We start from the raw sequence: 144,179 nt of genomic DNA, 5'->3' as shown, positions 1-144,179 counted from the left end.
TGCATTTAATTCCAATACATTACCTTTATGGTACTGAATTAGTTACTCAGGATCAGGGAAGAAATTTTGAAAAGCCATTTCTGTATAATAAATTCTTATATGTGGGATGACGGTCCTTCCCTCTTCTATCTGATATATGATAATTATGCCCTAACAGTCTTTGAACATATAACTCTTTGTGAGTCATTCATTATTATTTAAAGCTATTTATTTATTTATCTTTAAAGATAGATTCAGAGTTAGAGACTGAGAGAGGGCTTCCATTTGCTGGTTTACTCTTTTTATTTTTATTTTCGAAAGCTTTAAATAATTATATATTTCATAGGTACAGTTTGTGGATTATAGCTGTTCTTCCCCCCCCCACCTGCCCTACCACCTCCAAAGTGCACCACCTCCTACTCCCTCTCCCATCCCATTCTTCATAAAGATTCAGTTTGAATTATCTTTATATACAGAAGGTCAACTCTGTATTGAATAAAGTTTTCAACAGCTCATACCCTCATAGACATAAAATATAAAGTACTTTTTTACTTGGTTTTCTCTTCAAATGGCCACATCAACCAGGCCTGAGCCATGCCAAAGACAGGGACCAGGTGCCTCATCCAGGTCTCCCACAAGGGTACTGGGGCACAGCGACTTGGGCCTTCTTAAGTTTCTGTTCCAGGCATATTAGCAAGGAGCTGAATCAGAAGTGAGACAGCAGGGACTAGAACTGGCACCCATATGGAATATTTGCTTTTCAGGTAGTGAGTTAACTCGCTGTAACACAATGTTGATCCCTTCTAAAAGATATTTGCAATTCTTTTTTAAATAAGTTATTTATTTATATTTGAAAGACAGAGAGAGAGAGAGAGAGAGAGATGTTCCATCCATTGTTCCACTACCCAAATGGCAGCAAAGTCCTGAGCTGAGCGCTTGCAAAGCCAGGGCCAGGAGGTGGTTTTGGTTATGCCACGTGGATATAGGGCCCCAAACACTTGGGCCACCTTCCACTGTTTTCCCAGGTCATAGCAGAGAGGTGGATGCGAAGTGAAGCAGCCGGGGCTTGAACCTGCACCCATTTGGGATGTCGGCGTTGCAGACAGCGGCTTAACTCACTATGCCACAGCTCCTGTCCCAGTTTTCTGCAATTCTAAAGTTGTCCCACTTCCCCATAAATCCATTAGTGTTATTAGGAAATTAGAGGATAGTTGACTACTTAGAACTGCCAAAATAAAGATCGCAATTAACACAAGATTCTCTCAGAGCTGGCATTGTGGACCATTGGGTTAAACTGTCTCATTAGATGTCAACATGCAGTATACCCTGCCAGTTCAAGTCCCAGCTGCTTCAAGTCCTGTCCAGCCTCCCACTAATGAGCATCTTAAGGCAGCAGAAAATGCTACAAGTACGTGGAACAACTGCATGGAGTTATAGCTCCTGGCTTCGGCCTTGCCTTGTCCCATGAATGGCATCCATTTGAGGAGTGAACCACTAAATGGATGATTTTTCCCTCCCTCCTTCTCTCCCTCTTTCTCTACCTCCACTCCCTGCACTTTTGCCTTCAAATAAATTGACCTAAACAAAACAAAGGTATTTCTACTGTGAATTAAAATGAGCCGATTCCTTTATCTTCAAGAAATAAAGAAGAATGTGTTTTCAAACAGTCCTTTTTAAAAAATTTTGGACACTAAATTTGGACACTAATTAGGGCTAATGCAGACTACTTAACCATTAGAGCTATGATCAAAATATATATGTTCACTTAAGACAACGCATGGGTGCAGAGTTTGGATGGTTCCAGAGAGAAATTTCTGTCATGTTAAGAGAGGTTAAATAAACCTCACATTGTATCATTCCATCTTTTCTATGAATCTAGATTGCTTCCATCTGATTTGAGTTTGGTTGATTAAGAGGTGAGCTATTGTATCGAACCCTACCCCAACCACCAAGGACTACTATAAAACTTTCTCACCATCTCATCCTCATATTTCATGACTAAATTAGAGAGATCCTCCTCCACTCCTGAGGCAATTTTCCAGCCATTGGAAGGAGGATTGGGAAAATCAGGATAGGGTTTTGTTTGTTTGTTTGTTTGTTTTTTGTTTTTTTGTTTTTTGTTTTTTGTTTTTTTTTTTTTGACAGGCAGAGTGGACAGTGAGAGAGAGAGACAGAAAGGTCTTCCTTTTGCTGTTAGTTCACCCTCCAATGGCTGCAGCGCTGCGGCTGGCACACAGTGCTGATCCAAAGGCAGGAGCCAGGTGCTTCTCCTGGTCTCCCATGGGGTGCTGGGCCCAAGGACTTGGGCCATCCTCCACTGCACTCCCTGGCCACAGCAGAGAGCTGGCTTGCAAGAGGGGCAACCCGGACAGAATCTGGCGCCCCGACCGGGACTAGAACCCAGTGTGCCGGCGCCACAAGGTGGAGGATTAGCCTAGTGAGCTGCGGCGCCGGCCATGGATAGGTTTTTGATCACTCAGGACTAGCAATTTGGCCCCACATCCACATCCAGGAAATGGGATTGGAAGAAACTGGTATTCTGTTCAGGAGTGGGGTCTGAGTGTGGAAGGGGTCATGAGTCATCAAGCAGGCACACGGTCTCCTAAAGGCTGAGAATCTCCTGTGGAGTCCATTTTTCACTTGCGTTGAAAATGCTTAATATCTTCTGCTTTCATGAGACTATTTCAGAAAGAAATGTAGCTGTGTCTCCCCTCATATAACCCTTGAGAAATTCTCACCAACCCAGGCCTATGAATGACCCGCTATTTCTTCTTCAGAAACATGGATTCCAGAGTCTGGCGTGTCTTCCAGAAGGAGCTCACCTGTCCCATCTGCAAGAAGTACTTCATTGACCCAGTCACCATAGACTGTGGGCACAGCTTTTGCAGGCCTTGTCTGTACCTCTGCTGGCAAGAAACGTCAGATCTTAGTTTGTGCTTGAAATGCAAGAGAGTGACACGCAAGAGAGATTATAAAACAGACATTAGCATCAAGAACCTGGCAGTCCTCGCCAGAAAAGCCAGTCTCCTGCAGTTTCTCAGCTCAGAGGAGCACACGTGTGTGGTGCACAAGGAGACAAAGAAGATCTTCTGCCAAGAGAACAGGAACCTGCTGTGTGTGCTCTGCTCTGACTCTCAGGAGCATCAGGGTCACAGACACCTGTCAGTGGACCAGGCTGCCGAGGAGCACAGAGTAAGTGATGTCTCTGAAGATCCACTCCCCTAAAGGACAAGGGCCTTCTCATGGGTCTGTTTCCTGGGTCATTGCAGGAGTCCTCTCTATGTCCCATTCTGAAGCTCTGTTCTGAGTATTCTCAGGCTCACATGTGACAAATGTCTGACATGAACATGCAAGTACTATGATGTTTTCATTGTCAGTGAGGCAGACTTGCCTCTCCTTGGCAGCCCCAGTTCTTGTTGCAATGTGCATCTTACACTATCCTCTTCACTAGTGTTCAATGAATGATTGTGTCTGTGTCTGCAGGAGACCCTCCTGAAGACAATGGAGTGTTTATGGAAAAACCTCTGTGAAAATAGCAGAAACATGAATATGGAAATAATCAAAACCAGATCATGGGAGGTTAGTGTGCCGCCACCTTTACCTTTGCCAAAACTTGAGATGAACATAGGGACAATGTTTGAAATAGGAACTTGATCTGAAATGACAAAGTATCAGATTTCATTCTAAAGAGGGTGAGGTCATAGGAAATGATGTCCTCAGTTACTCCACAGGGAAGTGTGGCCCTTGCCTAGGAGTTCTGGTTGCACCACAGATGTGCTGACTTACCCCCATAATAGGACATTCAGTACCACATATCAACTACAAGAAACGGGGTTGTCTCACAGAGGGTCATGTGTGCTGAGGTGTTGCAAAACCCAGGTAAGTATGACATCTGGGAGGCATGGGACAGTCAAGTCAAGCTTCCTGGCATAGTCAGCTTGCATTTGAATGAAATAGTATTTGGAGGTGGCTAGAAACCTTTCAACAAACACAGCACTGACTCAAATCTGAGGAAACGCTAAAAGGAGTACCCTAAGCAATTAATGTGAATCTTTAACATTATAATGAAATGTGTGTAAATATGATAGGAGATGTAGTTTCAATCTCTTGAAGGATACATAGAAACCTACCAAAATATGGGACTGGTTTGCAACCTAAGTGTAGGACTCAGCCTTTAAGAGAGGAATATAAGTGTGTCTTGGCAGATGGTTTCCTTGGGCGTGTGCTAATTTGAAAGAAGACAAATTCCTTTAACCAAAATGTCATGAGCAGGTATTCTACGCCAAATTGTGACAAAAAATGTGACAGCATGCAAGACTGAAAAAAATCCTTTGCTGAATGAGGCTAAAATCTGAATCAGAGAGGCAAATGGTAAACATCGAAGTAAAATGCATTGTATGTTCGAATGTGGCAAGGTTTTAGGGAAACATTTGAGTAAGGAGTTTGTGAAGCAGTACAAGAGAATACAGACTGGAGATGAGAGTATGAGGTTAAATGTCTACATCAGAGAAAGGCTTACAAAAAGATGACACTGAAATAAAGAAGGCCACTGAATGATAAGGCCAGGAAGAGAATTCTTGGTGGAGAAAATTGTCCATGCAGAAGTGTGTCAGTAATGTATATTGGGTGGGGTTGAGGAGCTTGAGAGTCCACAACAAAATCTCTGGGCACAGTGAGTGATGTAGGAGGCTAGAAGTAAATGAGATGAAGTGGTAAAGAGGGTCAGATAGAGAGGAAAGCTTAGGAGGTCAGGTTTATGGGAGAAGTAATTGCATGAGAATGAGTATGCTAGTCTGATGTACTGCACACATAATGGTTTTCCATAACTGGAAGTAAACCTGAGAAACAGTGCTAAGGAATGGATTCCAATCCAGTCACTACTGCCATAAAGGGCATTTTCGACTCATGAGTTTTGTTGCCTTTCGACATATATATATGCATGTATATGTGTTGCATGTTAGAAAATATGAATCAAATGAATAGATTTATTGGTTTCTCATGAAAAGTTCATGATGAATCATCTGAATGTAATTAATGAGATAACATGATGTTGATCCTCAAACAGGAGAAAAAAACAAGAATGAAGTTTTGTAGATGTTGAGAAACGGAAGTGATGGGGGTTATAGGTAATTGATGTGTACGAGACAAAATCAAATTCACGAGATAAAGCAGAATAGAGATAAATGGGTTCTTGTTTTGAATAACTGATTGCAGGATTATGTCAATTCGAGGAGAGAAGCAATCAGAAATGTATTTCAGAAGATGCCTCTGTATCTCCAGGAGGAGGAGGAACACCATTGGGAGATCCTGTACAAAGAGGGCAGGGAAATTTTTGAGCAACTCAATGAAAGTCAAGCCAGAATGGCTCACACGAGGGAGACTTTAAGAGGAATGTATAAGGAACTGAAGGAAATGTGTCATAAACCAGATGTGGAGCTACTTCAGGTAACAACTGACAAGCCAGGCATCAGCATGTTAGACATTCATACGTAGCTCCTCATTCTCTCTGCTGACATCTGCCTCTCCCTTTCCTTCCAGTATTTGTTCCTGACTGCTATTTCCACACTGAAGCTACCTTTTGGAATTTTATGGACCAAAGGTCCCTCAGACGTTCTCCACGAGTGCCCAAACTTGTGTAATGGTTATGAAAATCGCTCCAAAGATAATCATCTTACAGACATCAATAAACTATTTTGGCTTTTTGAAAATTCACAACAAGTAAATAGTTTATTGACAGCTAGGCTAATTCATAACAAGGCTGAGATCTGAGGATCTGGGTGTATTGCTGTCATTCTCTGCTCCTGTCCCTTGGGAAGAGGGCCTGGGAAAGACAGCTGCCTCCTTTCTTTATGGCTACAGCAGAGCACACAGCTCTCCTGCCCGCTCTCCTCTTCATTCCCACAGAAAATGTCCTCCACTTTCTGAACTTAGAAGGACTACAATTAATGAAAATGTGATAGGCCAGGTTTTTAAGAAGAAAAAATAGGAACTGCACCCTGGAAGGAAGGCGGTGTGGAAATAATGACGAGAACCATCTCAAATTCCCACCCTGGACACAGGTTTAGAGCTGTCTTGGGAAATTCACTAAGCCTTTTTCTTTTTCTTCTCACAGGCTTTTGGAGACATCCTGCCCAGGTGAGTGTGTACCTGCATTCCCACAGGGGCTTTCCCAGGGTCTCCCCCAGTAAGCCCTTGGATCCTCTGGAGTGAGAACAGAGCTTCTTAGGAAACTGACTGAATAGTTTCCTGAATCCTCTTTGCTCCCCACCTGCACATACACATTTTTAGTGGTTGTACCCAAGTGACTTTATTAGGCAGTCTTCATTTCAGTTCTAAAAATCTCCACAGGTGGAAGAGAAGGGCTGGAAGTCCCTAGGAGTGAGATGTCAGATCCCTCCAGGGGCCATCAGTAGCAGCTGAGGCAAGAAAGGGATGGCATATTCCAGCAATGAGAAAATCCTGGTGTTGTGTTGATCCTGCATTTATGAGTTCACAGTTTTGGGAAGAACACAAAGGAAACCTCGAATGATTTAGAACACTGTGGGGCAGAGGGTAGCTGTGCTCTGGGACACAGATCTCCCTTATGGGACAAGGTTCACAGCCTTTAGCCACAGAAGGAAGCAGCACACATGCCAGGTTTCAGAGAACCACACATGGCCAGGTAGAGCGTTTTCAGGGAGGTCTGGCAGTTGGACACCAGACTCCCCCTCCTGATTACTCTTTGGAGCATCAGGGATGTAGCATCTACCCAGATTCTTGAGCAGTAAGAAGCACTGGACTCAATTCTGATTGACTTTTGTATTCTATTTGGAAATTCAGGAGTTAAAAATAGAATTAGTTAGACAATGTGATGATTTCTCAAATTCCAGATGGGTTTATTAAGAGTCTGGTTTCTTTTCAATGAAAATGATTTCTTTTGGCTCCACTCATGTGAACTTTATCTTGTTCTTGCAGGTGTGAATCCATGCTGCTGCACATGCCCCAGCCTGTGAATCCAGAGCTGAGTGCAGTGCCTATCACTGGACTGATAGAAACCCTCAGATACTTCCAAGGTGAATTTCAGCCCACTGACTGTATTCTTGATGCCCTTGGCTTGTTGTGCAGATCACACAGGTGACCTTTTCCAATTTATTAACTGTTCCACACATTTTGGCATGTGAGGGAACCATAGGCTTATGTACATACATCACAGGCTTTTTTATATAGTCAACTTTTATAATGTGAAGAGGGAAAAAGCTATTGAAAAATATAAATGTGATCCAAGATCATACTTAGTTATCATATAGAGAAAGGAATGAGGAAGTGTGGGCAGATTGAGCAAATGAAGGTTAGTTATTTAGTGTAAAACATACAAAAGGATACTTTTGTTCACGATATTTAAGCTGGCTTGGAAGAAGATGCTTCAAAGGTTTCAGAGTTTGTTGGATCTTATTTTTTATATATATAATGGGCATAAGAGAGTACATATAGAAGTTTGTGGAAAAAGAAGTTCATTTTGGAGCAAAGAGTTTTTAAACCCATCCCTAGATTTTCTACAATTAGCATTTCCCATGAACACTGTGAAAACTGTGAATCTTAAATTTGACATCTTTGAAGCTTAATCTTGTCTGTGTGTACATATATATATATATACACACATATATATATATACACACTAGTGTTTCAATGCTAGAATAAGAGAAAATTTGTATAAAATATATTAAAAGAAATTAATAATAATCTGTTTGTCCTCATCATAGATATGTGCCTGTCTACTTTCAAAGTGCAAGGTGTTCCAGAAGACTTACAAAACTCCAGTGCACATTTAACATTAAATGTTAAGTAACATCCGCAATGGATATAGAGAGATTTACATAAATATATATGTCTACAGTGGAAATATGTAATTTTTTTTTCTACAGAAGTGCTTTAACTAGGACAAAATCTTCAATCTTATCCCACATGACATTGTTATTAGAAACATGAAATACGTTTCTGACAGTGAAGTTGGACAATTGGAGACAGTTCCAGGCACATTGTCCATGGGTATGTTGCTTTAAAAATTGAGTTGTAAGGCATTGGATTTACATTTGATTCCAATATTTGAATTCTGAAAAACCATTTCAGTTTCTGTAGTCAGGTCTTTGTTCTGTAGTGCGTATTGGGCCCTCTCTTCTATTAGGTGTTACAACCCAAATTCTGCTCACTGTGGTAACCTCTGACTTCCCAGGAGATTAGCTTCTGGGAGATGTTTTCCCTCTGGAGGTTAAACTCTCATTGTTGACATGTGTGTCTACTTCTGTTCTTTTGTTTTACAGTGACTGTCACTCTGGATCCTGAAAGATTCAACCAGCACATGTTCCTACAGGGAGATCTCCGAAGCCTGCACATTGGTTGTTTCCCTCATGATGTGCCCTGTCTCCCGGAGAGGCCTGGATGTTTTCTGGCATGGGGTGTTCAGACTTTTACTTCTGGCAGATATTACTGGGAGGTAGAAGTGGGAAACTCTTGCAATTGGGCTGTAGGTGTTTGTAATGGCTTTTGGAAAGAGAAGTACAGGAATACCAAGACATTTGTTGATGAGGGACTCTTTCTTATTGCATGTGTTAAGGAAGATGCCCATTACAGTTTCTTCACCACCTCTCCACTTTTAGTGCAATATGTAGCAAGGCCAATTAACCGCATAGGACTATTCCTGGATTATGAAGCTAGAACTATGAGCTTTCTTGATGTTGATCACAGTTCCCTGATATATACCATCCCTTCTTGTTACTTTTCTATTCATCTCAAGCCTATCTTCTGCTGCTGTCATTTATGAACAGACACGGGGGAAATCCACTCTCTGAAATCCTCGTCCTTGAGCCTCACCAGATAGTAAAAATAGGTGGCATTTTATGAAATTTCAATTCCTCCTACTATCATGAAATCCCATTTACTGTGTTTTTATCAATTGTAGTAACAATAAAATTATGTATGCTGTACATGTTGTTGTTTATTCAATATTTTCTCATGATGCATTGAAAACAACACACTGTCTGATTCTCACTTTATTTATTAACTTTGAGAAAGTAAAAGAATAGATTATGGTGGTGTTCCAGTAATGTCCAAATCCAATTCAATAAAGGACGAATCAAACAAACATGGTTGTAAACATCCAATGGAGATATGGAAATAGTTTGTCCTTTCTCTTTATTTAACAGTAACTACTTGTCATTTTCCATTTTATAGTGTAATAGCAAATAAATGAAATGGCTTTAAGTCCTCAAAAGCACTGTTTTTAGCTCACAACTCTTGAGAGTGAGCCAAGGCATTTCACAATCATGGTGTCACCATCTACTGAGCTTCTGCTGAAACCTCTTGAAGCATCAACTCATGGCAGAAAAGCTGAAGGGAGAATTGTGTGCAGAAAGAACCATGTGGTTGGGTGGTCCCTAGTTGAAACAACCCAGTCTTGCAGCTGGCACTGTGGCGCAGTGGGTTAGAACCCTGGTCTGAAGCGCCGGCATCCCATATGAGTGGCATGTCTAGTCCCGGCTGCTCCTCTTCTGATGCAGCTCTGTGCTATGGCCTTGGAAAGCAGTGGAAGATGGCCCAAGTCCTTGGACCCCTGCGCCCACGTGGGAGACCCAGAAGAAGCTCCTGGCTCCTGGCTTCAGATCGGCACAGCTTCAGCCATTGCGGTCATCTGGAGAGTGAATCAGCAGATGGAAGACCTGTCTCTGTCGCTACCTCTCTCTGTAGCTCTCTCTTTCAAAGAAATAAATCTTAAAAAAATAACCCAGTCTTGCCAGAAACAATCCATTCCCCCAAGGACAATTCATTCACTGTCCCACCTTTGCTCAATAGATACGTAGGATCCCTCTTAAGGACTGAATTCCCACTTTTTAAAAGTGTTTTCATTCTGTGGAAATGGTAGAGAGACATTTGGAGAGAGAGCTTTCATCCACAGATTCACAACCTAAATACCCCAAAGAGCCATGGCTGGGGCAGGCCAACTGGAGGACCCAGGAGCTGTGTGCTGGTCTCATGTGGCTGACAGGGACCGAAGCACTTCAACCATCATTGGATGCCTGCCAGAGTGCTGCATTAGCAGGAAGCTGGATTGGAAGTGGAGAAGCTGGGTCTGAACCAGGAGGTTGTATGGTATGCAGGAGTCCCAGGTGACATTCCTACCTCTGCACCAAATGCCCTGTCCTTTATCACCTCTTCAAGGCTCCATTTTACAACAGTGCTGCTTGGTGGGATTAGGCCACAACATGAGTTTTGATGGGAACAACCCAGATTCAGAATACAGCACTACTTACCCATCTTGACTCAGTTTAATCATCTAAACTGGGACATATTCATGTTTAAAATCTGGTGCAGTGCTTTTCCTTGCAATCCTCATGACATATCTATCTATTCATTACCAGTGTTCTCTTTGTCTCTCTTGTTTGAAAGATTTATTTATATATATAGACGACAGGTCTCCCACATGAGCTTAGGAGCCTGACCACTTGGGCCATCCTTCACTGCTATCCCTGGCACCGTAACAGGGAGCTGGATTGGAAGTGAAGCAGCTGGAAATCAAGTCTGCCTTTATGGGATGCGGGTACTGCAGAGAGCCTCCCCACTTGTTCTCTCTTCTACTTTGAAAATCCCAAGCTCATCAGGCCAGTATGGGTATCAAGTTGATGTAAAAGTCAACAATTTTAGTACAGACCTACTGTATTGAATGTCTGACACCTGATGGACTTAAGCTCTAAAGGTGAACAGGAAAACAACGGGAGAATATTCTCATAGAGGAAGTTTGCCTGAACAGGACATAAAAACAGTAACCAAGAAGGTAAAAAAAATCATCGGCCTCTATTAAAACTAGTGACTTCCATATTTTGAAAGATACTCTCTCACAGGACAGAAATACAATTCAAGACATGAAGACCATACCAAATATATATGAAACATGATATCATATTTATATGCCTACTTAATGTTTGTCATTTAGTAACTACAGAATGTCAGCCTACTATAAAATTAGGTAAGATTTTAGAGCAGACGTTCATAAAGAGAGAATATACATATATAGAGAGAGATGTGTGTATATGCAATAAAATATAGAAATGTTCTCAACTAATCATTAAATTAATACAAATTAAACCTCAAATTGAATCAGTAAATCCCATCAAAAGAAACGAAACAAAGTGAGATACTACTGTGTGTTGTCAGCAAATTTTATCATGTTAAGCAAAATTTGAAGTGAGATAGTGCTGTGTGGTGCAGAATAAATGGATAGTATTCAAGTATGGGTGATTTTAGATTTAAAGAAATCTTTAGGGCAGCCTCTTTAAAGACATTCCTGGGGGTGGGGTGCATCGTGGCACAGTGGGTTAACCTGCAACTTGAAGCACTAGCATCCAACATGGGGATGCTTGGACTCCAGCTGCCCACCCCCAGCCAGAGACTGCATTTGAGCCCTGTAGTCTGTCCTGCTTTGCTGGACATAATCACTATTTCTGATTTAAACCCAGTGAATTTTGAATTGTTTTTCTTTAAGATTTATTTAGTTATTTAAAAGAGAGAGAATCCCAGTTGATCTCAGCAGAGTCCTTGGCTTCAGTGAGAGACAGAATTCAATCAAAAGGCAGGAAAGTAAAAGCCTGAGAGTTTGATGAAAGAAAGTGGCAAACAGCAGGCTACACCACAGTCAGAGCAGCCCTGGGTACTGTTGGGCTGTGACATTTATGGGGTCCTGGAAATAAAGGACAATACCTGGGCAGACTGTTCAACATATTTCTGGGAAAGAGGCTGTGACTTTCTGCAATTAGAGATCTACCTCTCATTTTCTCTATGATAGTAACTAAGATTCACACAGTGGCCTGTGAAATTTTTTGATAACTGCATTTATTACTGGACAGCTGAGTTTAGTTTTGATTTGGTGTTAATGATTAATGATGGGGATGTTGGATGTCAATCAGCCCACAGACCTCTAAGTGCCTTGGTGAATGACGCATGTGGAGGTCCGCTCCATCCTCAGATCCCTAAGCCTAGAAGGCCAGCTGCTGCAGGAGTCTTATCTTAGTTCGAAGCTGGAGCAGCCAAGGAGTCACATTTCCACAAGTTCCGATGCTAAGCTGGGATGTTGACCTGGAGGAGCACCTGGCTGCAGTCCTCACACCTGCGAGATCCCAGAGTACTGAGGCAGCTGTCACTCCTTGGCCTTGTACCAGGTGGCATGGACCTTGGGGTTTTAGATTTCTCCAGGACCTGAATCCTTTATTTCCTGACTTTATTTTTTGCCATAGCTAAGCTTTCTATCCTTCACTGCCTTTCAAATATTTGAAAAATAAACACTTTTTAATAACAAGGATAATCATCTCTCTTGCTGTTTTACAAGAAATATCAGTCATAGTATGCCATTTGCTTTTTCATGCTACTTAATGAAAATCAAAATTATCACATTGTACATTTATAATTTGTAAATGATATCATATAAGTGATATAGAGCAAAAAATATTTTTGCACAAAAGAAGTCCAGAAAAAATGGTCTAAAAATATAGAGGAAACAACAGATGGAGAAAATGGAAAGAAGAGATAGCAGCTATTAGCAGGATTTGCGGGCTTTTCCTGATTCTGGATTGTCTGCAGGGTCTGAATGGATTTACAAAGAGGTGTGGTGGTCCTTGGTGTTGAGGCAGAGTGGTAAAGCCACCATTTGGACAACTGTTCAAGTCCAGGCTGCAACACTTCTAATGCAGCCCCCTGTTAATGAACCTGGGAAAGCAGCCAAGGGTGACACAAGTCCTTGGGCCCCTGCACCCACATGGGAGATCCAGAAAAAGCTCCTGGCTCTTGGTTCTGGCTTCATCTTGGCTCAGTTATAGCCATGCAGCCATTAGGGGCGTGAACCGGCAAATGGCAGATCTCTCTCTGTCTCTGCTTCTCTCTCTCTCACTCTGCATCTCAAGGAAACAAATAAATCTTAAAATAGAGGTGGGTGGGGAGGTGTATGAGTGCATCTGGCCTGGCAGTGAAGACACCACAGAAGTTCAGATGGGGTGCTTCCCTCCTCTATCAGAGTTCTGGGTTCAGGTCTCAGCTTCACTCCCATTTCCAGCTTTCTGCTTATGGAGATCCTGAGATCCAGCATGTATCTCAGACAGGTGGCTGCCTGCCAGCCACCTGTGGGACCTGGATTGAGTCCTCAGCTTCCATCTTCCCTGCAGGCCTGCAGCCTCTCCCAGCATTTCGAGAGTGAACCAGCAAATGGGAACTATGTGTGTCTCACGTCCCTGCCCCCATCTTGCAAATCAATCAGTAAATAAATAATATCACACTTAATCCAAAGAGAATACCTCCTATAAGCATGTTCATGAACATGAAGAGCAATTTTGGAAGTTTTATTTCCTGCAGTCTAGGCAGTTTTGATAAAGAAACTGCAGATTATTTCCCTCCTGATGATTCACTGCTTCTCTCTCCTTGCTCTGAATTACCCTTAGTAACAGTGTCACCTTAGCTTTAAGAGAGGGAAATTCCCAGTGATAAAGCAGTGTTGCCAAATGCTAGTCACCAAAAAGCTAATCTCCATCCCAACATGACTGAAGGTTTGTTCTGAAATGTATATTTTTCCCAGAGTGCATTTTTCAAATGACACATTTATAACTAAGTGAATGGTATCAAAACTCAAAAGTAACAACAGGGATATGTTTGGGACCAACTGCATATATCTCTGTGACCACTGGTTGACATTGTCTACAGACTCAGCGTTCTCCTCCACAGAGCTTGTCCCAGGAGCTCTCACTCCATGGCCCTGCCCTTGGAGCAGCTGTTTCAGGGTGACCCTGTCCCCACCTGCTGAATGGATGACCATCCTAACTTCACCACACACGGCACCAGCCCCAGCCTGTGGCCACTGTAGTTTTGGGATTCATTCTTGTGGGAAGAATACAAGTCTGTTTTCTGGCAACCCACAATTCATTCTGCCTCTTTTAATGGCCCCTTCTTGTTCTCAACCTATGATGTACATAAGCAAGGTCCCACTATTTCTGGTTGTGTCTGTGAAGGTGGTACAATGTGACACCATTATTTGAATGACTGTATTCAGTTTAGATTCCCCTCCCTAAAACCTATGGATGTCATCCAATCCATTGACTTCCTGAAGAGAGCAAAAGGCAGGAGAAAGAGGAATGTCCGGCAACTGGGGACATTTAGGGTATGAACCAGCAGATGAAAATCTCCCTCTCTCTATTATTATGCCTGTCAAATAAATAAATCATAAAAAACTAACACATGTGGGCCAGCGCCACGGCTCACTAGGCTAATCCTTCGCCTTGCGGCGCCGGTACACCGGGTTCTAGTCCCGGTCGGGGCGCCGGGTTCTGTCACGGTTGCCCCTCTTCCAGGCCAGCTCTCTGCTGTGGCCAGGGAGTGCAGTGGAGGATGGCCCAAGTGCTTGGGTCATGCACCTCATGGGAGACCAGGATAAGTACCTGGCTCCTGCCATCGGATCAGTATGGTGCGCTGCAGTGCGCCAGCCGCAGCGGCCATTGGAGGGTGAACCAACAGCAAAGGAAGACCTTTCTCTCTGTTTCTATCTCTCACTGTCCACTCTGCCTGTCAAAAAAAAAAAAAAACTAACACATGTAAATAGGCATCTCCTTAGTATTTTATTATTTATTTCAAATAATTTTCATGGTGGAAAATACTATAGGCATTAGCTTCAAAGTTAGAAAACAAGAATAATTCATCATTAGTATTAGTACTATTTCCAATATTCCCAAAGAACATATTTAAACTTCAGCTATAAAAATTATAAATATTCCAACAGTCATCCTGAAACTGAATTTGACCTATAAAAACACAAATAAATCTTTACGAAGATTTTTAGGAATAAAATTAACTTTCAAAAATGGCTTTCATCTTTAAAATCTACACTTCTCATGTGATGCAATATTCCTTAAACAAAATGTAGAAATAGTCAAGAAAAGTAGAATGAGAAAGGAGGAGGCTTAAATAGGTTTTCAAAGACTCCATTAAGCTATAATGTTTGGAGGAGTCTCATCCAAGTAAGCTGGGAAGAGTAGAAGGTCATATCTTTCCAGGATATCCAAATGTGCATGAATCTCTCTATGCCAAATGCTCATAGTGAGACTCACTTGCACTGAGAGAAGGAAGGAGTAGGAGCTTCTGCTCAGTGTAAATGAGCACACCACACAGAACAGCAGAGTCCACAGTCATCAAGCACTGATTCTATGGAGGAGCTCATTTAAACAAAATGGGAATTTTTTATTTCTTCTTTTAAGTTTAACTCTTTGAAATTAGTAAGAAGAGAGTCATTGAGAGCTAAGAGGCAGAGACAACATGGAAACTTGCCATCTCCATGAAGATGCCCACTCCTGGCCTGGCAACATCAATCTTTACTTCTGCAAGAGGGAGCACTATCCAGAGTCTGACAACTTTCCTAAGTCACCTCTCCTGCTTTCCATCAGGCAGCAGGTGACGGCCCATGTGCTAGGATCCCTGCAACCTATGTGGGAGGCCCAGAATGAGCTCTGGGCTCCTGGCTTCAGCCTGGCCCAGACCAGGCTATTCCAGGTTCCTTGGAGTAAACCAGCAGATGGAAGAGCTCTCTCTCTCTTCCTCTTCTTCATTTTCTGCTATTCTAAATGATTTAATTTACAATTTAATGCACACGCTCCCACATTCATTTTACAGTCTATTGGGTTCTAATGATATCTCGGTTTGTGTTTTTGGCCAGACTCTTTCCTTCTCCACTACTCTGAAAACCTGAGCAAGTAGAGCCAGAGACTCTGTCCTAACAGATGCTGGTAGATGCTGTGAAGAAATGTTTCTTCATTGTATGATGGCACATCTGTAGAGGCAGCTGGTACCTTTGTAGAGGTAGCTGCTATGACAACCTGGTTCCTGGACACCAGGGTTCTCTCTCAGTGGTTGCCCTGTAGAGCACTGTGTCAGTCACCAGCAGGGTGGTAGCTCTTCTTCATGGCTCTGCTCTCTCCATCCTGGGACACCATCAGTATCATTACCAGTCGATTCTCAAGTTCTTCATTGGCAAATGACAATCTATATATACATACTGCCTACTAACTCCTTAATAAATTGGAGCTAGTACCATTCCTGAACCATTGGTAGATGCTGCTGTCTCCTATTCAGGCATTTTTTAAAATCTTGCCAGTCCACCAGTCCAAGTGATCAATTTCAGTTCACAATTGATCATAATGAAAGGACTAAGAGTCAAAGAAAGCACATAAACAACTCTAGTACCTGCCAATACTAACTGATAGAATAAATAAAGGGGAGAGTGATCCAACATGGGAAGCGAGATACTCAGCAGACTCATAGAATGGTGCATGTCCTAAACAGCACTCTGGCCTCAGAATCAGCCTTAAAGGCATTCCAATCTGGCTGAAAAGCCCATGAGAGTATGTCAGGCATGGAAAGCCAAGACACTCTGGAAAAAAAAAAAAACCCTAAATGAAAGATCTCTGTGAGTGAGATCTCAGTGGAAAGAACAGGTCTTCAAAGAAGGAGGTACCTTTCTCTGAAGGAAGGAGAGAACCTCCACTTTGAATATGACCTTGTCTAAACAAGATAAGAGTCGGAGAACTCAGAGGGCTTCCCTAGCCTTGGAAACTCATGACCGGAGCATAGGGAGATTACTGATGCCATAGACAGGAGTGTCAATTTGTAAAGTCAACAACAGGAGTCACTGTGCACTTACTCCTCATGTAGGATCTCTGTCCTTAATGTGTTGTACATTGAGACTTAATGCTATAATGAGTACTCAAACAGTATATTTCGCTTTGTGTTTCTATGGGGGTGCAAACTGTTGAAATCTTTACTTAATGTATACTAAACTGATCTGTAAAAAAGAAGAAGAAGAAATTATCAATTCCCAACTTGACTCTCACTGGGATTAAACGTGAAAATAGCGGGTAAAGTTGCTGCCTGCACTGCTGGCATCGCATATGAGTGCCGGTTCAAGTCCTGAGTGCTCCACTTCTGATCCAGCTCTCTACTGTGGCCTGGGAAAGCAGTACAAGATGGCCCAAGTCCTTAGGCCCCTGCACCCACATTGGAGACTGGGAGGAGGCTCCTGGCTCCTGGCTTCAGATCGGCTCAGCTCTGGCCATTGTGGCCATCTTGGGAGTGAAACAGCAGAGGGAAGACCTCTCTCTCTCTCTGCTAATGCCTCTGCCTGTCTGTAACTCTGACTTTCAAATAAATAAGTAAATATTTTAAAAAATATCGTGTCCTGTATTCTGCGAATTTGGAAAATTTGCAATTATGAAGATTTGAGTTCCAGAAAGAAAAAAAAAAAAACTTCGAAATTTTTTACTAGAGCTCCTTTGGCCCACTCTCTGCAAATCTTAAAGCTACTAGTTTAAGAACAGAAAATTAGTTTTTCTTAGGTTCATCAATATATAGATCCCAAGAGTTCATGTGGAAATGGAGACCATCTGTTACTGTGATAAATGTGCTTGAGCCAACAAATGCCAATATTTTCTTTTCAGTTCTCAAAGAGGGTAGATTCAGGCCTTACTCTTTCCTGCTACTCCTGTTGACAAAGTATTGTATGACTAAGGGAACCTGCCTCCACAGACCAAATGGTATCTAAGGAGTCGGCATCTTAGAAAGAAAAGCCACAACCTGGATCACAGATGCCACTAGATGCACCAGCTTTTGAACTTGAAGAGCCAAAATGTGATATGCATGGAATACACCAAGCAGACAGCATAGATGTTAAAAATATCATACAAAAAGCAAAAGCACACAAAAGAGCAGCTAGATCCTTAGATATGAATAATACCTAAAATAGGGCTAGGGTTTGGTGCAGCAGCTAAGTCACCAGGTGGAAAACCTGCATACTCTATTGGAATGTCTGGTCCACCTTCCTGTTATTTGGCATTCCAGGAGTTAACTGATGATGGCTCAGGTACATGGGTCCCTGCCTCCCACATAGGGGACCTTGAAGGAGTTTTAGGCCCTTGACTTTGGATGAGTTTTTTCAGGTATTTGAGAAGTGAGCCAGTGGATGCAAGATAACCACCCCCCTCAGATAGAATGCAAATAAATTTTCAAAATAATAGCTAAAATTAAGAAAAAATATATGCGATCATTTGTAGAGTAGAGACAGTCAAAAAAAACCGCCACACTGAAAACTCACAATGAGGAACTCTCTTAAAGGAAGTCAACAGTAAATATAGATGTTTTTCAAATTGCTTTAAAAATGAAAAATGCTGTGAAGGATAATAGTAAAGAACAATGTCCAGCTAAAAGATACCCTGGAGGCCAGAGCCATGGCTCTCTTGGCTAATCTGCCTGCAGCACCGGCACCCCGGGTTCTAGCCCCGGTTGGGGTGCCAGGTACTAGTCCTGGTTGCTCCTCTTCCAGTCCAGCTCTCTGCTGTGGCCCGGGAGGGCAGAGGAAGATGGCCCAAGTGCTTGGGTCCCTGCACCCACATGGGAGACCAGAAGGAAGTACCCGGCTCCTGGCTTCAGTTTGGTGCAGCGCCAGCCATGGTGGCCATTAGGGGAGTGAACCAACGGAGGGAAGACCTTTCTCTCTGTCTCTCTCTCCACGTGCAGAATCATGAAGCAAGACCCCTACCTTTCACCTTACACAAAAATTCACTCAACATGGATTAAAGACTTAAATCTACGACCTGACACCATCAAATTATTAGAGAGCATTGGAAATACCCTGCAAGATATAGGTACCGGCAATGACTTCTTGGTAAACACCCCAGAAGCACAGGCAGTCAAAGCCAAAATTAACATTTGGGATTGCATCAAATTGAGAAGTTTCTCTACTGCAAAAGAAACAGTCAGGAAAGTGAAGAGACAAACGACAGAATGGGAAAATATATTTGCAAACTATGCAACTGATAAAGTGTTGATAACCAGAATCTACAAAGAAATCAAGAAACTCCACAACATCAAAACAAGCAACCCACTTAAGAGATGGGCCAAGGACCTCAATAGACATTTTTCAAAAGAGGAAATCCAAATGGCCAACAGACACATGAAAAAAAGTTCAAGATCACTAGCAATCAGGGAAATGCAAATCAAAACCACAATGAGGTTTCACCTCACCACGGTTAGAATGGCTCACAATCAGAAATGTCCCAACAATAGATGCTGGAGAGGATGTGGAGAAAAAGGGACACTAACCCACTGTTGGTGGGAATGCAAATTGGTTAAGCCACTATGAAAGTCAGTCTGGAGATTCCTCAGAAACCTGAAGATAACCCTACCATTCAACCCAGCCATACCACTACTTTGAATTTACCCAAAGGAAATGAAATTGGCAAACAAACAAGCTGTCTGCACATTAATGTTTCTTGCAGCTCAATTCATGACAGCTAAGACCTGGAACCAACCCAAATGCCCATCAAAAGTAGACTGGATAAAGAAATTAAGGGACATGTACTCTATAGAATACTATACAGCAGTCAAAAACAACGAAACCCGGTCATTTGCACCAAGATGGAGGAATTTGGAAAACATCATGCTGAGTGAATTAAGCCAGTCCCAAAGCGACAAATATCATATGTTCTCCCTGATCGATGACAACTAACTGAGCACCAAAGGGGAAACTTGTTGAAATGAAATGGATACTATGAGAAACAGTGACTTGATCAGCTCTTGCCCTGACGGTTGATGTACAATGTAATACTTTATCCATTTTAGTATTTTTTTGTTCTAGTACCATTGGTTGAACTCTGTAATTAACACACAATTATTCTTAGGTGTTTAAATTTTAACTGAAAAGTGATCCCTGTTAGGAATTTGGAAAACATTATGCTGAGTGAAATAAGCCAATCCCAAAGAGACAAATACTACTTGTTCTCATTGATAGGTGACAACTAACTGAGCACCAAAAAGGAAACCTGTTAAAGTGAAATGAAACTATGAGAAATGGTGACATGATCAGCCCTCACCCTGACTGTTGATGAGCAACTTGATATGTTATCCCTCTAAGTATTTTTTTTGTTTGTTCTACTTAATACTTTTGGTTGAATACTGTAATCAATACACAATTATTCTGAAGTGCTGAAACTTAACTGAAAAGTCATTGCTATTAAAATAAGAGTGGGAATAAGAGAGGGAAGAGATGTGCAATTCGGGACATGCTCAAGCTTACTTACCTCAAACGATAGAGTTAGAAACATACCAGGGGATTCCAATTCAATCCCATCAAGGTGGCATATACCAATGTCATCTCACTAGTCCCAGTGATCAATTTCTGTTCACAATTGATCATAATGATAGGACTAAGAACCAAAGGGATCACATAAACAAGAATAGTGTCTGCAAATACTAGCTGATAGAATCAAAAAGGGAGAGAATGATCCAACATGGGAAGTGAGATACACAGCAGACCCATAGAATGGCAGATGTCCTAAACAGCACTCTGGCCTCAGAATCAGCACTTAAGGCATGTGGATCCGGCTGAAAAGCCCATGAGAGTATTTCAGGCATGGAAAGCCAAGACACTCTGGGAAAAAAAAAAAAAAAAAAAAAAAAAAAACAACAACAACAACTAAATGAAAGATCTCCGCGAGTGAGATCCCAGTGGAAAGAACGGGTCACCAAAGAAGGAGGTACCTTTCTCTGAAGAGAGGAAAGAAATTCCACTTTCACCATGGCCTTGTCTAAAAATTATCAAAGTCAGTGAACTCAGGGGGCTTCCATAGCCTTGGCAGCTCATGACAAGAGCCTAGGTTGATTACCGATGCCATAAACAAGAGTGTCAATTTGTTAAGTCAACAACAGGAGTCACTATGCACTTACTCATCATGTAGGATCTTGGTTCTTAGTGTGCTATACATTGAGATTTAATGCTATAACTAGTACTCAAACAGTATTTTTCACTTTGTGTTTCTATGTGGGTGCAAACTGTTGAAATCTTTACTTAATGTATGCTAAACTGATCTTCTGTATATAAAGAGAAACGAAAATGAATCTTGATGTGAATGGAAGGGGAGAGGGAGTGGGAAAGGGGATGATTGCGGGTGGGAGGGACGTTATGGGGGGGAAGCCATTGTAATCCATATTCTGTATTTGGAAATTTATATTAATTAAATAAAAGTTTAAAAAACAAGAGTCTTGCTAATGAGGATCCTTTGAAGCAGTAAAAAATAGCCCAAGTGCCTGGTTTTTGTCAGCCACATGGAGACCTGCACTGGGCTCTAGAGAGCTCTAGAGAAGAGAAAAGAATAGAGAAAGGCTGATTGACAGGTTATCACTTACAGTTAGATAGGAGTAAGTAATTCTGGGGTTCTGGTGCACATTAGACTGACCATAGCTATGATAATGTACCATACGTTATTTTATAAAGATAACTGAAACGATTTTATATGTTTTCACCAAAAAGAAATGCTAAGTGTTGAAAAGGTAAATATATTCACACTGACTTGAACATGACCCAATGCATGCATATATCGAGACAACACATAATTCCCCTGAAATATATAGCTTTTATATTGTCAGTTACAAATAATAAACATAGCACACAATCACCCTCCCAAATTAAGTTAATGATAGAGTTTATTTTAAATTAAAGTTTTCTATGGGCGAAGAACAAAAATTGAAAGCAATTCTGGGGGTATGAAAAGGACACTGGCAGGCAAAATGGTAAACTTGGCCTCCCTGCAGAAGGTACAGGCTGTGTAGTGCCCTCTTCCCTAATTGCTTGAACCTGGAGTTAAAAGATGTGGCCACTTGACTTCAAAGGATTCCAGGACACAGACTCTACTCTTTAGCAGGTTCTTGCCTCTGGCTTCTCCCTTTCCCTCCAACAGGAAGTGGTAGATGCTTGCCTGGTCCCAGGGAGAAAGTCAGGTCCAATGCTAACTTTCAAGGATCACTAGAAGTGCCTCTAAATTCCTGCCTAACTTTGTCCCCCATCCCTTCTGCATCATCCTAGGTCATATCCCTGAGCTCACACTGCACTTGCCTAAGGGAACGTCTTGGTACTCAGCCAGGCTCTGCAGACCTGGAGCCCCTCGTCTGATGATTTGGGATGGAAGTGGGGGAAATGTGAATGGCACTGTTGTAGGGGTCTCTGGAGACTCGAGGGCCTCTCTCATGTTTGCCTTTGTCAATCTGAAGAGAACTTAAAGCCATGGAGCCCCTGAGCATTTCTGTAGCCATCTAGGGCAGCTGCTGTTATCGAGACTTCCAATAACCTGGCTGTCAGGAAAGGATGTGGCAGTGGCAATTTGAGACTGATGTTTCCACACCACTCTTTCTACTTTGATGTAATTTTTAAAGTTATTATTTGTACATCTTAAAATCATCTTGGATACGTACTGCCGAATCAGCTTTTCCATCACTCAGGATGAAAAAAAGAAGTTTTACAAGACACCATCCAAACTAGAAGGAGCCCTAGAGGCTGAAGAGGGGCACCTTTTCCTCTGGACTGCTCTTAGTGGTTGGTGCTGAAGATGAGGTATTCCGTAAAGAGCAATCTCAAAGGAGGGCTATGGATATCTTGAGTGAAAGCATGAGCAAGAGCTGAGAAAAATGCAATTTCCATACCAGACACTTGGGGTCTTGTGCGTTGTTGACTTCTACCACCCACCCACCCACCCAGAATTCTTACCAAAATTTACTTTAAGGGTCTCAAAGTTACAGGTTTACTGGAAAAGATAATAGATCAAGGACTGTTGAGAACTTTGCTCTCAAACAGTCCTATCTTATTTTTTAGCTGGACAGTGGCAAGGATCACTTTAGCTGGACAGTGGCAAGGATCAGCACTGACTAGCCCAGAGGATGTTGAAACTTAACATCACGCCTTTCTGCTCACCTTAATCTCATCAATGAGAACTATCTCTATAGACTCCAATATTGCTTTTCCTCTGGGAAAGTGTTGATGGTTATTTCTCTAGACAGCACTAGAAGTTAGCGTAAAAGTCTTTGAAAACATTGACAGTAAACTATCCCTGTTTCTTATCAAAAAACTACATATTATTAATAAATATAGATTTGTATGCTTCCCTAAGGAAATACTGATGCCAGAAACATTGGTTGCAAATTGAAATACCGGTGGTGAGGTTGTGGCACAATGGGTTAAATCACTTCTTGCAACACCAGCATCCTATGTGGGAGTGCCAATTCGAATCTTGGCTGCTCCACTTTGAATCCAGCTCCCTACTAATGTGCCTGGGAAGGCAGCTCATGGTAACCCACATATTGATTCCCCTGTCACTCCTACATGGAAGAACCAGAGAAAAGTCTGGGCTCCTGGCTTCGGCCAGGTCTAACCCCAGCCATGACAGTCATTTGGAGAGTGAGCTAAAGGCAGAAGATTTCTTTCTCTCCCTATCTCTTCCTCTTTTCTGTTGCTCTCCCTTTCAAATAAACAAAAATAAAACTTTTTAAAAATAATTTGAATATAAAGCCCTCAAGTATACTTAGCAACTGAAGGCTCCCATTTTTTTTTTAAGATTTATTTTATTTATTTCAAAGGCTGAGTTACAGAGAGAGAGAGAGAGAGATATCTTCAATTCAATGGTTCACTACCTAAATTGCTTCAACAGATGGAGCTAGGCCAGTCTGAAAGCAAGAGTCAGGAGGTTCTTCTTCCAGGTCTCCCATGAGGTTGCACAGGTCCAAGTACTTGTACCATCTCCTGCTGCTTTCTCAGGCACATCAACAAGAAACAGAATCAGAAGTGGAATAGCTGGGACTTGAACCATTGCCCCAAATGGATGCTGGTACTGCAGGCAGTGGCTTAATGTACTGCACCACAATGCTGAATCCTGGGCTCCCATGTTTTAAAAAGCATAGCAGTAAATACTTAGCAGATCACCCACTTGAAATGTAGATAAGCAGGGCCAGTGCTGTGGCTCAGTGGGTTAAGCTCCTGTCAAATATCTTTCTCTGGGACCAGTGCTATGGTATAGCGGGTAATGCTGCCGCCTGCAGGACCAGCATCCCATATGAGTGCGAATTTTTGTCCTGGCTGTTGCACTTCTGATTCAGCTCTCTGCTATGGCCTGGGAAAGAAAGCAGTGGAAGATGGCCCAAGGCCTCAGGCCCCTGCATCCACAAGGGAGACCTGGAAGAAGCTCCTGGCTCCTGGCTTCAGCTCAGGGCATCTCTGGCCATTGAGGCCAATTGGGAAGTGAACCAGCAGATGGAAGACGTCTCTCTCTCTCTCTTTGTGTCTCTCTATGCCTCTCCTCTCTCTGTGTAACTCTGATTTTCAAACAACTAAATCTTTAAAAAATATCTTTCTCACATTTTCCTAAGGTGTTTCTGTTTTGCTAAAATGAAGAGTTTCAGTAATGTTGATCAAGGAGTCCCTGAGTTGTACATTTTGGCTTTCTCTCCTGTACACTCTGAGATGGGTCAGGCAGTGCCAGGCAGAGACTCTAGCTTCTTACCTAGCTGTGAGGCCTTGGAGGCTTAGTCTAGAGTGTGAGGGGCAGGATTATCATTCAGTGTTGAAGGACAAGGGTGTGTCACTTCACAGTATAAAAAATAAATCAATAACTGACCACTATCAACATGAGAGAATAGAATTAAAGCTACTCTCAGGCAAAAGTATTCTAAATTTTCTGTGACTTTCATAAGTGTATTAAATTAACAACATCCTCTTTTGTACACTTGTATTAAAGATTTCTTTATTTATTTGAAAGTAAGAGGTACACAGAGAGAGGAGCACAACCACATCCCAGTCAATGAGAGCCACATATATTATGGTCCCTTAAGATTATGAAGCAGCTGAAAGTTCCTGTCACCTGGTGTAGCCTGATCTGGTGTAGCTACTGCAGACATCTCGACATTCTATCAAAACACATCACTTGTGTGTGTGTGTGTGTGTGTGTGTGTGTGTGTTTGTGTATGTGATGTAGTTGGTGTAAAGAAACACTATATGAAAGTATAGGTCATTATGTACAATAACATATGATAAGGATAACAAATCACAGTTCCAGGCTTATGTACCATGCTATACTTTCTACCATTATTATGCTAAGTGCTCCTTCTGTGCATAAATGAAAACTGCACCAGAAAACAGCCTGCTGTCTTACCCTGGCAGCAGCTTCCTGCATCTCATGTTTACCCTATTCCTTGATTGCATCAATAGGCCATGTGGAACGATTGCCTAAACCACCAAGGTGATGTAAATTTATAATGTTCACAGTGACATCATGACCTAAATAGACACTTCTCAGATCACTGACCTGTGATTAGAAGACTCCTGATTTTACTTACCTGGTATCAATATGAGGACCCAGGGGCCAACATTGCGGCATAGAGGTAAAGCTGCTGCCTCCCATAGGGGAGCCAATTTGTTTCCAGGATGCTCCATTTCTGATCTAGCTTCCTGCTAATGATCTGGGTAAAGCAGTGGAAGACTGCCCTGATGTTCAGGCTCCAGCTATCTGCATGGGAGACTTGGAGAAAGCTCCTGGCTTCCACCTGGCTTAGTCCTGGCCATTATAGCCATCTGGGGAGTGAACCAGCAGATGGAAGATCTCTCTCCTCTCTCTCGAATCCCAACTTCAAGTAAATATTTTTTTAAATGAATACCCATATATTAGGCATATATGTTGTAAAATCATGATCTATTTTCTGGTGCTCCTTGTGATAATAGATTTAGTACTGTGACGTGGTGCTTGGTATTAGTTTTACAAACTTAGAAATGTAGCTATAGTGCTGGCACTGTGGCACAGTGGGTTAATGCTCTGGTCTGCAGCACCGGCATCTCATATGGGTACCGGTTCCAGGCTTTCTGCTCCACCTTCGATCAGCTCTCTGCTATGGCCTTGGAAAGCTGTAGAAGATGGCCCTCTCTCTGTACCTCTTTCTTTCGTTCGTTCATTCCTTCTTTCTTTCTTTCTTTCGTTCTTCCGTTGCTTCTTTGTTTCTTTCTCTCTTTCCTTCTCTCTCTCTTTCTTTCTTTTTTCTAGATTTTTATTTATTTATTTGAAAGTCAGTGTTACAGAGAGAGAGAAAGAGAGAGAAAGAGTGGCCTTCCATCCACTGGTTCACTCTCCAATTGGCTGCAAAGGTCAGAGCTACCCTGATCTGAAGCCAGGTGCCCGGAGCCTCTTCCAGGTCTCCCATGTGGGTGCGGGGCCCAAGGACTTGGACAATCTTCTACTGCTTTCCCAGGCCATAGCAGAGAGATGGATCAGAAGTGGAGCAGCTGGGACCTGAACCAGCTTCCATATGGAATGCCGGCACTGCAGGCAGTGGCTTTACCTGCTACACCACAGCACCAACCCTGTAACTCTTTCAAATAATTAAAATAAATCTAAAAAAATGAAATATAGCTTTAGCTATAGTCTGTGACTCCTTTGCTTTCAGAGATATAGTTATAAAGATAGAAATGTGGTAAAGCCACCTACGATGCCAGCATCCCATATATGTACCAGTTTCAGTTCCAGCTGCTCTAATTCTGATCCAGCTCTAAATTCACAGCTTGGGAACAGCAGTGGAAGATGGCCCAAGTACTTGGATCCCTGCCACCCATGTGGAAGACTTGGAAGAAGATCTTGGCTCCTGGCTTTGGTCTGGTATCACCCTAGCTGTTGTGTCTACCCTGGGGAGCGAATCAGCAGATAGAAGATACTTTTCTCTGTCTCTGCCTCTATCTCTATAACTGTGACTGTCAAATAAATGGATAAATTTTTTAAAAACAGAGATAGGAATGCAAGCTCAACATATTACTGGATTCATGTCAGTAGATCCTGTCTGAAATATGACACAGAGTCAAGTATTCAGAAATTGTTTTTGGGTGGTGGATTATGGAATTTTAAAAAGGGAAACCAAAGAAAAATTCGACAATTAAATGAAATAATGAAAGGAGATATCAGTCACGCATCCCTTGGTAACCCAATTGCTGGCAATGAGCACTATGATTGACTTTTTTTAAAAGATTTATTTATCAATTTGAAAGAGTTACACACACACACACACACACACACACACACACAGAGGGGTCTTCCATCTGCTGGTTCACTCCCCAGTTGGCTGCAACAGGTGGACTGCGCCAGCCCCTATAATTGACTTTCAGAGCATGCAGAGACCACTCTATAAGTCAGAATTGGGTCAAAATCTCAAGCTCAGAACATTTGGATGAAAGTTCACCTCAACAAAATGGAATTTCTTTTTAATCTGGGAGACAAGGGTAGGATGTATGGTGCCTACTCTTAGGCAAAATTCTACTCAGCTACATGCAAAATTCAAACCTTTGACATCACACAAACTAATGACTGAACAGGCACTGAGTCAAATTTTCCTTTGGTCTCTGTGTAACAAACTAGAATAAACTTTGAATTCATTTCCCTTAGGAAAATGGACTCAGGCATCCCACACATCTTACAGAAAGAACTCTCTTGCTTCATTTGCCTAAACGTCATGATGGACTCAGTCACCATCAGCTGTGGGCACAGCTTTTGTAGGCCCTGTGTCTGCCTTACCTGGGAAGAAGCCCAAATTCCTGCCCGCTGTCCAATATGCAGGGAACCTTCACGACAGGAAGATTTCAAAACCAATATTCATTTGAAGAACCTAGTTTCCATTGCCAGACAAGCTAGTCTCCAGCAGTTCTTCGACTCTGAGGAGGGCGTGTGTGGGACCCATAAGAAGATGAAGAAGATATTCTGTGAAGAGAACCAGAGCCTGCTCTGTGTGCACTGCTCTGATTCCCCCGAGCATGAGGCTCACAGACACCGCTCCATTAGTGTGGCTGCTGAGGACTACAGGGTAAGTGATGCTTCTGGGAGCACTTTGAGTGCTGGAGGATGGCAGGCTCAACTCATAATGAAAATGAAGTTCGTGACGAGGATTAACTCACTCTTCTCTGAATGCCAGGTTCTGTTCTAGATAACAACAAAGAAATCAAAATACAAATGTGTTTACAGATGGATATTTAGCCTCATGGTTAAGACACCCACATCCCATATTTGAGTACCTGATTCAATACCTTGCGCTGTCTCTTAATTCCAGCATTCTGCTTATATGACCACGGGAAGCAGCAGTAAAGGCTCAATTAGTGGGGTCCCTCTAACCCAAGTGGCAACATGGATGGAATTCCTGGCTTCTAGCTTCTGTCACACTTATCCCTATCTGTTTTGGAGATCTAGCATTTGAAGCAGTAAACAAGAATACTCTTTATCCCTCGTTGCCTCTTAAAAATTTTTTTTTGAAATTGAATATTCTTGCTAGCGTCAGCTGGGGGATAGACACTTAATTGTCATTGTAATATTTTGGTAAAACACAATGGTCAAGGCAGTGAAAAGAAGTCAAGATCAGAGAAGAGTATTAGGCTACTAAAGCAAGTTCCAAAAGATTCAATAGTATTTATTAATCCTCCTGAAATAAATAGGATCATATGCTTCAGAATAACAGGGGAAAAGCATTAGTATATCCAAATTCTGATGTAAGGTGCTATATTAAATATTAACAATGCTTTTTTTATCAACTTATTTGTGAACATACTTGCATTACATTTTGTGCATCTGTAGTTTGAAATATAACATTGACAATTACAAAGGCAAACAGGGAGGTATTATGATCTTTTTACTCTCACTAATGTACTTCTATCTAAAAGTAGTTGATTTTCTCCCACATTATGGGTCCCAAATATAAGTCTGCTTGCTTCTCTGGTGTCCAAGAAAACAAGAAAAATCTGAATGAGAAGAACAGAATAATCACCCAGTAGATGGTGAGTATTGAGTATGCCTCCGAGGCAACCTGAGACAGATCTTTTAGAAACTTGGACATTCATCAAAGAGCTAAAACTTTCTCAGGGAAGATTTTGTGATGATCTGGTTGTGAGTACCCTGATGATCAGAAAGAATGGTGGAACTATGCAGTAGAAAGTTTTCATACTTAAAAATTATTAAAAAGGCCGGCACCGCGGCTCAATAGGTTAATCCTCCACCTGTGGCGCCGGCACCATGGGTTCTAGTACAGGTTGGGGCGCTGGATTCAATCCCGCTTCCCCCTCTTCCAGACCAGCTCTCTGCTGTGGCCCGAGAGTGCAGTGGAGGATGGGCCCTGCACCTGAATGGGAGACCTTGAGAAGCACCTGGCTCCTGGCTTTGGATCAGTGCGGTGTGCCACCCGCACACCGGTGTGTCTTTCTCTCTCTCATTGCCCACTCTGCCTATCCAAAAAAAAAAAAAAAAAAAAATATTATAAAGCACTTCAAAATATACTTTTTTTATTTGAAATACAGAGATCATCAATTCCTTGTTCACTCCTCAAATGCTGACAACAACTGGAGTTCCCTGGGGTATGCCAAAATTAGGAGCCCAAGACTCAATCTGGATTCCCCACATGGGTGGCAGGAACCAAAGTAATTGGATCATTACCTTCTGCCTCCCAAGGTGGTCATTAGCAGGAAGCTGGAGCCCAAAGTGTAACTTGCTTGAATTTCAACCCAGGCACTTGAGAGGTGTGGGTGTCTACCTCTTCCTCCTAAAGATTTTTTCACTAGTGCAGAGATCTGAATGTTGCATATAATTACTTATGGATAAACAATAAATCTGAACAACTTGCACACAGTCTATCAGACCTGAGAGAATATGTTTTAAAGAAATTATCAATGAAATATTTTCTTGAGGTGTTTCAGGAACTTAAAGTGGGTGAAAGTAGTTTGAGCAAGTTGGGATAGGTTGTTTGTACAGTTAATAACCAGTAAAAACAACTAAAAGCAAAGAGAATGAACTTATGGTTTATGAGACGTAAGGGGCATCAAGTTATGTCCATAGCTTATTGGCAGAAGATTTGAGTCAAAGTGAATATATGAGTTTCAGGTGGAGAGAGATGAAGTAATCCTGGGTATGTGACTGGGGAAATCTTTGTCCCTGCAGTGGTATGTGTCTCTGCACAGACAGATTACCAGGGCATCTTATGAAATGCTGCATCTAGGTCCACAAGAAGATGAAAGACAACACACAGACACTTATAAAGGAACAGAACAAGATTTTCCAACAGCTTAAGAAAAGCAAAGCAAAGAAGAAACAGCTAAGAAAAATATACAAAGAATTGATGAAAATGTACCATCAACCAGATGGAGTGCTGCTCCAGGTAAGAAATGAGGACATGTTGGACGGTGCCGCGGCTCAATAGGCTAATCCTCCACCTTGCAGCACTGGCACACCGGGTTCTGGTCCTGGTCAGGGTGCCAGATTCTGTCCTGGTTGCCCCCCTTCCAGGCCAGCTCTCTGCTATGGCCCGGAAGTGCAATGGAGGATGGCCCAAGTGCTTGGGTCCTGCACCCCATGGGAGACCAGGAGAAGCACCTAGCTCCTGCCTTTGGATCAGTGCGGTGCGCTGGCCGTGGCGGCCATTGGAGGGTGAACCAACGGCAAAAGGAAGACCTTTCTCTCTGTCTCTCTCTCTCTCTCACTGTCCACTCTGCCTGTCAAAAAAAAAAAAAAAGAAAGAAAGAAAGAAAGAAAGAAAGAAAGAAAGAAAGAAAGAAAGAAAGAAAGAAAGCAAAAAGAAATGAGGGCATGCATGAGGAGAATTATACTATCTCAAGCTCATATCTTTGACTACGTTATTCAGTACCATATCTGTATATGTGTCCACTAAATAGTATACATATTACTCAGTATTATTTAGGTGGGGAAATGTCTCAAGTGGAAATAACATAGACACCCAATAACCCTGTGAACAAACATGCTATCCAACATTGCTACAGTAGATTCCCTTGGGAATATTTTCTTCTGAGATTTGCCTTTTGTATCTCATTTCTCTAAAAATATAAAGAAGAATTATTTTTCCCAGATAAGCCATATTAGCCTCCAATTGTGCAATACAGAGACATTTAGAAAACATCATCATTTCCCCTTTCAGGCTGAATGTCCTTAGCTGCAGTTGCTTTTAACATGAAGCATGTTACCCTTCGGAGACAAGCTGTGGGGCTGGGGATTTGGGGCAATGCAGTCAGCATTTCTGTCTCCTCACTGCAGAGTCTGAATTTATTACAACTTGATTGTGTCAATATAGTGGGAGGGGATTTTCTTTGTATTTGAAAAAGGAAACAAATTTATAAGGGTGTTTGGGATGATTGTGCCAGACTCAAGGCCTGGATAGGTAGGCAGAATAGCCCTCTTCTAATGAGATCTAAGCTTTTCTGTTTCTGTTGGCAGGATTTGGGAGACATATTAACAAGGTATGCTTATCCTCAATATAAATTAGGGCACCATTAGAATTATGAGAGAGACCAAGCTGTACTAACAAAATAAAGATAATGTTAGCAAAGATACGCCACCTTTTGAGTTTGTTTTACTGAATATATTTCCTTTGCCAAAAATGAGCCTTTCTGTGGCAGAGGGATATGTATAGCTGTTTCTAGAAGAAAGCTACCCATGCTTTTAGATTTCAACTTACAGCCATACTATAACGCAGGGAGTAGATTTTTCAGCTGGAAAATGAAGGAAGTAGGAAAAGGAAGAAAGTGAAGATTCCCTGAAAATGGCACAAGCTCAGTTCATCAGTGTGGTTTTACACTACAATATCAGAAAACGGATTTGGTGTAGACTTTTCAGTTCTGTGATTAAATGTTTTATTAAACATTCTGATGAGTTATTGAGTATGTGAAACATCAATTTCTTATTCTTTCTTCTAGGTGTGAGTCACTACAGCAGCCTGTGCCCCAGCCTGTGAACCCAGAGCTCAAGGCTCAACCTGTCACTGGGCTGATAGACAGGCTCAGGCACTTCCAAGGTGAGTGTCAGCTCTTCGGAGAGATTACTATACAATGCTTCTCAAAAATGTCATCTGTGAGCAATCTTTGCCTCTTAATCTTTCATCCAGGGGATGAAAGAGGGGAACAGTCTATTAGTAGGCATTTATAATTGTATTTGGTAGTGTAATTCTCATGATATTGGGAGAAAAAAATGAAAGCTGGCATAATGGTAAACATTAATTAGTCCTAACCAAAAAAAAATCTTTTGAGGAAAGGAAACTCAAAAGAGGGTTCCTTGAGCCATGGAACATGATAATAGGCAATGTCACTTGGTCATCAACTCAAACTAATGGAATGTAAATCAAAGAATTTCAGTTTCAATGTCATTGCTTATGTCAATAGGACCATTATTTTATATTTAAAAATATTGCCTTCAATTTTCTCAGCAGTTGAATTAGCAACATACATGAGATTAATTTAAAAATACATGAATACACATAAAATAAATAAACATAGAAAATCCTTTAGGTACAAACATAATAAAGTAAGTTGTTGGTTCATGAGGTAATACATAGAACTCCATAGCACACCTAAAGCTGGAGGGCTATTTAGTAGAAGAAGGAAGACTGGAGCAGCTGCACCAAGGTGTGTGAGGCAGAAAACTCTCATTCTGGTGAATGCAGGAAGAACAGTCCACATTCCCCTCTGTCAGCTTTGTGTAGTAATGTAGAAATTCTATCAAGGAGGAGTGGCAGGCCAGAAAACTGAGAGCTTTGCTCAATGCCTAAGAGTAATGGCTGATTGCAAATGGAGCATGGGAAAGTACATATCAAAGAATGGAGATCTTCTTTCTGGGCATTTAAGTGAAACCTACAATTGTTGTACCTGAGTGAGTGCAAACAGAGGAGCACCACACATGGATATAATTTGATGGTCCTTTATTTCAGGCAATGGAGAGTGGGCTCAAGCCGTAAAGAACCCTTGACCCCAAAGCACAAAGCAACAGGCAAAAACCACAGGGAGGGGAGGGAGACTACTTGGTTGCTAGGATCGGGGGAAATACATGGTTACTAGGGTCAAGCTGACCTAAGGCCTTTGTGAAATTAATATTAATTACAATCTTGACAATAAACAAATTACAATATTAACAATAATCCAGGTGTAGCCTATCTGTTTTTAATCTTGAGCTATCATGCTACGGAGTTTCTATGCTTTGCCAAGTGTAATACAGTGTGTCAAGTGTGATGTAGTATATTGCTATTGTTCAAGTGTTTTTTAGATCATAGTTTCAGACCAAGTCTCATGGGGGGGTGGTTATCAAGATGGAATCTCAGATGTTGCAAAATGGAGTCCCTAATGTCAAGGTGTTACTTCAGAATCTCCATTTGAATTAGTAGCAAAAAGTAAACAGCAATCCAGTCAGAAGCTGAGCAGAGACAACAAAGCAGACAAACTGCCCAGGAGTCCTGATATTTCACTCATTCCTGGGAATCTTGAAGCCTCATTATCTCTGCCAGGCTGCTGTCACTCAGGAGAAAGTAAGAGACAGGGATAGATTCGAAAGTATTCCCTGGGCAGGTATTTGTTTCAGAAATTAAGATCGTGCTTGGAACACCCACATCCCATGTCAGAGTACCTGGTTCAATTCTTGGCTTCTGCACTTCTGATGCAACTTCCAGCTGATGCACACTCGAGGAAGCAGCACGTAATGGCTTGAAAACTTGGGTGTCTGCCACTCACATAGGAAACCTAGAATGAGTTCCAGCCTCCTTGCTTTGGACTGGCACAGCCCTGGCTGCTGCAGGCATTTGGGAAGTGAACCAGAAGGTAGAAGATCTCTCCATCTCTCTCTCTCTCTCTCTCTCTCTCTCTGACTGTATGTGTGTGTGTGTCTCTTTCTCTCTAATTGTCTCTCTGTCTCCAAATCAAAATAAAAATAAATAAACAAAAGTTATAAGGAAAGAAAGTGTTCCCTAAGCCACCCACTGAGCCTCAACCAAGAACTGTGAGCACTGTTGGCTTAAAACCTAAAGCACATTTCTGAGTTAACCATAAGCTACTGTATTCTAGCAGAGAATCCCTAGAAGGCAGGCTTGAAAACAAAGTCACAGTCATCTCGGGATGTCTGGAGACTGTGCCCATGCACTGCCTCAGGAGTCACCCGAGGGAAGAATCATGAGCTGTCAGTCCATGTCAGAATGTGAGACTGACTTGTAAACTCCAAACAGGGACAACAGGCTCCACACTGCACATGCTGAATGATAAAGGCTAACAATGGAACTAGCTATGAGGACTTAGGCACAACCTTTGAAATGCAGAATAACATACATATAAATAAATAGATAGGATATGGCTTAGTGTTAGCTGGATTTATAGTAAAGCTTTTCCATTATGAATATTTCTATCTCAGAAGCCAACAGCACATCTTCACCTGAAAGTCGCACTTCTTTTACTTACAAAGAAATCTCTACATTTTTCAGTTAATATGCTAGTTTTCTAAGCACTTTTCTTCCCTCCTTATCCTTCTCCCAAAAAAATCCAGAAGAAATGGTAATAAAACATAAACTATGTTGCTTTTGGAATGAAGGACTTACGCACAGTATCTGATAATATGATAAAAGAATTTTATTTCACACAGTCTCTTCCAGGAGCTGAGCAGGGCAGTAGTGACAGCAGCCAGGGGCTGAGGCTTCCCTAAACAGACCCTGAGCACAGGCACAGAGTGCTGGGACTGCAGGGTTATAGAGGGGGAAGCAGAGGAAGGAGTTGGGGACCACACCCAAGCCCTGGGGGTTAATGCAGGCAGACATCAGGTAGGATGTGCTGCCCTGGCTGCTGGTCCCATCCTTCAAGGGCCTGGGTCTCCAGGACACAGGCAGCCTCATCATCACCCACAGGTTCTGCAGTCCTGGAGGACAAGAGGCCGCTGCACCTCTCAACTTGCTCCTCCTTCCTGCCAGGAGTCAGAAAATGATAGGAACCGGCAACACCGACAACACACGACTCTCCCCTCTCCTCCCCAGCTCCAAAGCCCTCCTCCCTGTTTTCTTCCCATCTCTGTCTCTGCCTTTCCTCCTCACACTGCAGCCGGTTTTGAGTCCAGTTTAGTTGTTTAGTTCTTGCAGAACAAAGTAAACTGAGAGGCAGTGAGGGAAAGGGAGCGAGCCAGTCTCCTTCATCCCTGTGCACCGCCAGCTCTGACATCCCTGCTCCTCTGCCTTCGGGTCCTCACTCTGGCATCCTTTCTGGACTCGGCAGTAATTGTAGCCTCCTTACTAATAACATATTCTTAAAGTGCACGAATTCAAGAGTGTATTTCTAGGGCACCCACAATACAATGTCATTTTCCTCCCCCCTCCAAACCCCCCCCCCCCCGTCATTACCTCCAGGTCACTGGTCACAACCTTCTTTCTCCGGGGAGAGCAATTGCCTCTGACCTGAGACCACGGGCTGACTGAAATGATACCAGGATAACAGGGAACAGGTGCTGAGAACACAGCCAATTTCCCTCTCCACCCAAGTGACAGACTGGGATCTGGAGCCCTGCTGACTCAGCCACAGATGCATTTCTTCTGACATTTTGGATAGCTGACTCAGAAGCACTGCTTCAGTAGACCTACCGGAGCTGGAAGTGGGAGAAAATCACAAGAAATAGAGTGCAGATTCCGCCTGGCTCAATGCACAATTTTCCCTTTCCTTGCTCTCAGCCTGGGGTAGAAGTGCCCAGGACTTTGCTGGGCCAGCCATGCTGAGCAGCTTAGCAGTGCTCCAAAGGCTACCAGTAAGTAGCTTGCACCTGCTACCGCTGGGGACCAGCATAGGGGCACGGAGCTGAATGTCAGATGAGAAGGAGCCCAGCTCTCAACCTGTCCAAGGCTCCTCTCACTCTGCCCCTTGGAGTCTGGACTGAGAGGGACTTGCTCTGGGCAAGGACTCCCTCTGTGCAAGGATTCTCCCAGGAACTCACCGCTGAGAAGGGGCAGACTCCGCAGAAGCAAGGGCAGAACACTGCAGAACTAGGATCCGGCCTGGGACAACCCAGATAGCCTAAAAAAAAAGAAAGAAAGAAAAAATCAGAACCTATAGGCCCCACCGACTTTCAGCTCCAGAATTTGGGAAAGCTCCCAGAGGGACATCTCCGACAGTGTCCTGCTCTGTGGTGACACCTGACCACTGCCTGCCACTGTCCACCCTCTCATGGAGCCCCCAGGATTTCTTGCAATCCTCCACAAGGCCCTCTTGTTTAACACGCAGAAATCCTTTCCAGTATCCAATCCATCAAAGGCTTTCCACAGACTCTCCAGAGACAAAGTCCTTGAAAGAGGGAGTTGCACTGCACCACAAGTTCCTGGGTCCTCTGTCTACTGGCCTCACCCACATGTGATCACATTGCAGGTGCAGCTTTGATGAAAACCGAATTTCTAGCACAAGCCATGTATCTTTTTTTGGTAATGTTTCAAGACATCGAGAGAGAGGATGGAAGGGAGGGAGGAGGAAGGGAAAACTATTACACTCACAGAATTGTGTCTATGAATTATATTGAATATGTTCAATGAAAAAACTAAAAATAAATAAATAAAAATAAAATATTCACATAAATGTGCATATGGGGGAGAGAGAGAAGAAAAGAAAAAGGGAGAGAGAGAGAGAGAGAGAGAAAGAAAGGAAGAAAGGAAGGAAGGAAGGAAGGAAGGAAGGAATTAAGAAAGAAAGAAAGAAAGAAAGAAACCAGCGCCGTGGCTCACTAAGGTAATCCTCCGCCTTGTGGCGCCGTAACACCAGGTTCTAGTCCCGGTCGGGACACTGGATTCTGTCCCGGTTGCCCCTCTTCCAGGCCAGCTCTCTGCTGTGGCCAGGGAGTGCAGTGGAGGATGGCCCAAGTGCTTGGGCCCTGCACCCACATGGGAGACCAGGAGAAGCACCTGGCTCCTGCCATCAGATCAGCGCAGTGCACTAGCCACAGCGCGCCAGCTGCGCCGGCCATTGGAGGGTGAACCGACAGCAAAAGGAAGACCTTTCTCTCTGTCTTTCTTTCTCACTGTCCACTCTGCCTGTCAAAAAAGAAGGGAAGGGAAGGGAAGGGAAGGGAAGGGGAGGGGAGGGGAGGGGAGGGGAGGGGAGGGGAGGGAGGGGAGGGGAGGGGAGGGAAGGGAGAATATACCTTCTATCCACTGATTCATGCCCCAAAAGGCTGAGATAGCCAGGGCTAAGCCAGGCAGAAGCCAGGAGCCAGGATCTTCATCCTGGCCTCCCACATGGGTGGTGGCAGGGATCCAAGTTCTTGAGCCATTATCAGCTGTCTTCTCACACACAAGCAGGAAGCTGGATAGGATACAGAGTAGATGGGACGTCAGCTGGCACTGGGATACAGAATGCCAGCACTCCAAAAAAGCAGCTTATCCCTCTGCCTCCTCTGCCTCCCCATTTACCTCTGGAGCTAAGTAGCAGGATGCCAGACGCAGGAGCAGAATCTCACCTCCCTCTTAAACTTGGCTGCTGTCTGTCCTGAGTGTCCTGGTGGGGACCTCTGATCTAGATGACAGCTGTACGGCTCACTCACATGGTGACTGCTTGATCTGAGAACCAGTTCTGTCCTTAGAGACTCAATAATGTCCCATCCCTTGATGGTTACATTTACTTAATTATTTTTCAAAGAGACTTCATAAAGATAAATAAGATCTATCTGACTTATATTTAAAATACCTAACAAAAATAATAAAGTGAAATACATATACTCGTATCTATAAAAGATAAAATAAAACAGGCAATAAAATACAATTAACTTTTTCACACTTCAGACCAGAACTACAAGACCTGGAAGAAGACACTGAAATTGTTTTTAAAACAGGCCACATCATCTTCAAAAGAAGACGACTACTTCTATTGTATTTTTTTTTTTTTTTACTTTTAAAAAATGAGACATTATATACTCTGGTTAAGCAAGCAAACACCAACTTTCTTTTGGGTAAATGTTTTTGAAAGATTTTTTTTATGTATTTTGAAAGACAGAGTTTCAGAGAGAGGAAGAGAGAGAGAGAGGTCTTCCATCCACTGTTGCACTCCGCAATTGGCCGCAATAGCCAGAGCTGTGCCAATCCAAAGCCAGGAGCCAGGAGCTTCTTCCAGGTCCCCCACGTGGGTGTAGAGACCCAAGGACATGGGAAATCTTTCACTGCTATCCCAGGCCACAGCAGAGAGCTGGATTGGAAGAGGAGCAGCCAGGACTAGAACTGGCACCAATATGGGATGCCAGTGCTTCAGGCCAGGGTGTTAACCCACTGTGCCCCAGCGCCGGCTCTTTGTAGGTAAATTTTATCCCAGTGTCTTAAAGGGTCAAATTTCTATGTAAAACCAGTTTGAGGTATTATCATTTTCCCTAGAGGTCTAGAAAAAGTAGTTTACTTTGTTCTACAAGAACTAACAAAAGCAAATAAGGGCCAGACAGATTATCATCATGTTTGAACTGAAGGATAATTTGTGGCTCATCCACAAACACTACCCACTATCTCCAGCTGCAGTCAGTGCCAGCCCCTTCAGAGCTTTGCACTAGCATTTGAGTGGTCTGATCTTAGCATAGTGGCAAGCCCCTAGGACAACAATGTTGAAAAGTCTGGGTCACAATCCAGGTCAATTTCACTTCTCAACCCTGAGAATCTGCTGTAGCTTCCTTGGAGGCAAAAGCGAGGGCCTCAACCTTACCGGTGAAAAGTGGGCAAAAGTTCCTGCTGCTGCTGCTTTGCTGGGTGGTTCTCCTCCAAACTAGGCTCTGGAAAGTTTGGTTTACCCCCACCTTATGGTGAATGTAGAAGCCCAGTGGGAAATTGCTCATCTAAAGGGAGCATTTACTTTGGTTTTCTGGAACTCCACGAAATAATATTTACATTAACTTTCTGGCCATAGTCACATAAAGGAAATCTTGTGAATCTAACTACCTACCTACCTTCCCCCCTATTTTCCCTGTAACAGTTGTGCCACTGGATATGAATCATTGCAAACACTTTTAATGCAAGATTTGTATCTCTATTATCTTTGAGCCCAGATATGTATCACAATAAAACCTAGAAATTCTACTGAACAACTTTTTTATAGTTATATCACGAGCATGTTAACTATAATTGAAAATGAATCTTGATGTGAATGGAATGGGAGAGGGAGCAAGAGATGGGAGGGTTGCGGGTGGGAGGGAAGTTATGGGGGGGAAAAATCCACGGTAATCCATAAGCTGTACTTCGGAAATTTATATTTATGAAATAAAAGTTAAAAAAAAAAGAGCATGTTAACGAGATTTTCAGCAAAACCGATACACAAACACCTTCCTTCCTTCCTTCCTACCTACCTTCCTTCCTTCCTTCCTTTTGTACATTCTTCCGCATATAAAGGAGAACATGAAGTATTTGTCTTTCTGTGTCTGGCTTATTTCTCTCAACATCATGTCCTCCAGTTGTGTAAATATAGCTTTGTGAAATTTTGTTTTATACCTTTGACAAACCAGTGATTTTAGAATTTTACACTATTATAGTTTTAATGATCATGTTGATAATTTACTCTGTATGGGTGGAATGGTCATTTTTTGTTCAATTATTGTTTATAGTCATTGTCTATATTCCCACTCAACTAGGGTCTTTCTGCTTTTTAATTGCTAAACTTCTTACTCAGGGAAGTATTAAGCCCTTTTACTGTAATGTAAATTAAAAATATATTATCTCAAAAACTAAAAAAAAAAAAAAACAGGAGGAGGAAGGGAGAGGAAGGAGAGAAAGGGAGAAGGGAACATCATTATGTTCATAGAATTGTATTTACACACCATACCTAATCCCTTAAAAACTAATTAAAATTTTAATTTTTTCATCAGTGTTTTATAATATTATGGTAGATATCTTTCACTTATTTGTTTAAATTTTTTTTCCTAAATAGTTTTGTTGCTATTGTGAATGAGATTTCCTTCTGGATATCTCTTTTAGTGAGTTCATAAAAAAGCTACTTGTTTTTGTATGTTTATTTTGTAGCCTACAACTTTAATGAATTGATTCATTAGTTCTAACAGCTTCTTGCTGGAGTGTTTAAGTTTTCCCGTGTTCAGCATCATGCAATCTGAAAATGTGGATATTTTAACTCCTTCCTTCCTAATTTCAATGTCTTTTATTTCTCCTCCTGTTGCAATTGATTTCTCAACAATATTGCAGTGGATTCATTTCTGAGAGGAGGAGCGTGGTGAGGGCAAGTGGCGCGGAGTCACCACACAGACCCCGGGAGTCAGGTGAAAGTAGGCTCGGGACAAGCACCCCACAGACTCGTTTATTTCATTTAGTACAATAGCTTATATAGTCAAGACCAGCCAATCTGGTCAAGGGGCGGTCTATTCCCCAACCTATCACAGCCTGTTGCGAGGCAGTTTTCAAAGCCATCCAATCATAGCCTGTTGCCAGGCAGGCTCCATTGCCAGGTGGGTTTCAAAGCCATTTCTGAGTAACTGAAGCTCGCTTGCCAGTGGCCATCATGGCACGGACTTCTCATTCCACCACATCCTCCCTAACTGCTCTTGCTAATACTTCCAGTACTATATTGACAAAGAGTGATGAACGTGGACTTTCCTGCTCCAGATCTTCAGGGAAGTACTTTTAGCTTTTCCCATTCAGTAGTATAGTGACTGCTGATCTGTCATGTAAAGCCTTCGTAATTCTGAGGTAAGTTCCTTCTGCACCCAATCTGGGCAGAGTTTTACCATGAAAGGACGCTGAATCTTACCAAATGATTTCTTCATGTCTATTAAGATGACCATATGTGTTTTGTTCTTCATTCTGTTGAGGACATTTATGACATTTTTTGATGTGTGAATGTTGAACCACCCTTGCATTTCTGGGATAAATACAACTTGATTCTGATGTCTGCAATCAATAGAGTGAAGAGATATCAGCAGAAGGGGAAAAACTATTTGCAAGCTACCAACCTGAAAAAGGATTATTGTCTAGAATGTATCAGCAACTCAAGAATAACAAAAACCTAATCCAATTAAGAAATGGGCAGAGGTTGGTGCTGTGGCCTAATGGGTAAAGCTGCTGCCTGCAGACATCCCATTATGGGTGCCAGTTTGAGCACCAGCTGCTCCATTTCCAATCCAGCTCCCTGCTAGTTCACCTGGGAAAGCAGCAGTAGATGGCCCAAGTGCTTGAGCTGCTGCCACCTATGTGGGAAACCTGGATGAAGGGCCTGGCTCCTGGGCATTGGGCAGTAAACCAGCAGATGGAAGAGCTCTCTCGCTCTCTTGCTCTCTCTCTCACTCTCTCTCTCTCTGCCTCTTGTTCTTCTCACCTTCTCTGTACCTCTGACTTTCAAATAAATAAATAAATCTTGAAGAAATTGGGCAATAGACAGTTCTCAGAAGGCATACAAATAGTCAACAAATACATGAAAAATGCTCAATATCACTAGCTATCCAGTAAATTCAAGTCTAAATCACAGTGAGATAGCACTTCATCCTTGTCAGAAGGGCTATTAACCAAAGGACACTAACAAATGCTGGCAAGGATGTGGAGAATGGTGAACTCCTATCTATTGGTGGGAATGTAAATTAGTAAAGCCACTTTGAAAAACAGTATGGAGATTTCTTTAAAAACTAGAAATAGATTTGCCATATGATCCAGCAATCCCATTACTGAGTGGGATTTGATACATATTGTACCACAGAGATAACCTGTACCACCATGTTTATAGCAGCATTGTTCACAATAGCCAAAATCAGGAAGCAACCAATGTGTCCATCATCACATGAATGGATAAAGAAAACAATAGAATATTATTCAGCTCTTAAAAAGAATGCAGTGCTACCTTTTGCATCCACACAGATGTTACTGGAGTATATCATGCTGAGTGAAGTAAGTTGAACACTGAAAGATGAATACCACATGTTCTCCCTTATATGTTGGAACTAAAATTTAAAAAGAAAAAATGAAACCAAAAAGTAAATGCCTGTGTGATTGGTACTGCTGTAAATAGTTTCTGCAAACTTTGTTTTATATTTTTGTCAAGCCAGTGGTTAAGAATGATATACTTAAGGCCAGCGCTGCGGCTCACTAGGCTAATCCTCTGCCTGCGGCATGGAACCCCGGTTCTAGTCCTGGTTCGGGGGCCGGTTTTTGTCCTGGTGGCTCCTCTTCCCATCCAGCTATCTGCTGTGGCCCGGGCAGGCAGTGGAGGATGGCCCAAGTGCTTGGGCCCTGCATTTGCATGGGAGACCAGGAGGAAGCATCTGGCTCCTGGCTTCCAGTCTGCACAGTGCACTGGCCATAGTAGGCATTTGAGGGGTGAACCAACGGAAAAAGGAAGACATTTCTTTCTTACTGTCTCTCTCTCTCTCACACTGTCTAACTCTGCCTGACCGAAAAAAGAAAAAAGAAAGAATGATATACTTCTATAGATTTAATGATCTGTGATTATTTTGAAATATACTGCATGAGTGACATGGACATCTTTTCATTTGGTTATTGTTTATAGCTCTTACCTCTATTCCTATTAAACTATGGTGTTTTTACTTTTCCCTTGTTGAACACTTTATTTAGTGGCACATTAAGCCCTGGACTATAATGTAAATTAACAATGTTTTCTCAAAAAATGAAAAAGAAAGAAGGAAAGAGGGAACTATCATAGTTTTAGAAATGTATCCATGAACCACATGGAAGCTGTTCTCTTTGTATTAATATCACAATACCATGAGAGTTGATGAGAATTGTGTTATAATAATTATCATGCATTTACTGCAAACTTGAGAATCTATTAATAATTTTATTTAAAAATAAAAAGTAAATGAAAGTTTTATAAAGCATAAACTTACCAGAGAACCCAGGAATTCCCTCCCTCAGTATCATCCTAAGGTAAATGAAAGCACATGTATTTGCAAAGACTTGAACTGAAATATGCATAATAGCATCACTTATACAAGCTCAAAAACAAAATGTCCCTCAACTGTTAAATAGATCATCAAAATGTAGCATAATCATACACTGAAAAACTGAACAGCAAAATGAATAAATAATTAGTGACATACTCATACATTTCACAACATGGATCAACTCACAAACATTATGCTGAGTTAAAAGGAAACAGGAAAGGTTGCATGTGGTATGGTTCCATGTATATGGAAGGTCCAGAGGTACAGGTACCTCTGTAGAGATAGGTAGTGGATGCCCTGGACTATGGTAGCATAAGAGATTTATTGTATGTAACAGCATAAAACAACCTTTGGACATAATGAAATTGTTCCCAAACTGGATTTGGTAATAATTATAAAACTAAATAAAGGTACTGGATGTCATTGAGCTTTACATTTAGTATGGGTGAATTATTTGCTGTATGACCAATATTTCAGTAAATCTGCTAAAAATAAAATGCTTTTCAAAAGGAAGAAAATTGGGGGATTAACATTATCTGTATTCAAAGTGTACAGTGATGAAGACAGTGTAGTATTAGTGCAAGGCGAGATATAGGAATATGCACAACAGAACAAAATAGACAACACGTATAAGATCAATTGATTTTTGACAAAGGTGTCAAGATCATTCAAAGAAGTGATGAATAATCTTTCTAGCAAATATTGTTTAAATATTTGGAATTTATATCCAAAATTGAACCTCAAACCCATATTACACACATAACAAAAATAAACTCAAAATTGATCATTAGTCTGAACGTAAACTTTCTATTATTAAACTTCTGGAAATAATCATAGAAAAAAATTCAGTGACTTTGTGTTTTACAAATATTTTCTGCATGTAGCACCAGAAAGAAAAAATGCATAGCTGATTCCTAAAAATTTAAAAATCTATTCTTTGAGAGACAATAGAATTAGCAGAGAAGGCATAGAATGGTAAAAGACATTTGTAAAACATAATTCTGATAAAGGATTTGTATCAAAACTATTGCTAGGACTCAATGGTTAGACAAATTATCCAACCAGGAAATTGTACAGCTGTAGATTTGAGTAGATGACTCACTAAGGATCATTTTGAATGGCAGGGAAGGACATAATCATTCATCAACATCATTTAATCATTGGTAATATGTAAACAAATTGAAACCACAATCAGATCCTACCATAGTACTCTAAAATTGGAATGTGTAAAGTAATAAATGTTGAAACTACTAAGTGTTGGTGAGAAAGTGGAGGAACTGGATCTCCTATAGATAAGTGCTGCTGGCGAAAATGTACAGCCACATTGAAAAGCAGTTTGTTCCTGTAAACTTGTTTAATTCTTAAAAAATCAAGTATTAATACCAAATAATCCAGCACTTTAGCCCCTAAGTAACTACCCATAACTACTACCCTAATAAATTAGAAACATGCATACAAATTTCATAGCAATATCATTCAGAGTAGCCCAACATTGGGAACAATTTAAATGTCCATTCACTGGAGAATTGACATATAAAATATAGTACATGCCTAATATGGAGTAACACTCAGCAAAAAAGAATAAAATAACACAATAATTATGCATCTCAAAAACACTGTAATAAGTGAAAAAATTTAATGCAAAGAATTATATATTGTGTAATGAAATATATAGTATTTCTAAAATGGCAAAACTAGAAAGCACAAGAGTTGTTGCCTGGTGCTTTGAAATGGAGTAAGGACTAACTTAAACGGGCAAGGGAGGTCTTTTCAGGAGAATGTCGTGTTCCAAAATAGGAAGTGGTACTGGTTATATAAAGTAAATTTAAGAAAAATGTATTAACATCATCAAACTGCGTACATGAGGTGGGTGAACCATAGGGTATGTCAATTATACAACTAAGCTGACAAAATAATTGAGAGTCCCCAAGAGCATTGGCTAAATGGGTTCCTTAATGACATGTTCTAAAATAAAACTAGAAAATTATTAATATGTATTTACTGATCATTTGAAATAAGTTGTAACACTATAATCTATAGCAAAATATTTTTGTGAGAAACAGTACATTTTCTAAAACCACAAATATAAATAAATTAGGGCAGTGGCATTGTTTTCTATTTTTGAAAATCTCTTTAATGTCTTGCTTAGTAGAAAATATCTGGACTCTCATAGCTGCTTGTCCTTCAGTCTTGGGTAATATTGCTTGTCACAGTGCCCTCTGGAAAACTATCCTGTAAAGGCAGAGAAGAACAAGAGTTCAGGGAGCAATTATCTTAACTTAATGTATGCTAAACTGATCTTCTGTACATAAAGAAAATCGAAAATGAATCATGATGTGAATGGAAGGGGAGAGGGAGTGGGAAAGGGGAAGGTTCCCGGTGGGAGGGACGTTATGGGGGGGAAGCCATTGTCATCCATAAGCTGTACTTTGGATATTAATATTCATTAAATAAAAGTTAAAAAAAATTTTTTTTAAATGACAAGATTGACAGAACCACACTTTGAGAATCCTCATGGTGAGGGCCTATTTCCTGCTCACTGTTGGTTGAAGGTTTAGGTGGGGAAATGGATGTTTCAAAGGTGGGACTTCCTGGGCTCCTGAACAACAGGGCTGCATCTTGTGTCTTGTTTGGGGGCAGGGCAGATCCAGCCCCTGACCACAAGAAAGACCCATGAAATCACTTGGCCTGGCCTCATCAAGATAGCCGCAGGCAGGAGTGGAAATTCAACAGGCTAATTTTTAAGCCAATAGTTTTCTATGGCCTGTGAAAGATGTTTTAAATATCCAAATGTCCCCAGGCAGAAAAAATTTCCCCACCCCTTTTAGACCCTGGAAAGCAAGTGTGCTGCACACTAGGCATCCCATTGCCCTCCCCTGGTGCTGTAGATGTAGGGCCTTAAGGGACTGCATGTCCCACCATTCCCTTCTCCTCATCACAACCACAAGCTACAGTGTAAAATCCTGATCCTGGAATTCCAGCGGTGTGTTATCCAGCAAGATTCTACTGTAATTGGTTATCCTTGTGTAACCTAGAAGTATCATCTTTAATAAACATTAAGCTAAGTCAGAGGTTCTCAAAATACAGTCCAGGGACCAGCACCAGAAGCAGCATCTTAGAACTGATTTGAAATTCAAGCTCTCTGGCCCCACCCTCCTGAACAGGAGCCTCCACAGTTGAGGCCCAGCGATCTGTAGTCTAACAAGCCTTGCAGGTGATTCCAATGCACCAAGTAGTTTAAGCCATTAGCGTTGAAGTTAACCTGAGATGGAATCTACCTTTGAAAGGAAACCCAGCACAGGTGATGAGGAAAGCGCCCTCATTCACTTCCTATCTCCTCCCCTTCCTGTGTGAGTGGTTCTGGAGAGACAGTGTCAGTTCCGGCTTTGAGGGTGGGCATACAGGAGCAGACAACAGAGATTGGCTGAGGACAAGCACTGACTGGAAGGTGAGGATAGCGCACGGTATTAGCTGGATATTCCCAACCACTAGAACTCTTTGTTTTTCTTTCCCTGTAGTTTTCTCAAAACCTTCAATAGTCTTTAGTCCAAGTTCCAGCCTCATTTCTGGGCCTTGTTTATAAAAGAATTGGGACCAAGTTTCCCTTGTGGAAAAGCCTCCGTTGCGGTCACCTCAGTGGTAATATCGTGTGTGGAGAAAGCCATCAAAGAAGCAGAATTGGGGGCAGAAGCACCATGAACTCCTGGAGACTTGCTCCAGAGCACCTCGGCAGGTTCCAGGCTTTGCTTTTCACAGTGAAACATGGTTGTTGGTCATTCACAGGTCTTGGGATACCACAGAGAGGGCCCTCTACATTCGCTGTCTCATTACAAAGGGGCACACATTTTTTGCTACTTGCAAAAATCTTGTAAAACACCAAATAACAAAAATATAAAGTATTCATTGAATGCTTAACCCTATAATAATAAATGACTTTGTTAATATTTACTACATTTCTATAAATCCTTTAAATTTGTGTTCTACAGGGAGAAAATTTTAAAATGCACTCTTTTGACTGGTAGGTTTCTTTTATATCATTTGAGAGAGGGAGAGTGAGGAAAAGAGAGAAAGGGAAGAAAAGGTATGAAATTAGTTGTACTTTTCATATACTACTTGTAAATCATGAGTGATGGGCAGATTTTTTAGATCCTTAAAATAGATTTTATAGAGATTTCACTGATCACTAATCTTTATGGTGTCTATATATCATTGAAAAACTCTGTATTCATATGTGTGTATGTGTGTGTGTGTGTTCATGTGCATGTGTGAAGGGGTGGGAAGAAAGATGTTCTCACCCCTCACGAAGACTTTCATCTTTGGAGTGAGGTAAGTAGTGGAGACAGAGGTTTTTTAAAGATGAAACAGATTCATAAATCTTTTGTTTGTTTTTCCTTGCATTTGTTGTGAGCAGTGGCCTTGAAATGAGGGATTGGAGAGGCAGAGGTGAATATTGAACAAAGGCTCCCTTAATGGTTTGTGGTACTTGCTGTCCGCCACAATGAGGACTACGAATCAGAGCACTAATTAAAGGAGCTATATTCAGAGACATGTAACAGGTGATGGCACCATTGAGCAAAGGAAGTTTAAGCCCTGAATGTGTGCCCAGCTGAGTGTTGAGGAAAAACCTGGCCAGGACACATGAACTCACTTCTCCATACCTTATAGAATCTTCACCAGAATTTATTTATTTATTGGGTCCACATGAAGCTAGAGATGTCTTATCACTCTAAGTGTAGCTGAGACCCACAATGACTTTGAAAAACTCTTACTAAAAATTGTAACAAGGCCCAGGACCCCAGTAGATCAATCTATGGATTCATTTTGAGGTTTTCTGAAAGCCCAAATGTAGTTTTTGTCCCAACCCTACCAGTTGAGGACTATAAGAGGGAACTTCCAAATGGCTAAAGCCCAACTTCTGGATTATGAGTCCTTGGGCCAAGATCTCTGGCTATTTCCTGCTGAAGGTCTTCAGCCAGGCTGGTGAGATGTAGGTAGCAATTCTTGAAATCTGTTACTGCTGTGAATTGTGACCATGGAAGTCTTAGAATCCTGAGTGAAAGAAATAGATAACACATCTATCCCAGCTGTTATCGAATGTGTTTTTGTCCTAGAAAGTTCTCCCATTAAGGATTCAAAAACAAATTTTAGAGCTTTAAAAAGACTTGCTGGGTCATTCAATTATTACTGCTACAAACCAGAGTTCTCTCTCCATTGCTTGTTTTTGTTGTTTTGTTTGTTGTTTTCTTTGTTGCCTCCTCCTAAGCACCTATATACTTGCTCTCCTTCCCATCTCTGCCTTTCTCATGGTTGCACGCTTCTCCATCCTACTTTATCATTTTGCTGCTATAATTAAATCTTGTGCAAAGTGTGGACCTACTTTCTCTTCTCTCCATTTGTGTGTGTTTATGCATGTGTAATTTACATATTGGTATGCAGTACCTAAATATTTATGATATGATTTTGTACATTATCTTATATATTGTTTCTCTAAGTGATGGGTATGGGAATCAAACCGGGGCAACTGAGCTTCCAACCTGTGCTTGTAACCATGATGCCATATTAGTACTGTCTTTCTCACTTGGGCATCGATGACCAGCAGAAACTTCATGTCAACCCCTTATAACTCAAGAGTTATTTTCAGATGTTTAAGAAGATCTCTCATCACCCTCTCCAGCATCCCATATTCCCTATGACTTTTCAGGTGATCACCAAGGACTATCTTTCTCTAGGATTTGTTGGTACATTCAGCTAAACAAAGAAAATTTTACTTTGTAATAGATGCAGTTTGAACCTCTTTTTCCATAACTACATACAGAACCACTTTGAGCCTTCTTGGTAAATTTCTCTATAACTGCAAAACCTCCTATTGTGTGGAGGACCTTTTCTAAGATGCTCTAGCTCTAAGTTCAGCTCACATGCCCAGGGGTAAAGAATGATCTTTTCCTTTTGTTTTCTCAGAAATATGGGTTCTCTTTGCCTGCAGTGTTCCCTGAATAAGCTCATCTGCTCCATCTGCACAGACTATTTCACTGACCCTGTCACCATTAGCTGTGGACACAGATTTTGTAGTCCCTGTCTCTGCATCTTCTGGGAAGATGCCCAAACTCCTGTTTGCTGCCCTGTGTGCCAGAAAATATCACAGAAAATAGACTGGAAAAGCATTATATTTGCTGAGAAACAAACTGCTCACACTATAATCTGTATGATACACAAGAAAGTCAAGAACCTCATCTGTGAAACTGACAAGAAATTTCTGTGTGTGCTCTGCTCTGCATTCCCAGAACATGCCACTCACAGACTCTGCCCAATACAGCAGGCTGCTGAGTACTGCAGGGTGAGTATTGACACTAAAAACACTTTGAAGAGTGGATCTTTACCTGAAACTGACAGGCAAAAGCAAGGATATGCCAGGTATTATTGTTGTTATCCTTTCGTGCAATTAAACAGAATTACTATCATGACTTAGTCATTATTCTGAACATGGGAGCTAGAGCAGTGAAGAAACCCTACAAATAGCTCTGGTTACCTGTAGCTCAAATTTTCTTGGGCTGAGACAGAGGAATGTGCAATGATGATAAAGATGATGATGTTAGAATTCTGGTATATCAGGATAAGTAGCAGTATAGATAAATTTCTAGTGGTCGTGACAGTCACTGGCTAACTTAGTCATGATCACAATGAGCTAGTGTTACTGTTTCTAAATCTGCTCAGAGTGTCATAGACAAATGACAGCATTTGAAAACAAAATATGAAGTAAGATTCCCTTCTGAAAATTTACCAGGTTACATACAATTTCAGTAGTGTATTACTCAGATAATGGGTCACATTAGATTCAGGAAATCTATTCTTGGTTTGAGAGAGATCTCAGATATGACAGTCTTCTCGAGGAAATGTCCACTTTCCCTGCTGTCTTTATTCTTGAGTTACCTTCTGTATATCCACATGTCTTTTACAAGTAACAGAAAAGTACTATATTTTCTTCTCTAGTGCTCAAATTTATATTTCTTTTTCAGGAGAAACTCCTAATGCAAATGAAGTCTATATGGAAAAAGAGACAGAAAAATCAGAGGAATCTAAATAAAGAGGCCAATATAATCAGAACATGGCAGGTAAGTTTTATAAGCCCTTGTCTCTCAGAAGCAGCTTGGGAAAGGACACTACAGTAATACACAGGGGAAGAATTTGAGTTAGGTGATAATATCTCCTAATGGGCTCACTAGAAAAAGCAGTACATGTTTCTCTATAGGGTAAACTAACCTTGAAATTTTATGCTGAACCCACTGTGCAACAAAATATTTTCCTGATTTGGGGATAAAGCAATATCTATGAAAGGATGAAAAAATATGATGTCGCAAAATAGAATGCATTGATGTCAAGGATGAAATAAAAATGTGGTTCTATATGTGGAGGACTTTATCCTGGCCAAGGAGGAATCACTGTGGGTTCCCTTATGAGTAAAGAGCTCTAGGTGCCAAGAGAATGGATAAATGGGTTTCTGAGAACACATGTTTCAGGGGCAGGAAATGCAATGTATAAGTCAAACAGATGAGTGGAAACTAATGCAAAATGTATGGATAAGGGAAGTGAGGTTTTGGGAAGGAAGGCTTTTGGTGAGTTGTAATGCATAGTTCAAACCTGTAAAAAGTGTAAGGGTTGTTCTCGCACATGGCCACAGCAAGTATGATAGCATTTAATCAGTAAGTCTGACCTTGATGGAAATAAAAGTTTTAGCAAGAGAAGGAGGTCATTTGGAAAGGAGGTTTTGTTCTATTTTTTTTCCCTAAGTAGTTCTGAAAATTTACACATGCTTAAAGGCTATATAGAAAGAATATAAGAGACATTTTTAAAAAGCAATTAAGTGAAAGAGAGATTCAGAGAAAGAGACCAAAAAAATAGACACAAACCCTATAAAGAAGGAGAGGGGGAGGTAAAGGAAAAGAGAGAGGGTGGGGGTGGGGACAGAGAGAAACATGAATGAAAAATTCAAGACAGAGAGAGACGGAGGTAGAAAGCAAGAATAAATATCGCAAGATAGTAGTCTAGAGAAAGAGCAGGTGAGAGTAGCCTTGGGAAGTGGGAGGCAGAAAGAACCAACCACTGGTTGGAACATAGGGTTTGGAAATGAAAGTAATTTAGAAAGATCACGTCTGATGCCATCAGTTGTACTAAAGTAGTAAATTGTTCTTTTACTGAGAGTGTCCAGTCAGTTTCTGAGCTTTGAGCAGAACAGATTTTTAGATTTAGAAACAGAGAATACAATATCATATGAAACCACACGCAAATCAATGTTAAGGTTTATTTACATGAAAACATGGAAATTTCAAGGAAAAGATGTGGAAATAATGATACAGGAAAATTAATGAGTAGGAAGGAAAGATGGGAGGGAGGGAAGGAGGAAGGAAGCAAAATCTGGGATACCTAAAAGCATAAAGGAATAAAACTATATTACATCAGAAGGCAAAGCAGAAGAGGAGATAAGCACAGAATAAAACCAAATAGATCCATGATCTAATGAGCCAAATGTCATTGCAGGCATTCATAAACCTACGGATGGTGATGATCAAGGCTGAGTATCCTACACTGTATCAGTACCTCCATGAAGAAAAGCAAAGACATTTGGAGAGCCTGGCAATTGAAGGCAGGATGATTTTTCAGCAACTGAAGAGAAGCAAAGCCAGAATGGATCACATGGGGAAGGTTCTGAGAGGAACGTACGAGGAGCTGAAGGGACTGTGCTGTGCAGCAGATGTGAGGCTGCTCCAGGTAAGGATGGGGGAAAGAAGTCAGATGGGGACCACTTCAATCTGTTGGAGTATCCTCGCTGACCTCCAACATTTTTCTGCTTCCAATATATAGATACTTCTTTCCTTACATTGTTGCAGGAGGTTCTCCTCCAGTATAAACCATAGCCCAGTTTCACTCTTGCCTTTCACTGGAGAGGAAAAATTATGTGGAAAGATTTGAGGAAGAGATTCAAGATCGTTCTTTTCCAAAACTCTGCTACTATACATGTGGTTTCTTAGCTGGGTGCATCAGAGTCACTTGTAAAGATAGGAGTTAGTTGTGCATCTGGTCTTGTCAATTAATATACGGATTGGTGGGACTGATGGAATGTGTTCACTCATTCAGCCTTTCGAGAAAGCTGGAGAGACAACTGTCTACAGTTGGCAACAAAGAACAGCACCTTCCTCTACCTTCCTACTTCTTCATCTAAGAACATCTTTCTATTTGATATTGTATCAAGACTATAAACTGATCCCCTGTGTGCAGCTGTGAGATAAAGTTTCATCTTTATAAGGATAAAGATAGGACAAATGACTATCCACAAAGGAAAGTGGTGATGGATTTCCAGTTCAGGCTCATATACTTGGACTACACAGGACAGGAGACCTGTCCTGTGCAGAACACTAAGCCTTCCCCTCTCTGTCTTTACAGGGTTTGGGAAACATACTGAAAAGGTAAGCTTGCCTAAGTCATTATCATTGTGACAGTGATCAGGCTGTTTCTGCTTGGATGAACTCACACTTTTAATGAGACTTCCATCTGTATCTTTTCCTTCTCTACAAAAAGTCCAAGTTTTGGGTGGACTACCCCCAGGAGAAAGTGGAAGATAGACTCAAAGCTTTATGTAGAAGTTCTATAAGAGAACTGTTTTTCTTGCATCTAGTTTTTAAAATCCTAATTAATTGAAGGCTACTTCAGTTTTGCTATTTGAAAACAAATAATGCCAGAGAGTCAGCAGTTGGGAGGATGGCGGGTAGAAGATAATTAAGTATTACCAGGATGGAATACACTGAAGGGGTGAGGCTCCTTATGTAGCAAGTGGCATGTTCCAAAATTCTAGCATCTGTTGCATTTCCGGAATTAAGATTATTGAATGACTCATCTAGGGAAGCTGGAAGTGTGAGAACTGACACAATGACTAAGTTGAAATACTCTACCCAGATTGAGGTGATAACAGCAGGAGCATATATTATGACATAAAGTGTCAAGGGGCCAGTGGTGTGATGCAGTGTGGTAAGGCCCCATGGCCATGCCAGCATCCAACATGAGATTCTGTTCAAGTCCCAACTGCTCTACTTCTGATCTAGCTCCCTCCTATTGTGCAGAGAAAAGCATTGGAAGATGCTTCAAGTGCTTGGGCCTCTTCATTGTATGGGACACTCAGATGGAGTTCCAGGCTCCTGGCTTCAGCCTGGCCCAGACCAAATCATCACGACTATGTGGGGAATAAACAAGCTGATGGAGGATGTTTCTGTCTCTGTCTCTCTCTCTCTGTCGCTCTCTCTGTTTCTCTCCTATTCCCTCTCTTCCTCCCTCTATCCCTCCCTCTCTGCCTCACTCCTGCTGTATCTGTAAGTCTGGCTTTCACATAAATAAATCTTTAAAAACAAAAAAAAATACAGCAATAATTGTACTATTCTTTTTTGCACTATTTACTGAGTTCAATTCACATCTAGTTGTGAAGGGTGCTGATAGAGCATCTTCCATGGTTTGATAATGATACATTTGGGGCAGGTTGTCAGCAGGTCCTTTCCTTTGCAGGAGTGAGTCAGTGCAACTGTACATGCCTCAGCCTGTGAATCCACAGCTCAGTTCCTGGGCCATCACTGGGATGCCAGAAAGGCTTAACTTCTTCAGAGGTAAGAGGCAGTGCTCTGTGGCAGCAGCAGTAACATTCCTCACCTCAGTAGATTCTCATGCAGTGCCCTCTTCATTTCTGTTACTCTTTTCAACAAGGCTTTATAACTACCTTTATAAATGACAGTTGCAGGAAGCCTGACAAAAACAAACAGGACATCTTGTTGTATAATTCCATGAAATGAGAAAAAATAAATGAGAAAAGTCATGGAGGGATGATGTGATGAATTATTAATTTTTTCATTATGGCACATAAAACTGTAAATTCATTCAGTTCCTTTTAGTTATGGGTATTTTTTGATGTTCACATTCTTAGAAACTTCTTAGGACTATTTTTTTTTTTGACAGAGTGGACAGTGAGAAAGAAAGAGAGACAGAGAGAAAGGTCTTCCTTTTGCTGTTGGTTCACCCTCCAATGGCCGGCACGCTTCAGCCGCGCATCGCGCTGATCCGTAGCCAGATACTTCTCCTGGTCTCCCATGTGGGTGCAGGGCCCAAGGACCTGGGCCATCCTCCACTGCACTCCCAGGCCATAGCAGAGAGCTGGCCTGGAAGAGGGGCAACCGGGACAGAATCCAGCGCCCCGACAGGGACTAGAACCCAGTGTGCCGGTGCCACAAGGCAGAGGATTAGATTATTGAGCCGCGGTGCTGGCCAGGGACTATTTAAATGTATACTTGGGGCTGGCTCTGTGGCATAGCAGGTGAAGCCACTGCATGCAGTGCAGGCATCCCATATAGACGCCAGTTCCTGTCCCAGCTGCTTCACTTCCAATCCAGCTCTCTGCTATGGCCTGGGAAAGCAGAAAAAGGTGGTTCAAGTCCTTGGGCTCCTGCACCCACGTGGGAGACAGAGAGGAGGCTCCTAGCTCCTGGCTTTGGATTGGTGTAGCTCCTGCCATTGCAGACATCTGGGCAGTGAACCAGCAGATGGATGACCTCTCTCTCTCTCTCTGCCTCTGCCTCTCTGTAACTCTGCCTTTCAAATAAATAAATAAAACTTTTTAAAAATGAATAAATAATGTTTACTTAAAGATTGAATTTTCCAGGAATGAATTTTCATGAATCATAAGATTTAATAAATCATAAAAATATTTGTAAAGGCTGCTAAAGAGATTAGACCCACAACTCTGCACAGAGCTGTGTAGAACTGATGGAAATGGGGTAATTTTGACATCTAGAAGAGACTGTGGGATGAGATGTGCAGAGCTGTGATTTAATGGTCCCAAAGTCAGACATTCTGATATAAAATTCTTGAAAAAAGACACAAGAGGCATCCATGGAGGTATACCATGTTAAGTCACTTCTTGCTTTCGCCTGGATTGGGTTCTAAGCTTCTGGCTTCAGCCTCTCCCAGCCATGGCTGTTGTGGGCATTTGGAGGAGTTAATCAGGGAATGGAAAATCTTTCTCCCTCTCTTTGCTCTCTCTCTCTCTCCCCCACTCTGTCCTTCAAATAAATAAATTTTAAAAAGCACTATTGGAGGATGGTGCTATGGTACAGCAGGTTAATGCCCTGGCCTGAAGCGCCAGCATCCAATATGGGCACTGGTTTGAAACCCGTGTGCTACACTTCTGATCCAGCTCTCTTCTATGGCTTGGAAAGCAGTAGAAGATAGTTCAAAGCCTGCACCGCAGCTCACTTGGCTAATCCTCCACCTGTGGCGCTGGCACCCGGGGTTCTATTCCCAGTCGGGGCGCCAGATACTGTCCTAGTTGCTCCTCTTCCAGTCCAGCTCTGCTGTGGCCCGGGAAGCCAGTGGAGGATGGCCCAAGTGCTTGGGCCCTGCACCCACATGGGAGACCAGGAGGAAGCACCTGGCTCCTGGCTTCAGATCAGCGAAGCACGCCAGCTGTAGCAGCCATTTGGGGGGTGAACCAACGAAAGGAAGACCTTTCTCTCTGTCTCTCTCACTGTCTAACTCTACCTGTAAAAAAAGAGAGAGAGAGAGAGTGAGTCCAAGTCCTTGGGCCCCTGCACCTGCTTGGGAGACCTGGAAGAAGCTCCAGCCATTGTGGCCAATTGGGGAGTGAATCATCAGATGTAAGACCTACTTTCCCTCTCTCTCTCTCTCACTCTCTCTCTCTCTCTTTGTAACACTGACTTTCAAATAAATAAATAAATCTTAAAAAAAAAAAAGAAATAGTCCGTGAGTGTTTGATGCAGTGGTTAAAAGGTTAAAAGGCCACTTGCACTGCCTCTGTGTCATACTAGAGTACCTGGGTTTCATTCCTGTTCCAAGTCCAATTCCAACTTCCTGAGATGCAGCCTATGATGGCTCAAGTACTTACATCCAGACCACCTATGTGGGAGATCTGGATCAGATTCCAGGTTCCTGGCTTCAGACTGGCCCGGTTCTGGCTGCTGTGGATATTTGGGGAATGAACCAGTAGGTAGAGAATCTCTCTGCATCTGTCTGTCTCTCTGCTTTTCAAATAATTTGAAAATAAGTAAACTTTAAAAATGAATTAGAGTAAAGGCTCTTTTAAACAAAGGGCCCACATAGACTTTAAGTTCAGTTCACATTTGCTCACTTAGAACTTAAGCAAATGAGTCACTCAGAGCTAATAACAATACCACAGTTTAAGCATAACTAATTTGGTTGTTTTATTACATTCATTTTATGATAGCTGAGTAATAAAGCTTAAGTAAATCAAGGGCCAGTGGCTATTTCCTTGTCAATGTAAGAACAAGCTCCTTAATGTTTACTGGGCTAGTGAAAATGCAGTCAGAACTTTGCTTCTTATGTATTCTATACATGTTCTTCTGTGTGATTAGATATTTCTTTGCTATTCAGGCAGACAAAAAGTCCTTCCTAAACTCTTTCTTCATATTTCCAGTGATATACTGTCTATACCCATTGTGTTAAAATGTGTGCTGGAGCTGACTAGTACTGATTTGTGAAAGCTAATTATTGAGTGGGAATTTTTTGAATGAGTATTAACTAGTAGATGATAATATCCTCAGCGAACAGCAAACACTGGTTGTTTTTCTTTATTTCCAAGGATTTATTTGACTGCCAAACATTTTCTAGACCACCACTTTAGTTATCCCTGTGAACTTTTAAACTTTCAAGCTGGATTCACTGTTTTCTTTTTTTTTTCATAATACAAATGCACTATGGTTACAAATGTAATCAATGTTGAATATCAGTAGCATTTAAGCCAATAAGAAAATACTTTAAAGACTTTTCTTTCCAGAGTAACAAAATACAAATACTTGGTTAGCACTTCTGTTCTTTTTTTAACTTTTATTTAACAAATATAAATTTCCAAAGTACACTTTATGGATTACAATGGCATCCCCCCCGCCATAACTTCCCTCCCACCTTCAACCCTCCCATCTCACACTCCCTCTCCCATTCCATTTGCATCAAAATTCATTTTCAATTCTCTTTATATACAGAAGATCAATTTAGTATATGTTTAGTAAAGATTTCAACAGTTTACACCCACACTGAAACACAAAGTGTAAAATACTGTTTGAGTACTAGTTATAGCATTAATTAACATTGTACAACACATTAAGGACAGAGATCCTACATGAGGAGTAGGTGCACAGTGACTCCTGTTGTTGACTTAACAAATTGACCCTCTTGTTTATGGCATCAGTAATCACCTTAGGCTCTTGTCATGAGTTGCCAAGGCTATGGAAGCCTTTTTAGTTCGCTGACTCTGATCCTATTTAGACAAGATCATAGTAAAAGTGGAAGTTCTCTCCTCCCTTCAGAGAAAGGTATGTCCTTCTTTGATGGCCCTTTCTTTCCACTGGGATCTCACTCATGAGATTTTTCATTTAGGTCTTCTTTTCTTTTTTTTTTGCCAGAGTGTCTTGGCTTTCCATGCCTAAAATACTCTCATGGGCTCTTTTTACTATAGTGTACATTACCTTGGACCGTAACAACCACAGTCATCACTTGCTTCTAATGGAAGACCTGAGGCGTTTGCAGTGCAGCCCCTACTCTTCAGATATGTCCCAACTTCCTGCAAGTTCACACTTCAGTCCTTCATGGGCAGCTCAGACCTTCACCTCAGGCAAACACTATTGGGAGGTGGATGTGGGAAACTCCTATAACTGGGTTATAGGACTTTGCAAAGAATCCTGGACAAAGAGGAACGACATGAGACTTGAATCTGAAGGTATCTTTCTACTTGCGTGTGTCAAAGTGGATGACTGTTTCACTCTCTTCTCAACTTCCCCACTACTACAGCACTACATCCAAAGACCCTGGGGCTGGGTAGGAGTTTTCCTGGATTATGAGTTTGGCATAGTGAGCTTTGTTAATGTTGCCCAAAGATCCCTCATTTGTAGTTTCCTCTCATGCGACTTCCACTTCCCTCTTAGACCTTTCATTTTCCATGGACCCAAATGATCAGCAAGAGGTCACAAACTTGACCAAGGTCTTGGGAATTCTAATTGCAAAGGAGGCTCTCATCCTGGAGACTTATTTAATTGGGAAGATTATTTATAACTGATTGTCTTTAGCTTCATTCTACCTTTGGGAGGCATACTCATTTTATCATTTCTTAAGCTATTGATGTTTAATATGCATCTTATTTTCATTTGTATTTGTATTTCTATTTTATTTAAATAAAATACTCATTTTTATTATTGTATCAGATGCATTTTGTTTTCACTTGCTCTTGGTGCTAGCTAGAGGTGAAAGAATAGGTGGGTGTGGAAACAGAGCTAAGTAGGTCAATGCAAAGCATAGGCAATTCTCCTTACTGAAAACCCTCCCTGGATCCCTGTGTCAGCCTGGAATTCTGTCCTCTCCACTCATTGGGCTACATTCTCTCCGCCATCAGTTCCCAGCTTCCTGCACTCAATGAGATTTGATTATTCTACAACCTCAGGAGCAACTTATGCTTTCCTTTTGTAAAGTGCTAACAAAACTCTTATCCTCTTTTATAGTTTGCAAATAACAAAAGGAGAAGGCCAATGTCACTCCTGCTTATCATTCCAGGAATTTTATATATATATATATATATATATATATATATAATTATTTATATATAATTAAATAAATCTCATTTTATATATATAATGAGATATATCTAAGAAATATTTGAATAGGTAAAATAAAAATAGATAAGAAAATTATTAAAAGTAAAGGCTATAGAATTAACAAATTGATACTTCAATGTGGTCACATTAGTGTGAAAGGTCTTGTTGAGGAATGTTACTTAAAGAAATGAATTATGCCATTTTTCAGGCTCTGTTTTACAAGTTCCTTACAACTGATAATGCAAATATGGGCTGTGTAAAATTTGACTCCTCAAAAGAACAAAAAATTTTTATTCCTCAAGATTTCTATAAGTGTTACTGAATAATTGCCATAGTATTACATAAATACTTAACCATTTCATTGGCATGAAAGTGGTACAGTTCATACTTCAGTGCCTATGCACTGAGATGTGTATAAGAAGGAAACATAATATGAACTGTCATTGTGGTACAGCAGGTAAAGACACTGCCTGTGACAAGGGCATCCCATATGAGCACCAGTTCAAGTCCCGGATGCTCCATTTCTGATCCAGCTTCCTGCTAGTGTGCCTTGGAAAAGCAACACAAGATGTTTCAATTTCTCGAGCCCTTATGCCATGTGAGAGACTCAAATGCAGTTCCAGTCTCCTGGCTTCAGTCTGCTCCACACTTAACCATCATGGCCATTTGGGGAGTAAACCATAAAATTAAATATATATATATATATATATGTATGTATATATATATACACACACACACACACACACACACATATTATCTCCCTCCCCCTCTTATTCCCTCCCCCTTCTCCCTCATCCTCTGTTTTCCTCCTTCTCCTGTTTTGTCACTTCCCATTTCTTCATTCCTACTTCCTTTTCTTTTCCCCTTCATCCTTCTGCCTTCCTCTTTTGTTTTCTTCCAAGAGAATTTTACATAGACAATAGTCTGAGAACCAGATTTACTTTTCTGTAGGTGTAGGAGGAAAGAAACTACTGGTGGATTTTCAAATAGATATGTAAATATTATTCAGCTTATAGTGACTGCTTCCATGAAATAACTCATGCAAATGAGGTAGGCATATTCTTCTCAAGGATGTTGGAATCCATGATTCTTAGGCAAAAATAATGTACAAAAAGGTGGGAATTATTTGTGGTTCATTAAAGAAGACATTTTGAAAATCTCAATACTACTACTGTGTAAGAGCATTCTCTGATGACTATTTTTGTACTGTATGCTAGTTTGTGTGTCAAGACAGGCCATGCATTGCATATAAACTAAAGAATAATGAAGGAAAAATAGGTTTCTTAATCCGTTTAGAATGTTGATTTATCAAACATGGTCTTTCCCCCATGGTTTGTTTATAGCCTCTGATAAATGGACATGTAGTCAATATTTCTAGTCCAATCCTCAGCAAGAAAAAGTGGGTAATATTCCACCTATCAACCATGTTTTTATTTTAGTAACTTGTTGTAATTGCCATTTTAATCTATCTTCACTAATGAGATAATGAGACTATTAAGACTTTATAAAAGGTGTCCTTACTCCTGAAAAGAAAGGCAAGGAAGAGACAATTGTTTTATATTCCTCTGAAGAGAGTTTTAAAATAGTGCCTAGAACTATGATTTTGTGATCACAATGTGTGCTAGCTTAGAGAAAATACCAAATATCCGGAGTATGATTGAGAAATGGAAGACTTGAGTCTTTGACAATGTCTTCATGATATTAACCAATCCTGGATCTGATAATCAACAAATGTAATAGAAATCATGGAAATAGAAACTTATTACCACAACAATAATATATTCAGGTAAGTATCATTGGATATAATGGATGTGAATGCAATTGGATGCAAAGTATCATTCCAAAGAATACTCGTTCATACAAGGCTTATTTTCAATCACTGTCAGACAACATATAAAACTCAACTATTTAGTTTTATTTAAGAGAGAAAGGGGAAGAAAGAGAGGGAGAGAAAGAGAGAGGCGGAGGACTCCAAGATGGCGGAATAGGAAGGGAGTTCACTGATAGTCCAGGAAAGGATAGTTTAATAAAAGTGGATATACTGTAGTCTCAGGAAAGAGGGAAAAAAACTGCAGAGGAAACTATCCAGAATTAGAGGGACACGGTGGACCTATGTGGAGGGCATGGGTTCCCATGGCTCAGGAGCCCAGCTGCTGAAAGATTCTCCCCTCCAGCGCTGGAAAGGGAGGTGAGGCGAAACCACAGTAGCCTGAGACACTAGTGGAAAAGTGGCAGGAAGAGCCTAGAGGGAATGAAGCTTGAAGCTCTGTGGGGGAAAAGTACACCAGCCTAACTAGAGGAGAGAAAAAAAAAGGGGAGGGGGACTGGTATGGACATGATTCTCTCTCTCCACTCACCTAACAAAGGTGAGTGAGACAATAGAGCAGGCACCATTTTGGACATACGTAACAGCTGCGCCAGCTCAGGGCTGTGCCCACCCTCAGCCAAGCAGAAATCCTGCCTCTGGTGTGGAGAAATAACAGGAGACTAAGACCTAGTGAATGTGTGGAGCTTATGAACCAGGACTTTAGAAAAAAAAAAAAAAAAAAAAAAAAAACCTGAGGATGTGTGAACTCACAGTGTGGCTGAAATGTGAGTAGTCTCAGTGGGAGACACCAAAAATTCAGGCGGCCTTGGCTACCCGGGGAAGAGACATTGCAGGGGAATCTGAGCTTCCACTGAGGACTGCATAGGTCCTTTGTGTGGTCCTTGAGGCAGAGCAGACAAATATTATACCCACTGGGGCTAGTGCTCAGGCACTGATTGCCATCGAGGAGAAGAGCTCAGCTGAGTGGAATTACTTCCCTTCTGAAGAAAAAGAGATTTACCATGCCAAACCTGGGTATGTCACCTATGGCACACTCTTAATCCCAAAGAACTGAATAGAGCTCTCTGGCCACACCAACCACAACCTCTAGAGATTCACCAAAAGCAGACAATCCACTTAATCCAGAGTCATACAATGATGAGAAAAGCCATCACTGAAAAAGTTGCTTTTTATAAAATTCAGGATAGTTACATTCCTTTGAGTGCCTTCTGATGATTTCCATGGAATATCTAATGCTTAATGTATGTATCATCATTCCTATGAACCCCTTGAATTTTAGTAACATTAAGAATTTGTCTCTCTAGCATGCCAGCTTTTTTTAAAGATTTATTTTATTTGAAAGGCAGAGTTACAGAGAGGCAGAGGCAGAGAGAGAGGTTTTCCATCTGCTGGTTCACTTCCCAAATGGCTGCAACGGCTGGAGTTGCACCAGTATGAAGCCAGGAGTCAGGAGCTTCTTCTTAGTCTCCCACATGGGTGCAGGGGCCCAAGGACTTGGGTCATCTTCCACCACTTTCCTACGCCATAGCGGAGAGCAGGATTGGAAGTGGAGCAGCTGGGATTTAAACCGGTGCCCATATAGGATGCCAGTACTGCATGTGGCAACTTTACCCACTGCACTACAGCGCTGGCCTCCAGCTTCTTTCATATTTGTAAAATTTTTGAATAGCATGATTGCCTTGCCAGTTTGGGTATAAACAAATAGATTATTTTGAAATAATTTGATGGTTCTCAGAAAATTAAAGATGCACAGATTTTACAACCCTAAAACTCCATTGTAGGTACACAGTGTCAGGAAAGAAAATTTAATGAATATTACACAAGGCAACATGTTCATAGACACAAAATATAGAAAATATCTCAAATACTAGCAGAAAAATGAATAAATTTTGCTACATGTTATATCCATCTTTTTTATGCCAAATACATCCTTCATTGCCATTTCTTTTTAAATGGATCTGGGACTTTGGTTTGTTGTTTTTTCAAAGTAACAGAATGCTAAATTTTGTGAGTGGAAGGCACTGAAGAGGCATTGCAATAATGAGTTTTCCTTGTGCTGACTTGAAAGTTTCCTGCAGAGATGATTTCTCCAGGATTTGGCCCCAATGGCATTACCAATACTCAGATCCTTAGTGCAGGCTGATGCTGTAGTGCCTGGTTCCTGTAGTTTACAATGGCCAGCAGAACTCTGTATCCATTGAGCAGATTTATAGTGGAGTGCCTCTGGTAAGACATTTATACATTAAATGCTTTCCACAGTTGCCTTCTAGGTTTCTAAGTTTCTGAGGGAATTCTGGGATGTGGATTTGCAGCAACTTCTGCTAATGTAGCACCACACAACTCTTCTGCCATTGAATGAGGCCTACAGGGTAGGAGAAACTGAATCATCTGCTGCCCAAGAGACAGTGGCCACTCCTTATACATACTTTTCATGGATCTTTGAGTTCTCTTTATCTTGTAGTGAACAATACTTCATTACCCTTATATTAACTTTTCTGCTTATGTAATTGTGCAGTTTCTCTGTCTCGGTGGGTGCTGACAGACAACTATTGCATCCATACAAGTACATATCAGAGAATTCTGGTCAACTATAGCCACAGTAACACATGAATAAACTTTTTTTTTTTTTTTTTTTTTTTTTGACAGGCAGAGTGGACAGTGAGAGAGAGAGACAGAGAGAGAAAGGTCTTCCTTTTTGCCGTTGGTTCACCCTCCAATGGCCGCCGCTGCAGCCGGCGCACCACGCTGATCCTGGCAGGAGCCAGGAGCCAGGTGCTTTTCCTGGTCTCCCATGGGGTGCAGGGCCCAAGCACCTGGGCCATCCTCCACTGCACTCCCTGGCCATAGCAGAGAGCTGGCCTGGAAGAGGGGCAACCGGGACAGAATCCGGCGCCCCAACCGGGACTCGAACCCGGTGTGCCGGCGCCGCAAGGTGGAGGATTAGCCTATTGAGCCACGGCGCCGGCTACATGAATAAACTTTTTAAGACAAGTCAGTCAAGTACCAAAAAAAAAACCCTATAATTTTATTAATAGAAAATTCAAAAATGTACAAAATCCAAACATGTAAAGGGAGCAACCATATGTGGGGCAAAACTATAAAGTAAAACAGAGGAATCACACACAAGATTTCAAGAAAGTGATTATCATTGGCAGAAAAGGCACAATTAGTCAGCAGCATCTTGGGGATTTGAAGATATTGGTAATGATTCTTCCTTAGTCCAGTTATTGGGTTTACAAATGTTCAAGTAATCATTTTTCACTATACATGTATTTTATAGTCTTTTATACAAAATAAATACTTAATTTTAAAAAGTAATGTTATAGAGTCACTACATTTATTAGAAGTGTGACTAGATCAATTTCCCAACTTGTGTGTTGCGATAGTGATCCTCTATCACTGGGCAGCCAGGAAGGGCCTGAAGTCTTAGAACAGCCTTCTGTATCTTTGCCAATGTGCCCCACACCAACTGTTGATTTTCTATGTGTGCAATGGCATGAGTAGGTTTGAAAGTATTGTATCAGCCAGCGCCGTGGCTCACTAGGCTAATCCTCCACCTGCAGCACCGGAACACCGGGTCTAGTCCCAGTTGGGGCGCTGGATTCTGTCCCAGTTTCTCCTTTTCCAGTCCAGCTCTCTGCTGTGGCCCGGGAGTGCAGTGGAGGAGGGCCCAAGTGCTTGGGCCCTGTACCTGCACAGGAGACCAGGAGGAAGCACCTGGCTCCTGGCTTTGGATCAGCGCATTGTGCCGGCTGTAGCAGCCATTTGGGGGATGAACCAATGGGAGGAAGACCTTTCTCTCTGTCTCTCTCCCTCACTGTCTAACTCTGCCTGTCAAAAAAATTTAAAAAAAAATTGTATCAAACTTGATTCCCTGATGATACCAGTTCTCCTTAGATTTAATACTTAGTTCAACTTTTCAAGTTCACAATACTTTTCTATCATCAGGATAAAATTTGTGTTTTTATCCACAGGGAGAGGAAAACTAATGTGTTTATAGCCTCCAAATATGCAATCTTCAAAAGGTTCATGGAAATGTGCACTATGCAAAATATGGAAAACAATGCAAGTATTTAAAAAAAAAAATTTGAGCCTAAGTAAACTCATACTAACTTACAATTGAATGTCTGAACAAGATCTAGTTTGTCAGCCGGCGCCGCGGCTCACTAGGCTAATCCTCCGCCTGGCGGCGCCGGCACACCGGGTTCTAGTCCCGGTCGGGGCACCGGATTCTGTCCCGGTTGCCCCTCTTCCAGGCCAGCCCTCTGCTGTGGCCAGGGAGTGCAGTGGAGGATGGCCAAGGTGCTTGGGCCCTGTACCCCATGGGAGACCAGGAAAAGCACCTGGCTCCTGGCTCCTGCCATCAGATCAGCGCGGAGCGCCGGCCGCAGCGTGCCGACCGCGGCGGCCATTGGAGGGTGAACCAACGGCAAAGGAAGACCTTTCTCTCTGTCTCTCTCTCTCACTGTCCACTCTGCCTGTCAAAAAAAAAATAAATAAAAAAAAAATAAAAAAATAAAAAAAAAAGATCTAGTTTGTGTCACTAAGAAGAGTAAGATACCAGTTAAAAAAAAGATCTTCTGTCAGAGTAACATGAATTTTGCTAAAACTGAAGCAATTTATATAAACACCAAGCTGATGGTGAAACTTTGGTAGAAGAATGGTGAAATCATCGATGTTTCGTGAAAAGCTTATGAAGACAATGTCCCAAAGATTTCAATGTCCCAAAGAAATCCTCAATTTGCAAACTGAGAATTCATTTTAAGAATCTTTAAGATCATGTTCAAGATGAAGCCTGCAGTTTAGACCATACACATCAATCTACAAGGGAAAAAATGAATCTTGTTCATGCGCTTATTGCAGAAGACAAATGATTGAGAGCAGAAATGACAACCAATGCCATATACATCTCAACTATTTCAGCTTACATGATTGTGAGTGAAAATTAAAGTACAGCAGACTTGGTCCTCTATGGGCACCAAAACTGATGCACCCAGATAAGCTGCAGATAGAAGAGAGCTTTCAAAGAAGATTTGAAATAGGTGGGATCAAGATTCTAAAGTATTTATTTCAAGGATGGTAACAGGAGATTAAGCAGATCTTTCCCAGAACAATACTGAAAGCAAAGCATGATCAAAGCAAGGGATACCAGGAGATGGAAGGGGTTCAGTCAAAGCAAAAGCAGCCAGGTAAAGAATAAAGTTCATGGCAGTAGTTTTTAAAAATTCTCAAAGTCTACCTTTATTATTCATTGTTTACTTTCTCAAAGGCAAAAGAAATAATAACATCTGCTTATAATTAGAGTGGCATGGAAAAGTTAGCCAAAATGTTAGGCAAAAAAACACTGGAGAATCCTTCTTCCTAATGTTCCTGCATGTTCCTCTTACCAAGCAAGGCATCTAACTTACAGTCCTGATCTGGCTCCTACTAAGTTGTTTTTTACTAATTAAAAAAATTGTTTAAAGGGCACTGAATTTTCCTCAGTTTATAATATAGAAATATTGCATTGACATGGCAAAATTCCCAGAACACTCAACTTTTTAAGGGTGGACTAAAAAGATGGTATCGTCACTTACAATAGTGTCTTGAACTTGATGGAGCTTATGTGGATGAAGTTTTTATTTTTTACTTTATCTTTAAATTTAATTTTCCTACAAACTTTTGGGAAACAAATGGGCACTATGGTTCTTTCTGACTGATATACCATACAAATTCAGTTTGTGTTCTCTAAGGAATCTTCTTAGGCTACTTCTCTTAAAGTCCCTGCTGCAGCCTGCACTGTGAAGGCTGCAATAGCAATCTGTTTCTTCACTTCTTCCCACGCCTTGGAAGGGTCCTCTTTGTTTACAATATCAAACAGAGCATCATAAATTCCTGGGAATGACACTCCTGCATATTTGTTGTGGCTGTTTGGAGCATAGATGACATGCCTGTTGATAAAATAGTTTAACGTTAGTTACCTAAATGATATGCAAGAGAGAAAAAAAAAGAACAGTCTATAGTTCCTGAATGACTTATCCATAATTTTATGATTTTAATAAACCACTTATAAACTGAACTTCTATGTTCAATTGTCCCCAAAGACTAGTATAAATATGTCCTGATTATATTTTGACTTTAAGCAAATAACAGTAACAATGATAGCAACACCAGCTGCTTACCCATTATTGGTGATATTTGTTATTTTTTTCCCAAACAAACCTTTTATTTAAGGAATGCAAACATCATGCATTTCATAAACACAACTTTAGGAACATAGTGATTCTTCCCACCCACACTCCCACCCTTCCTCCTCCCTTTCCTATTCTGCATCCTATTTTTTACTAAGACCTATTTTGAATTAACTTGGTACCAGAAGATTAATTCTGTACTAAGTAAAGAGTTCAACAAATTGTATGGAAAAAAAAAAAACTGCTCTTCAACAGTTGAGGTGAGGACTGTTCAAAGTCATTGCATCTTGAAGCTAATTTCACTTTCTTTAAAATCATTTTAAGAAACTTAATTAACTTTAAAGAAGAACCCAAGAATGATACATATTTTGTGAACACTTAGACATAATGATAACTTATGAGACCTAAGAATATCCTCCACTTAATAAAATGAAGTAAATCCTTGAGAACAAGCTTTACTATTAACTCTCATAATACAACTCTTTGAGGACAGAGGTCCTGCATGGGAAGTTAGTACACAGTGACTATTATTGTTAATTTAACAATTAACACTCTTATGTATAATGTCAGTGATCACCCAAGGGTCTTGATATGAGCTCCTCGGCTAAGGAAGCCTTTTGAATCCACAAACTCCTTCCACATTTAGAGAAGGCCATAAGCAAAGTGAAAGTTCTCTCCTTCCTTCAGAGAAAAGTACCTCCCTCTTTGATGACCAGTTCTTTCTACTGGCGTCTCACCCACAGAGATCCTTCATGTAGGCCACTTTTTGCAGCAGTGTCATGGCTTTCCATTCCTGAAATGCTCTCTTGGGCTTTTCAGCCGGAACAGAATGCTTTAAGGGCTGATTCTGAGGTCAGAGTGCTACTTAAAGTAATCATCATTCTATGAGTCTGCTCTATGGACTGCTTCCTATGTTGAAGTACTCATTCCTTTTTAATTTTATCTATTATCACCAAACACTTAATCCTATTTATATGATCATTTTAATATTTAATCCTATCTATATGATCACTTTAAGACTTAAAATGTTATTTTTAACCACCCACCCAGCTTAAGGAGATTTGGGGTTCCATGGCAAGTTTTCAAACTGTACACTTAGAAGTAAATCTGTAGGAATGTATGCAGAACTACACAGCTTCACAGCTACAAACTTCATACATTTCATTGTTACAACTTTAGGAACATATTGGTTCTTCCCACTGTGCCTGCCCTCCCACACACACTCCAACTTCCCTTCTCCCTTTTTTACTCCCACTCTTTTTACTAAGATGTATTTTCAATTAATTTTATACACATGTTTAACTTTATGTTAACAGCTCAACAAATATTATGGGGAGAAAACTGTTACTCAACAGTCAAGAGAAGGGCTGTTCAAAGTCATTGCTTCTCAAAGTGTCAATTTCATTTCTACATATTGCCTTTTAGGTGTTCTATTAGTTATCATAGATGAGGGAGAACATATGGTATTTGTCCCTTTGGGACTGTCATATTTCAATAAGTATGATGTCTTCAGTTTTATCCATTTTGTTGCAAATGACCAGATTTCATTTTTTTCTAAACTCTGTGGTATTCCATGGTATACATATCCCATAATTTTTTTATTCAGTCTTCAGTTGACAGACATTTGGGTTAATTACATGTCTTAACTATTGTTAGTTGAGCTGTAATAAACATGGGGTACAGTTAAGTCATTCATATGCTGATTTCATGTCCCTTGGGTAAATTCCCAGGCGTGGGGTGAAGAGGTCATATGGTAGGGCTCTATTCAGATTTCTGAGGCATCTCCATATCGTTTTCCATAGTGGCTTTAAAAACTTACATTCCCACCAACAGTGGGTTAGGATACCTATTTCCACATATCCTCGACAGCATTTGTTGTTTGTTGATTTCTGTATAAAAGCCATTCTTACTGGGGTGAGGTGAAACCTCATTGCTGTTTTGATTTGCATTTCCCTGATGGATAGTGATCCTGAGTATTTTTTCATGCATCTGTTGGCAATTTGGATTTCCTCTGATGAAAAATGTCTGTTTACAACCTTTGCTCATTTAATAACTGGGTAGTTTGTTTTGTTGTGGTTGAGTTTCTTCATTTCTTTATATATTCTTCTTATTAATCCTTTATCAGTTGCATAGTTTGCAAATAATTTCTCCTATTCTGTCAGTTTTCTATTCACTTTGCTGAGTGTTTCGTTTGCAGTACAGAAGCTTCTGAATTTGCTGCTATACCATTTGTCAATTTTGGCTTTGATTGTCTATATCTCTGTGGTCTTTTCCAAGAACTCTTTGTCTGTGCCAATGTCTTGAAGAGTTTCCCCAATGTTTATTTTTTATTTTTTATTATTTATTTGAAAAGTAGATTTACAGACAGTGAGAGAGAGAGAAACAGAGAGAAAGGTCTTCCCTCCAATGTTTCACTCCCCAAATGGCTGCAATGGCCAGAGCTATGCCAATCCGAAACCAGGAGCCAGGTGCCTCTTCCTGGTCTCCCATGTGGTTGCAGGGGCCCAAGCACTTGGGCCATCCTCCACTGCCCTCCTGGGCCACAACAGAGAGCTGGACTGAAAGAGGAGCAACTGGGACTAGAACCCAGCACCAATATGGGATGCCAGCACCACATGTAGAGGATTAACCTAGTGTGCCATGGCACTGGCCCACCACAATGTTCTCTAATAATTTGATGGTATAAGGTCATAGATTTAGGTCTTTAATCCACTAGGAGTGGATTTTTGTGTAAGGTATAAGGTAGGGGGATCCTGCTTCATACTTATGCATGTGGAAATCCAGTTTTCCCAGCACCATTTGTTGAAGAGACAGTCCTTACTCCAGAGTTTGGTTTTAGCTCCTTATTCAAATATAAGTGATTGTAGATGCTAGATTTATGGCTTTTCTATTCTATTCCATTGGTCTATCCATCTGTTTTTGCACCAGCACCAGGCTGTTTTGATTATAACTGCTTTATAGTATGTCTTGAAAACTGGTATTGTGATGCCTCTAGCTTTGTTTTCATTATATAAGATTGCTTTCACCAATTGAGGTCTCCTGTGCTTCCATATGAATTTCAGCATCATTTTTTCTAGGTCTGAGAAGAATGTCTTTAGTATTTTGATGGGTATCACATTGAATCTGTAAATTGCTTTCAATAGTATCAATATTTTTGATGAAATTGATTCTTCCAGTCCATTAACATGGAAGTTTTTCCATTATTTTGTATCTTCTTCTATTTCCTTCTTTAATGTTTTATAATTCTTACCACAGAGATCTTTGACATCTGTGGTTAAGATATTTAAATTTTGTTGTAGCTAACATGAATGGGATTGATCTTAGAAGTTCTTTCTTGGCTGTGGCCTGATTTGTGTATACAAGGTCTGTTGAATTTTTTGTGTTGATTTTATATCCTGCTACTTTACCAGACTCTTCTATGAGTTCCAACACTCTTAGTGGAGTCTTTTGTAACCCCTATATACAGAATCATCTCATCTGTAAATAGGGATAGTTTGACTTCCTCCTTCTCAAATTGTATCCATTTTATTTCTTTTGCTTGCCTAACAGCTCTGGCTAAAGCTTTCAGGACTATATTGAATAGCAATGGTGAGAGTGGGCATCCCCGTCTGGTTCTGGATCTATGGGAAGGTTTTCAACTTTTCTCCATTCAAGAGGATGCTGGCTGTGGGTTTGTCATAAATTGCCTTGATTCTGTTGAGAAATGTTTCTGCTATACCCAATTTGCTTAGAGTTTTCATCATGAAAGGGTGTTGTATTTTATCAAATGGTTCTTCTGCATCTATTGAGATGATCACATGCTTTTTGTTCTTCAGTTTGTTAATGTGATGTATCACATTCTTTAATTTGCATCCTAGGGGTAAATCACACTTGGTCCAGGTGGATGATCTTTCTGATGTGTTGTTGGGTTTGATTGGCTAGTATTTTGTTGAGGATTTTTGCATCTATGTTCATCAGGGAATTGGTCTATAGTTCTCTTTGTTGTATCTTCTTTACATTTCATTATTAAGGTGATTATGGTCTCATAGAAAGAATGTATGAATTCCTTTCCTTTTGTTTTGAATAATTTGAGAAAAGCTGGTGTTAGTTCTTCTTTAAATGTCTGATAGTATTCAGCAGTTAAGCCATCTGGTCCTGGACTTTTTTGGGGAGGGTCTTTATTATTGATTCAATTTCTGTCTTGTTTATGGGTCTGCTAAGGTTTTCTGTGTCTTCAAGGCTCAATTTAGGTAGTTTGTATGTGTCCCTTTCTTCTAGGTTTTCTGGTTTGTTGGCATACAGCTCTTTATAGTAATTTCTGGTGACTCTCTTTATGTGGTGTCTGCTGTTAACATTTCCTTTTTAATCTCTAATTTTATTAATTTGTGTTTACTCCCTCCTTTTTTTCTATTTTTTGGTTAGTTGGGCCAATGGCATGTCAATTTGGTTTATTTTTTCAAGAAAACAGCTCTTCATTTTGCTGATCTTTTCTATTTTTTTTGTTTCAATTTTATTTCTTCTCTAATTTCCATTATTTCTTTTCCCCTTCTAGTTTTGGGTTTAGTTTGCTGTTGTTTTTCTAGGACCTTGAGATGCATTGATAGCTCATTTATTTAGTGCCTTTCCAATTTCTTGATGTAGGCACAAATTGCTATAAGCTTTCCTCTTAATTCTACTTTTGGTATATCCAATAAGTTTTGATATGTTGTGCTGTTGTCTCCATTTGTTTACAGAAATTTTTTGATTTCTCTTTTTTCTATGACCCACTGTTCATTCAGGAGCATGTTGTTCAGTCTCCACATGTTTGCTTATGTTCTTAATCATTACATAGTACCCTTCTTTGTCTATTTTAACAGTTTTTGTGCTAAAGTCTATTTTGTCTGATATTAAGATGACCACACCAGTCCTTTTTTGGTTTCTGTTGGTATGGGGTATCTTTTTTCCATCCTTTCACTTTCAGTCTGCATGCATTTTTGTTGGTGAGATATGTTTCTTGTAGGCATCAAATAGATGGGTTTTGTTTTTTAATCCATTCAGCCAGTCTGTCTTATAACTGGAGAGTTAAGGCCATTTACATTCAAAGTGATTGATAAGTAACAATTTTGCCCTGCCATTTTTCATAAATATTCCTTTTATTTTGGATTTCCTTTGTACTTTTGCTGGGAGCTTTCCTTCCTTTACCTTCTTCCATAGTGATGACTATGTTTTCATGTTTCTGTGGGCAGCACATCCTTATTATCTTTTGTAAGGCTGGATGAGTGGTGATAAATTCTTTCAATTTCTTTTTGTTATGAAAGGCCTTTATTTCACCTACATTCATAAATGAGAGCTTTGCAGGGTATAGCATTCTGAGTTGACAGTTTTTTCTCTCAAGACTTGGAGGACTGGTGCTGTGGTGTAGCAGGTAAGGCTGCCACCTGTAGTGCCAGCATCCTATATGGGCACCAGTTCAAGTCCTGGTGGCTCCACTTCTGGTCCAGCTCTCTTCTGTGGCCTGGAAAAGCAGTAAAAATGGCCCAAGTCCTTGGGACCCTGCACCTGCATGGAAGACCTTGAGGAAGCTTCTGGTTCCTGGCTTTGGATCAGCACAGCTCCAGCCATTGCAGCCAACTGGGGAGTGAACCAGCAGATGGAAGACCTCCCTCTCTCTCTCTCTCTCTCTCTCTCTCTCTCTCTCCCTCTGCCTCTCTGCCTCTCTGCCTCTCTTTCTCTCTGTGTGTAACTGAGTTTCAAATAAATAAATAAATCTTAAAAAAAATAAGACTTGGAATATATCTCTCCATTCTATCCTAGCCTGAAGGGTTTTCTGATGAGACATCCATTGTGAGTCTAATTGGAGATACTCTGAAAGTAATCTGGTGTTTCTCTCATGCACATTTTAGAATCTTTTCGTTATGTTTTACTGTGGAGAGTTTGACTACAATGTGCCATGGTGAAGATCTTTTATGGTCATATCTATTAAGAGTTCCATGTGCTTCCTGTGCTTGAATGAACATTTCTTTTTCCAAATTAGGGAGGTTTTCTGTAATAATTTAATTTAAAAGGCCATCTAATCCTTTCTTTCCAAGCCTTCAAGAACTCAACATACTTGTATGTTGGGTTCAACAAGACTTGTATGTTGGGTTGTTGGATAGTATCCTATAGATTCCCAAAAGTGTTTGTTTTTTTTTTTAGGTTTTCTAATTCATTCTTGTGTTTGTTCTGACTGTATAATTTCCTGTGCTTTGTCTTCTAAGTCAGATATTCTTTCTTCTGCTTCACTGATTCTGTTGTTATGGCTTTCTACTGTATTTTTTCTTTGTTCTATTGATTTCTTCATTTCCAAGATTTTATTTTGATGGGAGAAATTTTATTTCATGTCATGTATAGATTTCATTAGTTCATGGATTTGCTTCTGATTACTTCTAAGTAATCCTACAATCAATTTTTTTGAATTTCGTTTCTGACATGTCTTCAATCTCTTCATCTTCACATTCTAGTATTGAAGTGTCATGTTCTTTTGTGGGTGTCATGTTGTCTTCCTTATTCTTGTTTCTTGAATTGCTACATTTATTTGGCATTTGTGGAGATACTCATTGGTTTATTGTTTTTTTTTTCTCTGTGATGGCTATTATCTTTGTTCTATGCCTCTGTGGATTAGTGGAGTGTACACTTTTTCAGTGAATACCTAAAGGTATGTGGTAGGTGTGGCCATGGAGTTCTTCTAAGTGCTCCAGGGTGAAGGGGGTGCCCAAAATGACACACCCAGGTTGAGCGTGGTAAATCCCTTCTTCTTTTTTTTTTTTTTTAATCAGAGGGGAGGTTAATTTTCTGCTCTGCAGGTGTAGTCTCAGCTTACCTCCTATCCTCAAAGGAGACCAGTGCCTGAGTGCTAGCCCGAGTGGGTATAATATTTGACTGTACTGCCACAAGAACCACACAAAAGATCTGTGCAGTCCTCCATGTAAGCACAGACTCTTCAGCAATGACCCTTACCAAGCAATTAGGGAGCCCTGAGTGTCTGGAGCCTCCCACAGTGATTGCTCAAAGACCCAGCCACACGCTAAGTGCTCCCATGCAGACACAGTATTTTTACAATCCTAGCACACAAGCCTCCCACAGTCAACAGCACTCAGCCCCCTGTGGCTCCCTGCCAGACTCAGGCATCTCTTTCTAGCTGGTTGCCGGGTGCCAGCACATAGGCTGGCACAGCTGTTGTGTACATCCAAAATGGCACCCACCCTCTATTGGTTTGTTGCAGGACACCAGTGGGAGAGAGAAATGAGCCTCCCCCACCTCTATTTTCCCCTCTAATTTGGCATGCACATTGTCTCCACAGGATTCTAAGCCAAATTCCTGCAGGGCTGTTACCTCAGCTTTATCTTCAGTGGCTTGGGCTGCTGCAGATTGGTCTTACCTCACTCCAGAGCTGGTGCTGAGGTTCTTGGCTGCTGGAGTCCTGGAGTTGTATGTGTCCACACCCTTCATGTAGGGCCACAATTCCCTCCCATTTGTATGGAGTTTCCTCTGCTGTTTTTCCCTAACTCTTCCCTGAGATTGCACTCTCCTCAACTTTTTAAAACTATTTTCTCCTAGACTAGAGCAGTAAGCTCCCTCCCTATTCTGCTATCTTATTTTTTTTTTTTTTTTGACAGGCAGAGTGGACAGTGAGAGAGAGAGACAGAGAGAAAGGTCTTCCTTTGCCATTGGTTCACCCTCCAATGGCCGCCGTGGCCGGCGCGCTGCGGCCGGCGCACCGCGCTGATCCGATGGCAGGAGCCAGGAGCCAGGTGCTTTTCCTGGTCTCCCATGGGGTGCAGGGCCCAAGCACCTGGGCCATCCTCCACTGCACTCCCTGGCCACAGCAGAGAGCTGGCCTGGAAGAGGGGCAACCGGGACAGAATCCGGCGCCCCAACCGGGACTAGAACCCGGTGTGCCGGCGCCGCTAGGCGGAGGATTAGCCTAGTGAGCCGCGGCGCCGGCTCCTATTCTGCTATCTTAATCCAATCTCCTCATGTTAGCTTTTAAAATTTTACTTGTAATTTTTTCATCCTAATATATAAATCATAAAAAGTGGACATCCATTTTTCATAGAGGAGGAAACAGCTCCAATAGGTTAAGTGATTTAATCATCTATCTTAATACACTTCTGCAAAATTTTAGTGCTTATATTTTCCTATATCACACTACCCCCTGAATTATACACAATATGACTATTGAAGTCCTGTTTGCAATCACCCAATTACTGATTGTGTATTTTTCTCTTCTTTAAAAAAGTTTCACTAACATGTTGGAACAATTTGTTTAAAGCATGAAGAATCATTGAAAACAATTTTGTAATATCCCACATGACGTAGGTAGAAGACTTTAAGACTTTTATTTCAAGAGTAAAGCCAGTTTATTCAATAGCCCTTTCCAGGACAAATTTCAAAGCAAAGAGGTAAAGAAATAAAAGGGTGCAGTCATGCTCACATTGACAAGCCAGTAAGCCTGTTTGGATGATGCCCCAACTCCAGACATGAATACTAAACAAAAACATCCCTGGATATGAAGGAAGAGACATTTCTAGCTCTCCAATGGTCTAATTCATTCTACAATACTCAGTAAGATGAGCCTGGGGATAACTGATATTTATCAGAAAGAGTTGTCAAGGTTTAGGGGAAAAACCCCCTAAATGTTAATATTAGAGGAATAAGTAAATAAATATATTATAAAATACTTATATGTACATAGATTTATTTTTCTGTGTATATATTAACATATATTTATAACAAGAAAATGGCTAAAATTAATATACACCAAAATATAAACATGATTTTATATTTGATGCAGTGGGGGAAGTTTTTATTTTCTGTCTGTAGCTCTCTGGATCTTCTAAATTGACAAATATAAACATATTTTCATAGTTAGAAACAAAAAATGGGGGCCAGCATTGTGGTTTAACAGGTAAAACCACCACCTGCAATGCTGGCATCCTATAGGGGTGCTGGTGCATGTCTAGCTGTTCCATTTTTTATCCAGCTCCCAGCTAATAGCTCTGGGAAAGAAGTTAAAGATCGTTCATATGTTTGGGCCCCTGTCAGTCATGTGGCAGACCTGGATGAAGCTTCTGGCTCTTGGCTATGGCCTGGCCCAGCCCTGGCCATTGTAAACTATGGAGTGAGCCAGTGGATGGAAGACCTCTTTCTCTGTCTCTCCCTCTTTCTCTGTAACTCTGACTCTCAAATAAATAAGTAAACCTTTAAAAGAAATTTCTGTTTCCACAGTGTAACAAATAAATAAAAATATTATAGAAAGGAATAATAATTTTTCTTACCTGTAGAAAGGTCTGTCTGGTAACCCTAAAGGATCAATGAAGGCTCGTTCCAGGAACATCAGTTGATCATTCACAATTCTCAACAGAATTGGGCTGAAAAAGGAAGCTAACACAGTTAAAACCTGAAGAAAATATGTATACTACCCAGAAAACTAAACATATAGAACAAAGTTAGACATGTTAGTATATTTAAATTACTGTACCATGCATTTTAAGAATATTATACACAGTTACTTCATTTTTAATAGGATTACACAGACTTATAAAACCACACAAGTATTTACATGTACCAGTGAAAACAATGATGGCAGTATTTGCATGGAAATAATTATTCATTGATAAACCTAGGTAAATAAATATAGGCAGGACTCCATTCATCTTAATTGGCCTAATAATCTACTCATAGAAGTAATATCAGTATTGAAATGAGATAATCCATTCATAGTAAGGTACCTGGCAAATTATGAAGATTTACCAAGTGACAGATGGTGGCAGTATACATAATAATAATAATAATAATAATAATAAAAGAAGATAAATCTATTACAAGTGCAAGATACTGTGTTTCCTCCATTTTTCAAAATATTTGAATGGCCGTGATACACCAAACATTTCTTGCTATAACAGAGTTCACAGCACAAAGCCTGGTGTTAGGGTACTGTTATTAAAGGAATCATTCAGTATTATTGAAAAATGTTTAGACCTTAATTTTTTATTATTTAGTTTTAATAACAGAATTTAGCAAATCACTTCCTGTGTGCCAATTACTATTTTAAATATTTGTAAGCATACTATTTTAATCTTCAGAGCAATTCTGAAAGTTGAGAAGAGTAATAGCCCCTGTCCTAGGTTAGACAATTACAGGTTAGCAGTTAAATTACTTGTTCAAGTTCACAGCTATTAAACTTTAGAGTGATAATTTCAGTATAATTTTTACAACTGCATTACATTAATGAAAAGGATACAGTAATAACTAAAATATCCACCATTTAGATTTAAGCTATTTTCAGCATTTATTTAGCCTCACAAATTCAGATTTTGTGATAGCATATAATGGGGCATAAACCTTATCTGTTAGCAGTTCACATAAAGGAAAGAGACAATTGAATAAAAGATAATTGCAATATGAAGCTATGTCAATCTAATTCACAAATCATTGTTTCAAATACAGAGATTCAGCACCAGTGTTATCATGTAGCAGGTTAAGTCTCCACCTGCAATGCTAGTATCCCATATGGGTGCTGGTTCAAATCATGGAGGTTCTACTTCTAATCCAGCTCTCTGCTAATATGCCTGGGAAAGAAGTGGAGGAAAGCCCACATTCTTGGGCACCTGCACCCATGTAGGAGACCTGGAAAAGTCTCCTGGCTCCGGGCTTTGGCCTGGTCCAGATCTGGCTGTTGCAACCATTTGGGGAGTGAATCAGCAGATGAAATCACAATCAATCAATCTTTCTCTCTCTCTCCATCCCTCCCTATCTCTCTGTAACTCTTTCAAATAAATAAATAAATCTTTTTAAAAAGGAGATCCATGTGGATACACAGACATACATCTAATTGCACAAGCGCCCACACCTCCCCCTCTAGATACCTAATCTTACGGCTACTGCTAAAGTCTCTCCAATGTTCCTCATATGGAGCGGAATGCAATTTGAGGTAACCATGGAAGGTCCATGCTCAGAACACCAGAGTTGAGTCAATAGGTCTCGAGGGTGACTGCTACGTGAGCTGGAAGATACTAAGAAGTCTACACCCTGTATCTTTTGGTGGGCCAAGGCACTGATCCAAGAAAAGCAAGATTGAGACTATCTTTTCCTTATGTTTCAGAATTTTTATGGAGAAATTCAATATCCAGTTTAACTCCTGCTATTCATCATTTACCATTAGTATGTACTGCAGTTATATCACGATTTGCAAACATCATATAGAGACATAGATTGTTCCTGTCATTTAGAGAGGATATGGCAAATACAGAAAGACTCGGGAAAGGGAGAGCTATGTGACCTAAGAAAACAATTCAATCCATGAGGCAGTTTTTCCAAAGTAAACTTACTTATTTTTTAAAAGATAGAAAATAAGCTTTACAGATTTATATGATGTTTAGGATCACCTTACAATACACTTGTAATTTTTTATTTGTTTTAGACCCAAGAAATTTGGAAAAAAAAGTTGAGTATAAGACAAAATTCTCCCATATTTATCTCAGCATAATACAATTGTTATACTAATCATTTTACTCCCTATAAATTTTTTGCTATTTTCATTCAGTAAAAAATAACTATATTATTTTATATTCTTTGTTTACTACCCATTTTATTGTAAGTATCGTTATATTATCTTTAGAATTATCAATTTTAATGATAATAAATGTTCAAATGGTATATATCTAATTTTTTAGGTAGCTTCTCTCCTTAGGCATTATGTTGTTTTGAATTATTCAATGTCACAATTCTATAATTCATATTTTTCTCAAGAACTTTTTTCCTCCCAAACTTGAATCTTTTTCATAAGAAAAAATTAGAGAAATGTAAACACTATTTCTAAGCATAAGGACACAATAATGGCATTAGAAACTTATTATATATTTATGTTTTTCAAAAAATGTTAAAATTGTGGCCAGCATTGTGGCATAATGGGTTAAACTATGGCTTACAAAGCCAGAATCCTATATGGGCAACAATTAGAGTCCCATGTGCTCTACTTGTGATCCAGCTCTCTGCTAAGGCATCTGGGAAAGCAATGGAATATGACCCAAGCCCTAGGGCTCCTGTACCCACATGGGAGACCTGGATCAAGCTTCTGGCTTTGGCTTGGACTAGCCCTGGGTATGTGCAGCCATTTGGGGAGTGAATCAGTAGGTGGAGGATCTCTCTCTATCTCTTCCTCTCTCTATAATTCTGATTTTCAAATAAATAAATTTTTAAACAAAAAGCATTAAAATAATTTACAATGCTATTAGACATATATGACAGCATTTGTTTCAGTGTACTGCCTATAGCAGTGGACAAAACTAGCATTTAAATTGTAATTGACTTGATATAAAATAGCAAAACGCTATTTTAATTTATATTTGTGAACTTAATATTTTACTGTATGTGTCTTTACAGGTAATATCTTCTCTATGAATTATCTTACCCATTGCCAATACTTTCAACTTTATTCTTTTGGATTTTATCAATTTTCAAAACAAATCTTCATGATGTACATTAGTCTGTTTCCATATTGACAGGGACGGAAGTTTTCAATTCCTTTTTCTTTGCTTTTGAGTGTGAATTTTCATACTTTGGACTATTTTAATATTCTCAAGTCTTATAACATTGAATATTCCCCTTTGTTTTTAAACTTGGCATCTCTTTCAAAAAATTCCCATTTTAATAAATAATTCTTCTGTTCCTGTTGTTAATGTTTGCATAAAATCTGAAGTGGGAATCTGAGTTTACTTTTTTATCAGTTGTTTAAAGTTTTTACACAATATTATTGTTGAATGAATATTTCCTCTGATGTTTTCTGTATTCTTAATTACAAATAGTTACTTATACTTAGATATCATTGGGCCTATTTCTAGATAGTGTATTCTTATCTTTGTATTTCTGCATCAGTTACCACGCATTTGGTATTTATGCCATGATACTGTTTGTTCACCCTCAAAATTCTGCTTAAATTTCTTTTACTTCGTTATTCCCAAAGTTTTTCTTTCTACCCTTAAAATTTTGTTCAAATTAAGTATTATACATAGAATTAACCTGAAATGTTTAACATTTCCAAAAATAAAAACTCCACAATATTTACTCTTCTGGATAAAATAATTTTCCCAGCTGGAAGTAGAAATGAGGAGTACAGGTAATGAATTCAAGAGGCAGAAATGTGTGCTCTGGGAATAGGAGGATTTAGTTGAAATATGATGTACAGATATTGAAGAAATACAGAAAAATGCTGGGAAAAGCTGGAGTCACATGTAAGAGTACCTTCTGTGCTCAGGTGGATGGGTAGGTTGTCAGGAATCAGTTGGCAAATCATACACTGCTGAGAAGAACAGTTCCCACTAAATGTCAGAAACCAGGCTTTGAGAGAGACATGGAAATCCTGTGTAGTTTGCATTATAGTGGAGAGACAGAAAACAGCAAAAAGATTCCACAGATATTTCAACAATAAAGACATAAATTAGTACTTCTTTTGAATATCTACTATGTACCTACTGTAGGCATAAATATATGTACAACATACTTGGTTTTGTCGAAGTCTTGGAGTCTCTCATTGAATTTAGAAGCAATTTCTGTAAAATTCTCTACTGCAGAAAAAAGTGAATCTGAAATAGAAATTGGGATCATAAAAAGCTTTAAGAACATAACACTCCCATCCAAGTACTAACCAGTCTCAAGGCTGCTTAGCTTCTGAGATCCTCCTAGATCAGGCACGTTCAGGGTTGTATGGCTGTAGACAACAATGTTGTTCTATACTTCAAGATAAGGGAACAATATAGAAAGTAATCCTCTTCTGGGATTTACAAAGTATTTCTCTTTCATGTGTTATAAAATATAAGCATTCAATCAATGGGAATATATTTATAGACATAAACAAAATATTCAATAAAATGGAATAGGAAAAAATAATAAATGACCAGATGTAGGCCACTGATTTTAGATTAACAGAAACACAAAAATAAGACATTTTGGAAAGAGGAAGTATAGCATACCAAATGATACCCCATATGTTTTCATTTCCTGTAGATGTTGCATTGAAATATTGTAGATTTTGTCAGCATAATTTCTTAAAACTGTAGCATAATCTCGACAGTCAAAGGGGAGCACCAAGGAACTGGCTAGTTCAAATACTAGCCCTCCGCGAACCTGGGCCACAGTGAGGTGATATTTAAATGTTGGGTCATAAAATTTTTCCACCAATTCGTATGTTTCATAGACACTGTGATACAGTGGATAGCTGCTGAATTTGTAGATGTCCTACAAAAGAATATCAAAATATATCTTTTGTATATTTATTTATATCATTTGTAAATATAACATATATTTATTATAACAAAATGCCTGGGACAGCATTAACTATATTTACTGTGAATTGCTGATTTGTGTCATTTTAAAATCAATTTTAGAGATTTTTTTAAATTTATTTTCCTCCCATAGAAAACTTTTAGTTAAGGAACACAGACTTCATGCATTTCATAAGTATAACTTTAAGAATATAGTGATTCTTCCCACCATATCTGCCCTCCCACCAACTCTCCCACACTCCTCTTCCTCTTCCCTCTTCCATTCTCAGTCCCATTTTCCACTAAGATCCATTTTTTAATAACTTTATATGCAGAAGACCAACTCTGTACTAAGTAAAGAGTTCGACAATTTGCACAGGGAAAAAAAATGGAACAAAACAAAAAAAAAAATTGTTCCTCAACAGTTGAGACAAGGGTTTCTCAAAGTCATTGAATATTGAAGTTAATTCCATCTTTTTTTTTTTTTAGAAACTTAATTAACTGTAAAGAAGCACCCAAGAATGATACAGCTTTTGCGAGCACTTAGACATAATTATAAAACAACTCTTTGTTGACAGAGGTCCTGCACGGGAAGTTAGTGCACAGTGACTCTTGTTGTTAATTTAACAATTAATACTCCTATGTATGTCAGTGAAAACTCGAGGCTGTTGATATGAGCTGCCTAGGCTAGGGAAGTCTTTTGAATTCACAACCCCTTAAGTATTTAGACAAGGCCAGAAGCAAAGCAAAAGTTCTCTCCTCCCTTCAGAGAAAAGTACCTCTTTCTTTGACGACTTTCCACTGAGGTCTCACCCACCAAGGTCCTTCATGTAGGACATTTTTTGCCACAGTATCTTAGCGTTACACACCTGAGATTCTCTCATGGGCTTTTCAGCCAGACCAGAATGATTTAAGGGCTGATTCTGAGGTCAGAGTGCTATTTAAAGCGAAGACCTTATTTTTTGTTGTTGATACAGAACGCTTTGTATGGTGGTGTGCTGAAGAGATTCTGGAATTATCCTGCCAGGGTTTAAATCTCAGCTTCAGGAATTTGTACCAAAAAAAAAAAAAAAAATGTGGGCAGTCACTTGTTCTTTCTTTGAGATAGTATTCTCATATGGAAAATATGGATAGTATTGATATCTACCCTCATCATTATTTCCTAGATAGCCCTGCCTAAATCCTTATTCCAATGTCAAGAGATTAAAGATTTTCTCTATGGAAGAATAACAAGCTCAAGGGCAAGGGCCTCTGGAGATTTAGTACTGGCTGTAAATCTACAGCTGTCCTAGCTGCATTTGGAACTGAGCTCAGTCTCTTACCCCTCCTGCAATATCCTCATGGTGAAAGTCTTGAATAAAGTCTTCGTTAACACCTTCACAAGTGTAAGAACATATTTCCTTTAACTACATAAAACCGAAAAATGAAAACTTGAAGAGCTTTTCATCTGATGAACAGAAATCATGTTTGGGATGGGGATGGAAGGGAGAAGACGATGCTTTTAATGACAAGCTTTTTTTTTTTTTTTTTTTTTTTTTTTTTTTGACAGGCAGAGTGGACAGTGAGAGAGAGAGAGAGAGAGAAAGGTCTTCCTTTTACTGTTGATTCACCCTCCAATGGCTGCTGCGGCCGGCGCATCACGCCAATCCAAAGCCAGGAGCCAGGTGCTTCCTCCTGGTCTCCCATGCAGGTGCAGGGCCCAAGGACCTGGGCCATCCTCCACTGCACTCCTGGGCCACAGCAGATAGCTGGACTGGAAGAGGAACAACGGGACAGAATCCGGCGCCCCAACCGGGATTAGAACCTGGTGTGCTGGTGCCGCAGGCAGAGGATTAGCCTAGTGAGCCACAGCGCTGGCCTATGCTTTAACCAAGCTAAGTCATATTTTATAAACTATATGCTAGTTTGATTGAAACGAAAGCTAAAGGCTGGCACCGCGGCTCACTAGGCTAATCCTCCGCCTTGCAGCACTGGCACACCGGGTTCTAGTCCCGGTCGGGGCGCCGGATTCTGTCCCGGTTGCCCCTCTTCCAGGCCAGCTCTCTGCTGTGGCCAGGGAGTGCAGTGGAGGATGGCCCAGGTGCTTGGGCCCTGCACCCACATGGGAGACCAGGAGAAGCACCTGGCTCTTGGCTTTGGATCAGCGTGATGTGCTGGCCGCGGCGGCCATTGGGGGGTGAACCAACGGCAAAGGAAGTCCTTTCTCTCTGTCTCTCTCTCTCACTGTCCACTCTGCCTGTCAAAAAAAATAAAATAAATAAAATAAAATAAAATAAAATAAAATAAAAAAGAAATGAAAGCTGAAATACTTACCAACCACAACAAAAGGAAAGGAATATGACTTCTATGTGGCCACTGTGTATTATGCCTTTTGTTATTCAACAATTTTTCATTTGTTTAATGGTTAAAGCAGTAATAAGAAAAATCTAAATATTTGTAGTTCCTGTTACTGATTAATTTTAATTGTAAAAAGAAAAGCCAAAAATAATTCCTTCATTTCTAATTTAAATGACCAAATTCATGTAGTACCTCTGAATAAAACAAAGTATAAGGGAATAAATGGAAGTTCAATTTTGTAGACATGACTCCTGGTGGCAAATGACACTTTAATATAGGTCTTTCCATATCAGATGCAGGAACTACCACATGCAATAGTAGCACCATCAACCATTGAGTCTTCTCCCTTCTGCTTTCAAAATTCTCTACTGCCCTAATGTTGGAGTCATATCCGAAGTAAGAACTATTTGCTTAGTTTAGATATATTTATAAATAATCTTGAAAAATTATTGAGATAGACTCACCCAATTTTTAGTATAACGTGCTCTGCCTGCAGCAATTCCAAGTCTTTGGAAAAAGACCTCAAAGTCATTACCAGATCCCAACTTGCTAATGCTATTAGGGATAAAATAACAGAGTTATTGCAGTATAATTTCTTCATCAAATACAGATATACAACCAGTTAAACTAAACTCTATTCTTACTACTATAATTTTAAATGTATATACTTAGTTAGCAAAAAATGAGAGGAATATTAGTTCTAGTTATAAAATATCTTTCTGGAGATGTTTCTTTTATGTCACATTTTAAAAAAGACTCGAAGTTGGAAAATGTTTTTATAAATTGATTCATTCTATTTAGTATCTATATTTATTGTTAGTGATAAAGAAATCACTTTCAGATGATTCAGATGTAGATTCTTTTCCTAATATTTTAAATTGTTCTTATTGTTGGTATTTACTATTTTAGACCACTAAAATATGCATGTAAAGATACAACTAATACTGAAGTAGTGCTTGCATTTTTTTAGAGAAGTAAAAATATTTGTAAACTGCATGATGTTTGGAAAAAGGAATAATTAGAGTGATGAGAAGACAAAAACATGAGGGAATTGTTTTCCAGCATTAGCTCCACTGTAACTTTTTTATGTAGCAGGTGTATTTATTACTTATTCTAGTAAGAATTATTTTGGATGGCTACAGAGTTAACTTTAAAACATAAATAACTTTTCATTTATGAAGCAATACATTTCCTTTTTCAGTTGTTAGAGCATTTTGAAAGTTAATTTTGAATCAATGATTAAAATAAAATATACTTGTATTTTTAAAACAATCCCGCACTGCAATAAAAATTCAAGTTTTGTTTGTTTACCTGGGCCTGCCACTGAACTCCAGTGAAGGACTTTTTTCATTCCAGCTTTCATAAAGAGATTTGCCTTCAAAGCCTTCATCAGGACTTTGCAGCTACATAAATCAAAAGGAAACAGAAAACACTTACAAATCACATATATCGAAACCTGAATGTCCACACACAATAAATACATATACACACAAGACAAGAAGAGAGGATTTTGGTTTTCTGTTTGTTTAAAGATTTTATTGATTGATTGATTGGAGAGGTAGAGCCACACACAGAGAGAGGGAGAGACAGAGAAAGTTCTTCCATCTGCTGGTTCGCTCCTCAAATAGCCACAACAGCCAGACTGAGTTGATCTGAAGCCAGGAGCTTCTTCCTGGTCTCACTCGTGGGTGTAGAGGCCCAAGGACTTGGGCCATCTACTGCTTTCTTAGGCCATAGCAGAGAGCTGGATTGGAAGAGGAGCAGCTGGGACTCGAAATGGCATGCACCCATGTAGGATGGTGGCGCCACAGGCGGAGGCTTAGCCCACTATGCCACAGTGCTAGCTTGAAAAGAGGATTTTGAACGTTTTCACCATAAAGCAATGAGAAACACTGGAGGTGACAGGTATATTTTCCCTGATTTGGACATTACATAATGTATGCACATAGTGAGACCTCACATGGCACCATTAATCTGCCTAATTTTTATTTCTCACAAATTTTAAAAGATAACTGAGCTGCCACTCGGGCCTAGTGGGGCCAGTGGATCGAAACCTGAGGCAAAAAGGAAGGAAGCTACAAAGTCTCAGCTAGTCTCGGTGCCGAGGTGAGCTGCCCGTGGAATTCAGCACCTGGTGTTTCTATAATACTCTAACTCAGTCACGTAGAGCCTTTAACTCTTCCTGTGCCCTGAATTAATCGATATCATTATCTTAAGGAGTATTAACTAGTTATAAAACTAAGGAATCAAACCATAAGACCGAGTTTTGGTTTAATTACTGCTCAAGCTGTGTGACTTTGGTGGTGGATGCTCATGGAGTTCACTTTCCTCCTTTTCAAAAGGAAGGTCTTGGCAGATGCACTGTTACCCAAAGGCGGCCTCACAGTGATGTGGGGAGAAATGGCGTAGTAAATGTTAAAATTAAACAGCTAGTTACATGTGATGTTCTATGGGGTGGATACTTGTTATATGGTCAAAGATAACATGTGAAATAACATCAGTGTTTAAGATAATAATGGCACCTCAAGAAAGCATCCTTCCTAGAACTTCGATTTTTCTAAATTACATGTAATAATTTTTACCTCTTTTGTTAGATTGTATACCAAGCTGTAAAGTAGTGGTGTACAGTCAACTCTCAGAGTGTAGTTTCCTGAAAGATAAATAAAGGATAGATTGTTTTTTAATATCATTTCTTTCTCTTATTCTTTTATTCAATGACCACTGCAAACTCCCTACCCAAGATGATCTTTTAAAATCCAAATTAAATTTAAATTCTCCAGTGGCTCCCCATCTCACTCTATGGAATTTATCATCTTCATTACGGTCCATAGTCATCATCTCTCCAAATCTTCATCTCCCACTTGTTTAAGGGCACTCCCTCAGTCTTTGTACACACTACACTGTTCCCTCAGCCTGCAACAGCATTCTGCAGTATATTTGCAAGGCCTACTCTTTCTTTGGTCTAACATTATGCTTTCTGAGAGACTTTCCTTAACTGCCCTACCTAAAATAGCATGCTCTCTCCAAGCCCTTTATATGCTAGCCACTCTGTTCCTTTCTTGAGTTTGGCTTATTTTTTACCCACAATAGGCAAATAAAAGAATATTCACTGCAATAAACTGAAGCATATTGGTACTTGTCTTTTTTTTATAATCCACCCTCCCACTAGATTGTGATTTCCAGACAGGCAAATACTCTCTTATTTGCTGCCACATCCCCAGTGCTTAGAACAGCCTTAGCATTTAGATTCATACGGCAAATACTTGTTGTGAAAATGGATCTGTGAGCCAGGTGTTTGCTAGCTCGTTCTGAACAGACACAGAGATGGAGTCCACATTCCTGCGGAGTTGGACTGGCAGGTATGAGTCAAGTGAAGCAGCCAGGGACAAGTGCTCTTGGGAAGTATCAGGAGCACAGGGGGTGGGGGAGAGTGGGGTGCTAACTCAGAAGCAAGATCTAGCACAGAACATGTTAAGTGAAAAGAGGGTGACTCAAACTCACTTTTCTAGAACCAAGAGAGAGCTGGACCAAAAAGAAATGGCATTTGTAACTAAAGGCAACTAATGCATAGCCTGAACAAATGTCCAGAAATATAAAAGCATGTGATACAGAGGATGGCAAGCAGCTTGTACCCCAAAGCTTAAGACCCATGTTGGGGATAGCAAAATTTGAGGCTTTACAATTAGCCACACAGAATAATTTTTTTATTGAAGAAGTTGATTTGAAAATTCTAAAACTTCATCTAGAAGAAGAAATAGGTACATATATATTCTTATTTATTTTTACTCATTTAAGAAGCAGAGGCAAAGACAGACAGAGGAAGTGCGAGTCTACTGGCTTGCTACACAAATGCCTGCAATGGCTGGATGTGGGCCAGGCTGAAGCTAGGAACCAGAATTCAATCCAGGTCTTCTGTGTGCATAGCAGGAGCCAACTACTTGAGCCATCACCTGATGTCTCCTGAGGTACACATGAGTGTGAAATTGGAATTGGAGCAGAGCCAGGACTCAAACCCAAGAATTTCAATATATGATGTATCTCAAGTAGTATCTTAATCACTAAGCCAAACCATGCACCTCAAAAGCCAATGTAATTTTAAAAACATTAGTTTTGGTGGCATGTATTGCAATTTAAGTGCACATATCTTTTTAATATTTATTTATTTGAAAGTTACAGAGAGAGCGAGAGACAGAGAAAGAGATAATCTGTCCACTGATTCACTCCCTAGATGGCTGCCAGGGTTCAGCCAGGTGAAAATCAGTAGTCAGGAGCTTCATCAGGGTCTCCCATGTGAGTAGCATGGGCTCAAACCCTTAAAATCATCTTCTACTGCTTTTCCCAGGCCATTAGCAGGGAACGAGATCAGAAGTGGAGCAGCCAGGACACAAACTGGTGCCCATATGGTGTGCCAACATTGCATATGGTGGCTTTACCAACTATGCCACAACGCCAGCCCCTCTTGTTTTGTTTTTAAAGTACATTGACATAACGTGCATTTTAATATATTGACATAAAAAGTTGTCCATAATATGTTGCTGAATGGCAAGGGCAAGTTGTAGAATCATTTAGCTGTAATGTTACACCCAAAGCCTGTATAAGGTAGTGAGAGGCACTAGTGTAGAGTTAGAAGGAACAAGTTTAAATAGATCTACTTGATCTGAGTCTAAACTCAACCCTTCTCTAGCTGTGTGACCTCAAGGAAAGTCCCAACCTCTCTGAGCCTGTTTCCTCTTCCATAGAGCAGAGATAATAAAAGTACATATATCACAGGGCTGTGATGAGTACTAAACAAATGTTTATACTGTAAGGCACTTAGGACAACAGCTGTCACACTATTGGCATTTTGTGTGAACAGAATTGTATATAGGAATGTCAATATAATGGTACCACACCAAATTGAAGACAGCAGTAGTTTTGGAGAGAGGATTGATTTTGAGAGCAATTTGTTTGAGAAGCCCTGTGAATGTTTATTTTAACAAAAATTCCAACACATAGTCCGGCGCCGCGGCTTACTAGGCTAATCCTCCGCCTAGCGGCGCCGGCACACCGGGTTCTAGTCCCGGTCGGGGCGCCAGATTCTGTCCCGGTTGCCCCTCTTCCAGGCCAGCTCTCTGCTGTGGCCAGGGAGTGCAGTGGAGGATGGCCCAGGTGCTTGGGCCCTGCACCCCATGGGAGACCAGGAGAAGCACCTGGCTCCTGGCTCCTGGCTCCTGCAATCGGATCAGCGCGGTGCGCCGGCCGCAGCACACTGGCCGCGGCGGCCATTGGAGGGTGAACCAATGGCAAAGGAAGACCTTTCTCTCTGTCTCTCTCTCTCTCACTGTCCACTCTGCCTGTCAAAAAAAAAAAAAAAAATTCCAACACATGATTAATTTCATGATATGAGAAGCAAACATTTGATTAAAATAGTATAAAAAAACATAATGAGGTCAGTGGTGTCTTAATCAGATGCATTTCAAAACAGGAAAAAACAATCAGTAAAACCTAAAGGTTTTTAAAAATACACGAAAAATCACTCCACATTTAGAGAATATATGTTTGGAGTATTCATTCTATGTGATAAACATGTTTTATCTGATTATGTGTTTTAAGAAGAAGTAATAACAGTGATCAAAGTTCACATTTTTGAACATTTACTCTGTGCAAAGTGCTGGTCTGGGAAGTTTTCAAATGTTAACTTCTTTTGTCCTAAGAAGAAACTTGGAGACAGGTGCTCTTAATAATTCTACTTAGAGGTGAAAAATCTGAGACACAAAAAGTAGTAACATGAGGTCACAGCACCAGCAGGAAGTGGCAGAGCCAGGGATAAATCCAGGCAGTCTGACCTGAAAGCCCAGGTCCTTAGGCACTAACCTTAAAGCAGTTAGAAAAGATAACTGAAATGCACTGTGCAAACCAAATTTCACAACAATGTAGCTCACATAGGTGGAGAATGAAGAAAACACAAATGCTAAAGGGACTCCATCAAGGTATCACCTTACAATTGCTGCATGGAAAACTCTTACACACTGAAGAAAACATTCTCAAAGCTCACCTTTCACCCACTTGCTCCTTTCTTTTTGCTGAAGAATACAGCCTATTGAGAAAGGCAGTTTGTAAATCTTATACTTATTTGATAATGAGAACATGCTACAAAGTCAGGGCTTCCCTGATAAAGTCACACTTCAGGGAAGACTGCAAGGGCAAGAATTCCACAGCTAGGGTGAGGACCCAGGAGCCTCTGGGTAGGCAGAAGAGCAAGTAGGAGGCTGGGTGTCTCAAGAAATTGATTAGTGAGGCTGGGAACCAGCGACAATGGACTGCTTATTTTTGTTCAAATCAACCTTACATGTCCTTTATTTTGATCCTTTGTGTATTTAGACTGGTCCACTCTTTTAGGACTGTCTCAAATGCCTATCCTGTTTCTTAAAGCTTTCTTGAAATTATTATTGGTTTTCCTGTGAACTCCCAAAGCAGTTTAATTATAACCCCCTTATAGCATCAGCATATATTATATTCCAAGATGGGCTTATTTTATTATCTATGTTGAGCCCTGAGCTCCCAAATATAAGACAATTTCTTATTAACCTCTGACCCCTCTGAGTCCCTGAAAAAGTATATTGCACAGAAAAGTGACCAGTAGATATTTGTTGAACTGAAGAAAAAAAATGTTGTGAAAGATGAAGATTTTTTTTTGCAAAATTTTTGTACATGATAGTACGATGAAACTAGGAGTTAAATTTAAAGACAATTTTATACCTCATTCTAAATAATGGCTTATTCATTCAACACATTTGCGAAATTCCTGTCATATAGAAGTGAAACTGCCAAAGAAGCAAATCTAAGAATATTGCTTTTCTGAGCCAGCACTCTACAATGCAAAACAAACAAGCAAAAAAATCTTTCAAGGGAAGTTCACCCATGGCTGTGAGTCAGGAGCAGCAGTGCCAAAAAAGCAGCAGCAGATTCCCTAACGCATGGGAGTGGATTTCCCTCTCTGGTAATGTATAATTTATGAACTCAGTTGCTGCTGTCTGTACATTCATGATGTTTTTATGAGACCAATGATATTTACCTTCTATTGAAGAATCAGCATTAATATAGGCCACACCACGTTCTTGAAGGAGTTTGGAATTTTCCTATAATAAAAAAGAGAGAAAACTATAAACTCATAACCTACCTCCTCTTCCAAAATTGCACATCTACATTTACTGTATATAGATTTCTGAATTACGCTGGCCTACGTTAACCACAGATTTTGAACACTCAAAAGAGAAGTTAGTTTGAAATAATTTCAAAAACAAACAATAAGCAAAAATTTTAAAGACTAACATTTAAGGTGAAACTGTCCATGTACTTATGGTACATGGAGAAGGAGTTAATTTCTTAACCATACCTTACCCTTCAAAACATTCTTTCAGCACACATGAATGACTTAAGAGATTTTTAGTAGCAATATTTCCACAAACATTTCATTATTAAAACAGATAACTTGCCTAATTTAAAAGAAATTAGCTATTTCAAATTTATGGCTAAAAAATGTGTAGCGTTAAATCATGCGTTTGTACCCTGAATGTAAAGTCAAGTTCTCCTTTAGGATGGCATCACCTAGTGGTGAAGATTGATATTACATACGTTTACAACTGCCAAGTAGAGCAAAGCTTTGCTGGGGTATCAACGTAGACTTTGAGTACCTAAAATAATTCAATTTCCTGGGCATTCTACATAATATAGGAAATAGAAAAATAAGTGCAACTCTAAATAATAAAATCTTAAAAATACAAATAAAGCCCTGAAAATTTTTAGATTCTTTCCAACATCAGCCAGGTATAGAGGAGCACTATCTTCAAAAAGCATAAATTGACATTTACAGTAGCTTCACATAGTATCTGGAATACAATATTAGGTAAGTAAATATTTTCAGTAAGACTGGAATTTAATAGAATAAACATTAACCTTGCATATATTTATTTTATAGCTAATGCTTATATTACATGCAGTCAAAAATGTATGTGGATTAAATTATATTCAGTGGACCTAGTAGATATTCTGTGGTATGATTTTCTGCCTTACTATAACCATGGTTTAATATACCATAGGTCACTATCACATAAGGAAGACAAAGGTGAAAAATACACCTTACTTTACAGGCTCAAGGGATATTTAAGTGCAGTTAGCATTAGGAGCTATTTTGGAGAGCAGAAAAGAATCATGGCAGAAATCAAATATATTTTGATACTCTCACACTCCTAGGAAACAAAATTTCAAACAAACATTTCTTTAGGCATTAAAATATTTCAGTGTTGATTGTTGAACAAAAGTATGTTGCTTCAAGTTTTTTTGGGAAAACGGTGTACATTTTCTCATTAAATTCACTTATTATTTTTAAATGCTTGAGGATAAAGTCCTAACTGCTTTCTCATTAGGAAAATCTGGATCGTATCAAGTTATCAACTAACCTCTGCCCACTCAGTAGAACCAAGAAGACCAAATTCTTCCGCATCCCAACTTGCAAACAAAATTGTTCGTCGTGGTCTCCATCCTAAAACATATGTGTACATACATATAAGTGCTGGGAAAAAAGTATAACACACCTGAGACATTACCAAGCCCAAATGAAGAAAGCTTCACTGATGGTTTGAGAAGGCTAAATTGTGCTGAGAAACTTTGCTTACTTTTTTTTTTTTTTCAGGATCTTAAAGCTGATTTGTCAAGGTATCAAGAAGGATGGGAAAACACAGACATAGTCAAAACCCTGCCGGGGGTAAAATATTCTAAATAGGCTTATGATGTTTGGCTATGCACAGAAGCCATTGGTGGGCTGCAGCTGCCACAGTGAAAGAAGAAATTACTGGATGTTGTCAGATATAACTGAGAGAAATTCTCACCGGATTCTGAGAGCAAATACAACTGAGAAAAATCCCATTAGAATTCCTCCTTGTTTTTCTGACATCACATGAACAATTATTTGATGTGAGCTGGTTGTATGATTTCACTCCATTCTCAGCCAGAACTAGTCAACAAGGGCTCAACTGGTAACAGCAATGCTTGCTGCTGCTGAAAACCACGGGATTCACTAGGAAAGTCAGACGGCTTAAAGGTCATAGTCACCAGGAAGGTACGAACATTGGCCTTGGAACCAGAGAAAGATCTTGTTTCAAACCTTGGTTCTCTCACTGGCAGAGTGACCAAGGAAACATTCTTAGCTTCCTTCTCTTTATTTGTATATTAAGAATAACAGTAAAAATGAAGATACCACTTGGCTACTGAGGGAATTAAATGAAATGTTTATAAAGTACTTAAGAAAGTGCTCTGAAAACTTGTAAACTGTCACTATTTTAGTAACTATTCCATGTTTTCATATGAAGTCCATTAAGTGATCTGAAATGACCTGATTTCTGGAAGACTAAAAAATGGCTGTGAATGAGAATGCAGATGCCAGACTAAGGACAAAATTCTGTTCAGTAGCAAAACCAGTCTTTTCCCTTCTCCTCGTATTCTTTTTTTTAAGATTTACGTATTTATTTCAAAGGCAGAGTTACACAGTGAGTGAGTGAGAGAGAGAGAGAGATAGAGAATCTTCCATCTACTGGTGCACTCCCCAGATGGCTGTAAAGGCCAGGACTGAAGCAGGCTGAAGCCAGGATCCAGGAGCTTCCTCAGGGTCTCCCACATGGGTGGTAGGGACCCAAGCACTTCGGTCATATCCTTCTGCTTTTCTCAGACCATTATAAGGGAGCTGGATTGGAACTGGAGCCACAAGTACACAAGCAGGCTCCCATATAGGATGCTGGTATTGCAAGTGGAGGCTTTACCCACTGTACTCTTATATTGGCCCCAGACTAGTGATTTTTCTGAATAGATCTTCTCTCATCTACTACCTGGTAAACCTGATCTGAGGTGTGAAGTCAGAAGAGCCCAAGGTACTCCTGCTTACAGCTCTCTGACCAGAAAGCTTAGGTGTAGGGCCAGATTCTAGTGTGTCCTCTCCAGTGAGAAACTAATTTTGTCTGCTTAGTTTCCAAGAGCAACAAATAGCAGTGAAATTATTTCATTTCAGATATTCTCATGTAATATATCAATCTCAAAAGTTATCATATAAATAAATACAACCATAAAAAGTAAGCAACTGATATTTCTACACTTTACAGAAGCATAATTGAGATTGGTCTTTTTATTCTTATTTTACCTTCATTCTTCAATGTGGCAAAGCTCCTCACAATTTCATGAACAACAGCAGCTCCACTCTGAGGGTCAATGCCTCCAAACACCCATGAGTCTCGGTGACCTCCAAGAATGACGTATCTGTCTAGAAAGCATCATTACAAGATTATTTGTCACTTGAGGTAAATAATAGAGTAAATTGCACATGACTCATTAACATCTAAACACAGAGCATTCAAAGAAACAGAGCAAAGTTACTGAAGACTTGTATGGATGTATTATTCTTGATTTTCATATGTATTTCCTCAAACTAAAGAAGGAACTAAACTAAAATGTTATAAGGCGAATATATACTTCAATCTATTACTATAATTGTAAGTGTATAAAAATTATAGGAAAGTATAAAATTAACTTATCTATATGTTTATATAATTCTTTATTACCCTTCTTTTATGTTACCACTGTTTGTAATATTTTCAATGTACAACATAGGAGATACAGAGTAGGTTCTCCACTTCCTACTCTTACTCTGTTTTGAGGATACAGCACAAAGACTTCCTCCCTTGGTGAACTGTTTATATTTCCTGTAGGAAGAAGGAATATATCTCTGCTTTCAATCTTTTTAAATCTAATAACGTGTTTGTCACACCTAAATGTATAGCTCTCCTCCAAAGCTGTGAGATCATTGTCTCTGACCTGTGTTTTCTAAATGGCCCCATGCTTAGCACAGAACTGGCATGAAATAGGTATTCAGAAAGAGTAAGTAATAAAGAGCTGGTTATATTTTGCTTGGTGCTCACTATAAGGATGTCAACGTTCTAGATCCCTAAGTGAAACAACTAGGCTCTTGTAAGAAGTATACACAATTTAATGGAGCCTATTTTGACAAGAAATACATAACCTAATAGTTCTGAAATAACTGAAACATAATGAACTAAGACTATATAATAAAATGGATTAAATACCAGGTTATCTGAAATTGTTTGGTAATTACATGCCTATAAATTTCATCAATGGGGCCAGCGCCACGGCTCACTAGGCTAATCCGCCTTGCGGCGCGGGCACACCAGGTTCTAGTCCCGGTCGGGGCGCCGGATTCTGTCCTGGTTGCCCCTCTTCCAGGCCAGCTCTCTGCTGTGGCCAGGGAGTGCAGTGGAGGATGGCCCAAGTACTTGGGCCCTGCACCCCATGGGAGACCAGGATAAGTACCTGGCTCCTGCCATCGGATCAGCGCATTGCACCGGCTGCAGCGCACTGGCCGCGGCGGCCATTGGAGGGTGAACCAACGGTAAAAGGAAGACCTTTCTCTCTGTCTGTCTGTCTCACTATCCACTCTGCCTGTCAAAAAAAAAAAAAAATAAAAATAAATAAAATAAAAAAATTCATCAGTGACTTTAGTGGTGGAAAATAAAACCATGTAAAAGATGAATTAATTCAAGATTACCCTAAGTGCTACCTTTTTTATAGATATTTATAACAACTATGAGGATATCTCCTCATGCAAAATATATAGTAACTAAATCCAGACAACTTGAGAAACCACCTCAAACTCTCTCTCCTTGCTTGCCCTTCCTCCCTTTCTTTAATGGAAATGTGAAGTTTACAACTCACCTTAGTCATCTGCCCTATCTATCCCAAATATTCCATTTCTCACAAGCATCACAAAATAAAATCCCCTCATAGTTACTTTGTAGTCAGGTGAGTCTCATTAGGGCAAAGAGTTGCTTTCCTTTGCTGCCCTACACTCCCAGAACTCAGAGCAGGACGTGGCACATAGGGATTGCATAGTTGGTATCTGCTGAACAAAGGATGTCTTTACCTGGTTCCACTGCTCCTCTGATAGTACCAATCACATTGTAAATTCTTGTCACTTTACTGTCAGAATGGATGTGCATCTTGATTTTTCTGATGCAAAGAAAAAGGACACGTTCTAAACAAATCATTGTTAATGATTTTACGCTACGATTTTCAAAACTTCCATTAGTGTTTAAGAATTCTGATTATACAAAGGCAAATATCACCTTGCCCAATTTTAACAATATATGAGTATTCCCCTATTCAATGTGGGATTTGTGTTCTACTGGTACTAGATACATTTTAATTTTTTCTATCATTCTCTATAATCATTTTTTAAAATATTTCTCCTAAAACAGGGTTAAAATTAAAAAAGCTTCTTAACTGTGTAGAAAAATTTCCAGCAAAGCCAGGTCCAATATTGTAGGGCACTTTGAGACCTCCAATCCAGCTGCTCTCTGGTGGTGCTAGGCCTCCCATTTTTCTGTTGCATATAAAAAATACCATTAGCTGAAGTAAAACAGTAACATAGCAAGGTAAAATGTCAATTAACTCACTTTATTGGGCATCAATTCACAAGAACTAAAATGACTGAAGAATAGTACAAAGTGCTTTCCATATCATACGCCATTCAGTCCTCATTAATCCTCACTAGCTCTTATGTAACATTACTCTACTTCACATATGAGCAGCAGGAGACTAACAGTGATTAAGTAACAGGCCCAAAATTATGCAGTTGATTAAGTTGTACAGCTGAGATTCAAATTACTGAGAAGAATTATTGACGCAAACAGTCCATATGCAACTCACACTTCTACCACAGTGCTGACATACAAAAGTACTGACATATATATTTCATAAATATTCCTTGAATGAATAAATGGGCTGAGGGAAGCCCTTAAAGATCTTCAGAATATGGGCATAAGAGATACTTTACAAATGCTTGTGCTTTTGAGCTGAAAATAAGTAATGTTTAACAAAGCTATCTTTCACCTCATATATGAGTTTAGGTTTCAGCTCTACCACTTACTCTATGAATTTTTGTTTCCTAATTTGTAAAATGAATATCACAAAATGAATTGATTGCAAAAATGTATGTAAAGCATTTAACACAATAGTTAGTGCTAAAACATCATGAGTAGCCCATATGTGGTGGGAACTATTCCTATGATTATAATTACCATAATTATTGTCCTAGGAGTTACTCTAGGAGAAAAATAAAAATCAAATAATCACTTTCCCTTGTCACCAGTATAAATGTGAAAAACAGGAAAGAACATATATGATATTCCGTTTTTTTCTACTCAAGTCAGCGCACAATTTTATTTTAGTAACTTTTTGTTTAAGTTGTCAATGTTTTTGGGCCACTACAGGATTTCATCTCTCCTTTTCTCCTTACATATTTATTAAGAAACTTTTACTTTCTGATACATTTCATTTGTAAAATATTGTCTTTTCTAATTAGTACATAGTATAAAATTGCTAATCACTTATGGCAATCCACTGAACTGATTATTAGGTACAACTAGCACACTCCAAAGATAAGTGTGCAGAGGGGGTAATTCTTCTCAGTGTAATTTCTAACTAAAGGGTATGTTCTTTAAAGATTGCTTTAAAGGTTAAATTCCAATTATGTGGAATGCTTCACTATGCCTTAGAATGGGTGCATAGTGACAAAGAAAGTGACTATTGTAACTACAGAATTTTGAATACAAATTATGATATTTTCATAGAAATTGTGATATTAATAGTGATTGCATTTACAAATGGCTTATAGATGCTTACTTAAAATAACAAAATAAACTGTATTTTATAATTTTTTAGTTATGAATTTCTACTACACATTTAGGTCATGGCTGATATTGATCTGGATAATACCAGAGCAAGTGGTAGACATAATTAAAATAAACCTCACTTTCAATCCCATTTGACTTCATGTATTTTTCCTCTAATTCTAAAGATAAAACCAGTTCATGTTTTAAACTTTTATATAACTGGGACTACACTATAAATACTATTTTGAAATGTGATTCTTCCTCATTTAATACTATATCACAAACATGTTTCCATATCATAAAATATTCTTATACAATATGCACTTTAATGACTTCAAATACTATCATAGCCAGTAATGTATTGGACTACTTATCTATTATTGAAGATTTGTACTGTTCATAGTTTTCCACTATTGTAAGTAATGCTACAATCTCTTTCACCTCTTAAATATCACAGGTACTTAGACTTTATTTATTTGTAAATATCTTTAGGCAAATGCTTATCCATGGTGCTTTCAAAAGTTGTACCTGATCCTGAATGTTAACCAGTGTGGAAAGGTAAGAACTCAAATTAAAAAAAGACCAGGATGCTTCCTTAATCTGCCCTTACATGGAAAGATCCCTCTAATTCTCTGGATGTCAGACTCTTCACCTATAAAACCAGGGGCCTTGAACTAAGTCATGAAATGCCTTCTCATAAATACTAGAATAAAATAATTAAGAAGACCTTCATTGCACAGAAGAATAGGCACTAAGTGTCCAGACACCTTTGTCTCTGTTACTTCACTTCCAGAGTAGCCAATGACCTGTCCCTCCATAAAGAATAGTGAGGAAGAAGGGACAAGCAGATGCAAGAAAGCAAGTGGGAAGGGGGAAAATGTTCCGATGCCATTTGGAGAAATTTTAATAATGAAAAGGAATAGACATGAGAACAAAATGGAAGATGTTCTCAGTGTGTGTTTTTGTGGGTCCTCCAAGAAGTAAACCATGAGAAAAATGAATGAATAAGAAACTTATTAGGGGAGAATCCTGTAAAAAGAAATAAGGAAGGAGCTAAAGACGACTTAGAAGGCCATCAGATAGCAATGTTCTGATTTAAGGTAAAGGAGAAAGGGAAGGAAGACAACAACAAAGAGGAAGCCCTGGGTGCGAGATCTGTTGGAGCAGGTTTATCTATCAGATCACAGCTATCGGAGAGTCTTAGAGCCGAAGTGTGGGGAGCAACTGGGAGCAACTCGGACTAGACTGTTACTGGAATTAAGACTTATTCTATGCATCTGCTCTCCCACAATATGGTGCTGGGAGAGGAGGAAACAGCTTCTACACAGCTGCCTCCAGTTCAACCAATAAACAGCAGGACCTGCTCCTGATTGCAGGAGAGCAGCATACTCGGCGTGTGGGTAGCAGAGTTGGGATTGGTGGAAGAGGACTATAAAGGAGGAGAGACAACATGCACCAGGAACATCTATCTGAAGGAATATCCGGATAACATCTGAGCAGCCCCCGAGAGAGCCGGCCAGCGGTGTGCCGCTCCCCCGCGGAAGTGGGGAAAGTGACAGGGGGAACCGCCCTTCCACGGAGGTGGAAGGGTCAGTAGCCAACCCGGGAAGAACCAGCAGCAAACCCGGGGAGGGCCGAGCAGACGAAAGAACAACGCAGGGTCCTGTGTTGTTCCTCCACGAAGACGGGGAGCGACACCGAAGTCTGACATCAATAGGCTCCTGTGCCTCCTAGAAACAGGACAGTCACCATGGGAGCATTTATGGGATGAATATGCCTCGACACAAACAAGGTGATGACTCTGGAAGCATAGTGACTGGAGCAACTGAACAATTATGCTCCCTGCAGTTGGAGATCTGCAAGACTCATTTTCACATCTCTGGCACACTGTGTACCCCTATATAAAGTAAATTCCAGAATATAAATACTACTCTTAAATAGCAACACAATTGCAAATTTCAGCTGTCTTAGAGAGCATCAGTACCAAGTAATGAACATAAAAGCCTAACATTTGGAAACTAACAATAATGAAAATTACTGTAACAGTCATCTATATGTTTCTTATAAACTTACTCTAGGAGTTTCTGGGCATCATAATATCCAATAGGATGAACAGGAATACTTGGAAGACCAACAGCCTCTGTAATTGCACTCCTATAAGCATATTCTGAAAAAAAATAATTGAATATACGCCTAATAAAAACTCAATCCCTTTCCAAGAATTCTCTGTAAGTGACCCTAAGCACATTATTTCTCATCTATTAGAATTATTAAAACAAAAACAATTCACAGTTTCAAATGTTAGCAAGAACATGAAACAACTGAAACCCTTACACATTGCTTGTAAATCAAAAATTATACAATGACTTAGAATAACTTAAAAGTAACAGAAATGGGCCCGCACTGTGGCTCACTAGGCTAATCCTCCGCCTTGCGGCACTGACACATCGGGTTCTAGTCCTGGTCGGGGCGCCGGATTCTGTCCCGGTTGCCCCTCTTCCAGACCAGCTCTCTGCTGTGACCAGGGAATGCAGTGGAGGATGGCCCAAGTACTTGGGCCCTGCACCCCATGGGAGACCAGGATAAGTACCTGGCTCCTGCCACTGGATCAGCGTGGTGTGCCGGCCGCTGCGCACTGGCCGCGGCGGCCATTGGAGGGTGAACCAACGGCAAAAGGAAGACCTTCCTCTCTGTCTCTCTCTCACTGTCCACTCTGCCTGTCAAAAAAAAAAAAAAAAAAAAAAAAAAGTAACAGAAATGTGTACTTACTAGAAAAATTCTACTCCTAAATATTTACCCAAGAAAGAACACTTGTATAAAATTGTTTTTAGTATTCACATTTATATTAGCCAACAGATTTCTGACAACTGGAGAATCAATACATAATTTATAGTATAGTCCCACAATAGAAAACAACAATTAAAAGGAACAAGCTATTGATACACACAGTAACATGAAAATCACAAAGCACTAAATTGAGTAAAGTAAGCAAGGCATGAAAGAATATTCTACTGATTCCAATCATATGCAGTTCAAAAGTAGGCATACTAATCTATGGTGTAATATACCAGAAATTAGTTGCTTCAGGGGATTTTTAAAAAACATTTTATTTCTATTGGTTGAATTCTGTAATTAATACACAGTTATTCTTAAGTGTTGAAACTTAACTGAAAAATGATCCCTGTTAAATATAAGAGTGGGAATAAGAGACGGAAGAGATGTACAATTTGGGACATGCTCAAGCTGACTTGCCCCAAATGGTAGAGTTAGAAACATACCAGGGGATTCCAATTCAATCCCATCAAGGTGGCATGTACCAATGCCATCTCACTATTCCAAGTGATCAATTTCTGTCCACAAATGATCATAATAATAGGACTAAGAGCCAAAGGGATCACATAAACAAGACTAGTGCCTGCAAATACTAACTGAAAGAATAAAAAAGGGAGAGAATGATCCAACATGGGAAGCGGGATACACAGCAGACTCATAGAATGGCAGATGTCCTAAACAGCACTCTGGCCTCAGAATCAGCCCTTAACAGCCCTTAAGGCATTCAGATCCGGCTGAAAAGCCCATGAGAGTATTACAGGCATGGAAAGCCAAGACATTCTGGGGGGGAAAAAAAAAACACCAAATGAAAGATCTCTGTGAGTGAGATCCCAGTGGAAAGAACAGGTCATCAAAGGAGGAGGTACCTTTCTCTGAAGGGAGGAGAGAACTTGCACTTTGACTATGACCTTGTCTAAATATGATCATAGTTGGTGAACTCAAAAGGCTTCCATAGCCTTGGCAACTCATGACAAGAGCCTAAGGTGATTACTGATGCCATAAACAAGAGTGTCAATTTGTTAATCAGCAACAGGAGTCACTGTGCACTTACTCCTCATGTAGGATCTCTGTCTTTAATGTGCTGTACATTGAGATTTAATGCTATAACTAGTACTCAAACAGTATATTTCACTTTGTGTTTCTACATGGGTGCAAACTGTTGAAATCTTTACTTAATGTATGCTAAACTGATCTTCTGTATATAAAGAGAATTGAAAATGAATCTTGATGTGAATGGAAGGGGAGAGGGAGCAGGAAAGGGGAGGGTTGCGGGTGGGAGGGAAGCTATGGGGGCAGTAAAGTCATTGTAATCCATAAGCTGTACTTTGGAAATTTATATTCATTAAATAAGAGTTAAAAAAGAAAAAAAAACATTTTATTTTAGAATAATGTTAAATTTATAGAAAATTGTGTGGTAGTACTATAAAGAGTTCTCATATACCTCTCGCCCCATTAGAACATGTACCAGAGAGGGGCACAAAGAACTTTCCTGGAGTGATGGAAATATCCTTATGTCCATTATGGGTGACATAAATGTAGATGACTTTCAAACTTACATTTTTGAGATCTATTAATCTTATTGTATATAAGTTCATCCTTAAAATAAAAAAGAACACATTCTATCATTTCTTCAAGTCAAAAATAGAATTTTGTCCCCATTTTTCTCTCCCGATTTGTTTTTAAGGTTTATTTATTTCTTTGAGAGACAGAGTTACAGAGACAGAAAGAGAGAGAGAGCTCTTCCATCCACTGGTTCACTTCCCAAATGGTCGCAACAGCCACAGCTGGGCCAATATGAAGCCAGTGAAGCCAGAAACCAGATTTTTCCAGGTTTCCCCTGTAGGTGCAGGGGCCCAAGCACTTGGGTCATCTTCCGCTATTTTCCCAGGTGCATTAGTAGGGAGTTGCACTGGAAGTGGAGCAGCTGGGACTCAAACCAGCATTCACATGAGATATTGGTCCTGCAGGTGGAGGCTTAACCTACTATGCCACAGCACAGCTCATCTCCCAGTTTTTAAATTATGTAAAAAGAAGTTCACAAAAACTTAAGTTTGCAAAAACTTGTTCTTTTGTATTTAAAGTGGAGAGAATAATGATATGTCATGTGAGATTTGTTTTGAAATTCTCCAGATTAATTTTTAAGGGGAGATAAATAAATGGAACAAGATCACTAAAATTTTGATAACTATTTTTTGCTTTATATAATCTCATTTAAGCTTTCAATTTTTATTTTGATTCATTTTTAATCAATTCAGTGTAATTTGCAGATACAATTCTAAAAATATAATAATTTTCCTTTCCTCCCTCTCTTCCTCCCTCCCAGTCTCTTTCCATCTCCATTTCTTTCTTTGTTTTAGCTTTTGAGATAACATATTTTAAATTTTCATTATAGTAAAATGGCTTAGTACTTCATTGAATAAGTAGTAAATTTAAAGCAAAAAGACTCTAATTTAGCAGGAATATAGACAATGACTACAAACAATAATTGAATGTAAAAATGCATTTCACCCATATACAGTAAATTTTAAAGTAATCACAGATTATTAAAACTATATTAGTATAACATTCTTAATCACTTGTTTGACAAAAGTATAAAACAAAGTTTTACAAATCTATATTTGCAGCAATGCTGATAAAAAATAAGTGCCTTGATAACTATTTCTACTTTTGAATATGTTTAAATACTCTAAATTAACTCATGTACTTAACAGAAGAGAAAACCGATAAGAGCAAAATAGGGAATTTCATAAATGTCACCCCATAGGGACAATGCAAGCTTTCTCCCCAAATGCCATCATTTAAATTTGAATCATCACAGAAATATTTGTTAATCTGTTTTTGTTTGTACTACTTTAGCTTTGTGCAACTAACAGAACTTGGGAAATTTTCATTTTTAAAAACTTATTGGCCAGCGCCGTGGCTCAACAGGCTAATCCTCCGCCTAGCGGTGCCGGCACACCGGGTTCTAGTCCCGGTCGGGGCGCCGGATTCTGTCCTGGTTGCCCCTCTTCCAGGCCAGCTCCCTGCTATGGCCCAGGAGTGCAGTGGAGGATGGCCCAAGTGCTTAGGCCCTGTACCCCATGGGAGACCAGGAGAAGCACCTGGCTCCTGCCTTCAGATCAGCACAGTGCGCCCACCGCAGTGTGCTGGCCGCAGCGGCCATTGGAGGGTGAACCAATGGCAAAGGAAGACCTTTCTCTCTGTCTCTCTCTCTCTCACTGTCCACTCTGCCTGTCCAAAAAAATAAAACTTATTAACTAGAAAATGAAATAGCTAAAGTTTACATAGATTTATATGATTTTATTACATGGTGATACGTATTGTTAAAAACAAGTAAGACAATAAGATGACATACTACACTGTAAATATTTACAAAGCTAAAAAAATGCCTAAGCCTTAGAGACATCTACAATTTGACAGAAAAGTCAGGTGAAGAACAGAAGGTACCGGGAGCCGGTACTGTGAAGTAGCAGGTAAAGCCACCATCTACAGTGCCAGCGTCCCATATAGGCGCCACCGGTTCAAGTCCTGGCTGCTCTGCTTCCTATCCAGCTCTTGGCTATGGCCTGGGAAAGCAGTGGAGGATGGCCCAAGTCCTTGAGCCCCTGCACTTGCGTGGGAGACCTGGAAGAAGCTCCTGGCTTCAGATTGGCACAGCTCCAGCTGTTGCAGCCAATTGGGGAGTGAACCGTGGATGGAAGACCTCTCTCTCCCTCTCCCTCTCCCTCTTCCTCTCCCTCTCTCCCTCTCCTTCTCTCCCCCTCCCCCTCTCTCTGTGTAAACTCTGCCTTTGAAATAAATAAATAAATCTTAAAAAAAGAATAGAAGGTACTTTAGCAAATTATCTTATTGAAGTTATGCATTTTTAGTTTTCAAAAACTACATGAACTCAATAATGACAGACTACTGTAAACATTATAGGTAGTTGAGTCCATTCAAAATTATTTCACTTTTTTTGCAGTGTTTTACAGGGGAACACTTCAACAGAAAACAACTATGTGGACTCTGTGGGCCAGACTGCCTGGATTTGAACACTAGCTCCTGGCTCAATGGGGGCAGTGATGATCTTGGACAGATTGAAAACTCGTCCTCACTTTCCTCCCCTGTCAGAGATAATAATACCACCTAACTTAATGCTCATGAAGTGCTGCATTTGGGAAACAAAATTTGATAGTGATCACAGTATTCTTTATATAGCAGCAAAGCAACATGTCTTCTCTGGGCTCTGAGATTTATAGAACTTCTGTTCTCCTCTTCCTTATGCACAACTGAGAAATCCAAAACTCAGTGAAAACCATGTATTTAAGGGTAATTGCTTGGAAACAAAATCTGATCTGACATGAACGCATCTGAAAGCAAAATCTTACTTGACTCTATCTATGCTCCTTATTTATTCCCTGGTTAGTATGACCACATTCTACTGCAAAAATATTTATATGCTTCTTTCTGCATTCTGTCCCAGTCCTCTGTATGTTCTACAATATGTGACATACTCATGTATGCCATATTACTTTTTATTACTTTTAAATTTTGTTTATATATTTTTTAAATTTTGATTTTAATTAGTTTTTAGCAGATCCAATATAGTTTTTAGATACAATTCTAAGAATATAATGATACCGCTTTTTAAATATGTGAAAAATCTGAATTACAAAACCCATCAGGCCCAAATATTTCAAATAAAGGATATGGGACACAAACCAATGATTTTCAGAGGTCAAAACTCTTTTGAGTCTTAGATGCAAAAGAAAAAGAATATACTTAGTCCATTTTGTCAAAGGAAAGTTGTCAATAAAAGCACTTAACAATGTTAAGTTTCCTATAATGATTGAGGTCTGATCACTCACCATTTGCTGGGTAACCTGGTGTGAGAGGGTCACCTGCACCATTAAGATTTAAGACATTTCCACGTTGGACACCACCTCCAGGGAGATTCCAGCCATCTGGATAGGACTCCACTCCGGGAGCAAAGTAGTCGGCAGGGTCTGAGTACAGAATGACTCCTATGGCCCCTGCCAGCTGGGCATTTTTAACCTGGAAAACACAGTAGCTGTTTTTCTTATTTTCAGTTGGTTGTTCTACATTTGGTAGTGTCAATTTTCAAAATTACATTTATATGAGTAGATAAGCTTTGTCTTCCACATTTTATTGTTAGAGCTGTAGCAAAGGATACCCTGCAGAATGTTTTTTTTTTTTCTTTTCTTTACTACAAGTTCTAAAAGTGGGTCAGCCTTAGAGCAGCATATTTGGAAAATTTCCATAATATGGGTAGCAGGCACTTGCTGTTTTCCTCTGCGAGCTGAGAAGCACAAAAAAACAAGTAGACTGCACAGACGGGATTCCTATTTGTTTTACTACTGGTAGGCAACATTTTGAAATTTAATTTCCCACAAAAGAGAAAAAATACATATTAACTAATCAAACGACAACTATTTTTAAAACTACCATGTTTAAATGTTTCCCTATTATGTATATCCATAAGACATATTGAAATTTAATTTGGTAAATATTTTGGAGGTAATATTTAAAACAAAGATATTGAGAGTTAATAACAAGTCCAGTGTAGGCTTCTTTAAAGGCCATAGAGATAACTTACAGGTACAGAAAAATCTGTTCACCCTGATCTTCTAAACTGGCTACACATCAATGACCCAATTTAAAGCCCCTGCCTAAAAGTTAGTGTGTCCTGACTGCAGGGTGGACATGTTAGAGAATAGAAGATGACTGTGGAATTCAGATGGTTTAATGAGGTGGTTCCACTCATGGAAGATAGCATTACCACTTTTTATACTGAGGCCAGAGGAAGCAGATGAGCCTGACCTTATTTCCTCTGAAAACTTTCCCATATCTGGCAATCACAATCTTTCCAGAGCAATTGATTTTCATATCCCGCTCCAGTTTAAAGAAGTCTTCAGTTCGCGCATAGTTAACATACACTAGTTCACCCTGGGGAAATCAAGAAGGATTTGGTATAAGCAAGATATATTTGACATCTTTTGAAGAAAGAATAGCCAAGAACACCCAAGAAGGTCAAAAAAGATGAAATTCAAATATGACATTCAAGGAAAAAATAAATTAAAATTGCAAAAGTAGATGGATAAGTTCAAGACATATGAATGGAGTAAATTTTTATCTGCCTCCCACTTATTGATAATAGAGCCAAGAACTCCCCCAGTAAAACACACACACACACACACACACACACACACACACATTGCTGCATGCAATCTGAAGGGCTCCAGGCTCCTTGCATTAAGAAGCCTTTTATTCTTCTCAAGAATGAATTTACAAATAGTACTTAACTAAGTCTTCACAAACACCTGCTTTATGAGTCTGGTTCCCATTGTTAATATGATTAGGTACAAGTTTTACAACATACTTAATCATTTTATAAATGAGAATATTGATAGATTAAATCAGTAACTTTCCAATATCTTTTTGCTCACTTAGTCCCTAATTAATTTTAAAAAGAAATGTACAAATTCATACATTTTATGTTGACTGCTAAAATTTTAAGATATATTTAAATATCTTCAAAAATATAATTTCTAGCTGCTATAATTATTGGCATTTTAGGAGCAATTTACATAACTGTTTATATGTATCCAATGGGAATCAAATACTATACTTAGTTACTATTCAACTTCATTTATTTAATCAATATATGAACACACTCTTCTCTATAGTCAGAATTTTTCTCCTTCAATTTACATTCCCCCGCCTTCCCCACTGGAGTTTTACTCTACAGTAAATGTGTTTTTGCTGGACACTGGGATGAGCTTTCCAGACTCCCTTTCAAAAAAGGACATCTTGCTCCAGTTGCAGGAAAAGTGTTCTGCAGACAGCTGTCAGTGGCCAGAGCCTTCACAGCCTGCCTCTGCTACATTCACCACCTCGCTCAAGGTCATGCCACTTCATAGACCACCACACATTCAAGGGCTGATTGATGCAATAGCACAACAACTTGGAACACCGTGGGCCAATCTAGGACAATCCTGACGGATTATTCTAGAGCTCTGGATAGGGTCATTCAAGCTTGTTAGAGAGCTGGCCTTGCAATGTGACTGCTCCCTCTGTATATTCAGCTTTCTCCCCCTCCCTGCCACAGATGTGGTCCCTAACAGAAGCTCCTTAATTGTCATTAACCCAGTAAATTCCACTGCAGATTCTATTACCTAGAATTTGGATATTCCTGAAGGTCTTTTGTTTATCACTGTCAAATTCCCTTAAATAAGTTTAATTGTGTAGGCATATACCTCAAATTTCTTTTTTAAAAAGTTTGTATCCTGAAGCAGACTGCATGTGTTAAGGAAATTCTTTAAGAGCAAGTGTTGTAGTAAAGTGAGCTGCTGCTTAGCATGCTGCATCCCACATGGAAGTGCTGGTATGAGTCCTGGCTACTGCACTAACAATCCAGCTTCCTACTAATGCATCCTGGGAGGCAGAAGAAGATTCAATTACTTGGGCCCATCCCACCCACGTGAGAGACCAACATGGAGTTCCTAGCTCCAGAATTCAGCCTGACCCAATCCTGGCTGTTGGGGACACTTGGGAAGTGAACCAGCAAATGGAAGATCTCAGTCTCTCTTGGTCTATCCTTCTCTGTGTCTCTATTCCTCTGCATTTAAAGTGGATGGAATTAAATACATATTTTAGAAAGGAAATTCTATAGTAGCATGCTGTAATTATTGTTAGTATCAAATTGAAACTAACAGCTTCATTGCAAATTTTTATTCATAGTTCCTAAGCACAAAATATATACATTTCATAATGCAATGAATGGGACATTAAAGCATTATCTTATAAATTTGTAGGTGAATAAATTACTGCTAGATTAAGATAAGGGTCAACAATATTTTTATTCACATTTCTTGTTTTTACATGTAAGTGCTGAGAAACTTTGGATAGGAATGAAAAAAGTTTTGTTAGGGAATTGTCACTAAACTTATTACAAGTTACAATGTAAAAATCATACCAGTTCATTATCCAAGTAACTTTTAAGGTGATCAGCTGGAAATGCAGTTGAGTTCATCTTTAATTGTGTTCAACTGTAGACTACCTGACTTGCTAAAGGATTGTTATCCAGATATAATTATTCAATATCTGAACATTGAAAGTACTATTTCTGGGACCAGCATTGTAGCATGGTGGGTTAAGCCGCCACCTTTGATGCCTGACATTTCATATGAGAACCAGTTCAAATCCCTGCTGCTCCACTTCTGATCCCGCTCCCTGCTAATGTGACTGGGAAACCAGCGGAAGATGGCCCAAGTATACAGGTTACAGGTTTCTGCCACCCATGTGGGAGATCAGGATGGAGTTTCTGGCTCCTGCTTTTGTGGCCATTTGGGTAGTGAACCGGCAGATGAAAAAGCTTGCTCACTCTCTCTCTCTCTCTCTTCATCTTCCACTCTTTCAAATACATCTTAAAAAAAAAAAAAAAAAAACTATTTCTGACTTTGTCCTTTATTGGAACCCAAAGATTTTCAAAATTCCGAGAAATGATTCAGGATATGTTTTAGAATGGTTTGGAGATGTTTGTCATTTGTGAACTAAGAGGGAAATGTGAACAGGGAGGCAGGCACAAAGTGCCCACAGAACCTCCCCACAGGCTAGTTCTCAATTCCATGAAAGAGGACACTGGGTGACTGATGACATGGAGACTATTTTCCTTAAAATTATCCCATGCTTGCCCAGGGAAAGTCATCATGAACCCTAGTTTAAAATTTCCACCCCAGATGATTCCCTATACCTTATAATTTTATTTTGTTTTTTTCCTCCATTTTCAAGACATTTATCATAGAATGTATAAATGCATTTATACCAGATCTAAAATTGAGAGGTCTCCAGGCTGATACTAAAATGCATTTGACAAATTTGTTGAAGATTTATTATTGTATGCCACACAGCATTCCAAGCAATTCAAAATTCTTTGTTTTTGAAGGTACTGACACTAATGTGTCAACGCAATACTATAGCTCTACTAGCAATAGCACTATATGTCTGGTTTATACTTGTTAACCCTCTCTGGAGCACATTTGTATTCTATTTTAACTGTGGCTACAAAGTCATTAATCTATTTGATTTTTTAAAAAATAATTAGAATAACTATTCTACATAAAATGTATCCTTAATTAATATCACCCACTTTCAGGGATTACATCTGTTTATAAATTGTGGCTATCTTTTGATAAATCAGCAACCTTCACAAATTATAATGGAGAAGGGAAAGGAGAGACATTAGTTTAAAAATGACAGCCAACTATGAAAACAAAAACAAGTGTGATAGATATGCCCTTGCAACACTTCTCAAATGCAAGCTGTCACAGTTAGTTAGAAAAAAGCTTTGTTTGCAAACAATATCCTTCTTGTACAACTTACACTGAACCATTGTTCTGTGACTCTGAATAAATACAATCTTGTACTATTTGGTCTAGATTTTTCCCTGTTTCCTTCCAACTTCCATTTTCCTGTCCTTGTGGGTAGAGACTTAATTGGGAGACACAACCAGTTATTCTCAAATCCTGGTCTTGAAACTAGGAATTAATAAGACCTAGAACTTTATTAGGAATACAAACCCTTAGTCTTCATCCAGACTTAGTCAAACTCAGGGGTGGGAATATGTGTTTTACAAAATGATAATAACTCATGTGAAGGTCTGAATAACCAAAGGCTAAATTATATTTTACGGACATTGTGTCAAATTGCTAATTTAGAATTAGTCTTAAGCAGAGCCCAGTATTTCATCCTTCAGAGAATTCACGTGTAGATGCAAAGGTTACTGATAGTGAAATACTTTATACAACATGCAGGCAATACATAATGCAAAAGAAAATTTTCACTCTACTGGCAAGTTTGCAGATCAGGCAGTGCAGTGCACCAGCCTGCATACTCAACTGATATTTGAGCACAAAGAGCTAAACCAATCAGAAAAATAAATTACATTCTACCTTTTCAAATTTCTCATTTCTGTGATTTGAATGTATCTCCTCAAAAATTTAGGTGTTGAAACTTGAAGGTCAACGTGACAGCATCAAGAGGTAGAGCCCTTTATTAGAGATAATAGGGCTCCTCCCTCCCTCACCAACAGGCTTAAGGCCCTTACCAAAGAGGTTTCACACAGTGTTAAGTTTGCTTGCCTCCTATCACGTGAGGAACAATAAGGCATCCTAGGAGCAGACAGCATCCGTCAGCAGACCTGCCATTGCCTCAATTTTATACTTCCCAGAAAATAGTTTTCTATTTCTTAGAAATTATGTAGTTTGTGGTACTTTGTCATAGTAGCATAAAAGAACCATAACATTCAGAAAAAGTGAAGTGCTGTGCAAGAATCAGGAAAATGATTATAAAATTTCAATGATACTCATGCAGTTTGAGTAAACCACACAAAATTTTCTAGAATGGCCACTTACACTCTTCATTTGGAAATGACAGTACATTTATTAATCAGTATTATACAACTGTGGTAAAGTACATAGGATATTCATTCAGTGGAAACTTCTTGGCAATAAAACAGAACTGTAGATAAATGTATACTTCCAAAAACTCAATGCTTGGTGAAAGAAACTGGACATACAATAATAAGCTATCTGATTCTATTTATATGAATTTGTAGACTAAGCAAAATTAATATGCAGTGGCAAAAAAATTGAAAGAATGATTCTTTCAATGATATGTGGAGTTGATTAAAAACAGGTTTAAGGGAAATTTCTGAAATGATAATCATATTCCATACATTTATGATGTTGGATTATGCAGGTATAAGCACTTATTAAAAGTCAATAAATGCGAGTTTGTGACATGTGCTTCTCATAGCTGTAAATTTCATCTTAAAAATCATTAACAAAAATAATATCCCCTTTTCTTACTAAGAAATTCTCATTTGTTAACTGTTGAAAAAGAACAAATCTGAATCACATCAAAAATCCCCTTATTTAACTTAATTATTGCCTGCATATTGAGGGCAAGGAGGGCTTCTTTGTATCATTTTTACTTTCTTATACATTTACCTCTGGCATTCCTTGTGGAGAGAAAGCACTGAATGGTGGGACAATATCAGAAACATTTTCATATCCTGGAGGAGGTGGTTCAAATAAAGATGTATTGAAAATCTAGAGAAACAAAATGCAACAATAAAAAATCAATTAAAGATTGATTAGTACAATCAAATAAGGAAAAATGTATACTAGCTCTTTATCAGCAGAGGGCTAATCAATCCTTCAGAATTAAAATGCACACTAGATATTCAGCAAAGCGCTAGAAGCTTTGAGTAACTCATGAAATAAATAAATTCAGATACTACTGTCAAAATTTATTTAGGGAAACATAGCTAAAGAAACAAAACAAATAACAATAATAAGAAAACCAGTAATAAAGAAAGTAGCTGAATATCTGAAGGAGAGGATCAGAAGAGGTAATAAGATAATCTCCCAGGCCGGCGCCGCGGCTCACTAGGCTAATCCTCCACCTGGCGGCGCTGGCACACCGGGCTCTAGTCCCAGTCGGGGCACCGGATTCTTTCCTGGTTGCCCTTCTTCCAGGCCAGCTCTATGCTGTGGCCCGGGAAGGCAGTGGAGTTCGGCCCAAGTGCTTGGGCCCTGCACCCCATGGGAGACCAGGAGAAGCACCTGGCTCCTGCCTTTGGATCAGCGCGGTGCGAAGGCTGCAGCGCGCCAGCCGTGGCAGCCATTGGAGGGTGAACCAACGGCAAAAGGAAGACCTTTTTCTCTGTCTCTCTCTCTCTCTCACTATCCACTCTGCCTGTCCAAAAAAAAAAAAAAAAAAAAAATGATCTCCCAAATGGGAAGAGAAAAACTATGCCCTAAAGGAAGGATTAGGAACAGATTGTTTTATAATTGCAGCATATACCATAGACTGGTATAAATAAAGGCCTAAATATATAGCTGCTTCATAGAAGATTAGAAGAATACTGACCCCATGAGAGAAGCTGAGAGAAACTTTAGCACCAGCTTTTGATTTATAAGGAAAATTTAATCCCCAAATAAAAAGTGGCACTGTATAGTAACCTTAACCACTTATAATTGTGCTAAAGTAATATCTAGCAGGAAATTAATATTAATTTCACTTCAACGGAAAGTTACTCATTTGGGGGAATCCAGTATTTAGATATACTAAGCAGTATTCACACCAGAAGAATGGGAGGACCAGCATTGTGGCGCAGCTGGTTAAGCCACTACCTGCAACACCGGCATCCCCTATTGGGGCACCAGTTCAATTTCTGGTTGCTCCACTTCCTATCCAACTTCCTGTTAATAACCTGGGAGGGCAGCGGAAGATGGTCCCAGTGCTTGTGTCCCTGCCACTCACTCAATGGAGTTACAGGTTCCTGGCTTGGGACTGGACCAGACCCAGCCATTGGATTCACTCCAGCAAATGGAAGACCTCTATCTCTGTTTCTTCCTCTTTCTCTGCCTCTTCCCCTTCCCCCATTACTCTGCCTTTCAAATAAAAAGAATGGAAAAAGCTAAAATAAATATATCATGTATCATTTTAAGTGTATCATTGAATTGGAGAGAAAAATAAGGCATACTCAGTAGCTAAAAAGAGGAGAAAAATTACAAGAAAGCAGGAATTTTGAGAGGTAACCTCAAAAATTTCCTGGGAAATTCTCGTTATGTTATCAATTCAATTTTTCCATGAACTCTTTGAAGCCTGTTGTATATTCACTAAGACTATTCCAAAACTGATTTTTAAAAAATGTGAACTCAGATTCAGGAAGTTGAATGAGTTCTAAGATGAATAAAAAATAATACACATCCAACCAATCCTAGTCAAACTGGCAAACACAGCAGAAAACGAAATGCTAAAAATTTCAAAACAGACTGTAAGAGATTAACCAAACAAAAAACATTTAGATCGGCAACTGACTTCTCAGCAATGAAGACACCATTCAGTAGAATATTCTCCGCATAGTGCTGAGGGGCAGCATGCCCAAACTGTAAATCTGTCCTGCAAAGATATCATTCCTTTTAGAATAAAAATGAAACATTTTCCCAAAATTTAATAGTTTTAGACTAACAGATGTTCAGTTCAGACAAAGAAAATAGTTAAGACATTGTTCAGCAAAACAAAGCTTGTAAAAGAAGCCCTAAGATGATACAAGAAGGAGTTGTAGGCAATGATATTACAAGTATGTAGTAAAAAGGAACAAGAACCATATATAGTAACAATAATATAATATTGTAATAAACATAATTCAGTTATAAAAATGAATTAGAATTTTGCAAATAAATTGATAATTTATGATCAAAGTGAAGTATTCTAAGATTTTTACAGTATAGAAATATTGAACTGTAAGACCCATTTAAGTAGCAATAGAATATTTTAGATTACAAATTACTAAAGGAAATAATACCAATAAAATTTATCAATTAACAAAGGAGGAGAAAAAGGAAGCTTTAGGAGAAAAAATGAAAGATTAAAATTCATATAACAAGACCTTTCTCTCTCTCACTGTCCACTCTGCCTGTCCAAAAAAAAAAAAGCCAGTGCCGCGGCTCACTAGGCTAATCCTCCGCCTGGCGGCGCCGGCACACCAGGTTCTAGTCCCGGTCGCCCCTCTTCCAGGCAAGCTCTCTGCTGTGGCCAGGGACTGCAGTGGAGGACGCCCCAAGTGCTTGGGCCCTGCAGTTGCATGGGAGACCAGGATAAGTACCTGGCTCCTGCCTTCGGATCAGCGCAGTGCGCCGGCCGCAGCACACCCGCCGCGGCGGCCATTAGCGGGTGAACCAACAGCAAAGGAAGACCTTTTTCTCTGTCTCTCTCTCTCACTGTCCACTCTGCCTGTCAAAAAAAAAAAAAATCATATAACAAGAAGTATAAGTAGCCTAAACAGTGAATATCAGTAATTACAACAAATGCAAATGAGAAAAAAACATAATGAAAAAGCATAGTATTACAGACTAAATAAAATCAGCTGTGTACCATTTTATAAGGAGTAGACTTAGGCAAGTTTGAAAATAACAAAAAAACACAGATTAAGCAAATACTGAGTTTAAAAGTGATCTCATAAAATAAATTACAAGGCAAAGTCAAATAAACTTATGGAGATAACGAAGATTACTAGATAAGTTTTATTTTACCAACAATTCTAATTTTGTTTATATCCAATAACAGAGCCCTATACTGTAGGAAGAAAAAATTGACAGAATTACAAAGAAAATTCTAATATATACATATTTAGTGACATAATTTAACTGTCTTTTCTCTCTCTCCTTCCATGATGTATGTGTAATTAACAAAGAAAGCAGACAACATGAATCCAGATTAATGAAAAAGATGTTTCAGCCAAATAATGAACAAATTCATATCAATGAACAAAATACTAAATCCAATAACAAAAACATTTTTTTCAAAAAAGAGAAAGGAATCAGAATATTTGTAAAGACTGACCCACTAGGCACTGAAGAAAGCTCAATGATTGCCAAAGGATTAGTGTCCTACAAACCACGTTATCTGAACACAATATATTTAATTTATAAATTGAATCAAACAGATAGAGAGCAACCTCTAAATTCAGAATATTAAAAATAGTTCTAAGTAATTCCAGGACCAAAGAAGAAAATGTAGAAATTCTAAAATACTTAGATGCTAATGATAACTGAAATAAATTCATCCAAACCTATAAGATATAGCTGACATGGTTCTGAGAAATTTATGACTCTAAGGGCTGGTGCTATGGTGTAGCAGGTAAAGTTGCCACCTGCAGTGCCTAACATGAAATGTATAGGAATGAAATTGACATTTTGAGATTTGATGATTGTTATAGTCCTTTTCTCTACTGTTGAGGACCAGTGATTTTTTTTCTTCATACTATTTGTTGAACTCTTTACTTAGTGTAGGTTTAACCTTCTGAGTATAAAGTAAACTGAAAATAGATCTTTGGGGGGCCGGCACTGTGGCATAGTGGGTAAAGCCACCGCCTGCAGTGCTAGCATCCATATGGGCGCCAGTTCGAGTCCTGGCTGTTCCACTTCTGATCCAGCTCTCTGCTATGGCCTGGGAAAGCAGTAGAAGATGGCCCAAGTCCTTGGGCCCCTGCACCCACATGGGAGACAAGGAAGAAGCTCCTGGATCTTGGCTTCGATAGGCACAGTTACGGCTGTTGCGGCCAGTTGGGGAGTGAACCAGCAGATGGAAGAGTACGTTCTCTCTGTGTCTCTACCTCTTTCTGCAATTGTGTCTTTAAAATAAATAAAAAAAAAATCTTTAAAAAATATATATCGTTTTGGGGCCAGCACTGTTGTATAGTGGGCTAAGCCTCCTCCTGCAGTGCCAGCATTCCATATTGGAATGCTCTTCTTTCTATCAAGCTCTCTGCTATAGCTTGGAAAAGCAGTAGAATATGGCCCTAGTGATTGGGCCCCTGCACCCACATGGGAGACCTGGAAGAAGCTCCTTGCTCCTGGCTTTGGATTGGCCCAACTCCAGCCATTGCAGTCATTTGCAGAGTAAACCAGCAGATGGATGACATTTCTCTCTGTCCCTCCCTCTCTGTGTCTGTAACTCTACCTCTTAAATATTTAAATGTATATATAATTTCATAACAATACAGAATAAATCAGTAGCTTAAAAAATCTTCCACAAAATAAATTGTCAATGCCAATATCTATCCTTCTGTTTGAAAGATAGTGTGCATCGGCACCACGGCTCACTAGGTTAATCCTCCGCCTGAAGCGCCGGTACTCTGGTTTCTAGTCCCAGTTGGGGTGTCAGTTCTGTCCCAGTTGCTCTTCTTCCACTCCAGCTCTCTACTGTGGCCCAGGAAGGCAGTGGAGGATGGCCCAAGTTTTTGGGCCCTGCAACCACATGGGAGACCAGGAGGAAGCACCTGGCTCCTGGCTTGGATCGGCGCAGCACGCTGGCCGTAGCAGCCATTTGGGGGGTGAACCAACGGAATGAAAACCTTTCTCTCTGTCTCTCTCTCTCACTGTCTAACTGCCTGTCAAAAAAAAAAAAAAAAAAAAAAAGAGATAGTGTGCAATGATCATTTATATATAACACAATGTTTTTCTAGGGATTAAGAATGCAACTTATTTTGTAATACAAGGATAATACAGAAATTGTATCCCATCAAATAAATTGCAAAAATGCACTCTAAACAGGTTATGAATATAAACAGAATATAAATATATGAATTTAAAACCCTAATACAGACTAGTTATTACAAGTTCCAAAAATAGATCAGATTAACATTTAAATATCATTGACTATCATTAACAATACAAGAATAAAAATTACCACTCATATCAAAAATGAATTGTGTTGATAAAATTCAACATAAATTCATAGTAAAAAGTCCCAATAAACTTAGAAAAGAAGTGAATCAAATTAACCTGGCAAAGATTATAGCAGCTATTAAATTAATGGTGAGATAGTAAGGCATTCCCTTCAAGATCAGAGAAAGTCAAGGCTACCTGCTATCACTACTTATTCTCAACAGTGTTCCATAGGTATTGGCCAGTGCAGTAATACAAAGTAGAGGCAGGTAGGCATGGAGGGTGAATCTAGTCTGAGTTGTATTATACAAACTACAGCACCAGCTATTTCCCTCACCAGAGGCTGATGAAACCTAAAACAAAAGCAAATCAACTACTATTATTAAAGTCCTGTGTTTTTTCTGTGATCCACAGAGGGTACAACTAATCTGAAACACTGGGTCAGATTATAAAAGAAATGATGCCAACATGCAACAAAAATCAATCTAGAAATCAAGTCATTATATCAGTAAGCCTGATGGCTTTGCAATAATCTTATATTTTATAGGACCATGGTAGATTGGCAAATTCTATTGCAACTTTGAGTTATTCCAACAATTAGGAAAAGTTTAATATTGACAAAATTGCTTTGGTATTTTTGGTTGACTTTATCAAAGATAGAGTATTTACCAGTCTTAAAGCATTCCTTTACAAAATCCAATGTTATCTGCATAGTCAAAGGTAAAAAGTATATCTATATAATGGTACATCAAAAAATACTATATTTCTGATAGGATCCACAAAATGCTAATCCTACTTCTTAACTATGGGGAGGGGAATGGGTTGTCTGTGTTGTATGGAAGAGTAAAAGGAATCATAATTTATTACATAGCTCAGCTGTGAATACTCATAATCAACTACATTGGAAGACAGGAGATCCTAGGGGAGTACTGGTATTTGAATCCAGGTAAGAAAACAGAGCACCACTGTCACAATGGCAGTAGATCATGCCTGAATCTGAAACAAAAGCATTGTGTTATTTATGGAAACAGGAGCAAATATCAACATAATTAACACACAATTGAATAGTGATTGCCTCTGGAAGAGGGAAAATAGAGGGGAAAAAAAGGCATTCTGCAGAAGTTATTGTTTATGTGAATAACTAGGATAAAAATAAAAATGAATGAATTACATAACAAAGAAAAATCAACAAGTCATCATTCAGGAAAATAATGAATCTCCTACATGATTCATTTTATATGGTGTAAAAGGATTCAGTAACTTTATAAATGTTTGTAATAACAAAAACAATGAAAAGATAAAAAGAACAATGGGACAACAACATTGGGAGGTGACAAAGAAGGAATAAAGAAAAATAGAAATCTGTTATTTTCCTCATTGTATATGGACAGTCTCTAAATTCAATACATCAAGGCTGAAGCTCAAGTGTGTGTGTATATATATATATATATATATATAGTTTTGACACTGTCAGTATGACATTATGTCACTAATTTTCCTAACATACATTTGAAGATTCTCTAGTAATTAACTGTATAAATATACTACCACTTACTTTGTAAATGTTATAAGACTACCTTTAGGCTATAATTACTAAAATTACCTTGAATCTTTGAAATAGTTCAATGAAGTTTTTAACTTTAATTATTATTTAACATAGCAGTTAAGGGGTCGCCTCTGTAGTGTAGTAGGCTAAGCCTCCGCCAAGCATCCCACGTGGGTTTCAGTTTGTGTTCCATCTGCTCCTCTTCCTACTAAGTCTCTGCTATGGCCTGTGAAGGCAATAGAAGATGATCCAAGGGCTCGGGCCCCTGAACCCACATGGGAGACCCAGAGGAAGCTCCTGGCTCCTGGCTCCTAGTTCCTGGCTTCTGGTCAGCTCAGCTCCCACCATTGTGGCCATTAGGGGAGTGGATGACTGGATGGAAGACATTCTCTCTATCTCTTCCTCTGCCTGTAACTCTACCTCTCAAACAAATAAAATCTTTTAAAAAATAAAATAGCAACATAGAAAGATACAAATTATTTTAAGAAATTTAGCATGGGATTATAGCAAAGACTAAAATGTTAGTCAATAAGAAGAGCTTACTGACACATGTTGAAACTGTTTAAAATATATATTTAAACCATAGGACATTTTTAGTTCACTAATCATGCTGGATATATTTGAAGTTGTGCATCACTTAGAAGGTCCAGTAAAAGGATTTACCTTATTTAAAAGGACTATTTTATGTATTACAGTTTGGAAATTAAGGCATGCCTATTAGGGATGAGTTATATTTATATTTTATGAGATTTCACGTTAAACATATATTATAATAAAAGATCTCAATTATCTGTTTCTCATTCTTTTTCTCTGAAATGTGTTCAAACTTGTAAACAAGATTCAAAATTCCTGAGAGCAGGCCCCATACTATGGCTCCTGCTTCCAAGCACTCTTCCCCTCCAAATGTCCACACACAGGGTCTTGGCACAGAAGTGAATATGAAATCATCTGAGACAAAGCTGTTAAGCAATAATAAAATCTATTTGGTTCAAACCACACAGTAAGTCTCTGAACATCCTAGGGACCACAAATCTATTCTGTGTCTTTATAGCCTAGACCTATTAAAAATAAACTTAATTATTTGGCAATTTACTAGAATATCATACTTGATAATGGCATACAATGCTAAAAATAAAAAATATCATCTATTATCAAGCACTAATTTTTCAGAATCTTTCTAATATCACATTAAATTCAAACACCACAAGAAAGTAGTTAACATTGGTAATGGGAAATTAAAGGTATCATTCGCAAGCTTCAAAACTATTGATTGCTGTCAATATTTGGAAGTGGGATACAGTATTCATTCATAGTAGATATTTGAAAATAATAAATTTGGGGGGAGAATATCCCTTTTCTTTACTTTTTTTTACCTCATTTCCATCTTCATCAATTATTGAGATGTAGTTGGGATGAGTCTTATTCGGAGAGGACAAGAGGACATCATAAGGGGCTAACTCAACAGAATCCAGGCCAAATTCTTTCCACTGGGATTGAATTTGCTTTGCAAGCTGAAAGTTTTGATCTGTTCCTGCTAAGTGTGGTATCCGTGTAAAATTACTGGTGAATAAAAATGGAAAGTGGTTAGTCAATCTTTATTGTAAATCAAGAACACAAGGCAGATTTACACAAAAATACTTTAAGATGTGATACAGTAAAAATAGGAGAGGCTACTATTATACATACAGGTCTTCAACATCTGTTTTGGATTTTTCATATCCTAATATACACTAATTCAAGAGAGAAATTAGAAAAACTGATCTTTGAAGAGTAGCATTATGTGCAACCCCATGGTTATAATCCCACAGGGTAGACAAGTAAAGTGTCATATGCTTTAAGATCCATATATCTTATAACATTCATAAAATTCTACTTTTTCCATTGTGTAACATATTTCACATATAACATATTTCACTGTGTAAATATTTCCATGAGTAGAATAATTTCACATTTTATATGTTTAGTGCCTCATGCTTTTATTTTAAATTTCTCCTTCCTGGGAAGTGTGTTGTTTCCCCGAATAATTCATTGATAAGTAGTTTCTATTCAAACCATTTTTAAAAAATCCCATGTAACAGGGCATCATGTAGCATAAAAACTTATTTACAGCTCATAAAACAGGAACTTCACAAATTTCTGGTTATAAATATGTAGAGTTGTCTAAAATCAACACCCCTCCATCTTTATAGTGATTTAAAAAGAATCAACAGGTAACATACCTATTATGATCCTTATTTCAGATAGTTAATTCTATTGTATATTAATGTTTTGAGCTTAGAAAATCAATTATGAAGGCAAATAACTCTAAATTTATAGATTCCTGTGATTGGTTTACTTGTAATTAAACTGAATTTTATTTATAAAAGCAATATTAACATCATTTTTGGTAAACTTTTAGGAATATAACACTTTATAAAGGACTTCTAATGTGTTCTCTAAAATATGGTAACAAAAAGAAGACAGATTCAGGACATAGCCAAGAAGTCTCTATATATATTTTCAATGGATACCAGCAAAGAAAACAGAAAAACAACATGTCACTATTTTCTTGTACATTACACATATTACAAACTGGGACATAACTACAGAAGAATGAAACAGGGTTGGCACTTCCAATGCAGCTCTCTGCTAAGGCCTGGGAAAGCAGTAGAAGATGGTCCAAGTGCTTGGGCCTCTGCACATGTGTGGGAGACAGGGAAGAAACTCCTGGCTCCTGGCTCCAGATTGGTGCAGCTCAGGCCGTTGCAGCCATCTGGGGAGTGAACCAGTGGGTGGAAGACCTCACTGTCTCTGCCTCTCTGTAACTGACTTTCAAGTAAACAAATAAAATCTTAAAAAAAAAAAAAAAAAAGTCTGCAGACTATGCATATTTTCTGAAGCACCAGCTGTAAATTGCCCCTACATGCGAGAAGAGTTGCTGCAGAGGAATCTTGAAACTTCTCACACACAATGAAAAGTGCAGGTGCAGGGTGGGGGATGTGGAGGATGATCATCTGACTTGTTAATATCAGTGCGATTCCTTGTTACAGTTTTGTCTCTACAATCCAGTATACAACATTATGGTCTTATCAGGCAGAGTTGGAACCTATTCATTTGTAACTAAACACATCATGGAAAAGATGAGAAGAAAAAAGAGCTGGTTCAAAGGATTGATTATTTGGCATACATCATACAAGTGGATTACAGATATGGCCACTAACTTGATACCTAACCCTAGCCATCTATTTCTCATCCGTATATAGGGAATCAATCACTATCTCACTAATTCACAAAAATCTGAGGTTCAACTGATATTAAATAGCAGTTCTTAACATTCTTTTTTGTTTTAATCAGTTAAAATGTGTGTCGTAAGAAATTTATTGATCCTACTAGAATATAATTTTTTTATAAAAAAGAAAAGAATCTAACAATTTTCTATAGTAGCATAAGTGTGTTCCTATATCTCTTTCCGGCTAATGTAAGTGTTCCAAGTGTCACATTATCACAAATCATAAAAAAAGTTATTGGTATTGCTGTTTTAACACATTGCATCTTGTTACAAATAATGCAGCAGTGCCTTAGGGGAGTTGGAGGACTTCAAACCACTCATTAAAAGACATTCAAATACAGACCTAAACAAGTCTAAAACAACTTGTCTTTCAAAATAAGATGGAAAGAGGCTAGCATGGTGGCATAGCAGGTTTAGGAGACACCTGTGACATAGGCATTCCACATGAGCACCAGTTCAAGGACTGGCTGCTCCACTTCTGATCCAGCTTCCTGCCAATGCTCCTGGGAAAGCACTGAAAGATGGCCCAGGTACTTGGGCACCTGCCACCCATATGGGAGACCTCCCAACACTGGCCATTTGGGTAGTGAACCAGTGGATGGAGTATCCCCCCCCCCCCAGCTTTAAATCTGCCTTCCAAATAAATCTTTAAAAGTAAATAATAAAATTTTTTTAAAAAAAGGTGGAGAAAGAAAATACCTCTAAGAGATGCAATATACTGAAAGATCTATGAAATCTACTACCTGTGTACAAAACAGAATAGTACTCAGAGGTAGATAACATAAAAGCGGGGAAGACATTTACTAGAAGAACAAAGGATTATAAAAGAAACAATATAGATGGTCTGAGGTTTGAATGACTCCTGTCTCTCAGATATGCTTTGATTGGAAGCTCTCTAATAGACAAATCACCAGTAGGCAATTGGCGAATCTAGGAGGCTTTTGAAGATTCTGTTCCTTGGAAGTTTCAGTAAGGGATCCCTGATCCTCTTCCATTTGTGGCATTTGTGTGTTGATGGTGAGCAATCTTGATTTCTGGACAGTTAGAGAGACTTGGTTAGAGCAATGAAAAATAAACAAGTAGCCTACTGTGTAGATGTTGCTCAAAGATCCAGAAAGAGAATTAAAGTAAGGCATTAATTTTCATTGTTAGTAAATCTATATTACAAGTTAGAAAAGGGAGAAAGTAGGGTAGCAGCTCTGTCTAGGAGTGAAGATCATATTTTACCAGACTTCCACTATGCATATTACTATACATGATTATAGTGGAATAGGTACAAGAAGCAGTGGAGGGAATTCCAAAAGACAAAAACATTTAAGCATCAAGGCCTCTCACTTAAGTCACCCCTTGTGGGTGATCCTGTACCTGGCGAGGATCTGCCAGCCCCACACATGCAGGAGGTTGAAAGGGCATGGCACACCATGCCTTCTAGGAAGGACTCCCTAACCTGACTGCTAGCAGCCAATGGAAGCTCCAGAAACATTTTCCCCACTCCCACCAATCAGTTAAACTTCTCCTGAGTGTGGCCCAGGCCCACTTGGAAAGCTACCCTAGTTACGTGACCTTCAAGCTGAATGGAGAAGCATAGCAGTGCCAGCATTGGCTTTATCCTATAGAATCAATGTTGTCTTGAATTAGCTATGCTCCCTCTGCCTGCCCTTTAAAAGGTGTGCTTGGTCATTACTAAAGCAGACATGATCACTGAAACTTGTCTCCAATGTTTCTTGTCAAAAAGCACCGTCGCCCCACAGTTGCTGACAGCATGTGGGCCTTGGGGGTCGAGCCCCCAACTGGCGCCCTAACATGAGACCTGAACATGTAAGGTGAACAAGGATGCGGGCTCCCAACCCCTCTCTGCTAGGTGAAGAGGGTACCTCCATGTCATTCTAGGGACCTCTGATGCGGTCATGGGCTATCCATGTGAACATGGTGAAGTTGGCTGCCCATGTTTTTTAACTTCGCTTATCTTTCTACCTCCCACCCTGTCCCTTATCTGCATACCATGCCAGAGCCATGGCCAGAGGAGGAGCTCTGATGGGGAAAAAGGGACTGCCCTGGGTGCCCAGTTGCGGCTCAGGACCTGGATTAGAGAGCATGTGCTCCTTTGGCCCTGAGGGCCAGGCATAACCACTGCTCCAGCAAAGCCTGGACTGGGTGCCCTAGTGGGTACAACTTGAACTTGGGGCGAGGACTGAAGCAACCAAAGCAGAGACCTCAGATCCTCCTCTCCCCAGTTTTCACCAACTTGGGTGTACACGCAGGGACCAAGCCACTCCTGGAACCCCCACTTGGCTCCTTGCCGGAGCAGGCTTGGGGTTGGAGCCAGTCCTGCCCTGCAAGAAAAAATACCACTGCTCTGAGGCATGCAGGCTTTTTCATTCAAAGCAAATGGCAGGACTTGGACAGGCTTTTCTGCTGGTAGCTTTTGGAAAAAGCATGGATTTGTTTCTTTTCATGGTCTCCAGCTTTAAGGAAGGTTAAAACTTTAAAAGATAGTTAAAAAGGTTCTGAGAATTTTGGCTGCAAATTGAGCATGCTTTCAATTGTTAATTCTAGGTTTGAGAACTGATTTGATTGCCTGGAAACATGTTAGCATCAGGGAGGTGGAACGTCAAACATGGCAGACGCTCCACTTTCCATGGCGAAAATGGGCAACAGACTCCACCCCAAGATGGCGGCCTCCGTGGCCTGCCATATTCCACACACCTGATTAATAGTGATAAGGGCCCGGTGCTTTGGCTCATTTGATTAATCCTCTGCCTGCAGCGCTGCCATCCCATATGGGCACCAGGTCTAGTCCCGATTGCTCCTCTTTCAGTCCAGCTCTCTGCTGTGGCCCAGGAAGGCAGTGAAGGATGGCCCAATAAATAAAACAGAATTAAAGAGGAGTAAATGCTCCAACATGGGGAACAGTCCATACAGCAGACCTGTAGAATGGCAATTGATTCAGGACCTCTGTCCTCAGAGTTACAGTATTAGAATTAATGGTAAAACTCATTCCCAAAAATTACCTTGTTTGAGTGTGCTATACTCTTAAGTTCTAGTTATGTCTAAGTGTTAAATTCCATTGCCTATATTCTTAGGTGTTTCTTTAAAGTTTATTAAGTGTCTCAAACATAAACTCTTAAATCCATCTCTGCGAAATTCCTATTCCATATGTTTTAATATAAGGTCAAACACAGAGTACAGAATTGTTAAAGGCTTCTGGACAGTTGTTTCAATGCATCTTATCGTGTGCTAAATCTTTGCTTAAGGAATAATTTCTCCTGCATCCCACTAAACCCAGAATCTGGGATAGTGAGGATACAGAACTTCCAAACAAAGCTCAGGTTCCTAAACTAGAGGTAGATTACCTAGGATATATTCTAACTCCAAAAAGTGGGCTCTTTCAGTCAAGGGAAAGGAAGCTAATCTATAAAAAGGCAGCCAAGGATATTTCTGGGAATGGCAAGATTCTGTGGAATTTGGATTTCAAGCTTTTGTATATAGCTTTAAAAGGCACTCTGATGCAGACACTGTGCTAGAAAGGGTAGCTTCAAAAGTTGTTCCAAAGAATTAAGGAGCTTCTAACTGAAGCTCCAACCTTGGGAATTACTAATGACAGGATTCTATGGAATATGGATTCCAGGATTTGGATTCTAAGCCTTTGTATGTGTTTTAAAAGACCCTGATACAGACGCACTGTGCTGGACAGGGGAGCTACAAAAGGTGTTCCAAGGAACTAAAGAGTCTTTAACAAAAGCTTCAACATTAGGAATTCCTGAGCAAGCCATTCACAGAAAGACCTCTTTAGATCAGTTACAGCTTAAATGGAAGGGACCTTACTAGGTTCTACTGAACGCTACTACCTCAGTAAAATTACGATTAAACTTCTACCCCTTAAGTCTTCACAGGTGAACTCAACACACCTGATTGATCCTGTAAGCCAGAGATCCTAAGCAAAAAGATAGGTAAAGCCTTTGCTTTTCTCACATCAAGACTGCTGCATCTTAAGACAGACATGCTGTACCTGCCTCCTTTGATGCTCTCTGGGAACTGTTATCGACAATAAAATTCCTAATGTGTTCTTCTATTATAATTCTCTACACTCAAACTAAATGGATTTATAATCTATCACCACCCACTATCTAGGAGTCTTTAAGATACTTTCTTTACATCTTAAAGGGCACTCCACTTGCAGTTGGTCTTGTTCCAGTTTTGCTCATCATTAACTGACAAATTTATATGTTTCAGAACTCAACTTCTGGGAGTAACTGATCATACAGGAGATACAGACATTAGCGGTGACCGAGACTGCTCCATCTCACAAAGCAAATTTCTTAGATTATAGACAGAGACTTCCAGACCCAGGACAGGTAGGGCCTGCACTATGCCCCTCATAAGCAGATAGCAGCTATAGAAGAAGTGATAATTCTACACCCTTCAACATCCCTTAGGATTAAGGGAATGGTGTCTCTGAAAGGGGAAGGTAGGCAGGTATATAGGATTAGGTTTGTGAGCTGGAAGAACATGCCTTCACCCCTTGTGTGACCTCATGCCCCTACCTGACCACACCTGTGTACCCACCTGCCAATCAGAAAGGCTTGAAACATGGTGATCCTGGTCCTTTTTCTCTTTGCCTTTCTTTTTCCTCCCTGGCCTTGACTCTCAAGCTAGGCCCTTTTCAGTTTAACCCAAAGGTTACTGTGGGTTACAGCTTGTTGCCTGCTGCACTAAGCAGGGTCACAACCACCAAGTGAAAAGCTACTCTATTGGCTGAGATTTTGGCCATAGAGATAGTGTGCCTGAAAACAGAGAGGGGAGATGTGGGTGATCCTATACCTGGCAGGGAGTCTGCCTGCCCTACCCATGCAAGAGGTTGAAAGGGCATGGCACATCATGCCTCCTAGGAAGGACTCCACACCTGACTGCTAGCAGGCCACAGGAGGCCCAGGCATATTTCCCCCACCCCTGCCAATCAAGTAAACTGCTCCCAGATATGGCCCAGGCCCACCTGGAAATCTACCCTAATTATGTGACCTTCAAGCTGATTGAAGCATAGTGGTGCCAATATCGACTCTATCCTATAGAATTAGTGTTGCCCTGAATTAGCTACACCCCTTCTGCCTTCCCTTTAAAAGATATGCTTGGTCATTAATAAAGCAGATATGTTCATTGAAAATTGTCTCCGGTGCCTCTTGTCAAAGAGTGCCATCGCCCCACCCATGTTGATAGCACACTGGCCTCGCAGGTCAACCCCTTCCAAACATCTGGGAGGTTCCTTAGCAAATTCAGAGTCATAGTTCTAATAAAGGGTTAGATATATATTTGTGTATATATATATGTTTGCATGATTATGTGTATGTAAATCTATACATCTATGTGTCTATGCAATAGAGTGTTCTTTATATAAACTTAAAACTTGAATTTACTGGAGAATCTTTAAATCACTAGAGGAACTTTAAGTATTTATGGACACATTCATTAAGCGATTTGTAAAAAAAAAAAAAAAAAAAAAAAACAGAAAAGACACCTCATGCTTTGAAAAACAAACCTAAACATGCTCATCAATTATCTACCTAACTATCTATATACACATACATATAGGTATACAGGGTTTTATTTTAAGTTTATTTGTAAATACTTTTTAAATTATTTATCTCTTTCTCTGCACTGGAGATAGCTATTTCAGAAAGCAAGAAACTATTTTTAAAAATACAGCAAATATATGCTCTCCAATTTCATCCTCATCACAAGATTATCACTATCTTCATTTTACAGATGTGGAAATGAGGATCAAAAAGATTAAGAATTCACAAAAATTATTTTACTGTAATTGGGAATTGATTGAATTCACACTCAATTCCATCTGACTCCAAGTCCAATCTTATTTTTAACTAAAATTATCTTCCTCTAGAGTATGAGCCAGCAAACTAAGATCCTCTGGTCAAATCTGGCCTACTGCCTGTTTTTGTGCAGTCCATAGCCAAGGACAGTTTCAACACTTTAAAAATAGGAAAACAAAATTAAAGAAGAATATTTTGTGACACAACAATTATGTGAAATTTAAATATAAATGGCCATAAGTAAAGTTTTATGAGACTGGACAAACTCATTGGTTTAAATGTTTTCGATGGCTTCTCTTTTGCTGCAGTAGCATAGAGTTGAGTAGTTGTGATAAAAGACCAGCTGGCCTGCAGAGGCAGGACCTTTCACAGAAAAAGTTTGCCAACTTCTGCTCCAAAACCTTTGTGATGATAAAGTGCAGGCAAGAGTATAATCTTCCCCAATAAATATGCAATATGAGACGCTCAACAAATAAAACCTTTTTTTTTTTTTTTTTTTTTTTTGACAGAGTGGACAGTGAGAGAGAGAGACAGAGAGAAAGGTCTTCCTTTTGCCATTGGTTCACCCTCCAATGGCCGCCACGGCCGGCACGCTGCAGCCGGCTCACTGCGCTGATCCGATCGCAGGAGCCAGGTGCCTCTCCTGGTCTCCCATGCGGGTGCAGGGCCCAAGTACCTGGGCCATCCTCCACTGCACTCCCTGGCCACAGCAGAGAGCTGGCCCGGAAGAGGGGCAACCAGGACAGAATCCGGCGCCCCGACCGGGACTAGAACCCGGTGTGCCAGCACCGCAGGCGGAGGATTAGCTTAGTGAGCCGCGGCGCTGGCCTAAATAAAACCTTTTAAAAAGCCAGTTCCTACATATGAAACATTGAATCAAAACTTCTACACCAAATGATAAACTTTTCCAATAAGCAGTCCATATGAATTTTCATATATGTGCTTACTATAAGAATTTCTTGATGTTCTCTGCTTTCAATTCATCCAAAAATGCCCTCTTCAGGTTATTCTGTGGAATAACATTAGTAGCATCATTGGAGGATTTTATAAACCACCCTGTAAAATATATCCAAATATATTAATGAAATACAAAATCATAGATAGGTCTCATTTTCTTTACTATTGTATCTACCATAAGTAAAATATAAATGATCAGTTACCAGTAATGTTAACTGTTTTTCTGAAGTTTAATTTCTCTTGCCTACTTCCATTGAGAAATGATCATGCAAGCTGGTTTTTAAATGACAAAGAATTACAATATATTTGTATCCAATTTCAATAATAGATGCTGCTTTTTCTGTTTTACAAGGAAAACAGCACTTTAAATGAAATATGGCATGAAAATGAAGTCAGAAAAGAAATCCACCTTCTTTCTCCATAAAGCTTGTCTGCAGTGACTGCTTCTCTGCAGAGCCAGAATAAGCACTTAAAAACGTTAATAATGAATGAATTATGAACACATTTTGGGTACATAAATTCTTTCAAACTTTTAAATTCAAACTTCTAATTTGCTCTGTGAAAGTAAAACAAAATGTGCTGAGATTTTGTTTCTAGTAGGCTTGAGAAGTTCAAGTTCAGAAAGCTACAGAAAAACTATAATACACCCACATTGCTTCCAGACATGCACTGTGTACCTGAGGCTAGGAGCAGGGGATTGCCAGAGCAGGGACAGCCAATAGCCCCTGCAGCCGGCTTTGAACCTGGTGGAGATAGGGCATCATTACAGGGTTTACTTAGAGAAATGATCCCGTTCACACAAACTCAGCACCAATCAGCTTTCAGGGAGCTTTCTAATTATTAAAAAGGTACTTCTAATTATTACAAAGAAGGTACTTCAAAATATTCATGGAAATATGGCATTCAAAGATAACGCACCTTTTCCTTGAACTTTAAGACCCTATTACATGCAGACACATGTGCATACAAATATTAAAACACATGATGATGAAACACATGATGAAAGGGAGCTATGACTCTACCCATGCATAAGAAAAGAACTTGGATTAGACTTTGAGATCACAGGAGACAACAGTGAGGATGAAATGAGCTGGAAAAGAGCCAGTTGAAGAGGTTAGAGGCTCATGGTGGAGGGGAGAGCACAGAATCCTAAGAAAAAAGAAACATTAATAAACGACATATTTTATGTCAACTCCAGAGCAGTGTAGACAGTGTGGGGGTGAGGCAAATGCCTGGAAGAAAATACCTTTAAGGGATGTACAAGATTTCCATGACCTTGTGGACCTTGCCAAGCCCAATTCCCGTTTTTATGGTTTACAAGATTGAAACTCAATAGAAATGTATCATCATTGAGCACTTAATCTTCTTGCAGCCCCACAATAGGCCTGAGTGGTTAATAATAACCACATATCAGTTACAAAAAGACAGCACCCCAAAGTTACACAGATTAGAAGAGACTGACCTTGGGCAAGCCCACCCATTCCACACAGCAGCGGTGTACCAGCCAGAGAAAACCTGGTCCTGCCCATTAAAGTCCAATTACAGGAATCTCTCCCCCAAGGAGACACAAAGTGCCCAAAACCCCAACACAGTGCTGGGATCTCTGCACGCTCTTTCATAGACTCTTGCCAGTAAGTTGCAGATAATGTTATTTTCATCATAAAGATAAGGAACCTGAGCCTGGGAGTAATTCCATAACTTGTCAAGGCCAGTAGAAAGTGGACGAATGAAAAGTAGAATTTAAGCGTTTTAGCTGGTTCGTCTCGTTCTGGCGGTCTTGGGAATTTGGGTTAAGGTTCTGATTCAGTACAAAGAGAACAAAGTGAAACACCTGCGGGTAAACTCCCATTCACAACAATAACGGATTTCCTTCCCAAACATGCCTCAGGTGCTCCCATGGACCAAAGAACGCGAAGAGAAAGAATTCCTGAGCAGCTATGCCCTGAATTCCATTGTACACTCCAAGCAGCATTCCTTCCCCTACGCCCCACTCCAGGTACACTAGATAAAAACCAGGCCCAAGCAGCTAAGAGCCTCTTGCTGCAAAGCTCCCCAGACCGCCCGGTTTAATAGACCCCAGGGATGGGCACTTGCCCTAGAAAGCGCGCGCCAGCAGGTGCAACTTCTTCAAGGTCGGTTTCCATTCTGCTCCAGAACCCGCGCGCCTCCCTCTACTGAAGTCTGTAGAACTCAACCCTGACCGCCCACACACGCATTCCGTCTAACCCTTGGGGCTCATCCTCAAGTTGCTCCCACTCAAATCGCCACGCCTGGGCTAGACCCTCAACAGGACCCCCTGCTGGAAGCCGGCCTGCGAGTGAGTCCCTCAGCCGCAGCACCGTGGGGAAGCTCTGAGGTTTGCTTGCCGAGGGCGCCCTACCGAAGAGGAAGCCGAGGAGAAGGCCGGCGGCCAGCACCAGCGCCCCAGCGCACAGCCAGCGCGGGCGGCGCATAGCGGCCGCGGCAGAGTCGCTTTCGTGCAGCGGATTCCACATCTCTTGCCTGAGCCCCGCCAGGCCTCCCGGACCTGCGTATCTGCTGTGGCCCTGCAGGCCCCACAAAGTCCTTCTCCTACTGGGGCAGCGCTTGTCACTCACTGGTAAGCAGCTTGCACTCTCTCCCAGCTCTGGGGTCTAGTTGCTCCGCCTTAAAATGTTCCTAGTTCACTCGGAACCAATCCCAGCGCGGAGGAGGGGGCAGGATGAGAAACCCCGCCCCTTCTGGAGAGGCGCTTTTAAAAGTTTCTTTTAAAGTGTCTTGCTCTTGCATTATTTAAGAAAGAAACAAAATGAGAGAGTCGGGAGAGACAAAGAGAGAAACAAGGAGGAGGGGGAAGGAGAAAGAGGAGGAAAGAAGTGGGAGAGAAGCAACAGAGGCGGTGGGAGGGAGAGAAGAGGGAGAAAGAAACTCCACCACTGTAACTCAGTGGAAAATGTGTCTCGCCTGTCTCCAGGCTAGTCATTGAAAAGACTAACATCTGATTTCTCAAAAACTTTCAGCTGTGAAATCCTACTAACGATTTTACAATGCTGCAGCGAATAATGTCAAGCAGAAATGGTGATGTTCAGAACTTGTGTGGGTTAGGATACTCAGGGAGGATTGGCATTCCATGTAAATTTTCCTTATGCTCTTCCTAGTGAATATCATTGTTATTTATAAACATGTAGGATATTATTGCCCATTTACAAAATGCGGCCATTTTTTAACAGAATGATTTTGGAAATTCTTGAAGACAGACTTCACTTTCATATCTCAGCTGTGTTTGGCCACTACCATTCATAACAGATATAAAATAAATCTTTGAGGCCGCCACCGCGTCTCACTAAACTAATCCTCCGCCTGCGGTGCCGGCACACCGGGTTCTAGTCCCGGTCGGGGCGCCGGATTCTGTCTCCGTTGCCCCTCTTCCAGGCCAGCTCTCTGCTGTGGCCAGGGAGTGCAGTGGAGGATGTCCCAAGTGCTTGGGCCCTGCACCCCATGGGAGACCAGGATAAATACCTGGCTCCTGACTCTTCGGATCAGCGCAGTGCGCCGGCCACAGCGGCCACTGAAGGGTGAACCAACGGTAAAGGAAGACCTTTCTCTCTGTCTCTCTCTCTCACTGTCCACTCTGCCTGTCAAAAAAAAAAAAAAAAAAAAAAAAAAAAAAAACTTTGATAATCTGACTAAAAAATCAGACATAATTCTATCTCTGTTATAAATTATAAATATAATGATATTTTAAATGATATTATAAATATAATGATATTTTAAATGATATTATAAATATAATGATATTTATAAATATTATATTTATAAATATTATAAATATAATGATATTTATATCATTATAAGGAATAAGGAGGAATAACTACATACTTTATAAAATCAGCTGTGTTCTTATAATCTATGAAGCAGACCCTGCGTTGACGAGGAAGATCAATTGCCTTGTGGAAGATTATTTATTTGAAAGGCAGAGTTATAGACAAGTGTGGGGGGAGGGGGAGGTCTTCCATATGCAGGATCACTCTGCAAATGGCCACAAGAGCTGAGGCTAAGCCGGGACGAAGTCAGGAGCCTGGTTAATCTGGTTAATCTGCTGCACAACACAGACCCATATTTAGCATTCTTATGAGTGATACACTTTATAGATGTTATGTCATCTTGTCATCATTGCAGCCCTTCAAGGATTGTACTATCACTCTTCTCATTTTACACTTGAAAAACTGATATTTAGCAAAAGTAAGTAAATCATCCAAAGTCACAAATTTATGTCTTAATACAATGTCTGCCTTACACCATACGAGTGGACAAAATGTTTACTGAGTGCACACATTGTAATGAAAGGAGCACTAGATTCAGATGTGAACATTAGAGCGCCCCCTTAGTGGCCAAAGCATTAAATTTCCCTGACTGTCTGTGTTTGTAACATGTGGGATTACTTAGTAATATTATTCAGAACTTGATCAATAAGGATGTTTTGAAGGACAGATGCTGTTATAAGTAAAGCAAATTTCAGTTAAATATAAGAAAATGTTTTTTAACTATATTAGAACTGCCTAACATACTCTGCGCTCCATATTTACAGGTTTTGCCTCCTTACATTCCATCAACCATGGATGGAAATTTTGGGGAAAAAATGTACACACATTTTGTACACATATTTATATATTGAACATGTAAAGACAGATTCTGGAACAAATGCCCAAAGAACAGAGACAGTGACTGTAATTGAATTAACAAGCCTCTGCCAAGGCCAGCACTGTGGTGTATAGTAGGCTAAGCCTCCACTTGCAGCACCAGCATCCCATATGGGTGGCGGTTCAAGCCCTGGCTCCCCACTTCTGATCCCACTCCCTGCTAATTAATGGCCTGGGAAAGCAATGGAGATGGCCCAAATGCTTGGGTCACTGGACCTGCAAGGGAAACCTGCAAGCTCCTGGCTTCTGGCTTCAGATTGGCCCAGCTCCGACCATTGTGGCCATTTGTGGAGTGAACCAGTAGATGGAAGACTTTTTCTCTGTCTCTCCTACTCTGTGTCTGTAACCCTATATCTCAAATAAATAAATGAAATATTTTTTAAAAGTACATACCCTCAAAAAATAAAAATAATTTTTAAAAAAGCCTCTGGCTATGGTGAGAAGAATGTATTTCAAGAGTTCAGAGTGAATAAATATCTGCCCATTTTATAAGCCTTATGCAACTTATAGTTTAGAAGGGAAAATACACTTTTAATGAGTAACTAGTAATTGATATTATGAGTACTTTCTATATGATAGATACTATGCCCTATATGCATCACTTTGTTTAATTCTCAGGACTTATTCTCAAAGAATTAAAAGCTTCTAATAGATTATGCAAATCACAATACATTCTTATTTAACTTTTATAGGTAAGAAGAGAAATAGATCTTTCTCAACAAAAGAAAGTTCTTATCTACTGATTCACACCTTAAATGCCTGCAAGGGTCATAGCTGGGGACCCTGAAACTCAATCCAGGTCTCCTACATGGGTGTCAGGAACCCAATTCCTTGAGTTGTCACTGCTGCTTCCCAGGGTCTACATTAGTAGGAAGACGGAGTCAGGAGTCAGATATTGAAACCATGCATTGCAATGTGGGACTCAGGCATCTTACCCAGCTTCTTAACCACCTTTCTACATGCTTGCCCCAGGTATTTGCTTTCTGAAACCCCTAATATGCATGAGGTCACACTGTACATCCTTCTTTAACTATTAGGGAAAGACTGAAGTTAGTAGTTTCTTCATACTGGGACATGTGGAAGCAGAGTAACATCAAACCCAGTTGGCTACTCCTTTTTCTTTGCATCAGCCTTGATTGTAACACCTACAACACTATAATGTAACTGTGTTCACTTGTATATCTCCTCAGATATATTTTTTGAGGTCAAGGACTTCATATATTTTGTGGTCATAATTCTTGGTACACAGTAACTATGTAACAAATACATATCAACAAATGAGTGAACTGAAGAACATTGATATTAAAAGTTACTCACTGATATTTTTAAAAAATGTGGTTATGAGAAAGAGTTGAAGAAAGGAAGGACAATCCAAGAATTATATAGAGTAAAATATTTTGGGAGAGAATTACAAGCAGAAGCATGGTCTCAAGCAGCCACAAAACACAGACCTCCATACCAAAAGGCTGAGAAAAAGAATTCTATAGACAAAGGAAGCCAGAGCTAACCTAAGTACAACTGGGCTTTCTCAAGAAACATTAACATTCCAGGCATTAGATAAGGTACAGTCCATGGTTCACTGGGGCAGACAAGCCCAGGAGGTTATCTTAATGACTTTGTTTACAGGTGGTATGCCAGATTCTTCATTTGTAATTAGGTGACACAATGCATAATAAATTATCAAGTGTAGGAATTTAGCTTGAATGAGCTCTGCCATTTTGGTCCTCACTGTCACCTTGTGCTTTAGATGGCCCTAGAGATCATTCTAAGCCCTATGGAATAAACAAGCTCATGTCATAATTTCCAGCATGTATAAAAGGCTTTTGAATTAATTATATTATGCTAAGTAATGAAGCCATTATGAAGTAAAAGAAGAAATTTACTCAAAGTGGGAAGACAGAGCTTAAGTAGAAAACTAATTAACATCACCAGAAAGCTGAAATATATGCCAAAAAGGACAACAGCTTGTGTTCATAAAAGTACTATGGGTTCTTTGAGGTTAGTGTTCCATATTAACTTCAACAGAAATATATCATGGTGCCTTGAGCTCATCCAGACATACAAAAAATTGACATGACATTGTGGGTGGGTAGATAAGTTGGAATGTAACCAGACTATCTTCTTCCTTGCTGCACAGGAGATAGATTCAGATAGGAATAAAGGACAGGCACTTACATCTAAACTGGACATCAGTATCTACAGAATCTCCAAAGTGAAATCTTCCATAGAGGAAGAAATATGCTTAGCTGAACACTTATCATGAAACAATTATTCAATAAATATTTTTAGATGAATGAACTGTACTATAACTATAGAAGTTACATGATAAATAGGTATAATTTAGTTACAAACCCTATTTAAAATATGTATTTTTTAAATTAACTTATTAATTTATATAAAAGAAAGAGTGATAGGGTAGGGAGAGAGACAATGAGTAAAAGAGAGAATATTAGAGAATCTTCCACATGCTGGTTTACTTCCCAAGTGGTCACAACAGCCAGGGTTGTACCAGGTGGAAGCCAGGAACCCAGAAATCCGTTCCAAATCTCACAAGTCGGTGATAGAGACTCAGGTACTTGGGCTATCACCTGCTGCCTTCCTGGGGGGTATTAGCAGGGAGCTGGACTGGAAGTAGAAGAGTCACTCCTGAACCAGCACTCTTACACAGGATGTAGACATCAGGAGCAGCAGTGCTCCTGCTGAGCCACAATGCCTGCCCCACAAAACCCTTTTAAACAACAGAATGTGATGCAGAATAAAAGTTCTTAGCTTTAATGCAGTAATGTGATAATGTATTTTTGTCTTTTTATTAATATGCACTCATCTAACTACTAAGTCTAGAAAGCATTTCTTAATTATCACCATGGGCCAAATACCAAGATGGGTCACAGAAACATCAGAATAATTAAGCTGTTTTATGGAGTAAACCTACTTGAGCTGGAGCTCTTGACCATTGGAACTGCACTATGGGGTAAATGCAGGTGCTTAATATGCAGTAGCAACTCTGGTCCCCGTTTATACCTGGCTGAGATTAACTAAATGAAAATGAGAACAAGTAATTATATTGGCTAACCAGCATTGATGAGATAGTGTATAGATTCTAACCTTGTTAGGCTGAGCTGATTTAAAACAGTCTCGGTTTTTAAAATCCTGGAATTGTCCCAATAACTGGGGTAAGAAGAAGGCTTGAGAACTGGAGCAGCATATTACTGTCAGATTAATTTTACAAAATCTTTAGTCAGTGTTTTAATTTCCCAGCTCAGAAACTGTCAGTGGTTTCCAGCTAACTGTGTAATGATTCTAAATTCCTTAGCAAAGCACTGCAGGCTGTCTACACATCAGTTTCATTCCATCCAGCAGCAGCCTCTATTAGCCTTCTCTCTCACACTCTTATGCAATTTCCTTAGTTTCTGACACTCAGCTTACTCGTCTATAAAATCAGAATAGTAAAAGTTCCTATTGTACACAGGAGCCCAAAGGGGTTAACACAAAATCCTGGTGCTTAGAAAACCGTGAGTGAATATGAACCACCTTTATTTGGTATTTTGTAACAACTTCATATGAAATCATTTCCTTTTTCTTTTAATTTGAATATTTTATTTTTTATTTTTATATATGGTATGCAAGTTTCATGTATTTCATATATACAGATTTAGGAACATAGTGATACTTCCAACCCTACCCTCCCTCCTGCCCACACTCCAACCCTTCTTCCTCTTCCCTCTCCTATTCCCACTCTTAATTTTTACAAAGATCTATTTTCAGTTTACTTTATACTCATAAGGTTAACCTTACACTAAGTAAAGAGTTCAACAAATAGTATGAAAAAAAAAAAAAAAAACACTGGTCCTCAACAGTAGAAAAAAGGGCTGTAAACAATCATCAAATCTCAAAATGTCAATTTCACTCCTATACATTTCATTTTAGGTACTCTACTAATTATACCAGATCAGGGAAAACATATGCTATTTGTCTTTTGGGGACTGGCTTATTCCACTAAGTGAAGTCATTTTCTTATTTGATGAGATCACTTAAAGTTGAACCCCATAAATGTACACAGAAGTCTCCTGTGTTTAAAACCAATACATTATCATTTTAGTAACCTAAAGTTGAGGGAAACCAATTTTTATAAAAACAGTGAAGAATTATTTCACAAACAGCAAAGTGAGATCACTGTATGAAATGCTGAGGACTATTTCACAAATTAAAAGGAAAGCTAACAAGGGTCTGATGATCTGGTATAGTAGGTAAAGGTGCTGCCTGTGCTGCCAGAATCCCATATGGACACCGGTTTGAGTCCTGTGTGCTCCACCTCTGATCCAGCTCCCTGATAATATCCTGGTAAAAACAGCAGAGGATGGCCCAAGTATTGTAGACCCCTGCCACCCATTTGGGAGACTCAGATCATGCCTGGCTCAGCCCTGGCCATTGCAGTCATTTGGGGAGTGAAATAGTGAATTGAAGATCTGTGTGTGTGTGTGTGTGTGTGTGTGTGCGTGTCTCTCCCTCTTTCTCTGTAACTGTGACTTTCAAATAAATAAATATATCTTTAAAAAAAGGAAGCCATCAGTCAAAAATTAAGATAAGAACAAAATAGTTGAGTCTTTGTACAAACATAAACTAAATCAAAGCATGACACTCATCTGTGGTGTCTGTTCTTGGGAAAAATAAAATAATTTCATCTCTTCTTATCGACAGCATCTAACACATATTTACTTTTGAAAAATATTTTAGGTTAGTCAAGAAAACACATACCTTAATATTGCCTGGCTTCTTTTAATCTGTAAACACAGCATTCCTGAATTCTAAACTGCACACTGACACTAAGCCTTGGACCTAAATATTAGAGCTGATTTGTCCACAGGATTTGTTGTTGTTTTTAAACATTTCTAACTTTTAAAATTTAAGTTGGTGGTATTCACATGGGCATATATATTTGTCAAATTAAGTGAGCTATACATTTAAAATCTATGTACTTTATTATATACAAATTACAAGTCAAGAAAATTAATCTAAGCCTACAGGTGGGGCATAAACAAATGAGAAGGTTCCCTGCTGATTCATCTAAATTCTACTCTTTCAAAGTAATTATGCTCCTTATGCTAACTTGACCTAAATGTGGGGAATCTTTATGGAGAGAATCTTTGCAGACAAGTTTTTTTAGCCTTTGAATTTTGAAAAACAGAAAATTTAGCAATATTCTTTTGAATTTAATGATGAAGTAGGATAGTGAAAGGATATTTTATGAAAAAGATAGGAGCCTGAAAATACATATAGTTAAAGCATTGCATATCTAATGTGTTTTTAAATTTTGATTTCTTTGTTTTTTATTTATTTACAAGGCATAGAAACAGAGAACAAGAGAGAGACATAGGCAGATGGAAAGGAGACCTTCCATCTGCTGATTCACTCCCCAGATGTTTCTGACAACTAGAACTGGACCAGGCTGAAGCCAGTAGTGCAACATTCAGTCTGGGTCTCCCACATGAATGACAGGGGCTCATATATCTCAGCCATCATTGCTTGCTGCCTCCCAGGGTTCACTTTAGAAGGAAACTGTATCAGAAGTAGAGTCAGGGTTTGAACTCAGGCACTCAAATACTAGATGCAAGCATTCCAGCATCTGTGCTAAATTCCACCACCCCAACCCCAAAATGTGTGTTTTTGAGATTTTTTATTACTGAAATAAAATTTGCTTATTACTTTTTAAAATGTATATAGAAGTATAAGTAATAGGCTCAAGTACCATTTTATACTTCCCTGTTCATTCTCATTCCATATCACCATACAAAGGGAATTACTATAAACTTTTTGGTACTAATATATTTTTCTATGTAGACACATAATACTTTCAAAATACAAAATGAGAGTATTATGCCCTTTTAAGAGAAATTTTAAATTAGCATACACCTACAAACAATACACAGGTCATAATTGTACAGCTTGATGAGTTTTTACAAAATGAACAAATCAGTCATTTGGCATCAACATCAAAAAGCAGGCCATCACCAGAATTCTGAATGCCCTCCTTACATGCCATTTACATCACTACCCTTCACACTCAAGAATATGCATGATTCTTCTATTCTGAGTTCTACTACCAGTGTTTACTTTGGTGCAATTTGAAAGTTCTGCAAATGGAATAATGTGCAAGTATATTTCTCTTGTTTATTTTTCTCATAATCATTCATGTGAGATACTTTAGTAGTGTGCTAATAAATCAGTTCTGCCAAGGGGAGGAAGGGTCCTGATTTCTATGATGCAATTACCCCTACCATTGCAGATTCCAAATTAACAGCATGATGTTATTGAATGTGCCCTTGGAAAGAGATATGCATAATTGCTTCCTGTAAGCTGATAAAAGCAGGCTCCAGCATACCACAGGACCAGATCTTTCCACACAGCAATATTTCATTTATTTCCACTGTTATGGATTAATCGATTGTACAAAGAGACCATTATTTATTTATTTATTTTCCTCTTGATAGACATTTGGATTGCCTCTAGTTATTGGCTAATCGTGCTTTTATGAACTTTCTTACGCATATCTTTTGTAGTTCATGTGTTTCCTATTTTTTGTGGGTCCAGTAGTCCTCCCTTATCATTAGTAATATGTTCCAAGAACCATTAGTAGAAGCCTGAAACCATAGGTAATACTGAACCCTATATATTTATTATGTTTTGTTCTCACTGTAGATCTTAGCAACTTCAGCCTATAACTTTTCCTCTTTCCTTAGTAAATAGAAAATTTTCACATCACAGAAACACTTCAGAGTTTCTCTTTGTCATATTTAAATTTCAAGAATCAATACTCTTGTACATTGGGATAATTATTAATTAAATAAGGTCTACTTGAATACCAGTATTGAGGAACTGTCACAGTAGATCTGATAACTAAGATAGCTCTCTAACGAAGTTTCTAACGAGTGAGTAGTAGATACAGCACAGGCATTCTGGACAAAGGTATGGTAAAGTCTCAGGTGGGATGAGGAGGGATAGTTTAGATTTCATCATGTTACTTAGAATGATGTGTAATTTTAAACTTATGTATTATTTATCATTAAAACTGCTACTTAATATTTTCAAATTACAGCTGACCGTGGGTAACTGAAATCACAAATAAGTAGGAACAATTGTATATAACTGGAAGTCTCAGTTGTGCATATATGCTGCTTTAGTGGAAATTTATGAGCTTTCTAAAGTGTTTACATACCAGTCTTACCGGCAATGTATGTGAAATTCTAGTTCCTCTATATCCTCACCAACTACCTTGCATTTTCCCGATAACTAATAGAGTGGATAACCTTTCTTATGTTTTATGTACATTTGTACTTTTCTTTCACTATCTAATCAGGTATTTTGTCTAGTGTCCGATGAGTATTTTTTCTTTTTTATTTGAAGATTTTGTGTATGCTTTTCTTATAATTTTGCAATTGTTTTAGTCCATTATGCAACCTTTTCCATCAGTTCATAAATGATATACCTTATTTTCAGTTACTTTGTAATATCTTAAATTATATCCCTAAAAAATGAAAAAACCCAAACCACACATTTCTAGATATACCCAGTTCCCATAAGATTATAAAATATGGGATCAAAGTGGAAGTCCCAGAAAGTAGAACCTGGAATTGTGTCATGAATAAATATTTATAAGGAAGTAGTATCCCTGAAATGATACTTGAAAAAGGAAAAAATTCCTCAGACAAATGAAGCAGAAAAGCTTTTTTCACTCCACACACACACACACACACACAAAAAAAAAAAAAAAAAAAAAAAAAAAAAAAAAAAAAAACCAGAATAATCTCAGAATAATCTCAGAATGTCAAGGATTCTAGTATCATAATAAGCAAGGTTAGTGTGATTTGTGTGTAGCAAAAGGAAAACTGCAAAATTTTATTGGAATGGAAAAGTAGTAGCTCAGCCAGAAGCTTCTTGGGAATCAATATTGGCAAAGGTCATGTTTTCAAGATCATTATGGCATTCTGAGGAGACCATATTAAGACTTAAAATGAGGGAGACTGAATTAGCATGTGTCTAAAGAAATTACCTTCCTCAAAGCTACTCAGAGAATATTGAGAACAGTGAGCTAAATATTCGATTAAAATGCAGTGTTATGAGGGGAGGTAAAGAGTGCATATTGAAAGGTTATATCATTGTAGGGGCCGACGCTGTGGCGCAGTGGGTTAAAGCCACAGCCTACAGCACCAGCATCCCATATGGTCACCAATTCGAGTTCCGGTTGCTCCTCTTCTGATTCAGCTCTCTGCCATGGCTTGGGAAAGCAGTAGAAGATGGCCTAATTCCTTGGGCCCCTGCACCCGCATGGGAGACCTAGAAGAAACTCCTGGCTCCTGGCTTCAGATTGGCACAGCTCTGGCTATTGAGGCCATTTGGGGAGTGAACCAGCGGAATGGAAGACCTCTCTCTCTCTGCCTCTACCTCTCTACCTCTCTCTGTAACTCTGTCTTTTAAATACATAAAATAATTTTTAAAAATATAAAATAAATTAAAAAATAAAGGTTATATCATGGTTTATTTCAGGACAGAAACTAAAAGCTAGAATCTTTGCTTTTGCATACATATACAAGTATACCAAATGCACCATCTCAAATTTTGACTTTGAAATCAAATATATCTACTATTAAATCTTTCTCATTCACTCAGATATGATGCTAAAAGTAAATTCTTCAATTTTATCTATTTTATAATCTCCACCACTTCACAGAAAAGCCTTTTATATAAGCTGCCAATGGCTATGCTTTACTAAAAACAGTGCTCAATTTTTTTTGCCAATTCTTCGTTTGATTTTTTGTTTATGTCAGTAGAATGATTGGCTAAACTTTGTAACACAGCCAAGTCATGAGAATTCTCTAACCCATAAAAACATCTGTGACTGGGGCCAGCACCGTGGCTCAATTGGTTAATCCTCTGCCTGCGGCACCAGCATCCCATATGGGTGCCGGGTTCTAGTCCTGGTTGCTCCTCTTCCAGTACAGCTCTCTGCTGTGGCCTGGTGGGGGAGGGGGCAGTGGAGGATGGCCCAAGTACTTGGGCCCCTGCACCCACATGGGAGACCAGGAGGAAGCACCTGGCTCCTGCCTTCAAATTGGTGCAGTGCCGGCCGTAGCGGCCATTTAGGGGGTAAACCAACAGAAGGAAAACCTTTCTCTCTGTCTCTCTCTGTCACAGTCTATAACTCTATCTGTCAAATAAATTAAAAGAAAAAAAGAACATCTGTCCCTATCATTGGAAAAAACATGGCAAAAAATGTATATTCCCATGAAGATCAGAGGTATTTTAATCGATTTGGAAGATATTTTAAATAGCATGAAAACCAAGAAAATTAAAATTAAAATCCAATGTTATAACCACCTGAGTAGAGGTTCAGAGTCTTGTGAGAAGCAGTAGGCAGGGGCTGGCTCCGTGGCACACCAGGTTAATCCTCTGCCTGCAGCACCGGCATCTCATATGGGTGCTGGTTCTAGTCCTGGTTGCTCCTCTTCTAGTCCAGCTCTCTGCTGTGGCCTGGGAAAGCAGTGGAGGATGGCTCAAGTGCTTGGGCCCCTGTACCCACGTGAGGCCAGGGAGAGGAACCTGGCTCCTGACTTCAAATCGGAGCACTTCCATCTGTTATGGCCATTTGGGGAGTGAACCAACAGAAGGAAGACCTTTCTCTCTGTCTCTCTCTCACTGTCTGTAATTCTGTCTGTCAAATAAATAAATAAATAAATAAATCTAAAAAAAAAAAAAAAAAAAAAAGAAGAAGCAGTAGGCAAAACCCAAACACTAACATGCAATTTACATGGACTATAAGATCTGAAAGGCCACTTAGTTTGTTGAAAATGTGATTGGAAGGGGCCAGCGCTGTGGTGTAGCCAGTAAAGCCTCTGCCTGCAGTGCCGGCACCCCATATGGGCACCAGTTCAAGTCCTTGGTGCTCCACTTCCAATCCAGCTCTCTGCTATGACCTGGGAAAGCAGTAGAAGATGGCCCAAGTCCTTCAGATTGGCACAGTTCCAGCCATTGTAGCCATCTGAGGAGTGAACCAGCTGGTGGAAAACTCTCTCTCTCTCTCTCTCTCTCACTCACTCTCTTTCTCCCCCTCTTTCTTCCTCTGCCTCTGTGTAACTCTGCCTTTCAAACAAATAAAATAAATAAATCTTTAGAAAAAAAGAAAGAAAATGTGACTGGAAAAGGACACAATATGTCCTATCATAGTAACATATGTCAGGGTCCCTATTCAGTATCTTAGGACCATAAGCAAATGCGATCATTTAAGGAAGTACCCTGAAAGGTTCTGTGATGCAACTATGTTTCCTCTGTAGAAAAGTGTAAGTTTATCCCTAGAATATTTAAATGTAAGCATGGAAATGTTAAGTGAGCCCATGAATTATGATACATATACTTGCTATTTTAAAAATATGATATGTGTTGTTTGAAAGAATTTGGCCTATTTAACTAGATTTAACACTAATGCAAGGTATTTAATTCAGTAGTTGAGTTATTTTGGGTCTTAAATTGGAATTATTTATTAGATTTGTGTGTACTATTACTGGAATATGTAAAAGAAGTTAAAATTCCCTATAATTATAAATTGAATTTATTAGGCTTAAAAGGCCTAGTCATAATTACTTAGGGAGTTTTATGAAGTAGACAACTGAAATGCCAAAGGATTAATAGAGTACATTAAATTTATAAGTACTGTTTGAAATGTTTAACAGTACTTAATTATGTAAAATAAGAGAAAATTATGAAAGGTCCCATAAGGTATGGTTAAAATGCCTTAGATCTATAAGTAAAATAAAATATATATGCTGAACTGGAAGCCAAAGAAGTTTTTAAAAAGTTTCCTATCTTCAATAAGTCAAACATTCATTATAAAAGTGAAAGTAAAACTCTGAATAACTTTCTATATATAATCCTGCCCTCAAGGATAGAAAAAAATCACAGCTCAGAGAGTTAATGATGACTTCTAGTTCTGTCATCATCACTTTCTCTTCTAGACTGCATGGCGCCACTGGTCTTTTCCCAGGAAAGAAGCAGAGAATGGTCCAAGTTCTTGGGCCTCTGGTACCCATGTAGGAGACCTGAATTGAGTTCTGGGCACCCAGCTTCAGTCTGGCCCAGCCCTAGCTATTGTAGTCATTTGGGGAGAGAAGCAGAGGATGGAAGATCTCTTTCTCTTTGTCACTCTGCCTTCCGAATAAATAGATATTAAATAAATAAATAAGTAAAACAGGACAGGAAATAACACCTACCACTTTCAAGTTTAGCCTATGAAAATATCCTATACAATCCTGCCCCCTCCTCCTTAATCTCACCGAGCATCTAGCAGAGAACCCAGAGGCCATGTGGCGTGATATAGCCACGAGATGAAAACAGTTAAGATTCCTGAATCAGTGCTAGGAGCAGTCAGTAATGCCTAGCTGGACTTAGAGAAGTGAAAAATAAACTACCTTTCTAATTCAATGGATTTGTTACAGAAGCTGATGTCACTAAAGACCTCTGATCTGAATGAAAACTTGCATTTCTTTCATGTTTGCTGTCACTCTTGTCTTTTATGATTCAGAATTAAAGTACAATTGTTTAATTGAATTAAAATACAATTGTGTAATTGAGATTTCCACCTAGAAGTCTCTCGGGCAGCTCAAATTTTGCAAGATCACAGAGAGGTGGTCTACTTCTCACTGCCCAGCCAATTTACTCTCCGCTCCCCACCACCAACCCCATCTCTTGCCAGACTTCCTTGTCTATCCTGTCTGATTAAATGTCACTGCTCTCAGCTGCAAGCTAAAAACTTACACTGCTTTTAAGTTTCTCTTTTACTCATACCCAGCTACCATTATTGTAGTTCTAAAAAACAGAAACAAAAAAAGCAGAAATCATGTTAATTTTTGTTTGAAAAATTTTGACTTTATTATTTTTCCCTCCAAAATAAAGCTTAAGCTCTTCATTAAGATCTACAAGCTTTTCTAAAACCTTAAATCATTCATGTAGTGGAAATCTACTTTGAAAACCTCAGACTCCTGGGTCCAGTTAATTGGATAAAGAACAGAAACCTGCTTCAGTTTGGAACAGTCTTTCTGCTAATTTCAAAGTTCTAGATGGCTGGGAGAGTTTCAATGTGGGTGTCAGCTTCTATCTACTGCAATCATGGAATAACTGGAAAACAGGATTAATCAAAAAGTAGAATAAAGCTAGTTAGTGCCCAGAGAGGAGCAGAGACCATATGAGAAATGGAACACTGAGTTCATGACCTTGAAAATCTTGGGTCCAGGATGTCTTGAGACCCATTGCCATTCCTATAATTGAATTCTGTGAGAGGTTGTGTTCTTATAATAGGTCCCACCTCCCTTACCCCCCCCCACCTTTTTCC

The 144,179-nt window shown here is 39.6% G+C and overlaps 4 protein-coding genes across 16 annotated transcripts in view; 3 read left to right on the top strand and 1 right to left on the bottom strand.

Moving 5' to 3' along the window:
* LOC138846574 (tripartite motif-containing protein 51-like) overlaps positions 1–8,932 on the top strand; it is a 10,793-nt gene extending 1,861 nt beyond the window's left edge. Inside the window, exons 2-8 of one of the 3 annotated variants that reach the window (XR_016219105.1) lie at positions 2,757–3,171; positions 3,463–3,558; positions 5,194–5,424; positions 6,092–6,114; positions 6,934–7,031; positions 7,881–8,004; positions 8,277–8,415. Coding sequence is in view for 2 of the 3 variants with exons in the window: in XM_070062723.2 (XP_069918824.1) it covers positions 2,761–3,171; positions 3,463–3,558; positions 5,194–5,424; positions 6,092–6,114; positions 6,934–7,031; positions 8,277–8,776 (1,359 nt within the window). In the remaining variant the exon portion in view is untranslated. Of the gene's footprint in view, positions 1–2,756; positions 3,172–3,462; positions 3,559–5,193; positions 5,425–6,091; positions 6,115–6,933; positions 7,032–7,880; positions 8,005–8,276 lie in introns of all 3 variants that reach the window. The other 2 variants (XM_089311723.1, XM_070062723.2) reach the window with 2 other exon arrangements.
* An 18,404-nt stretch (positions 8,933–27,336) lies between these two features.
* LOC149128474 (tripartite motif-containing protein 43-like) lies at positions 27,337–32,606 on the top strand. The gene is made up of 4 exons (XM_089305840.1): positions 27,337–27,681; positions 31,083–31,105; positions 31,562–31,659; positions 32,569–32,606. Exons 1-4 carry the CDS (start codon positions 27,337–27,339, stop codon positions 32,604–32,606), a joined length of 504 nt encoding a protein of 167 aa, XP_089161966.1.
* A 13,125-nt stretch (positions 32,607–45,731) lies between these two features.
* On the top strand, positions 45,732–64,508 carry LOC100357798 (tripartite motif-containing protein 77). Of its 5 annotated transcripts, XM_089311781.1 has the most exons (7): positions 45,814–45,954; positions 48,788–48,840; positions 49,520–49,615; positions 51,039–51,269; positions 51,942–51,964; positions 53,052–53,149; positions 57,025–64,508. In XM_089311781.1, exons 3-7 carry the CDS (start codon positions 49,532–49,534, stop codon positions 57,516–57,518), a joined length of 930 nt encoding a protein of 309 aa, XP_089167907.1. In that variant the 5' UTR covers positions 45,814–45,954; positions 48,788–48,840; positions 49,520–49,531; the 3' UTR covers positions 57,519–64,508. The 5 variants fall into 5 exon arrangements, 3 of the variants coding, with proteins under 3 accessions (XP_089167909.1, XP_089167905.1, XP_089167907.1); XM_089311779.1 differs by lacking the exon at positions 48,788–48,840 and having other exon boundaries at positions 45,739–45,954; XM_089311783.1 differs by lacking the exons at positions 48,788–48,840; positions 53,052–53,149; positions 57,025–64,508 and adding an exon at positions 52,616–52,867 and having other exon boundaries at positions 45,732–45,954.
* A 521-nt stretch (positions 64,509–65,029) lies between these two features.
* Positions 65,030–129,785, bottom strand: FOLH1 (folate hydrolase 1). 7 transcript variants are annotated; one of them, XM_051820868.3, is made up of 19 exons: positions 129,505–129,785; positions 127,115–127,223; positions 118,448–118,634; positions 110,300–110,401; positions 105,111–105,236; positions 104,138–104,324; positions 98,532–98,625; positions 95,069–95,167; positions 94,709–94,794; positions 92,915–93,034; positions 91,185–91,267; positions 89,801–89,864; positions 85,329–85,396; positions 84,058–84,149; positions 83,211–83,301; positions 80,119–80,383; positions 79,650–79,731; positions 75,427–75,519; positions 65,030–65,911 (listed from the first exon to the last, which is right to left on the bottom strand). In XM_051820868.3, exons 1-19 carry the CDS (start codon positions 129,617–129,619, stop codon positions 65,722–65,724), a joined length of 2,253 nt encoding a protein of 750 aa, XP_051676828.3. In that variant the 5' UTR covers positions 129,620–129,785; the 3' UTR covers positions 65,030–65,721. The 7 variants fall into 7 exon arrangements, with proteins under 7 accessions (XP_051676828.3, XP_069932747.2, XP_089167885.1 ...); XM_070076646.2 differs by having other exon boundaries at positions 127,115–127,176; positions 129,505–129,765; XM_089311759.1 differs by having other exon boundaries at positions 129,219–129,589.
* Positions 129,786–144,179: the final 14,394 nt, after the last annotated feature.

Source organism: Oryctolagus cuniculus, chromosome 1 (genome assembly GCF_051225735.1).
Source record: "Oryctolagus cuniculus isolate XC-2025 breed Fujian yellow rabbit chromosome 1, ASM5122573v1, whole genome shotgun sequence".
NCBI lineage: Eukaryota > Metazoa > Chordata > Mammalia > Lagomorpha > Leporidae > Oryctolagus > Oryctolagus cuniculus.
Note: the sequence above shows the minus strand (reverse complement) of the source record. Positions and strands in the feature narration are given on the sequence as shown.

Excerpts from the sequence above, each read along its gene's own strand:
- LOC100357798 (XM_089311779.1), top strand. The coding sequence starts at position 45,811 with ATGAGGAAAGCGCCCTCATTCACTTCCTATCTCCTCCCCTTCCTGTGT. Across the intron at positions 51,270-51,941 it reads CAGATGTGAGGCTGCTCCAG|GGTTTGGGAAACATACTGAA; the intron begins GTAAGGATGGGG and ends CTGTCTTTACAG. Across the intron at positions 51,965-53,051 it reads TTGGGAAACATACTGAAAAG|GAGTGAGTCAGTGCAACTGT; the intron begins GTAAGCTTGCCT and ends TTTCCTTTGCAG.
- LOC149128474 (XM_089305840.1), top strand. The coding sequence starts at position 27,337 with ATGGACTCAGTCACCATCAGCTGTGGGCACAGCTTTTGTAGGCCCTGT. Across the intron at positions 31,106-31,561 it reads TTGGGAGACATATTAACAAG|GTGTGAGTCACTACAGCAGC; the intron begins GTATGCTTATCC and ends TCTTTCTTCTAG. Across the intron at positions 31,660-32,568 it reads CAGGCTCAGGCACTTCCAAG|GCAATGGAGAGTGGGCTCAA; the intron begins GTGAGTGTCAGC and ends CCTTTATTTCAG.
- FOLH1 (XM_051820868.3), bottom strand. The coding sequence starts at position 129,619 with ATGTGGAATCCGCTGCACGAAAGCGACTCTGCCGCGGCCGCTATGCGC. Across the intron at positions 84,150-85,328 it reads TATACAATCTAACAAAAGAG|CTGCAAAGTCCTGATGAAGG; the intron begins GTAAAAATTATT and ends TGATTTATGTAG. Across the intron at positions 83,302-84,057 it reads GAGTTCAGTGGCAGGCCCAG|CATTAGCAAGTTGGGATCTG; the intron begins GTAAACAAACAA and ends TATCCCTAATAG.